At 45.0% G+C, this 121,896-nt stretch overlaps 2 protein-coding genes and 1 pseudogene across 4 annotated transcripts; all 3 read right to left on the reverse strand.

Annotated features, from left to right (window-relative positions):
- Positions 1 to 4,589: 4,589 nt before the first annotated feature.
- On the reverse strand, positions 4,590 to 12,712 carry Polr2m (RNA polymerase II subunit M). The gene is made up of 4 exons (XM_085689321.2): positions 12,494 to 12,712; positions 9,659 to 10,294; positions 7,281 to 7,485; positions 4,590 to 5,678 (listed from the first exon to the last, which is right to left on the reverse strand). Exons 1-4 carry the CDS (start codon positions 12,604 to 12,606, stop codon positions 5,535 to 5,537), a joined length of 1,098 nt encoding a protein of 365 aa, XP_085545447.1. The 5' UTR covers positions 12,607 to 12,712; the 3' UTR covers positions 4,590 to 5,534.
- Positions 12,713 to 18,807: 6,095 nt separating this feature from the next.
- Positions 18,808 to 24,041, reverse strand: LOC125393601 (large ribosomal subunit protein eL18 pseudogene; annotated as a pseudogene).
- A 7,209-nt stretch (positions 24,042 to 31,250) lies between these two features.
- Myzap (myocardial zonula adherens protein) lies at positions 31,251 to 121,406 on the reverse strand. Of its 3 annotated transcripts, XM_048423262.3 has the most exons (14): positions 121,244 to 121,406; positions 108,424 to 108,510; positions 92,278 to 92,433; positions 87,637 to 87,729; positions 86,721 to 86,834; positions 83,222 to 83,374; positions 80,828 to 80,953; positions 79,228 to 79,356; positions 76,824 to 76,903; positions 74,938 to 75,043; positions 53,303 to 53,386; positions 43,566 to 43,666; positions 38,153 to 38,254; positions 31,251 to 32,133 (listed from the first exon to the last, which is right to left on the reverse strand). In XM_048423262.3, the coding sequence occupies exons 1-13, from the start codon at positions 121,316 to 121,318 to the stop codon at positions 38,200 to 38,202; spliced, it is 1,359 nt and encodes a 452-aa protein (XP_048279219.2). In that variant the 5' UTR covers positions 121,319 to 121,406; the 3' UTR covers positions 31,251 to 32,133; positions 38,153 to 38,199. The 3 variants fall into 3 exon arrangements, with proteins under 3 accessions (XP_048279219.2, XP_048279218.2, XP_048279220.2); XM_048423261.3 differs by lacking the exon at positions 38,153 to 38,254 and having other exon boundaries at positions 121,244 to 121,404; XM_048423263.3 differs by lacking the exons at positions 31,251 to 32,133; positions 38,153 to 38,254; positions 43,566 to 43,666; positions 53,303 to 53,386 and adding an exon at positions 64,830 to 67,408 and having other exon boundaries at positions 121,244 to 121,405.
- Between the last annotated feature and the right edge of the window lie 490 nt (positions 121,407 to 121,896).

Raw genomic sequence — 121,896 nt, forward strand, 5'->3', positions numbered from 1 at the left:
TAACACAAATAAGTTAATGAGACTGAAGAGAAAATGTACAAAGTGCCAGACATACAAGTGTGCAGGGGAGCAGGTGAAGGCTGTATTTGCATTTCACAATGCTAGGAAAAGTGGCTACCTAAGTCCCACCTTCCCCCTCACACAATAATTACTATATTCCAGGTGACATAAAGACCTAATGCAAAAGGCAAAAGTATAAAGCATTCTCTAACCAGAGAGATTTTGTTGGAGAGATGGCCCCGTGGTTAGAGTGCACAATGCACAAGTATAAGTATCAGACTTCAGATTCCAGTACCACAGAACACTGGCTGTAGTCTCGTGCATGCTTGTAATTCCAGCACTGAAGAGCCCAGAGACAGGAAGGGCCTACTGAATGCCAGTCTCACTGAAAAACATGAACTCTGGATCAAATCCAGGGAGAGACCGTATTTCAAAGGAATAAGGTAGTGTCGTAAAGGAGGGATTGACACCCTCATGAGGACATCACACATATGCACACGCATATTCACAAGAGCATGCACACGCATCACTTAACTCCTTTGGAACTAGAGTTAAAGACGGGTGTTGGTACCATGTGGCCCAACATGTGGAACGGAGTAGTTTGAGTAAACAGGTACCCCATAAACTCAGATATTTGAATGCTTGCTCCCCAGTTGGTGGCAGTGTTTGGGGAGGTTTAAGTACGGTATTGCTGGATGAAATGTCACTAGAACAGGCTTGAGTGTTCATAATTTCACCCATGTCCACTTCCCTGTTCACGCGTGCAGTTAAGGACTCTAGCCACCGTACCTGCCGCTTGCTGCCATGCTCCCACCACGCTAGATTCCTACCTAAAATCATAACCCCAAGTAAACTCTTCTTTAGGCTACCCTGGTCATGGTGTTTTAATCACAGAAACAGACATATAGCTAGAGGAACCAATGCCCTCTTCTGACTTCTGTGGACAATGCATGCACAAGAAAAAATAAATAAATTGTTAAAAACAAAAACAAAACAAAACAAAACCTTTAACCTTTAAATTGGTAAGTTCAGGACGGGAAAAAAAATCCTTTTAAAAAACCATACACACTAAAAATAAAAACTTAAAAATCTCCACTAAACAAAAAATTTAGATAGATTTGTCATTAGGTTACTTTTTATCAACACACCATGAAAAGGATGAAATGCCAAAAAATGCAGAGGATATGTATAGCAAATATAACTAAACAAAGTTCTTTGATTGAGTACCAAAAATTAAATCCATGCATCTGTGTATGTACCAGTAAGGAAGCAGAGAGAGCGAATAAAACACAATAAACAAAATGGACAATGTCCAAAAGGCTCTTCTGAAGAGCTAAACGTGTGACAACACCACACTGTCATTCCTAATTAGGGGAATGCACAATAAAGTCAGTGTAACGATATGAAATGTCCCCCACGGTCCATGTGTTTGAACACTTGATGCCAGGCCAGGGCACTGTTTGGGAAGGTAGAACCTGTAGGAGATGAAGCCTTGCTGGAAATATGTCACAGGGAGACTCCACTTCTTGCACATGACATGTGATTGAGCGGCCTCACATTCCTGCTGTCCATATGAAATGCAACCCCTCTGGAACTACACCAAGTAAACCCTTTCTCCCAAAGTTGCTTTTTGTCAGTGTTCTATCGCCGCAGTAGAAAAGTAACAAACACAGCCACAAAGAATACTTAAATAACCTACAATCTGGCAATGCCAAATGGAAGGGAATTCTCATACTATCAAGAGGTGATGGGAGTACAAAATGTTAGAGGCAAGCCAGGAGTTGGTGGTGCACCCCTTTAATCCCAGCACTCGGGAGGCAGAGGCAGGTAGATCTCTGTGAATTAGAGGCCAGTCTGATCTACAAGAACTAGTTCCAGAACAGGCTCCAAAACTAGAGAAACCCTGTCTTGAAAAACCATACACACACACACAAATGTTAAAGGCAGGCAGACATCATAACCCAACAACTCTACTCCTGGATTACATTCTATAAAATGTGTAAGAAGTCAGGCATGGTGGCACATACTTCTAAAGCAAACCATGGGAAGACAAAGGCCTATCTCTAGGAGTTCAACTCTAGTCTACACAAGGAGTTCCAGGCCAGCCAGAACTCTGTCTCAAAACAAAACCAAAAATGTCCATGTGTGCAAAGAGACTGTCACTGCTTTTCACACCCCAACTCAAATGATGTCAATCACAGAAGAAACCACATACTAATGAAATAGCATGATATATTAATCACAATGAAAATTAATTAACCACACCAAAGATGAATTTTCCAAACTATGTTGAGTGAAAGGCACAGGGCACAACAAAAGAATGACTGAATCTTTGTAGAAGTCCAAAGTGGACATGCATAGATGGTAACAAAAGAGGATTCAGGCGACTACCACTATCAGGACAGCAATGACTCCTTTGGGGAGGCAAGCGTGCGAACATGCAGATACATAGGGAGGGCTGGGAACAGCTTTTCTGTATCTGCTTTGGTCACAGTTGTTGCTTTATCTACTAAACTGATCGTATTTTATATACTTTTCTGTAGGTTGTATCACAGAACTTAAAGAGAAGGACTTGTTCTACTAAGCATTAATACCAATTAAAGGCATAATGAACAGTTTGAAAATATTAAGGGCCCAGAAAAAAGCTCAAGAAATAAAAAGCACTTTCATAGGACTGTACTATCCCCTGAAAGCAGCCTTAAAAAGCATGGTGGTTTCTAATACTGAACCAATGGTTAAATATTCTGCAAGAACTGACATGTAGCTCTTCCCTCACCCAGTGTCCACAGGTAGCTGAAATCTGATATGGAGCCAACATTGCTTTCACCCCAAGGCTGTACAGACTAAATGAGTTGATATAAGGAAACAAAAATTAAAATTCCTTCCCAGTGAAAAGTTAACTATGAAAAAATGAATAAAGGGACTGGAGAGATGGCTCAGAAGTTAAGACCCCATACTGCTCTTGAAAAGGATGCCAGTTCTACTCCCAACACCCCCAACTGTCTTGAGTTCGAGGCCAGCCTGGTCTATGCAGTGAGTTCCAGGACATTAAGAGCTACATAGTGGGGGGAGGAGGACGACATGGGCATAATACACAACATACAGGAGATGGGAGGGGGATGGGAGAGGGGTAGGGACACCACAATGGGCACACAATGGGAGCAGGGGATGACAAAAAGTTCTTTGAAGCATACAAGCAAAGGAAGACTCCCGGATAAAGCCAAGATAAACATCATAAACTATATTAAAAGGCAAATGGTCCGCTAAAAATAATTGTATGACGAAGGGTGAAAAGTTGGATATTCTTATTCATCAGAACTGAGAAGCCAAGGAAAAGGGGCAAAGTCTTCAAAAGATTGCAAACATATGGATAAAGTCATTCTCAGATCAAGTTCTTCAAAGACGAGCAGTCACTTGCCTAGTAAGCCAGTAACATTAAAAAAATCCACTTCATTCAGAAACATGTATTTTAAATGTAGCCCTTTCCAGTAATTATTGAATTTGCAAATCTCTTTTAAGTATTAACTTTAAATTATGCTTATTTCTAGTAAGACTATAAATAATCTCTGCAGTGAGTAACACACACCAAGATCCTCAAAAACTGACCATTCTCACTTAGAAGCTTCACTTCTAAGCCGTGTCTGAGGGTGCAGACCTGTCACCCCAACTTCCCCAGAGGTGGAAACAGGAGAAAAGCTCAACCCGAGTAACTTGGGGGGACCCTGTCTCAAAAATGAAGTTGGGGGCTCAGAGGTTAAGAGCACTGGCTGCTCTTCCAGAGGTCCTGAGTTCAATTCCCAGAACCCACTGGTAGCTCACAACCATCTATATTAAGATACTGTGCCCTCTTCTGACATGCAGGCACACATGCCAACAGAACACTGTATATAGTAAGTAAATACATTTAATAAATATTTTAAAACTGAAGTCAGCTGAGGCCGGTGATGCACATCAGTGGGGCCTAGGCTCAACCCCAGCGCCACGGGAAACAAGTTCATTTCTAAAAAATGTCTGGGAATAAGCAAGATGTGAGGACCTTTTGAGGTGTTGGTCACATCACCATTCACTGATTATACTATCATCACTTAGTGAAATATGCAATTGTTTAAAAAGCTATGGAGCAGTCATGAAAAGCATTTTGTGGCTGAGATTTGAAACATTTAATACAGGAAAATGTTAGCAAAGCAAAACATACTGAGAATATGCATAAAATGACTGTGTAGAAAAGGAAGTCAAAGAATGAAAACTCAAATATTAGCAGATGGAATGGTCAGCTCACAGGATGGACTCGGTAACTTCATGCATGTGCATGAGCTCTCCTTTTCTCCTTTACCAACCATCCAGAAACGCTAGTTCACTCTAGAGATAAAGAACACCGAACAATCTATTAGTAGTTTAAAAACCACAGATTCTGTCTAGTTCTTACTGCAGCCTTTTCTTAGTGGGAGAGATATGGAAAGTACTTACTTCAGCTAGAAGCACCCACTATGGAACCCTCACATGTGTATCCAACCTAAATGTTTTCCGTCCATTTTCACGTACGAACACAGCTTTTAAAGAAGGAAACTTCAAACAAGTACCACAAACCATTAGCATATGAAGTTGCTCTGATTGGTATTTTATTTCTCTTTTACAGGTTCCACATAATAGACCAAGGTTTCTTGATAACATACTGTTATCTTTGCTGGAGATGATCATATGATCATTTTAAACAACACAAATGTGTACATACATGAGACTGAGGTTTCTGAAGCCTATAAACACCTCTTTGGGTTTAAAAAGGAAGAAAGCAATAGACGACAATTCAATCGAAACTCTCAGAAAACACCAGTTTCCTGACCAAACACGAGCGCCCTGTACATGGACCTATCATCAAAGACAGCAAGGAGCCGGGGGAAGCCAAGAGCAGCTCCCCACACCAGCTCAGAAGACCCTCCCCATCCAGCACCTCCTCAAGGTGCTCCATCTTCATCACAGGAAGATAGCAGTCACCCCAAAAGAAGACAGGAGCAGCAAATAAACATTGTTGTAAAATCTGAGTGTCTTCCACAGTATTTCACACCAGCATCTCAGGAACTCCATGCAAGCATGCGTACCATTCTCTAGATTGTTCCCTTCATTTCTCCAGAAAGGGAACCAGGTCTTCCTAACTGATTTTAGGTGCCTGGGATAACTAAGTATTCACCAGAAGGGATATAAGCAATGCTATTTGATAAGAGTAAGAATAAGGAAAAAGCAGCTATCTTAAAGAAAAGTGTGCTCTACTCACAATAAAATATCAGACCAATGCACAACATACTGCAAAACTGTAATACAATACGGTCAAACACAATGTCAAATATGAAACTGTTCAAGCACATGAAGATCATCTTCGGAAAGACAAGCTGGGTTCTTATTTGTAGCTACCTTTGTGTAACTTTAAAAACTGTTGTCCCTCAACAAGGTCTGACACTGATCTTGATACTTGTTAGGAAGTTTGCTATGAGGCAATGACGGCTCAACAGTCAGGTTCAGAGTTCACCCGGTGCTCATGTTCAGAATTCATCCGAGGACTGGGCATCATCTTCGTCCCTCACTTCTCGGTATCTCCCTGAAGACTCCCCTTCTGGATTGTAGCTCTGCATTTTAATATTCAGCCTCTCAGCTAGTTTCTGTGCTGCGAGCTTTGCCTGCATCTCCTTGAAAAAAAAGAATAAAGCCCAAGTTACATATGTACAGCTTCCCTTACAATATTTCAACATGACCTGGGGAAAAGGAGCATAATTGCCACTGTCTCTGGCAATACAGGAAGTTGACAGCTGTGTCCTGCCAGACACGGGGTGATGTGTCTGAGAGTTGTCAGCCTGCTGCAGTTGCTAGTGACTTCCAATAACAAGCCATGTGCAATTAAAACAGCTGAGAAATCAAATTAGCACTACGGCAGCTAGGAACAGACATATATACTAAGTGCTGCGTACACACTGAACCAGCTGCCTGTTAGAAATCACCAACGTGGTGCCAATGTCTCTATTGGACAAGACTTTCTTCTCTAGATAAATCATGTTTTCTAGGTTTGAAGAGTATACCTCAAAGGCACAAAAAGAGCCAAGACATTAAAGCTGCATGCTGACTGCTCCCTGATAAGTCTTACAGAAACCAACACTCAAGAAGGTCCAGGTAAGTTTCAGACTGGCAGTGGACTTTTCCACGCATAAGGATTACCACCAACTACTGGTAGGCCTCAGGGCTCATCTCTGACTCACCTGATCCCTACACATTCAGGAACGTCAACAACCCCATACCTCAGCCCACAAACATTATGGGTAGGCATAACTGGTATCTACTATACTACTATTCTGTCAAGCCAACCCATTTCAGAAGGGTTTTTAACCTATAAATGTCTCAAGACAGGTATTTAAACTACCCCTAGAGACAAGTCAAAGGCCATTCCTCTAGCCCATAAAGATATCAGTCCATGTCAGCTGAATGTTTAAGAAAAGCCAAGCAGAGTCAAAGCTAGTTTGACTTTAGAAGATGCAGGAACCTGACTAAAATCCAACTAAACAATTCAGGAGCTGGGGGGGGGGAACCCCCGGACACAACGGGACGGACTCTTTCTTTCCCAGAAACTCAGAATGTTATAATCTAACCATAACTAATCTCCACAGTTACTTCTCCCATCCTGCTAATCTGAACACAAACTATATCAGTATTATATATTTTATTTATAGACAAGGTCTCACCATTTATTTGCTGTGTAGACCAGGCTAGCCTCAAATTCAGAGACCTGGCCGCCTTTACCTCCCAGCTGCTGGAATTAAAGTGATAGAACTAACGGTGTGCACCACCACACCTTAATATCCATTTTCAAAACTTCTATGCAAAATACAGTGTTATATAAAACTGAATAAGACCAAAGCAGGAAGGGTCATGAATAATGGTCTCAAGCACCCCACCAGCAGCTGGCAACCCAGCATGATCTCCTGCCCTTCTGGGCTGGCTCCTGCACTGTGGGAGACGGAACTAGAACTGTCTCCCTAGGCAGGTCACTGAGACACTGCCACATGGGAGAGAGGCATATGCTGTCCCAGCAGCAGCAGCAGGTTGATTCAGATCACTCCAATCCTCTCCCTGGGTCTACTGGTGAATTACTACTGAAGTTTCCTATAGTTCTAGCAACTTTGTGACTGAAAACTAGTAGCACATCTCTAAAACCTGATCCTTCTATTCAGCCAGGGTAATTTCTGACTCCTGAAGCAGTAGCCAACACAAACAAGAAAAACCCAAGACTCCAGAACTACCTCGTAAATCTGCTTCTGTTCTTTCTGCAGGGCCAGCGACTCTTCTATGGAGAGCAGCTGTGCAGGCAGGTGGTGGAGCGGAAGGAGGCGCGCTGCTGTGATGTCATCAAGATGCTGCCTAGCTCTGCGTCGCTGCTCTTCTGAGGAAGCAGGAGATTCACCCCTCTGACAATGACTTGGTGAGTCACTCTGTTGTGTGGGTAACCTGAGTAAGGAAAAGCGGGCACAAAGATGGTCTTTATCCCAGGAGTCTACTGTTTCTGTAGGGTAAAGAATGAAGTCTGTCCATGTTCAGTGCTGACAATAGGTGATGTACAGATTCCTGCCTTTCCTCCTCACACCTTACACTCCCCTTCCGCTCACCCAGACAACACTTGTAAAAGAGCTTAATACCCAGTAAAAGGAATATAAAATAGGCACTGACAGACTGACCAGTTCTGAAGGGAGGGTTGGAAGTGAAGGCTAGAAGGACAATTATAGCCCCAGAAATGAGAACCTTCTCCTTCAAAGATGGTGAGGTCAAAGAACCACCGAGGACAGGAGATGGTACAGGGGACAGGGTGGTCATGTATGAGACAGTACTGTCACTATGAACTTCATGAATGTGTAAGTCTCAGAAGGAACTGGCATTCTGCACTGTAAATGAACCTGAGATGTCACTGAACACTCAGGTGGTCCTGTTTTATAGCTAACTGGCCATGAAAATAGGAAGTTCTGCAGAGTCGTGAGCAGATGAGGCAGTCTCTAATATTCAGATAGTACACAAATCAGAAAAAGGAAGGTCAAAGAAACTAGCATAGTGGTTCTCAACCTTCCTAATGCTGCAACCCTTTAATCCTCCTGTGGTGACCCACAACCATAAAATTATTTCATTGCTACTTCATAACTGTAATTTTGCTGTTATGAATCATAATGTAAATATGATATGCAGGATATCTGATGTGACCCCTATCAAAGGGTCATTCGAGCCCCCCCAAAGATGTCATGACCCCCAGATTGAGAACTGCTGCTAGCACACCCTCATCTCACTGTGCACACAAAGCTCCACTCATACACAAGCCCAATGCCATGTATTTGTGGCCAGACGCAGCTTCTCTTGGTCTCTTTTATGCACAGGCTGCCCCTTCACTCTCCGACTCACCAATCTTGGTGGCCCTCGCTGCTCATTCCTCACCTTCCAAGCTATTCCTAGCCACATGACCATGACTGGGCCACCTTACTCTTTGACACCCTGGCCTTCCAATGTGACCTCCTAGGAAGACAGAGTTCTCAGCACAGAAGATGAAACTCCTTCGAGACACCTTTATTTTTCTAGCTAAAAATTAATGTACCAGGACCTGGATTTCTAAACAGAAGAAACCACTGAAGGTTAAAATGATAGTTAGTGGAGTAAGCTTAAAGTCTCTGCAAGAACAAACATGATGTTGGCTTTTGGAAGCTTTCTAAGAAAATGCCAGCCAGGGGACTGGAGAGATGGCTCAGAGGTTAAGAGCACTGACTGCTCTTCCAGAGGTCCTGAGTTCAATTCCCAGCAACCACATGGTGGCTCACAGTCATCTATAATGAGATCTGGTACATGCAGGCATACATGGAAGAAACGCTGTACACATAATAAATAAATAAATAAATAAGTGCCAGCCATGTTCCCCCTTTGTGTCTGACACCACCTATGTATGTCAAGAAGGGCAGTTACCCTGTATAGTTGGCCTAAATGCTACAAACACAATTCCTTTCTCCTCAAAAAAACTCTTGTTTTTTTCTCAGAAACATAGCTTAAATGCAAGATTTTTCTCCCCCATTTCCACCAAATCTATTTTTAGTTAATTTTTAAAAACATCCTTTTAGCTTCCCTTCCCTGGAAACTACTATCATCTAGTTTAACATTTCTCCCAAATCTGGAAACCTTGAGTGGCCCTCTAGAACCCGGCCTCTTTAAGAAGATCTTTACGTCACCCTGCCCCACAGCTCTGCTGTCTACTTGTAGTGAACACGTTTCGTTTGGTTTTGGTTTTGCTGGTGAGGGGCCCATTAGTTCCTGCAATTGCTTCTCTCAGCTTACAACGCAATTGAGGGGGAGCTGGATACTAGCAAATGGTACTGAAAAAAGCCATGATCCATCTGCCCTCCCACTGTGTTTATTATGAAACACTGGCTAAGTATCTTGATACACACTATTCCCCATCTGCTTTTTAAAACCCTGTTAATAACTTGCCTTCAAAACTAACATTTTCCCAAAAACAGTTCTGTAGTAGAGCCACGCTGATTTATTTTCACAGTATGTTCACTCCTGCTTACGCTTCTCACATCACACACATAACATTCCTAAACTCACAGCACACACACAACATTCTCAGAGCAAGCCTGTTCCTGACACTTACACATTGGTCTTAAACTTATGAGGAGGGGGTACTGGGTTTTTGGCTCGCATTTCTAGCACTTCCATGTAATGAGGCCTCTTAGGAGTCTCACTCTGGAGTCCTGGCACGTTCTCAGTGCTGGTGTTTCCTTCTGAGGGCTTACTCTGGTCTGCAATTGTGATCTTTTGCAACTTAGTGATAAAGAGACTGTCAATGCCACTGGAAATGTCTTCCACTTGACTTGAAACAGGGCGTTGGGGGAGATGTTCGTTAACTTCGGATGAGGGTGCCCTGGCTTTGCCGCCGGGAGCTACACCCGGGTTCACTGTGCAGCCAGCCTCCAAAGCCTCTTCATTGCCTTTGGGAGTGAGATGTGCAGGTCCTTGTGTTTCTGAGGTTGTTCTGGATGATTTGTCTACAGAGGAACAGTCAGGAACTAATGATGAAGTATCAAGCATCAGGTCAGAATTCTGGGCCTTGTCTACGTCGGTATCAACTCTTGTGGCTGTTTGTTGCCTTAGCTTACAGTCTACACTAACAGGATGAAACAGTTCACTTCTCGCTCTAACCTCTTCGTGTTCTGCAATGGCAGCTTTCAGTTTGGCGATGGTGTCCGAGATCTTTTTACCTTTGTCGGGCAATTTGCAAATGAATTTTCTGTCAAATGCAAAAAAGAAACCAACACGTATGCATTAGAGCCATGTTTTTAACCATGAAAACATAGTATTTAAAAGACAAAATGTAATCCTCGAAGAAAAGACAGGAGGGACCAAACAGATAAAATTGTTCTTATGCGCCCCCCATCAAGGGAGTGCTTTGAATGGGTAATTATTTCATCAAATCAGAATTTCAGAAATAAAAGTTTTATCTTCCTAAGCTAAAATCTGAAATTCTTCAAGCCCAGACATCGACTGCCCCATGGAAAGTTTCACACCTGACCACATGATAAGATGCAGCCAAAACCCAAGCTATAAAGAACACAATACAAAACTACCTGAAGGCACATATAAGAAACAACTGAAATTCATCTCTGCACACTCACACATTGATTCTGAGCCCCCTAAAAATATGAAATTCTGGTCTTAAACATTTAGGAAAACAGTCAACCAGTACAATAAAAATAAAGACCAGTGGTTTAAAAAAAAAAAAAGATCTCTGAACCCTAATGAGGCTGAAGAATGGCTCTTTTGGGTCAAAGGCACTGTTTGCCATTTCTGTCGGGAAAGGTGAGTACATCAGGTTTCCCAGAAGTCACATAATGGGATGACATCACTATCTTACAGAGGAAGATGGACTTGCATGTTTTGTGTTTGAAAGACTGCTTAGTTGTTTCTGATAAATAGGTAATATTCTAGATTCAGTATACATAAACAGGAGCCCTTAGGGATGCCCAGTAACTCATAAAGAATCTAAAACTGAGCCTGGCAGTGGTGGCTCATGCCTTTAATCCCAGCACTCAGGAGGCAGAGGCAGGCAAATCTCTAAGCTCAAGGCCAGGCTGGGCCAGAGCGAGTTCCAGGACAGGTTCCAAAGCTACACAGAGAAACACTGTCTCAAAAACACAAAACACACACACAAAAACAACAAACAAACAAAAAGAATTTTAAAATGTCCCATTATTAACAGGGCAGTGGTGGCACATGCCTTTAATCCCAGCACTCTGGAGGCAGAGGCAGGTGGATCTTTGTGAGTTCGAGGCCAGCCTGGTTTATAAGAGCTGGTTCCAGGACAGCCTCCAAAGCTACAGAGAAACCCTGTCTCGAAAAACCACACACACACACACACACACACACACAAAAGGTCCCATGATCAAAAGGTAAATTTACTGAATTTATTGCTAATATAAACATCCCATCTACCTGTCTCGAGTAGAAACCCATTCTGCAAAGAGCTCCTTGCGCTCAGTGAAATTCCCTTTTCTGGTTCTTTTCTTTGGTTACATAACAAATGGAGACCTCTTAGGTCCTCTATTCATCGGCGTACCACACATTCATTCATACATTACATTTTCAACGGTATCAATGCCTCTCTGCACTTTAGGGTCCTCTGCTTTTGCAGCCTTCTCCCCTTAGAGCCTGGCACCCATTTTTCAGGGTTTCATCAGTTGGCTTTTAACTAAACGTTTGCCATCCCCCAATTAAATAGACCCGAAATAAAAAATTAACCTTGAATCTATTCCTCTCTTCCAATTTTCTCATTATCCTTGCGGCTCCCCAGAAACTTCAACCACCTGTTAACTATGAACACATATTTATCTCCAAATTATTCCACCAATACTTAGTTTTCCCAGTCCCTCGGCTGCCTTCATAGCTCCCTTCCCCCCTTGCTGAAAATCTCTCGGAAAATATCCTTTTGGTGTCTTCTGCCTCTTATTACTTCAATTCCTTTCCAGAACAAAGCTGCCTTTCCCAAAAAAAAAAAAAAATCAGCTATCGTCATCTACCCGTTTTCGGGGGAACGAAACTTTCCAGGCCTAATTAGCCACTCTTTACAGCTCGTCCTCCCCATCTCCTTTGGTTTGGGAATGTGTAGGACTCTAGATGGAGAAGGAGGAATCAACACGTTCTGGCCAAGAGGATTTGGTACCCAGACTCTCTCAAAGCCGTTGTGGGAACACGGAATCAAGCAGGCACTGCAGCCTAGTGAGGGCCAGGCAGCATGGTGGCGCGCCGCGCGCAGCACGGGCCTGGCCAGGAGGCCTGAGCACGCAAGGTCACCTTCGCCCGAAAGGCCGCAGTGGGGAGCGAGGGGCTGGCCTTGGATCCCGACCCCCGAGGGCCTAGTCCTTGATCCCCCCCCCCCCATCCCGGTCGCCGGCATCCCCAACCCCCCGCCTTCCCCCGAGCCACCGCTTACTCGTTGCGCAAAAGTCTCTCCTGGCGCCTCAACCTCTCCCGCAGCTCCGCCGAACTCCGCTGCCCCAAGTCCTCGGGAGCTGGGGGCTCGAAGCCGCGGGGCAGCGAGAACATTGTGCACGGGCTGCGGCTGGCGCGGCGGGCAGGGTTCCGCGGCGGGGCCCACGGCGGGCGCAGGCTCCGCGGCCGGCGGCGACTCTGGTGCGCGAGCGGGAGTCGCCATTTTCCCGGAAGAGCGCGGCTTCTTCGAGCCGAACGGAGTTTTCTGGAAATGCCGGAAATGGACAGAGCCAGGAACAGGGGGCGCCCGAGGAAGCGCGCAGGGGCGGAAGTTACATCACCGCAGACTGGGGTTTGGCGGGCTTTCGCTGGGTGTGTGTCTTTTGCTTTCCTGGCTTTTCCACTGCGCTTTGAGAAAGTATGGGACTCCCACTTCAAAGACCTACTGACTCACTTCTAATAAGTAAAATATGGCAGAAATAATAGAGTATCGCATCTAAAATTAAGCAATACAATTTTTGGACAAACATTTCGCAGGGATTCCTGAATGAACAATAACCACAGTAAAAATAAATGACGGGGGTTGTAGAGATGGCTCAGTAGTTAAGAGTGCAAAGTGTTCTTGCAGAGGACCAGAACTTGGGTACCAGCACCCCTGTTGAGTAGCTCACAATTGCCTTTAACTCCCCCGTGGAGCATCTCACAACCTCTGACTTCTGCAGGCACCTGGTTCGTATGTACACACATGCACACACACAATCTAAACTTAATAAAATAAATCTTTAAAAAGTAATGAATGACCAATATAACTAGCCAGAATAAAATGCATATTATAAACATAATATAGCTAGGCATGGTGGTGCACGCCTATAATCCCAGCACTTGGGAGGCAGGGGCAGGGTTATCTCTGTGAGTTCAAGACCAGCCTGATCTACACAGTGAATTCGAGGCTACATAATGAGACCCTGTTTCAAACAAAACAACAAGATTTGGTTATTTGGCCAAGTCAGACCATCAGAAATTAGAAAGATTGACCATGTTAACTGTTAGAAAAAAATGAAGAACTGAGATTCTTATAGACTGCTAATGTTCTGAAGGGACTTGCAAAGAACTTTTCTGGAAAATAGTTTGATAATTTCTGAGTCTGGATTTATTAATGTTTAGTGTAATGGTCTTGAGGTTCATCTATGCCAATTCTTCTTTATATTACTAAGTAGTATTGCACGGTGGGAGTTTGTTTATGCTGAAGGATATTTGAATTGTTTTCAGTTATTAATGGTCATAAATCACTGCCAATATTTTTGTATAGGTGTTCATGTCAACATAAACTTTCATTTTTCATAAGCACAGGCTTATTAGGCCATATTATCGAAGGGGACAGGAAGAAAGAGCAGCTCCATTCTGTTGCCTGAGAAGTCCCTCTAATCTTTTAAGGACTTTAACTCAGGCCAAATCAGGGTTTGTAGCTTTAATGCAGAAAATATTCAGGACTATAAGGAAAGAAAGACAAGGGAATGAGTGAACAAGAGTACATGCTTTATTTCAGAAAAACCTCCAGAGAGCTTAGTGCCTACTTATAAGCTGGCTAGTCACAGGGCAGACAAGAAGAAAGCAGGGCAGGAGCAAGGAGAAAACAGAGAAGGGACAAGGAGTGAAAAAATTGAAATACAAGGAGGAGGACAGAGCTACTCCTAAAGTCTGGAGATTTTCATTGTTGCTATAATGGAGAAAGCAGGCAGAGGGAAGAGTTCAGGCTGAACATGAACATGGCCAGCAGACTAAATTGGACCATAAGAGGAAAGAGGGGGAGGGAGAACAAGGGAGACAGCCCAGGCCAAGAGACCAAGAGAGCGGTATAGGCAAAATGGTTGAGCTCTATAGAGACAAGACTGGGGGAAGGGAAGCAGAAGCCCAGTCCCTGTGAGGGAGAGGTGTGTATGGTGGGGGCAGGAGGGAGAGGGAGAAGTGGGGGACACGACAGTGAGAAGTGTTTAGTGAGACTTTTTCAGGGTTTAAGATCTAACATTACAGTCTTTTGTTGATGATAAAGAACAAATTAATCTCTTCTATAACTACTTCCTGCTGAAATTGGGGCATCGTTTTGGGAGTCCAGGAAGGTTGGAATGATGACCAAAGGATGCCTGGGTTCTGTGAGACCACCTGGGGCTAGGGAAGAATAGGTGGCTTGGGAGCCATCTAGGATGCAGGGGCTCAAGGGGTCAGAAATTCCATCAGAAGGATCTAGGATTTGCTCATTTGGAGCAGTTTACAGTCTTCAGCTGATTGAAAATCTCTGGAACAGATATTGTCTCAGGACAAAAGGTAAAGAGTTTAGGGAAAAATTTGGGGTATATATTTGAAACTTCCATGTCTACAGTCCTGCTAGTTAAAAGAGGGAAGTTCCAAGACCAGGGAAGAGAGATCCCTCCCTCAGGAATAGGCAAGTGGGGAAATTTAGCAGTACTTATCTGAGTCTGTTTGATCTACAAAAGATGGGTCCAAGTTGACTTCATGAAGCTTACGTGATTTTTTTTTAAGTTTACAGAAAGAGATAAAAGTTTTAGAGATATTAGTATTACCATTATTTGTAATCTGCACTGAAATCCACATTGTAGAAAAAGCAATGAACTCAAGTCTTTGAGTCATAGTAAAAGCTTAGGGACTCAAAACTGATCCTGGGTTAAAACATTAACACTCTTTCTGGAAGGCTAAATTATATAAATTAGACAGAGATGGTTTTACCAACATTGAGAAGTACTTTTAACTTGTATTATCAGAATTCCATTGATTAATATTAAAACTCTGAACTTTTGAAGATTTAGCATAATAATAGCATAGAGACAAAAAGAAATCTGAAATATTTTAAAATTTGTTTCGTGAGCTTATTTCTTTCAGAGTGAAGAATGTCAGTAAAATAAACTGTCTTTTGCAGCTGGAGACCTAGTAGCTCTACAGATGTGAGGCTTGGTTTTACGTGTGAAATTAACTAAGAAGGCAAATGTAGCCTTGGGGAAGGAGCTGGTGTGTTTGTTTTTAAATTGAAAAAGCTACAGTTAGCCTAGCTGTCAATATCATCAGAGAACTAAGAAAGATGTTATAAAAAATAAAATATATTATAAATTTTGATATACATAATAAATTGTATACAATTATATAATACTATGGTAATTATATTGGATATAATTAATTATATCCATATATATATAGTTACAATATAAATTTCTGTTACTGGGCAGTTACCCTAGGCTTCTGTGGTCACTATGGTGTCACTGGGAGCAGTGGTCATCTTTGACTGTCATTCAGGACAACACTAACTCTTTAGCTGTTGCACAGGACAGCATTGACCTTCAGCTGCCAGACTCAGAAGGATTAAGAGACTTTCCTGTGAAGAAGGAACCTGGGAAAACTGACCTCACTTTGACAAGGCAGAGTATGGCAGTCAACCCAACAGTGTCCACAGTTTGGGCAGAGCCCTGGTGGCAGGTGAGGCATGAGGCAGTTTTTCCCAGTGGTTAGCATTATCACAATTCAGGTGGAGTCTCTATGCCCCATCATCTTCTTTGGAGACCTTAGGATTGCTGTTAGGAGCTGGCATTCCTGTTTATCATTGAAAGCTTTTTTTCATAAACAATTTAAAGGCCATATTCAGCAGATCGCTGAAGAATTTGAGGACCATAATCTATTAGGTGCACCTGAGTTAAATAAGCTTCGTTTTTAGTTACTTGTTTTAGACTTAACCTTGAAAACACATAGAGGAAGCTAAATAAAGCTTGTCTTCAAATGAATCATGTAATAGTTTATAAGTTAGTAGTTTTTATAAGATTAGGATTTTATGGCTTTATCCCTACTAAGCTTCTGCCTTTAAAAATGTTGAGTTGAAGATTTAATTGAAGAGCCTTTAGTATCAAAATAAAACTTTAAACCATAAATGCAGTCCATAGCGAGACTGGGAGCTTTACTTTTCTGATTCTAATGTTGTTTCTCATCTACAATTTCTAGAAGCCTGGTGTCGAACACAGTTAGCAAAGATATAAGTAGTTAGATGTGCAGCTTTAAATTGGCTTTTGTTAATTTGAGTAGACCTTGATAACCTTAGGAATTTATAAACCTTGATTGTATTTAATAACCTTAATCCAAGATATTTTGGAGACCTGCTGCTGTCTCCTCAGTCTAGAACGGAAATACAACGATAAGCAGAGAGCTCACTGGGACTAAGAAGTTTTAGTTGCTTTATGCCATGTGGTCACCTGAATCAAGATGGTTATACAGTCACATGGCATGTACCCTTTAACCTTAGTAAAGATGGCTGCCAGCCACATGGTTTCTTTTATCCTGATGAAGTCATCAGGCGAGATGGAGATAAGTCACATGGTTGCTATTTTAAAACATCTGTTTTCCTGAGCAAGAGTTGAATTCAAGTTACATATATATATAGTATATTCTAAACAGAAGTTGAATCACATATATAGTATGTTGTAGCAAATTAAAATTACCTATGTATATAAAGGTTTTTAATTATAAGCCTTTTTGTTATAAGTTTTAAGCCAATTTTCATTACAGATTTTACAGATTATTTAGCCACACCCAATGAACTTACAAATCTTATACAATAGTCTTAAAAGATTTCTTGAGAGCAGAGAGAAATCATAGAGATTAAAAAAAATTTCAAGAGTTGAAAACCCTTAGAGATAGGAGATTTTAGGGTCATTTGCTTGTGCAGTGATGGGAGTTGTTACAATCTGCAAGAATTTGGAACTCAAGTCTGCCGTCTTTGGCCCATTGAGCTCTACTGAAGCCAAGCCATTCGCAGTAAGACAGTGAGACTTTAATAAAACCTCTGAGTCTGAAAAAGGAATTGAGTCCAAGGAGAAAGGAGGAAGGGTTGTGGAAACAAACTCTGCCATGGAGAGTTCCAGTAGCCTCCAAGAGGGAGCTGAATATCAGTGAGCAGTGTAAACAAGAGCGATAAGTGAGGACAAGCAAGTATCCTGCCCAAGAGAGGGTTCCAGTATTGTAGAGGCCACAAGGGCATGGAGAAGCTGCAGGCTTAGTAAATAGAGAGGTTGCCCAAGTGGTGAGGCCCTGCAGGGTATGGTGGAGCCAGAAGCCAGAGAGAGAGAGAGAGAGAGAGAGCTAGAGAACTAGGTGATGGGTGTCCCAGAGGGCACAGCAGTGAGTCAGGGACACAGAGAGATGCCCAGGTGATGGACATCCCAGAGGGTGTAGCAGGCTCCAGGAGCCAGAGAAAGGACACTTATGAAGTAGGCAAAAAGAGACAGATAGAGTGGGCAGAGGCAAGAAGCCACTGAAGAGGTAGACTCTAGAATTTGGAATCAAATGTGGGGGTGGCAGAAGCCAGCAGAAACAAATGATTTACACATACCTTAGGAGAATCAAATCCACAGTGCGGTTTGGAGAGGCCGATTCCCTTGGAAGGAAGCTCATTTATTACCCCCCCACCCTGCCCCATGGTTTCAGCACCAGATAAATGAAAAAAAAAGTAGAAGAAGGAAGACATAGCTACTTCTAAAGTCTGGAGATTTTCGTTGTTGATATAAGGGAGAAACAGGCAGAAGGGAGAATCCAAGCTAAATTGCACCTGGAGGGGGGGTGTGGAAGAGCAAGAGAGGAGCCACTGACCAAGGTAGATAGCCCAGGCCAAGAGACCAGGAGAGCAATGTAGGCAAAATGGCTGAGCTCTATAGAGATCAGTGAAATCAATTACCTGGCGTGAGTGAGAAGGAAATACAGAACCCACAACAAACCCACTTAGGAGTTTATGGATGTGTGTGTGCAGGACTAGTGAGGTCAGTGGGGGTAGGTAGACGATGCAACCATGCCCAACATGGGTCATGCCTGAGGGCTTGTCCGCACATGCGTGGCCCTGGAACCCAGAAGTGTCAGCCATATAGTGGTTGAAATCATAACAATCAGACCGAGGGAAGAGAAGCAAATGCCCAGCTCCTGGGAAGGAGAGATTTGGGGTACCGGTCAGTCAGGTGAGGAATGTTGAGGGAGACTTGTCCTGGGTTTGAGTGAGACCTAGCAAGGAGAGAGAAGGAAGCAGGTTGGGATTTTTTTTTGTTTTTTTTTTTTTCTTTTGACCTGGGAGGTCACTGCTAGGGATAACTAGGGAAAGAAGGTGAACTGGAGAATGTCAGGTGACTGGTGTGAGACCCTCATCCCTTATTCTCAAAGGAACGAGAAGGAATTTCCTAGCAGGGTGTTTTGAAATAAAAAACCCCAGACTAGCTTCATGTTCCCAGAAAAAATAGCCCCCCCCACACACTGGGGAAAATCCAAAGCACAAGGACACTAGGCCACCTGGTGGAGACTGGTAAAGATGTCCTGACTCAGGGACAGCGTGACCTTGCTCTAAAAACAAAGATCAGGCTGACAAAACAGGATGGAAAAGAGCAAAGACCTTGCACCCGTGCCAAACCCCCCTGATGGCACTGGAGGGCTTGTAGTTTTTGCCTTTAAAAAGCTAACCCCACAGAGGGATTTGAGTTCTTCCCTGCCTCACTGCATCAAGTGTGGAGACAGTCCCGACCTAGCCCGTATTAAGCTAACAATAAACCTTGCTTATTGTAGTCTGAACTTCTCTGGTTTCTGGTGGTCTCTCTGGGGATTGTAATCAGGGCACAACAACTCGTAATATCTGTCATGGCCAGTCATTAATGGGGATGGGTACAGTGGGGAGGGGGGAAAAATAATCCAGAGAAACAAGTTATTTTTATTCTAGGAGCCAAATTAGATGGGGGTAACTGTAATGGATTAAATAAAAATGCTGCAGGTTTCCGAATGACTGCAGCAGGCAGCGGGCCATGAGACCATACCACAGGTCCCCAAGTTGGGGGCAGGCAGCAGGCAGGGAGTCTTGAGAGTAGCCAGTCCCAGGCAGGGATAGTACACGAGACCACGAGGAGAGACAGACAAATGGGCATGCCACAAGACCATGCCGCAAGTCTCCCAAGGAGGCTGGTCCCGGTCAGGGAGCCACACGGTGGGAGAGAGACAGAAACATGGATAGGCAGGCCATGCAGAGTGAGGTTGGATATTTATTTAGTGAATTATGGAGGGGAAAGGAAGAAGGGGAGAAAAGGTGAGAGAGAGAGAGAGAGAGAGAGAGAGAGAGAGAGAGAGAGAGAGAGAGAAACAGAAGGGGGAAGAGGAGAAGTGGGAAGAGACAGAAACTGCCTCTTCAAGAGGGCAATGGAAAAGGAAGAGACTCAGACTGCAAGCAGGAAGATCTGCCTGCCTCAGTTGATGGGGGAGGGAATGGGCGGGGCTTGTCCCTTAAAGGGACAAGACAAATTATTACAGAAACTGTTATTGCTTAACCAAAATAGCAGAGCTTTATAAAATGCCATGGTCATGACTAACTGGGGACAAAGGCATAGAAAAGGAGGTAAGAACACCAAAGAGATCTGAAACATAGAGACCCTAGGGTAGAGTCGTTTCTGGTCCAGCTCTAAAGTTTAGAACTTCTATAAAATGTCACATTTCCTCCCAGCTAATTTTCCTGAGATTAGGACACCGAGCTGCTTTCCTCAGCTACCCCAGGGTTTAGGTCGTAAAGCACAGACGATCCAGTAGGAAAATAAATCCTAGCATTAGTTATCCAAACCGAGATGCCGGACTGAATGCTCGGCTCCTATCTCCCTTTTTATCAGCAAATAGTAATTTAAAGTCATTTGCTGGGTTATGGTTCCTGGGCGGCAGCCTGCAGTCTATTAAAATTAATCCTGACAGAGGTCCCTAGTTGCTTGCTTTCTCCGGGCCCATCCAGGCCCCTGTTTATGGACAAGATGAACAGCCCATCCATCCCAGAGGGTCTGGGAGAGGAAGCACATTAAAATGGCTGCCTGCATCTTTGTTTGCTCAGCTGCTCGGACAAGCTAGAACTGGGGGAAATGGGATTAATTAAGGGGAAGTTGCCCATGGGGAAAAAGAAATACAAGGACTCTGGTGAGAAAAATCTCAACTAAATAAGTTTCAAGTCGGAGGAAAGAACTCTTTTTCTCTTCAGACATTTGCATGGTTGAGTGCTGGTCAGTGAGGAATTGCTCATTCCAGGCCACCAGTGTGTTTTATGAGCTGGACAGTGTCAGGAGAGCTAGTCTGGGGTTAGGAAGGATTGCCAAATGTATGGTTCTTTGAATCTTCATCTATCTTCATCTAATTTTCCTTTTTAATGAGAAAGTTAAAGGACGATTCTTAGTTAAATAACATGGCCGTTTATGGATACTAAGCATTTGTAAGATTTTTTTTTCTATGAATAAATTTATAAACCAGAAATAAAAATATCCTTGGACATGTCCATGTCCTTATCCTTAGTACAGAGCACAGAGGCACCCTGGCTCAGACCCCTCTTCCTCTTCAGGTCGGAAAGTCTTAAGAAGAGTTCAAATGCTTTCTCCTTCCTTTGTCCTGTTCTACTTCCCTTTTACACACTTACTGAAATTCCTCCTCTAAAAAGACAATTTGGCTAACAAAGATTTTTCTTTGAGGCCTTAGAGCCTTCTGAAAGGGATGTGGACTGTCAATCATCTGCATAGGACCCTGTATTAGTTCCAAATGATCCTGCTCCTAAAAACTCAGTTGAGACAGTGACCTACAGTTAAAAAAAAAAAAGAGTAGAATTTAATGGGGGAGGAGAACAGAAAATGGAGATGACTTCGAGCCCTCTGAGAAAGACAAATCAGAGAGCATCACTGAGCAGAGTTTTGGGTAGCAGGATGACCCTGGGAGTTCTGACCCTAAGGACTGGGGAGCAGGCAGTTAATACTTACAGTTTGCTTAGAAGTCATTTAAGTTGCTTACTGGAGTGCAGAGCCCTTATACGTAAAGGGCCTCATTGAGTGTTGTTTTCTCATAAAATATCTAGAACATTTTGTATCATAATTCTGGCTCTAAAAATTATTTTAGGGCTGGAGAGATAACTCAGTATTTAAGAGCACTGGCCACTCCTCCAGATGACCCAGTTTGCTTTCCAATGCCCATTTGGCAACCAGAAACGATTTATAACTCCAGTTCCAAGGGATCCAATGCCATCTTCTGGTCACTTAGGGTGCCAAGCATGCAATACATATACACATACAAATATACATACAGGGAAAACACTCATACACATAAAATAAAACTAAATAAATCTTTAAAAATTATTTAAGTAATAACATGGGGTCAAGTGAACTCTGCTGGCGGTTCTTTTCTGTTGCAGGAAAGACAGTTCGTACACACAGAAAAGGGTAAGAGTGGTAATTAACAAAATTTCTAGGGCAAGACGTTTCAGCTTCCTCCCAAGCTCAGGGGCAGACTGCAGCCTCTGTAGTGACTGGAGACAAGTGAGTCTTCATTGTGGTCACATCTATCACTCTTTTAAAAAATATTTATTTTGCTGGGCAGTGGTGGCACACACCTTTAATTTCAGCACTTGCTAGGCAGAGGCAGTTGGATCTCTGTGACTTTGAGGCCAGATTGGTCTAGTGAGTTCCAGGACAGCCAGAGTTGTTAAACAGAGAAACCTTGTTTCGAAACATATATATATATATATATATATATATATATATATATATATATATATATATATGATTTGATTAAAAATCAAATACATATAAGTGTACATATATGGCATATGCATGTGTCAGGGTATGGCTAAGGAATCTAGAAGAGGCTGTTGAATCCCCTGGAGCCAGAGTTACCCAGCTTTTGTAATCCCCCAACATGGATGCTGGGACCCAATCCTGAGTCTTCTGCAAAGGCAGCACACTTTTCTAGACACAAAGCCATTGTTCTTATCCACATATTATTCTTTGGAAGGAGATCAGAAGCCAGTGAGATAAAGAAACTGGTAATGCACAGCCTAGGGCAGGGAAAAGCTGACTACCCAATCCTCTCAGTATCCTTGACCAGAATCCTATCTCTGGTCACCTTACATGAAAGAGAAAAGCTCTGAATCATATCAACCAAGAGTTGAAAAAGAGGAGGCATATGGGATGCCTACAAAGCATACAGTCAGAACTGCTCAGGACAAAACAAAACAATACAGCCCAGAGAACAAAATCCCCCAAATGGGAGAGACACGGCACAAGGTAATCCAGAAAGGTTTGAAGACAGTCTTGAGAAAATTAGTCCATTTCAGGCCAACAAGATGGCTCAGTGGGCTAGGGCATTTGGGTACAAGCCTGGAGACTTGAGTTTAATCTGTGGGACCCACATATAGGTGCAATGAGAGAATCAATTCCACAGTGGTCTTCTGACACCCATTCTCAGACAGACAGAGAGACAGACAGACAGACACATATATACCTCCCCCCACACACATTCACACACACACAAAGGCAATCTACAACTAAGCCTTCAGGGGTATGATCTACATACATTACCTTCGTGTTAAGTCCATGGACTTCTCTGAGCCTCAGTTTCCTCCCATTTAAAAGGAGCGTGCGGAGCTACCCTCCAACAGGCCTCTCAGTGCTCAAAGGCACAATTCTAAGATGGCTAATCTTACAACACATTCCTTGGCAACATCTGCATCTATTTAAGCTCATAAATGTTGAGAAGAAATACTTGGTATGTTGTAAAGCAGGAAGCAGGTATCTCCTTTAAATAAACACCCCTCCAGTGCTGATGAAGTTCCAGGCTTATCAGCTATGCCACTCTCCCATGCTCATCTGTATCTTATGGGGCTGGCTAATGTTTTCCGTCACCTAGAATTCTTGAGCGTAATTTGATTTTCATATCTAGGGGATGACAGCTTTGAGTAGTTTAAGATTATTTATAGGGTTAAAAATTCAAAATTTGTCAAAATAGCAGAAGACAAGCAAATTATAATAAATGGTGTGAGAAGGATGCCGCTTGGAATGGGCTGAAGAGAGAGGTCATTTTTAAGAAATAACCCTCTCTATCTCCTCTCTCTCCAAAAATCCAAAGCTTTTTTTTTTTTTAACAGTAAGATCAGATTCAGGGGTAGTTTTTGTAGCTGCACTGGCCCATCTGCCTCTGGCACATTTGAACTTCTGGCCCTTGGTTTGGATATAAGCTTAAGTGTGATTGGTGTGGCCTTGTCAAAATGCCGGTACACCTCGGCCTTGTCAAAATGCCGGTACACCTCGGCCCTTCTGAGGACCAGACAAGAGCACGGTGCCACCACCCCCGGAAGACTCCAGGGCCAGCAGGTTGAAGGTGAGGATCTTACTTCCAGCCTTGAGGATGCGACTTCCCGCCTGGCTCACCCTCAGTGCACACACCTTTAGCTTGGGTACATCGTCTATGACTGTCTCCACAGCCATATGACTGTCTCCACAGCCACAGTTGTTTTGTTCTCTCAGCCAGGAAGCTTCATGTTTCGGATTATCTGGGACAGGGACAGAAGTGGCCAGTTAGTGAAACTCATAAATTACTTTCAGGACAACCTGACTGAAGGTGGAGTTGGTTTTTCTGGCCAGAAACCTGAACAGCTTGGCTAGCCGTCACAGGTAGATGGCCTGGCCCTTGGGCTCCTTGTACCAAACACTTTGGTCTTTGTTGCGAATGTCAACACCCATGATGGTACCTCCTGTTTGGCCAGGTCCAGAAAGCAACAGTGTCTTGATAACCTACGACAGGAAACAGTTCATGTGAGCTGGGGGTTACAAATTGTGGTTTTCCTGGACAGACTCAATCTCTAGTTGGATGTACAGTGTTTCTAAAGTTAAGGGTAGGTGAGATTGCTCAGTGGTTATTGAATTGCACGGCTCTTCCAACAGACCTGAGTTCTGTCCTCAGTATCCATATCAGCATTTTATAACTGCCTCTATTCTACATCCAGGGGAGCTGATACCCTCATCTGGCCTACACAGGTACCTGAATTCATGTGCACATACATACACACATGCAGATGTGCACACAAGACACACAAATAAAAATAAAATAAATCTTAAGAAAAAAAAAGAGTTGGACTTAGGATGTACATGTCCTTTACAGTCTGGGAACTCATCCTCCCAGACTCTACCAGCCTCTCACCCTACTGTCCTGCCTTTCCTTCCTTGTGTGTGGGTCCCCGAACAAAGAGCATTTATACTGGGACATGTGTAAACTGTCTTCTTTTCTGAGAGGCTGTACCAGGGTGGAAATGTCTAGAGTATCAATATAATATCTATACTTGTTATAGGAAAATGATCTTTGCTTCAAATATTGCAAAGTTTTATAAAGCTTCTGCATTTTCAGGACTATCACAGGGCCGGTAGGAGCTCAGCAGGTAAAGGTACAAACCCAACAACCCAAATTCAATTCCAGAACCATGTAAAGTTGAAGGAAAGAACTTACACCACACAGTTGTCTTCTGACCTCCACACATACACTGTGGCATGTATATCCCTCAATAATTATAATAAATGATCTAATTTGTAAAGTAATGACTGCAAATGACCAGTTCTGTGGTCTACACAAAACAATGCAATCCCATGTTTCAAAGTTAGCTGGAAGGCAAGAACGGTAGAGTTACCCAAAGCCTGCAGGACAGCTAGCCCACACTAGCCTAGAGCAGAGACCGTGAGACCCTGCTTTGTCAATGTGGATAGTGAAAACCAAAAGCTATCCTTTGACATCCATACTCATATCACACACACACACACACACACACACACACACACACACACACACACTTTTAAAAATGAATCATCCCAACCAATGTAGGACTAGCCCTCTTCCACATTATTTTTGTTTGTTTGTTTGCTTGATTGCTTTGTTTTTGTTGGGAGGGGGCATTGTTCTGTTTTGTTTTGGTTTTTTTTGAGACAGAGTTTTACTGTGTAACCCTGGTTGTCCTGGAACTCACTCTGTAGACCAGGCTGGCATCAAACTCACAGAGAACTGCCTACTTCTGCCTCCCAAGTGCTGGAACTAAAGGTGTACACAACCACTGCCTGGTCCCTCCTCCAGATTATAAACTTTGTCAAGACTGCAACTTTTTAGTACCATTTGTAGAAACTGAATTTTAATTCCTTTTCAACCTTACTAAGCCTATTTATAAATAGAGTCTTGGACTTTGGAGGGGAGCACAGGTTTCCTTATTTTATAACCCAACAACTAAATGCCCTGGTCAAATGTCCAGTCTCACCACTGCAAACAATCACTGTGTTTGCAACCAGCTCAACTACATATTGATGCCATTTACAAATTTGCTTCAACACTCTTAGTGACAAAAGCTGTTTTTTAAATCTTCAAAGAAAGGAGCTGGTGTGATCGCTCAGCAGTTAAGAGCACTGGCTGTACTTCAAGTGGTCCTGAGTTCAATTCCCAGTAACCACATGGTGGCTCACAACCATCTGTAATGGAATCTGATGCCCTCTTCTGGTATGCAGTTGTACATGCAGAACAGAGCACTCAATAAAAATAAATAAATAAACAAACAAATAAATAAATAACACTTCAAAGAAAGTAGAAATCTTTATGAGTACTGTGAAAACAGTATCTTTAATGCCAGGTCTAATACTTTAAATTTCATATTGAGGATTTTGTAAAAAGAAATACAAAACACAACAATAAATGGTCAACTTGTGACAATCCTAATTTTTTCTCCCCAGCTCTCCAAAAGTTTTAAAAATAAATCTGTGGGTACTATAAAGATCTTTTATTTTAGGGTAGGACTACCAAATGATCAGCTAAGTTGTTTTCGGTCTGAGTATGTTTTGTTTAGGAGGTGGCAAAGTTAAGAGGAAGAGAGAGCATTAATATTTGCAAGATGTCATTAATCTCCAGAAAGAGCCCAGGACAGTCCACCCCGCCCCCATCCCGGCTCTCATTTCAGAACTAACCCAGTTTTCTGTTATTTGGCTCTGAAAAGTCTTAAATCTATAACAAGAGACTGACTTCCTGTTCTCAAGAGTGTGCCTGCCAACAAAAACATTTACAAGAAAAGCCCCAGGGCCAAAAAATTGCCTACTAATTATTTCTCAGCACCCCCCACCCCTAATTCAGGAAGGTGAATGCTGTAAACGCTGCATCTTAAAACTCTGAAGTATGTGTTGAAAAATTAAGAGAAAGCCCACAAGAACTGCTTGCTGCTTGCTTATATTTTATTGCATTCAAATTACATCAGTTTTATGGCCCTTGGGCACAAATTATGGGTTTTTTATATAATATTATATTTAGAATTCCACAAAGATTATACTATATAGTTATTATCAAAAGTGCCCACTGGAAGTTGTATTCCCATTACCTTCCCAAGCGGGAAAGCAGCAACCTTGACACTGAAGACTTGAAGCTGCCCTGAGCTCTTGCCAGAAGGCAGAGTGCGCCCTAGCTGGACTGACAAGGCTAGGGCTGGGTGTTCTTGGTGGTCCATGCATCCAAGGTGAGCCCTGTCAGCATCCTGTGAGCCCCCGTGTAAGAATGCACACACTGGTAATCGGTGTGAACATCCAGAGGACTAGAAAAGGGACAATTGTGAAAAGGACTGGAGAGTAGGCACCACCTGACCTCATGGCCTGTGGCAAAGCTCCCATGCTCAGGTGTCCATCCAGGGAACTGGGTCACAATAACAGGACCAAGAGCATAGAAATAAGCCCAGGCCTCTTTAGCCAGTTGACATTCAAGAATTGTGCAAGGGAAAGACAATGGTAAATGAGGTGTGTTCTCAACAACTGTGCTAGACATCAGAAACCTACATGCCAAAGAAGAGAGAGGGATGGAGGGAGGGCAGGAGGGGGAAAGGAGAAAGAAGATGCTGGAAAGAAAAGAGAAAAACACGCCTTGCTTTAACACATACTTTACACCAGGTTTTAGAGAATTTGCCCCGTGAATCACCACAAGGCTTCAGCGTTCATCCCTTTCGAATTCCCTTGTTTCTGATCTAGAAACACATCAGTCTCCTCTTTTTTTCTAACAGGACCCACTCTTTGGAATTCTCATCTTTGGGCCTGAGGAAAAAAAGGTGTGCTTTTTAGTCACCTGCTTACCAGACCACATCTCCTCTCACTGGGGTTGGATGTGGTTTGTTCCCTGAAAGACCATTTGCTAGAATCTTGGTCCCCAGGGTGGTGATGTAGAGAGAGCTGGGATACTTGGGGGAGGGAAGCTGGGTCCATCATTGAGGATACCGTCGGTAGAAGCGATTGACATATTCTTGTAGAACCCTTTAATTTCAAGGGGAGCAGGTTGCTACAGAATGAGTGAGGCTGGCTTCAGAATGTCCCCCAACTTCCTGTTGTATCTTGCGGTATCTTCCTCTCCCAGATGCCCCCACCATGATAGACTCCAACAAAGTGCCGCCTCACTGAGCAGCGGGTCCTGGATCCCAGGAGATACTGGTTCCTTCTGAATCCCCTCTTAGTTCCCATCAGATGCTGAGACCCTCTCTGGGCCCTGGGAGAACACAACTCACAAGTGAAGTTCTTGAACTTAGCTATCCAAGGGCAATATATCCTGCAGGAAATGTTCTTACTGTTTTCAGAAGGACAGGTCTCCCAAAAACAAGAGATTCCTCATGTTCTCCATTTCTCACTGCTAATGTTGGCAGAGGGATCAGAGGGTCACTTCCTTATAGCATTGGTGAGTTTCAGTGCACACAAATTTCCACAGAACAAATGAGACTTTGCGCACTGAAAGATTTAAAGCTCGTACACTGTTGAGACTGGCAATTCTTCTTCAAGGAATTTAACCTGAGAAAACAATTAGGAGAATGTCCACGGACGTGTGCAGAAGATGGATTGCTTAAGAAAGAATAAAGACAATCTTTGAAATTCCAGTGTGACTGGATAGGTTAATTGAATCATGGTGCTTGAATGAAATAGAATCCAATTAATTATATACTTTTTTTTCAAAAAAAAAAAAAGGTAGAGCTGGAGAGAGGGCTCAGCAGTTAAGAGCACTCGCTGCTTACTCATGAGGAACTGAGTCCAGCATCTGCATGAGGTAACTCACAACTAGTTCTAGGGAACCTGATGCCCTCTTGTGGCCTCTTCAGGCACCTGTGCCCATATATGTGCATATACTAACACACACATACACACACACACACACACACACACACACACACACACACACTTGTACAAAGATACAGTGGTGCAAAGGTTATGGATGTGGATCAGTTGACAGACAATTGCTAGCAGGCACAAAGCCCTAGGCTCCATCCCTAGCACTGCATAACTGAGCATGGGCATGGAGATGCACACCTATAATCCCAGAACTGAGAGGCAGAGGTAGGAGAATCAGAAGTTTAATCATCTGTGGCTACACAAGAGTTTAAGGTCACATTAGGATACATGGGATTTTTGTCTCAAAGAAGAAGAAATAAATAATGGTGCAGCTTCTATAATATGTACACATAAATTTTAACTGCATTAAGTCAAACTGCTTATGAAAGATGTAATGACACTGGGTGGCATTGAGTAAGGGCTTGCTGTGTACCAACTACTATTCTAAGACCTGCCCAAGGACTAGCTCAGCCATTCTTCACATAACCCCACCAGAAAGAAATTGCCACTGTCCTGTTGCAAGGGGGCTGTGGCGGGTCACATGACTTACATAGGCACACACAAGGGAGTATGCTCAGACAGTTGGATCCCAGAGCCTATATTCTTAAAAACCACCACGTGATTCTACTTCTCTATGGAAGGTCATATGTCTCATGAAAATGAAACAAATAAATGTTATATATGCTTGTGCGTTATTGACAATGCTAAGGAGGATTGAAATGAAAATATTAACTTGAAGCACCATAATAAAATTGATTCATTTTCTTTTATTGAGACAGAGTTTCTCTGTAGCTTTGGAGCCTGTCCTGGAACTAACTCCTGTAGACCAGGCTGGCCTTGAACTCTCAGAGATTCACCTGCCTCTGCCTCCCCAGTGCTGGGATTAAAGGCATGCACCACCACTGCCCGGCTTTTTTATTTAAAACCTTTCTATATATTGTGATTCTTTACCCTGGTGAGGTAAATTCACTGTGTTAGTATTAGAATCCTGCACCCCCGTTCTATACAATACTCAGGTTCCTAGTGGGAATATAGGCCCATGCCTGCCACAGTGTCTGTGAAAGTAAGAGACAACTTTTTGGAGTTGACTTTCTCCTTCCAACTTGTTTTGAGGTGGAGTCTCTTTCTCTTCCTCTTTCTGCTTGCTGTATACTCCAGATTGTCTGGCCTGGAACATTCCACATTTCTCCCATCTCCTCTGCCTCACGCAAGCCACCTGGGATCAGACTCGGGTCATCAGGCTTACAGACACAGTAAGTGCCTTTACTGGTCAAACTGTTCCACTGGGCCTCCCTAGATGTGGTATCAACCAAGGATCTAAAAGACTTTTCTCGGTTTTTCTCTGTAATGGTCTTCCTGGATAGTTCAGTCTTCAGAGTTCACTACATGTTATATGAAAAACACAAAGGCCCTGTCAGCAGAAAGACCCCTTAAACATATCTGTCTGTCTGTCTGCCTATCTTGTCGTGCTTGTTTTAACAGAGGGACAAGGGACTACGGAGCTGTTTGCAGATAGCTTCCATCACCGCCTTTGGTCACATTAAAACTGGCTTTCTTTGAATCACTGTCTTTCACTTTGAAATCTCTTCCAGACTAGTTTCTCCAGGGACACTGACCTCCAAGGATGGCCTACTCCTCCCTGTGGGTGCACCTTCCCCATCTGCTGTCGTGATGGCCTCTGTCACAGCCACTCCTTGATGCCCAGAAGGAGGGATCCTTGTTACCCCCGGGGACCACACAGGAGCCAACTGTGCTTTAAAACAAACCCGGAGTGACTGCAGCTGTGAACTTCACTCCCACTTCCATCCGCCTGGCAAGTCGCTGCGACCATCACGTTAGAGGGGGAGCTGTCCTCCACAGAGCTCTGGTGACTCATCTAAGGTCCTTTAGCCAGTTTAAACACAAATTTGACTACAAAAAAAATTGACATTTTGGGTAATATCTCAGGTGGTAAAGTATTCTCTGTGCAACCATGAGGATCTGAGGTTGATCTCCTGGAATGCATGTAAAAGACAAAAGCAAACAAAACCAACTAGGCCTAGTGTCATGTACTTATAATTCCAGCACTGGGTTTGGGGAGGGGTGAAGAGAGGATCCCTGAGGCTCTCTGGGAGCAAGTTTGGCCTACTAGGCATGGTCCAGGCCAAGGAAAGATCTGTCCCACAAAATAATAAAGCAGGTGGTACCTGAGGAAGAATACTTGACATTGTTCTCTGGTTTATGTGTGTGCACCACACACACATGCAAACATACAAACATGTACACACACGTGCGCACACACACACTTTTCACTTTCTCCTGACTCAGGGTGATTTCTTCAATGGAACTACTTTGTTCACTTGATTTTCCCAAACTAGATGACGAAAGGCTGTGAAAGGAGGGAAGTCTCAAATTTTTAATTCTTTATTTTTATACGTATGTTTGTGTGCATCAGATTCCTCAAAACTGGGGTTGCAGGCAGTTGTGAGCTGTCATGCAGATGCTGGGAACCGAACCCCGATCCTCTGCAGGAATAGCAGTTGCTCTTAACAGCTGAGCAATCTCGGCCGGCCTGGAGGGTTATTTTTAAAAGGAAGATTTAATTCTTTGTGATTGTGAATGTATCTTACTCTTTTCAGAAAGTGTGTTAGTGAAATGTATTTCAGGATTTGAAAAGAAATACAATCTTGGACCTCACCACTCTTCTGTGGATCAACTGAAGATACCATTGGTGTCTGATCTTGACACCATTCCAGAGCCTAGTCTGCTAAGTATCTATTCCTCCTACATAGTCATGGACCAAACAGAACAGAGACAATATTAGAACAAAATAGAAGGCATTTATTAAATATATGTGACGTGGGTTTTAATATCAAAGTAGAGCGTGCGTGAATAGACTCCTCATCTGTTTAACAAAAATATCAATTGTTACTTAAATACGAAATGACTAAATGCCACAACATACAAAATTCTTCTTTAAGTTAAGTGAGAAAAGAAAGAATCACAGCTTGCATAAATATAGTGATCTCAGATGGTCCAATCATGGCATAAGGCACACATTAAAACAGGAATCAGTGAATCAGAATGCAGTTACTCTGGCACACCCAAGTCTCTAAACGTGGTTCCCACAACCAGGCCCACATCCTCCCGACCAGAGGAGAGAGCCCCGGATGCCAGGAATCTTCCCCTCCAGGTTCAAGTTTTTCCAGGTGCCCATGCTCCTTGTGCACAGGCTTCTCCATGCGGGAGAAATACTGCTGCTAATACTTTACGGGTAAACAAAGCCTTTATGCTGTAACAAACATGAAATTTTTAATTAATGCCCCTTTCTCTCCAAATCGAGTAAAACAACATAGACTGTAAAGCCAGGACTTCAACATCCACGTGGAAAGCAAATGATGATTCTGTATAGCAGGGCTGGGCGGATGTCCGAAAGAAGACCTCATGTCCACATCCTGGCTTGTTCTCTCTGCCTCCACTGGCCTGAGATTCCCATTCTGGCTTACACCGTGTCTACGAGGAAGCAATCATCACCCTCTCCAGACCTTTAAGTCGCAGGGTTGCAGGGCTTTTCAATGCCTGCAAGAAGCACGTGTCTCTGAGTGCCTAAGTCAGCGTTTTCTTTGAGGTTAACTCCAGGACTCGCGTGTATGGGGTGTAACTCCTGGAAGGCATTGTGAATTCGCGGGTCCTGCCTGTTGGGCTGAGAAATGAGAAAAGAAAGAAAAGGAAAATGAGACAAAACCTTCCATGCACTTCATGTAGTAAGAACTCAGCACTGAAAAATAAAAATGTGGTGATTTAATAATGCAGTTGAATATTGCACAGAAACGCTATAAAAGGGATTGGCTATGGTCTGAATATCATTTCCCTGTAAATTCAGAGCTGAAATTCTAACCCTGGGAAGAATGGCATCAGCAGGTGAAAAGGCCACAAGGGTGGTGCCTCATGAGCAGGATTAGGGTGCTTACAAAAGGTCTCAGGGAGCTTCAAGTGAGGACACAGGAAAAGCATTGTGAACCAGAAAGCATATTCTAACCAGATACTGAGACTGTTGGTGCATTGGTCTTGGACTTTCTGACCTCTTGGATAAGAAGTAAATTTGCCTGCCCTTTAGCTTCCATTTTAGTTTGACAAAATATGAAACTACATTTCCCAGCCTTCTTTGCAATTAGGTGGACCATGTTACTGAATGGGCAGAAATGAGTCCTCCCACATGAGGTTGAAATGGTCCATCCCTATGCATTATCTTGTATGTTCACCTTCTTTTCTCTTTTATGTAGAGGTTTGGGTCGGGGAGTGAAGGAACTCTAACCCACTTGAGCATGTAGCTCTGGTGAACTTTGCCTGTCTCCCCATTCTCTCTGCCTTGCTCAAAACCATTAGATGACATTTCTAAAGCTAACCACCAAGGTTTATTCCCTTATTTGGTTACTTCCTCTTCCTCAGGCTGACCACCAAATCCAGCAATCAAAAGCCTCCTTTCACCTAATTAATATGTCCAATTAGAATTAAAGACCTCATCCTATCACAGGGTTTCCCATTTTTCCTCTAGAAACCGCCATTTCCCCATGTGTCTTGTCTATCTCCTTTCTATCCAGAAGAGGTCCTTTGTCCCTCAGGAACACATACCTCTTCCCTCTTTCTCTTGTTCCCTTTCCCTTCTTCCTCTTCCCCCTCTCCTGTACTACCGCATCCTAGCCCATGCTAACACAGACCTCCCCTTTTCTTCCTCTTAAGAATTACACCCACAAGGTCATTTGCTGCTGTTTTCCTGCCCGAGTCAGAAAGCAGCCACTTTATCTTCTCTTCCCCGCTTAATAAAGGATCTCTCTGTGAAACAGGTGTTTAGTTGTGGATTGTGTGCCTAACCCAGGGTCTAGGAGGGAGTCCTCAATGTTAGGGTGCCCCCTTCATGGAGGGTGGGTCCAAGGAAGTCATTGGGGGAAGAATCCTAGAAACCTGAACGACATTTCTACCTGCCTTGCTCTGTGACATGGAGGTGACAGTTACATTCTTGACCCCCAATAGCACAATGACCAAATGCACAGGAAGCATAGCAGTTAACATCCTCGCCACTAACTCTCCACGTCCAGTCATTCACGTGGGACAGGTTGTATCAGGAGTATGAGAGGCAGGGGTGTCAGAGCTTACATATTGTGTGTCTCCCCTAGGACATAGTTGTGTAGAAGTTATTTCAAAATTAAAACTTTCCCTCTTGGAGGGAAGCTCATTAAGACATAGGATGTTAGGAAGGAGGTCAAACAACATGATGTGAGATTCCCCTCTGTATGTTGTGAATACGTTTTATTACCATTGGTTAATAAAGAAGCTGCTTTGGCCTATGTCAGGGCAGAATATAGTTAGGCTGGAAGAGATATATACAGAGAGTAGACAGAGTCCGGGAGATGCCAAGTAACTGCCGAAGGAGAAGGACACGGGAACCTTACTGGTCTGAGCAGCCGGGAGACCAATGAGCAGTCTCCTTTTACAAATGGCACCAACATGGGCCAACTACATCCACATAAAACCTGAGAGAGCTTAGGAAGGAATTCTAGACACAAAAGAACAGAGTTAAGCATGGTTTCTTGGTAGCAGCATTTTCTTGGTAGGGCTCTGTTTGTTAGGTGTTAGATTCCTTTAAAAGAAGGCTTCCTGACTCAGCATTAGCAGCAAAAACTGAGTGGCTCCTTTTAGAGCTGGCTTCCTGGATCAGGCTGGTCCTGTTATGGAGCACTTAAATGGAGTTTGTGAGCAGTGTGTTACAGATTGATTAATGGCAAAATAGACCCTCTGTGTCCTTGGAGCTGGGGCAGTGAGCATGGCTCACAGCAGCAGTGAATATACCTCTGCCATGTTGGACTGTGCAGTGCCAAAAGGTAAAACTGCAGCAATTAGTCCTGGTCATGATGTTTAGCATTTAAAAAAGCACTCCTGGTCAAAAAAGCACTACAGATATACAGTAAAGGCAGATTCAGACAAAAGAAAAAAAAGACCTCTAAGTGGGTCACAATGTTAGATAAATGTACATGGGGGGCTTCAGAGAGAGAAGAAAGTACAGACAGTCATAGGTTAAAGGAGTAAAGATAATAAAATAAATATTAAAAAGTAATGAGTAAAAAAAGCCATGTAAAGATGGAATATACACAGAGAGTCTGGATTATGTATATTATTGTGTTTCTTTTGAATTTTTTGACTCTTAATGAGATAATTGCAGAGAGACATTTGATTGTGGGAGCTGCTAAAAAAAAACCCATAAAGGTATCTTGACTTCAAAATTTTAGTCTAAAGTTATGTTGCTTTGGAAAAGAGATTCTGCTTTTGTTTCCACAGAAAATGAGAACCTGTAGATTCCTTTCAGGCTAGCGTGATCTGATGGAACAAGACCTCCTGAAAGGTCTTCATGAACCCTAAGGATACTTTGCCCAAGAAACAGCAAGAAGCAGTCTGGAGAAAACAACACCCAAATTTTCAAAATGAAGGTTTAAAAATGTTTGTTTTCATTTAAAGGAGATAAATATTTTGCATTGGTATGGATCTTAGTCTATTAATAAAAATTTAAGGTTCATTTTGTTACCTTGTGTATATGTATTTCTGCCATTGTTTAAGGTATTGTGTTTGTGCAGCTGATTTAAAAATGTAATGTGTAGTTAAAAAAAGAAATAGAGATTAATAGATAATCCTTTATAATAGTCAAACTTGTAGTCACGTTAGTTAGGTTTTCTAGATATATAGAGATATATTTCAGTTAGATCTTCAACACTTTAAAGACCTACAGAATATGGTATCTAAAATGTTTTAAGAACTTAGACTTTTCTCGACAGTGAGACATGTCTGCTTCTGGCAGAACCAATACTTTAGAGAGGCTGAAGGGCATTGAAGAAACTTGTTATGAAATTTGCCTTCAATTTGACAAGGCTAGCCATTTTGGCAAGAAACTGCTCTTGCCTGGACTGCTTGAGGTATGCTATATAAACTGGGCATGCAGGACCCACAGAAAAATGACTATTGAACTTGCCTAAAGGTGAGACAATCCATCAGGGTTCCTGATTTATAGAAACAACTGCTAGACATTCTGCAGGACACAGAAGAAAGTTATTGAACAGTTTTTCAAATTTCCTGTTTCATGGAAAAGTCTACCAGATACTATGGGCCTGTAGGCTGAAGATGGATGTCCCAATGTTACAGAAGAACTTTGGGTCCAGGCAATGAGACATCTCTGTTAATTCTAGAGTTTTGTTAGTTGCTTACAATTTAGTTCCTGTTTACTTAAGTAATATTATAATCTTCTGGGGTCTTTGAAGAAGTTGAAGACAAATAGTTATAGTTTTCCTTAGTTATGATAAAAGATAAATTAGATATGAAACTTTAGAGTCACAAAAAATACTGTAATTCTTGCTTGATACCTATTTTGTTATATGTAATTTTACTATGTCAAAGTTAAAAACAGAAAAGAGGAGATGATGTGGGATTCTCCTCTGTATGCTGTGAATATGTTTTATTACCATTGGCTAATAAAGAAGGTGCTTTGGCCTATGGCAGGGCAGAATATAGCCAGGCTGGAAGAGATATATAGAGAGAGTAGGCAGAGTCAGGGAGACAGCACATAACTGCCAAAGGAGAAGGATGCCTGAACCTTACCAGCCTGGGCAGGCAGGAAACAAACAAGCAGTCTCCTTTTACAACAACAGGATGTTCCAAGGAGAGGTGAAACATTCCATCCTGTAGGGTAGCTCCTTAATCTTAGGAAGTGAACAACACCAAGGCTTCAGGAAGCTCCTGAAACTGACCAGATCCAAACCTTCCCCAAGTATGTGTAAACAAAGAGTAAAGACTACTGAGAGACACTCGCAGATCAGTTGAGCTTCCTTTGAGAAGCAGAGAGCAAAGGCAGAAGTGGTGGTGCACATCTTTAATCTCAGCAGATCCCTGTGAGTTCAAGGACAGCCTAGTCTACATAGCAAGTTCCAGGTCAGCCAGAGCTATACAATAAGATCCTGTTTCAAAAATAATTAAATAAAATAAACAAAAACAAAAAAGGAGAAGGAGGTGGAGGAGGAGGAAGAGGAGACCTGAAAAAAAGGTTCAGGCAACTGAGCTACCTGCAGGCTGTGCAGTGTGCTCCAGCTACCTGCAGGCTGTGCAGTGTGCTCCAACTACCTGCAGGCTGTGCAGTGTGCTCCAGCTACCTGCAGGCTGTGCAGTGTGCTCCAACTACCTGTAGGCTGTGCAGTGTGCTTCAGTTTTCCAGCTGTTGTCACCCATGCTAGAGTAGGTTTTTGGTGACATAGCTGTCCTCAAATCATCTCTGGTCTGGTAAATAACCCAAATAAAACTCTCCAGCTCACTATGTTGAACTTTGATGGTATCCTTACTTTGTCTGTCATTGTGTCTCTATCTGGGTAAGCAGACATTTGTTCACATCTCCCCAGTGCCACACAACAGAGATCCAATATGTCTTTCCCATGCATTCCATTCCCCAGGCACACGGAAAATGACTGTTGCCCAGGCTCTGACACACCAGTGACAGTGTCCCCTATCACACTTATTTGCATCTGTGTCCATTGCTAGGCCTGATTTCTCTGGGAGTGAAAACCAAGTCTCACTCATCTTTGTGACCTCCGCAGGTCAGGCTGAGCATGGAACTTTCAGCCCACACAGACACGAGGATGGAAACCTCATGTTTGGGGGGGGGGGTCAGTCACAGTGTCACTGCCCACAGACAGGAATCTCTGGGGTGTGGTACTTCAAGAAGGCCCTGGTGACCTGGCGAGGCAGACTAGAGGAATAGCAGGAGCAGAAGCCAGATGGGCCTTGTGTGCCAGCTCCTATGAAAATTCCATGCAACAGAAACGGTCTCCTGTGACAATATCCTAAAAGCTCATAAAACACAGAAATATTTATAAAGGTGAACCCCCTATGTTTCAAAAACAGGCACTCACTTCCCAACCTTTCAAAAATGTAAAGTGACGGGGCAGGGGGGGCTCTTTATGAAGCTGATCACTAGGAAACATTTGGACTTCAAGAGCATAAGCCATTTCAATCACAACTGAAATTTGCTTGTTTGGAATTCACAGAGGAACAGTTTCCCTGGAGGCAAGGAGCACTTGCATAACCAACCCCCCCCCCAAAAAAACCCAAAACTTTGTCTTTTGATCTCCACAACAAAAACGTAAAAATAAAAACCTTTAAAGCACTCACTATGTGCAGGGCACTAATGGCCACGGGGAATATCTGCCACCAAACTGCACGAACTCAGATATAATTGAGGAGTTTGGAGAGATGGCTCAGCAGTTAAGAGCACTTGCTGCTTATAGAAGGTCTAGGCTCGGTTCTCAGTACCTACACGGTGACTTACAGCTAGTAAGTCCAGTTCTAGGGGATCTGATGCCCTCCTCTGGCCTCCATGGACATCAAGCATGCACGTGGTGTACATACATGCAGGCAAAACACTCAAACACGTGAAATAAAATAAATATATCCAAAAAACTAAAAATAAATCTAATTTTTTAAAAAAGTAACTAAGTTTACTGGAAACCATGTTTCAATTCATTACGGAGCAGAAGAAAGAAAAGTCTCATTGTTCATTCTTCTTTTTTCTCTGTACTCAGAGGCCAGATGACCTTAAATAATTCTCAGTGACTAATTAATATCTATCATGCTTTCCAAACTGAATTCATTCTTAAAAACCAAAACTGGGTGTTTAAGACTCTTGAACTCACAGTGAGTCATGCTTCATATTTTCATTCCACGATGAGATCCTCGTCCACTAGAAATAAATGCCACCCAAGGATGAGACAGAGGAGGAGCAGCAGGCCAGAAAACTAGAGACAAGGAGGAAAGATGGCCGTCAGGCAGGCTGGAGAGAGGAAGGAAAGGGTCTTTCTGAGGTCACCCAGAAGGAAAGTGATAGCACAGGCAAGTAAGTGAGCCCACAGGCAAATCAACCATGGCTGAGCTACAGCTCAACTGTAGATCGCTGGAAAATGGTGGATCCATTTGCAGATGATGGACATGCAAGTGCCTGGGCTGGGTGCCCTGCGTTTCTTAGCTGTCCACTTGGAAGCCAGCTTTCGGGGTGCTGCCCAGGAACACTATCACAGCCAAATAGCCACCATCTTCGTGGGTTCCGCTGTGCCTGTCGGCACATGACCATCACAACTGGGATGGTTGACTACTGGTCTTCCTTACAGGAGGGGGTGGCAGGAGGGTCACAGTCCTTCCGCTGAGTATCCAAACATTTTCCTAACCAGCTGCATTCAGCTTTTCTCTAGTCGATAGTGTCCTCAGGGTCTTGGGGTTGGAGCTGGAGTATACAGGCTCGGGAGAACTAGGAGAAGGTGACTCCATCTGTGTGGCTATGGGGAAACCATCACACATGCTGGGTAAGGACTTTCTACTGTTGCTGCCTGGGGTCACCCATGTTCCTATGAGGAATCCCTCCCCCATCTCTGTAAGGAGGCCCAATAGACTCACTGGTTCCTCAGGCGAAACTCTGGAGGGACAGAGCTTTGGATTGTCACTGGGACCTTATGAAGGGGGGGTCAGATGTAACCTAGTGCTCCACCCCCAGCAGAGAAAATTCTTGACACAGCACCGACCACCAAATCTCCCCTTCTTCCTTTCTTTACTTTTGTTTTTGGTTTTAAAAACAGGTCTCACTATGTGGCCTCGCTACAATCCTCCTGCCTCAGCCTCCCCCATCAAATTTCCCTTCCAAGGTGAAGAAACAGAAACTCAAAGAATTTAGAATTTTCCTCAAAGTCACACGAAAGGCAGGTGGCAAATCCGAGATACAGATCCAGGTCTAACACACAAGCAGGCATCTTAACCACTTGTAAGAACTGACTTTGGAGAAAAGGCCGATACACTTAGTTTGGGAATGGTCTGTAGAGGACCAAACAGCCACCAGCCGGAGGACTCCAGGAGCAGTACAGATTGAGGGCTTGTGTTCCAGCAAGGCTCAGCCACAGGGAGGGAAGGCAACACTATGACCCGGTGCAGTCTTGGTAGAAATGACTGAAACCAAGACAGAATCACGAGGTGCACTGAGGGGAATGAGGCACACGCCGTGGAGGAAGATGGAGGACAGGCCAGGAGGGCAGGGAGAGCTGCTTTACTCCTATTGAGTGAGAGGCCAGCATCATTCCGCCTAGATCAGTGTTGAAGCTGTCCAAACAAATGCTCAGAGCTGTTGAACACTCTAGGGAGACGGAACTGCACAAGGATGGATTGAATGGCTATCCTTCAGGACCGTTCTGAGCACGTCTCAGGGAGACCATGACTAGGAAAAGGAACAAACCTTTCGCTCGCACACCTGATGACCAATGCAAGCGGCAAAGCATGGGCCAGTGCTGCTGCTTCTAAGCCCGCTACTAAATAAACAAACCACATTTAACACAGCAAGCTGCCTAAATCCCCACTCGGTGCAGACTTCACTTATTCACCCCTAAGATGTTTATTAAACACGAACTAAATACAAGACCCTACTGTATTTAGGATCTTGTTTTCCAAAGACGTCCAGGAATCAAAAGCTTGGGCCCTGTTGGGGCACTGCTAGAAGGTGACAGGACCCATAGGAGGGTGGCCTCATAGGAAAGTCTTGGGTAACAGGGGAGTATCTTTCAAGGGGGTTGTGGACCCCTAGTCTCAGCTCTTTTATTTCTGTCTCCTGGGTCATGGTGTAAACAGCTTTGCTCCACCATGCAGTGCCCTCACGGAAAGATTCTGGAATAAACTGAGTCAACACAGTACACAACTCTCTTTCTAATTAACCTCAGGTATTTCACTACAGCAGCCATCAGGTGACTAATACCCCAGACCAGGGGAGGCACGCTGGATCCCCGTTCCTAGGCATTCACCATGTTGGCAGAAAAGGGGGCAGAGCGAAGGGGTGCTTTAGAAAGGGGTTAGCGCCGCTATGACTAAAGAAGAGGTCGTTGCAATTTTGTTTTTCAGCGTGACAAAATTCCAGAAGAGTCCTCTGGGAGCAGCAGCAAGCACCCCAGCACCTACAGGTGTGAGCAGAGAGGGAGGGAGGGAGCTGGAGGCTCCTGCTCCCCACAGGGAGCACCTGCAGTGCCTGGAACACACAGGGATCACTTTTGTGTCTCAGCTGGCATAGTGCTTATTACCCCCCAGGCCCTCCGCCCTTTGACACAGTGTCTAGGGGGTTTAACTGAAGATGCCCATGCACACTAAAGCTCTATATCCTTGACTAGGCTTCCGACCAATGATAGTAGCTACCTATAAAATTAACAAAATCGCCTTAGCAAACCCAAATTAATGTATAATATATATTATACATTATATATAGGATACAGTGTTTTACATCTCAAAATCAGAATTTTGGTTTAGTAATAGTAGCCGTAGCTACTTAAAGCACTGTGTGTGTTTGTGTGTCTGTGTGTCTCGGTATATCTGTTTCTGTGTTTGTACACATGAGTACAGTACTTGCAGAAGCCAGATGAGGGCATTGGAACCCCTGGAGCTGGAGTTAGAGGTGGCTGTGAGTCACCCAGCATGGGTGCAAGGAACTCAAACTGTGGCTATAACTGGCCGCACACAGCCTCAGAAACTTGGTCTTCAACTCTGACTGTGCAGTTTCTGGTGAGTTGCTTTTTTTCTCTGGACTTCCAATTTGTTTCCTTTGAAATGTAGGATTCATCTAGACTATGGGGTTGGGATCTATTTTCACCCATAGGCCTCTATTTAAGACAGTCTTCCTTAGAATCTAACATTTAGAACTAAGTGTTGGGTGTAGTTTGTTGGTACTAAGAAGGTTGTGGGGAGGGAAGATGTTCCCCAGCTAGCATCTCAATAATCCTCGCCACCCACCATCCCCAAGGTCTCCCCAGAAGCCCCAGCAACAGGGCAAATCCTTTCTAAGCCAGGTGGAAACCCTGCCTCGGGACAGCTCAGAAGCTCTGTCTCCTCACCCCTATGACCTGGGGGCGCTTTTCACATAGTAGGCACTTCATAAATATTTGAGAGGAAACGGGTGAAATATTATTCTGCCCTTTCGGAAATGCGGTTATGTAGTTTTCATTTCCTCCGCTGACTGACCTAAGCAGTTAAAGTGCAGCAATGGATCCTGAGGGAAACCCAAATGCTACATTTATGGAAAAGCTGCCTTTCTATTCTGACGTGCCTTCCAGGTTCACCGTGGCCATAAGTTAAGGGTCTGTCAGCACTTCCATTATGAAAACTGTTTTGTGGTTTCATAACGTAGCCATAAAAGTTCGCCCCCGGCCATCCTTGGGTGTACAAATTGAAAAGCTTGTTTTGAGCCAAAATGTGGGAATCAGAAAACAAACAATTTATTGGTTTCAGACATGGTTTTGTGCCCGTCTTGGCCAAACAAGATTTATGATGTGGGGAATTAGAGTGATCTGAGACACTTGGTCTCTGAAAAGCCTGAGAAAGAGGGAAATGGCCAAATTACTCGTATTTCAAAAAGGGTCCCTGAATGCCATCATTCATTCTTTCGGTTATATTTTCATCGAGTAGACTTTGTTATATGTTGGTGAGATGCCGAGCCTACTTTATGTACGCTTATCTTTTTAAAAAGGCATTTGCTGTTAATTATATTAGAATGGTGAAACTGCCTCGTTTACCTGGAAACCAGGAAATTGGCAAAGAAGGTTCGGCGGTGCTGCTAGTAAGTTCTTTGACAATGGCAAATGGCTGGATGTAATCAACAAGAGCCCATCAGTCACAGTGGGGAAATGAGGTCTCACTGTGCCACATTAGTGATGCTGGAGACACGTGGTCCAGCCACCCGCTGACTTTACAGACTTGGAGGCCAAGGCCTCATCCAAGAAAGAACTCCTCGATGCCAGGTTACAGGTGGGCAAGAGGACCAGACCTGGGCATCCCGCATCCCAGATGGGCAATTGGCTGACACTCTTTCCCACCAGATGTCACTATTAAAGGTCCTAAGTTCTGACGTATTTTCTGGATCACTGTTTTCTAGCATAGCACAATGCCCACACTCGAGTCCTTTCTTGTTCTCACGACACCAGAACTTGCCACTTCATGATCTTGATGACCTAAATCATTAGCCACAGAGTATTAATAACCATGACCATTAATATATAGTCACATCCTCTTGGCTGAGCACAACTGAACACCCCCCCCCCCCCCGCCATGGTAAGCTTGTGTCAGTCAAGCAGGCCTCTAAATCAACTGTGACTAAGCAGAACACAGACTTCGCTGTGGGGAGCAGTTGAACAATGAACAGGTCAGCCCTCTAGCCTGGTAACGAAGCTGGGTGGTCAAAGGAAGAGTCGGGGTTCTCATTGCTGTGATGAAACACATTGACCAAAGCCACTGGCGAAGGAAAGGGTTCATTTGGATTATACTTCCACATCATTGTTCATCATTAAAAGAAGTCAGGACAGGAACTCAAACTGCATAGTAATTTAGAGGTAGGAGCTGGGGCAGAAGCCACAGAGGAGTGCTGCTTACTGGCCTGCTCAGCCTGTTTTCTTAAAAAACTCAGGACCACCAGCCCAGAGGTGGCTCCATCCACAATAGGCTGGGCCCTTCCCCATCAATCACTAATTGATCTTCTGGAGGCTTTTTCTCAGCTGAGGCTCCTTCCTCTCAGATGACTCTGGCATAAGTCAAGTTGTCTGGATATATCAGCTATGGTACTAAAGGATGAATGAATTTTGGTCCTCATTTGGATGCTCCCTCTGAAGGTACCCAGCACACCCCTCTAATATGGTAATTAAGGCCTTCCTATAGCCTGTTCCTCCTCCATCTGCTTCTCTGGGGCAGAAACCAATCTCATTTCTCTCTGCAACCTGTTTGCCACAATTTGCTGAATGAAGAATGAATGAATGAGAGAGACAGAGAGAGAGAGAGAGAGACAAAGAGAGAGAGAGACACAGAGAGAGAGAGAGACACAGAGAGAGCAAAGGCCAGCAGTAACTGAGAGTTATGGCTTCCTCAGTCTCTCCTTCACTTTTTCCTCCACCCACACAATCCCTCTGCCTACTCAGAAGTCACCGCTTAGCTCTAGAGCTGTGTTTTTCAGAGGAAGAATTCGACGCTCTTCATCACAGCGCAGTGAAATAGCTTTCTTAAGTCAAAGAAGGATTTTCGACAGAACAGGAAATTCCCAACTACCTGGGCAGAAGATCGCAGCCCACTCCAATTTCTCTGGTCTCCACTTCAGTTTTGGGCTGAGTTTCTGTCAAATAGTCCAACCGGCTTTGTAGTTCATTGTTCTAGAAATGAGAGGAAGGCAGTTTTAGTCATTCAAGCATGCAGCACTGACATGAGTCTCAACGTGTGTCTTCCAGAGTCGGTGCTAAAGAGCTACACGGATTCCATCATTATACAAAGTACGTGTACACACACGCCCGTCAGCTGTGCATACATGAACATAACACATGCTGGTCTAGAGCAGAATCTGCTTTTTCCAGTCAGCAATTCGTTGTCAGGATGGAGAGATGGCTCAGTGGGTAAAGGTGATGGCCGCCAAGGCTGGTGACCTGCGTTTGAACCCCAGGGCCTGTATGGTAGAAGAGAAACAACCCCTACATGCTGTCTTCTGACCTCTCCACAAGCTCTATTGCATGTGTGTGAACACACACACCCCAATGTGTTGTAGCTCTCTCCCAAATTCACTAGTTTTCCTTTTATGTCAACAAACTACACAAACCGAATCACAGTATCCTAGTATATGGATGTGCAGCATTTATTTAACTAGTCGCATACAGTGGGCAGTTACTGGCATTTATCACACTTTTGGCATTTTAAATACAGTGCAACTCAACTTTTTTAACACTCCCTTTCTCAGTTGTAAAATGAGTAAGTCTATTAATTTAATTTAGTGGGAAAAGCCTCTATAACTGGATAATTAGTATTTCATAGGTGTGGAAAAATTCAGAATCTCAAACATATAAACTTGAATGAGCTCCTTGGGATTAAAATTAGCATTCTGTATACTTTTCATGGCTTTTTTTTTAAAAGATGGAGCCAAACATTGCATAAACTGATGATTAGATGCCCAGGAATTGGAAATGTGCCCCATGGGGTAAATGAAGGACAGAGGGCAACAAAGGTGAGGATGGGACTAGCTCAGCTCATTCCAAATTCAGGGGACCCAGCACCCTCTTCTGGCTACCCTGGAGCTGAAGGTGAGGATGGGGCTAGCTCAGTTCATTCCAGATCCAGGGGACCCAGCACCTTCTTCTGGCTACCCTGGAGCTGAAGTTACAGGCAGTGGTGAACTGTCTGACATAGGTGCTAGGAACCGAACCTGAGCCCTCTGCAAGAGCAGCAAGTGTTCTTAACTGCGGAGCCATCTCTGTAGGCCATATTTCTTTATGGTGTAGCAGCCAGGCTCTGAAGCCTTTGGGCCGATCCGAAGTGATCACATAGCCCTGCAGACAGGCCGTCTCTGCCTGACAAAGGTTAGGATGTTGGCTGCTCCCTTTCTTTGTAATTTAGAGGATGCCTTATAGAGATGCTAATTCAAGCCTATGTGACAGCTAGCATACTCAGCAGACAGGTAGATGCAAAAGGCCATTAACCTGGTTACCTAGGAGACAGAATGATGATGTATTTTCCCGCCCAGTTTATGTCTTGGTATAAAAGATATTTGGAGAATAAACGTAGGGAGATCTTCAGGAGGAAGAAGCCTGAGATGCCCTTTTTCGTAATAATGGTGTAAGCTGTGTCTGGTTATTCCTTGCGCCTCTGTACCAGTTAGGGAAAATAGATATTTGTGTTGGAGCCACATGGGCTCCAACACATCTCTCCAACTCCTTACTGATTTTTAACAAGTTTGTTTTGCATTGTTTTAACTATTTTAGTGGGAGGTAATGACAGGCTCAATTTTAAAACCATAACGGACCTATCTATTTTCTTGGCTGGAGTCTCTAAACTCGATATTTAACACATATAAGATAAAATTTACTGAATAAATGTATAAATCACCCATACACATAAAAATAAACCTTTTTTAAAGGAAAGGGTTAAAAAAAGTCCCAGGAAACAGAAGCTGACTTCAGTTTGAAGTGATGCGGGGTGTCACTCAGCAGCTCTCCTCTGAATGAGCAATGCCATGGGGCTGTTGTGTAAAACCTTGTTCTGCACATGGTCCTGATACGTGGAAATGGTATAAAGAAAGAGAATGCGCTCATGATGCCCTGGCAACTGATGAGCTATGACAGACCTGCGGTCCCACTCTGTCACCCAATCTTCAGAATGAAAGAAAGGTGCTGGCTTATGGGGGCAGGGCATACTCTCCGGGGATCTCCTATTTATAAGAAAAAAGAAAAGCCAAAGAGGTCTTTCTTGCAACTCCAGCTCCCATAGCCTATTCTTCTCCAGTGCAAAGACTTTAATACTGAAGGTTTCATGGAATACTAGGTGAGGATATACCATCAGGAGGCATAAGAGATGGAGTTAGCAAATTTGCCCAGACTGGTATGCAGGGAAGGGTGAACAGATGGCACCAAAATAGTTTGTTTGATTTCATAGAGATTCTGTGTATATTATTAAATACCCTCAGAAGTATTAATTAAAAATTAATACTCATGAAAATTGGGTGAAATCAGTAAAAAATAAATAATGTGTATTTTCTGTATAACAGACAGCCTAAAGGAAGTCAGTGAACAGTTAAATACAGTACAGTGTGCATCCCTGTGGATCTTGGTCTTGCTGGGGAACAGAACAATGTCATAACATTACAAAAACATTCATGAAGTAATCAGAGTGAACCCAGAGGGGGATATATCAGAGTGGCGAGAGGGAATGAAGTCACTAGTAGGGCTGGGGAAAGCAAAAGAGGTGAGCACCCATGCTGGGCAGCTCACAACCACCTGTAGGTTCAGCTCCAGGATACCTGGCGCCCTCTTCTGGCCAAGAAAGGGAGCCTTAGCTCACCAAGACAATGAGACAAATGGGAAAGTGAGAATCAGAGTAGCAGGAAACCCCACACTGTTCTGGCTTCAGCAGAGCTCTGGCAGACCTTGAGCTAAAAGAAGTTTGAATCTGAGTGGTAAAGAAGTGACCTGAGCCTTTACCCATGACAGGCACAGCAGGAAGTAGCTGGGTCTAAACAAACTCATTTGCTTTGAAGGGAAAAAATTCTTCACTTCCTCTTTAAAACAATGAGACAGAATCTAAAGTAGTGGTTCTCAACCTGTGGGTCGTAACTCCCTGGGTCAAACAACCCTTTTACAGGGGTCGTCTAAGACCATTGGAAAACACAGATAGTTTCATTACAATTCATAACAGTAGCAAAGGTACAGGTATGAAGTAACAAGGAAAATCATTTTATGGTTGGAGATCACTACAACATGAGGAACTGTATTAAAGGGTTACAGCATTAGGTTGAGAACAACTGATCCAAAGTCTCTACATTAAAGGGTTCACAATGCCTGGCTTAGAATCCAAAGTCACATGGCCTATGAAAAGTCAGGAAGATATGACCTGTTGTTGGGGAAACAGGGATGGACAGACAATGGTCCTGATGTGGCTGTGATACTAGACTTTGCAGGTAAGGATTTGATGTATCCATCGAACTATAATAACCAAGGGATAACAGAAAATATGTCCACAGACATGAACTAGTAAAGAAAAAATAAGAAGAGAGCCATGAAAGAGTCAACTGGGAATATTAAAATAGAGAAGTACAACATTTACAATTATTGTTGTTGTTGTTGTTTTCTTACATAGACTTAGGGAAAGCAGGGAGATGGTAAAGGAAAGAACTCATACATCTAAAGGTACATTAATAGAAAGCATCCAATTAGAAGAAGTTAGGGCTGGGAGATGGTTCAGTGGGTGAAGTGCTTGCCTTATAAGCAAGAAGACCTGAGTTTGGTCCCCAGAACCCACATAAAAAAGGTCAGTGCCAGGAAGAAGATAAGGGAGAAGCCTGGGGACTCACCAGCCAGATACTCTCATTAAAGCAGTGAGATCCAGGATCATTGAAAATCCCTGTCTTAAAACGTAAAATAAGGTGGAGGGAGCTGAAGAAAAACATCCAACATAGGCATCTGGCCTTTATATCCACATAGGCATGTGTGTGTATGTGCATGCACGCAAACACTCACACATGCATGCACACACATATGCATACAAGAGTTAAAGACAGATCAGTTAGCAGAGCTTCATGGAACTGTGCTGCAGTTTAAAGGCCTAATGGTGCTGCTTCTGGAACCACAGAAAAGAAGGCGAGCGGGGAAAGGCAACAAAATTAAAACCCAGCAAGGCAGAACAAACTTCCGATTCCAGCACATGGTGGCAGAGACAGGGGATCAGAAGTTCAAGATCACCCTTAGCTATGAGTTTGAAGCGATCCTGTGCTACATGAGACCCTGCCTCAAAGAGAAAAGAGTAAGAAATAGCCCCAAATCATCTTATAATAGAAAAGTAAGATTCTGTAAGCTCTGCTAACGTTTTATTGATTTTGAAGCAAGGAAGCATTTATAAGGCTGTGTAGCTTATTGTGTATGAACTGCACACCAGTTTGGAACATTGCTGGACTAAGTTGGAAAGACTAATAAAAAGTAGTGAGCCAGCTGAAGTGAAACGACTGAACTCTGCAGAAGCATCTAGGGCTGAGGACCATGGACTGGCTTTCCCGCTTTCAAACACCACCACCTTGTGTTTGCATGTGTAATGAGTACCTTTGTAAGGACAGGGAAGTTCACGGATGCTCCAGGAAGAGAAAAGAACCTGGTTGGTCCCTCTAAGTATATGGGGAAATTAACATACACACACCACACACACATCACACACACCATACACCACACACATATAACCACACACCACACCACACACCACACACACACACACACACACACACACACACACACACACACACAGCAGTCACCTCCTCTCCCAGCTCCCCTCAGGCCAGTGGCCAGGAGCTATTCAGACACCTAGACAAGAACATGTCCAATAACATGCATGTGGGGAACAATGTGCAGGGTGCTGCAGCTACAGTGCCACCCAGGAAACTTAATGAGATGCCTAGTAGAGTTCCCCAGACACATAGAAAGGCATGTGCCCTGTACTGTGGATGTTAAGGACGGGTGGACACAAGCCTGACTTTGGAATCGTTTCCTATGGCTCTTCAATGCCACCATAAGTTCATATTTTCAGAAGGAAAAAAAAACACAGTCCAAAAGGAATAGACACTCTGAAGACCAGGCCTCTGATGTGACTGACTTTAGGGCATTCTTTATGAGATTTGTTCTCTTTCATTTTATGTGTGTGAGTGTTTGCCTGCATGTCTGTGCATTCATGGAGTGTGTGCCTGGTGCCCAAAGAAGGCCAGAAGAAGGCATCAGATCCCCTGGAGTTGGAGTTACCGGTACCTGTGAGTCACCTGATACAGGTGCCTGGAACTGAACCCCAGTCTGCTGCAAGTGTAACAGTTTTCTGAACCACTTAGCCATCTACCCAGCCTCAAAACATTTTCTTAAAATGTCAGAAATAGGGAATGGAATATCTCTGCTCCAGAAGACGGGTAAACAAAAAAGTGTTTGGGGAAGAAGAAAACAGAATGGGCTAAAGCCAGGCAAAAAGGAAATTTGAGAATCTGGTTATCTATTTTTGAGATGTGTGTGCGCGTAAAACCTAGTAACTTTAAACAACAGTTAAGAATGAATGATAAAAGCAAGGAGTAACTGATATTCTCTATTTGAAAGGGAAAGAAGATTGCAGACCACCACACATGAGGCACCCAGGATCGGCACCGAATGCTCCCCTGGACTACTTGTCTAATGCCTTGCAGGGGTAGGAGAGGGACAACATTGAAAATCAAAGCAATCCCAGAGGTGACATGAGTTCGCTCTCCCTCCTCTTGCCTTTTGAAAGGTGGAGTCACTGAGCCTAAGGCACGGATGGAATGATCTACTCATGTTCATGCCCAGATAGTGATGAAACATGGATCAGAATCTAGCCTCCCATCAGATACGTGCAACTTAAGATTGCAACCCAACACTGTCATCTGCAAAGTTCAAGCTGGAGAACTATGCCATTGAGTGACAAATAGAAAAAAAAAATCACAAAACAAATCTCGATTTTGTATGTACAGTTGCAACTGTGTAAACGCAGAGGTGAGAGGTCAACGTCAGCTCTCATTCCCAGGCACTATCAACCGTGTCTTTTGAGACACAGTCCCTCGTGGGCCTGGAGCTCACTAAGGAACATAGGCCGCACAGAAAGCACCGGGAATCGCCTGTCTTGGAGCTGTCAGCACTCCCTGCCTGCTATGTGGGTTCTGGGGATTGAATCAGGTCCTCCTGATCGCTTTCCCAAGTGAGCTTTCTCCCCAGTTTTCTCCCGCAGAATGCTTTAAGGAAACATCTGATCATTTATAGGGCTCCTTGGCTCCATGCAACAGCAGGTTGATCCTGCCCTGGTTCTGAGCCTGCCTGAGTCTTATGTGATGCCGCGGAGTGAAGAACTAAGATGTGTCTGGGTGCACACAGCTAACTCTTGTGAGTCAGCTCTGGTTCCTAACTATACCCTCCCCATAGACCTGAGGACATTTGCAGGACTAAGCAAAGACACATGTAATCAAGGCTCTTCAGCTATTTACCTACCTTAGGCATTTTCTTATAGCAAGAGAAAATTGCTTAAAAATAGAGGTTGTAAAATCATTATGATATGGCAGCAAGCTGAGTCTGAGAAACACCTTTTGTTCATCATGCCAAAGGCAAAATTAATATGCAACATATAAGGAAAATTACTAGATGTTGTCTTTATATCAGTATCTAAGATAATTTTACAATAGAAAACTGAGGTGATTATAAGCTATGTAAGAAATGTAATAGATATTTTTAACCTAGGAAGGTTTTCAAAAGCCATCTAGTTTATTGTGTGCTAATTATATGCCTGTCTGTAACACCTCTGTGCAAAGAATAATAGAGTGAAGTGAGAGTCAGGTACCCAGGCCACAGCCCACAGAAGAACGACTTAGAATCACAAGCAAGTTAGATACAGGGTACTCACTGATGTCAGTAATCACCCAGAGCCACCAAGGAACAGGTCAGTAGAACACACACACACACACACACACACACACACACACACACACACACACGTATGTATATAAATATTTATATAGAATTAAATATGTAGAAAGCTGGGCATCATGGGATATGCCTGTAACCCCAACTCTGGAGAACTGGAGACAGGCGACCAGCCTAACTTACTTGCATTACTTGCCTAACTTACATTCCATGCCAGTGGGAAATCTTGTCTCAAAAAGGTAGACTGTTCTCCCGAGGATTGACATTCAAGGTTGTTGTCCTCTAGCCTACACACATATACATACAGTACTCAAATAAACAAAGTAATAGCCTTACGAAGGTAAAAAATAAGGATAGAATGGGTTAAATTTGTGATATTTAATATTTTAGAATACTTTCGTCTAACTGCATTGACGTGTTTTTCATGTGACTCATTTTGTACGCTTGTCTGCTACTTAAGGTCAATGTGGAAAGTGGTCAGAGCAACTGGCCATATTTGCCCTGGATTTAAATAACTTAAGGAAAGTTCACGAGCTTTATAATCAGTGTTTAAATATTTAAGGAAGACTGGATTCCCAGTCGTGTTCTGAGATAGGTGTAGCTCACACTGTAGGGCCCTCCTGCACCCTCCGATGCTCATGGCCTCCCAATACACACATCACCTCCTCAGTCTTTACCTGGGGTTTCCTGTGAGCACCACAGGCAAATGATCCTACCTAGGTGGCCAAACGTCCAGAACCCCAAGAGCAGACCCTAGCCACTATCTGGTGGAGTCAGCGAATGCTCAGTCTGCTGGAGATAACTCAAGCTAGTTCCATACTATATCCCAGAGCCCCCAAGTGCATGAGCCTCAGCTGCCCACAGAGGTCAGTTCCTTTCCCAGCCTCGTCTCCCCCATTCTATACCGGGGGCTCCTGGAATTGCCTTCCAATTTTCGTGTCTCAGAAGCCCAAACCATGAGTTGAGCCGAATCGTCTGAGCATTCAGCAAAGCATACATTTGCAACTCCCACTCTATGCACAGCACTGCCCTGGATACTTAATGGTCTACCGGAAAACATGGGAGCACCACAGACAGAAACACAATGGGGGACCCTCTGGGGTGAGCTCCTGTCTCTGTCAGCATCTCTTCCCCATCTTCTGACAACAGACCTCTTCCAGGGACTCTTGGCTGTCACCAGGGAACGTGTGCACCTGCACCTCCACCCCCAGTACATACAGGGCTACGGCTGCAGAAAGCAGGGGAGGCAGCGCATACCTGTAACCTTGTAATTATTAGGTGGAGACAGAAAAGCATGTGCCAAGGTCACCCCTGGCTACATACAGGGTTTGGGGCCAGTCTAGGTTACTGGAGATACTGTCTTTAAAAAATAAATAAATAAAAGTTGATGCTGGGTCCCGTGACCAAGGAGGACAAGACATGAGCAGAAACAGAAAAATATCCATTTACTCAGCTTTAAGACACTGAGACTTATGGGTCCCTAGACTTATGAATCTCCAGGTCCCTAGGGGTCATGGAGACTCCTGGTTATGGAAGCCATAGGCAGTCCCACCATCAAAGTAAATGATGATCTGGCTCACCATGTGTGCAAGCATGCACCAAGGAGGTAAGTTCTAGATTCAGACACACAATCTCTACCGTAAGTGTAGGCAGAAAAAGATTTTCCTGAAACTCAGTCCCTTATCTTTAAAACAGGGATACATAATTTATCCAGAGGACAGCTCTTTCATTAATCTAAGAGCAGAGCTCTCAACTCAGCATGCCAGGCATTTCTTTATAGTTTTGGTTGTGATCCTAGCCTTTGACTGCTGATCCATTTCTCCAGGCATTTTCTACGTATCTCGGGGGACTGTCCCACACTGTCCCCCACAGGCATAGCTATGATTCCTTTGTGGAGATAAGGTACCTTCCTGCTTACTCAGTCAATAAGCAGTCCAGTGCTTCACCAGGATAGATTTGATTCCATTCTTTGTGCCTATGTGGAAAGGAACCAGCAAACACCCAGCACACACTAGGCACCCAAGAAATGTCACCCTACTTTTCTTCTGGCTTCACTGTTGTGTCCTGGACTGTCTCATGGGGGAAGGACCACAGAGAGGGGGCAGCGACAAGGACAGGTGCTTGGCAAACCCGCTCTTCATGGAGCCGAAGGAGACAAAGGCTCAATGCCAAGTTCTTAATAAAGAGCCTACAGGGAAAATGGATTTTGGCTCCTTCTATTAATACCCAGCCTCCTAAGAGTCTTCCAGCTCATAATTTCTTTCCCTGGAACTGCCACAAAATCCCCCAAATGCCTTTCAAAAGGCCAGTGGCAAGACTATGAAGCAACTTCAGGTTGCAGGTGGAGCTAAGTCACCTCTAAAACAGTTTGCGCGAAGTTAACAGAAGACAAGCGTTGGATTGGGAGTCTGATCTCCAACCGGGTTTTCATAGCCGGGTGATGCTGCCTCTCCCTTTCCCCCCCCCCCCTTCCATTTCACACAGAAATCACAATCCTTCCCTAGACATTTTAAAAGTTGCCAAGAAAATCATGGGAGGGACGTTTTGCATAGATCATTCACAAATTGAAAAGTGCTATACACTCGTGAGTACTGACAGCTTACCAGACTTGCCTAGAGAATTCTTAAAGAAGACACACTATTTGAAAACGCAGCCACAAGTAGCAGGCTGAAGCGTGGGGATGGGAAAGGGTAGAGAAAAAAGAGCTGTCAGAGCTCCTTTGCAGAGCTGGCAGTTAACCTTCAATCCATTTTATAAGGCCAGGAAATAGCCATATTTTTAATTAAGTGTCCACAGCAGGATCAGCAACATAAAATTTAATGGCCGGGAAGACACCAACTTGAGAGAGCCGTAGCCGCTTACCTCGCCTTCCAGGAAAGAGATTTTTTCCAGAAGCTGCAAGATTAGGAGCTGCTTCTGCTGCACTTTTTTCTTTAATGATTCAATCTAGAAAGAGACAAGAGGAAAATTGTCAGACGAAAATGCAGAACCATACGACTGCAAGGGAATCAATCAGTGGGCAGAAATACTTCCGCTGGCTTACATAGAACCTATGTGCAGATTCCTTTTAGATTTATTTATTCTTTCTTTTTGAGGCAGGGTGGGTCTCGTGTATCTCAGGCTGGTCTCTACTTGCTATATAGCTGGACGTGACCTTGAACCTCTGATCTTCTTGCCTCCACCTCCTGAGTGCTGGTATTTTAGGTTTGTACCACCACATCTGTTTTATGGGGTGTTGGGACTGAACTCTGTGCACGTCAGATAAGCATTCTACCCACTGAGCTATATCCCAGCCCTTCAATATGGATTCTGCTTTCTGGGTCACAGCTGAGCTGAGAATCTTTGGCAACAGAATACCCAGGGATATCCCGTTAGGCTTATGTATCAACCCCTCCACACACGCAGACTGTGCTGCGTAGATAACACCCCGGACAGTTCATGGAGTCTTCTTCAGGACGGACACAAACAAGTCAATAGAGATGATCTAGGTTGGACTGATGAAGCACCCACATTTCAAACATTTGGCTACTTCTCTTAATACTTTTGTACCTGACCAACCAGGTGTCAGACATTTGTTCGGGGCTACGAATCACTAACGTTATTCTGGAATTCAGAGGGCTACAGGCTCATGAGGACTACAGTAGGCAGGACTGGCTCCACGAGCAGACCTGGGCTGCCCTGTCACCTTTGGAACACATATTACACCTGTAACATCATGTGACACACCATGGACTCCTCTTGGCTTTTCATTCGGGCATCTTGTTTCCTGGGACAGAGCAGAGGGTCTCCAAAAGCAAGAAACGGGGTACTCTGTGCCAGGTCGTGCCTTGAACAAAAATGAGACTGGTATGCAGACTCAACAAGCTTCCAACAAGCTTGTGTGTTCAGGCATTCAGACATTCATTTACTAGAATCCCAGTGCAAAGTGAGAGAGCTCCCATGAAAGGGAACCAGGGGACACCTGGAAGAGTGTAAGCATGCTCATCGCTCGATCCAAAAAGACTGTTTCTAGGCATAGCTCCCAAAGATACATAGGACAAATTATAAATGACTTGGATGTATGACTTTTGGTTTTCAAAAACACAAAACCAACTCCATCAATAAGGTGACTGGTTGAACATCCTACCCTATACCCTGCCAGTGAAGGTCTAGGCAACCTTCAAAAATAAGGATCTCTTACATACTGATCTGAGAAACTTATTTTAATTAGTTAATTTTATGTTGTATGGATGTTCTGCCTGAAATGTTATGTGCACCATATCTGTGGACTCTCCAAAGAAGCCAGAAGAGGGCGTCAGATCTTCTGGGGCTCAAGTTACAAAAGGTGAATGGTCACATGGACGCTGAGAATCAGACCTGGGTCCTCTGCAAGAAAAGTCAGTGTTCCCAACTTCTGAGCCGTCTGTCCAGCCCCAACTTTAGAAGTGTAAGAATGTGTGTGGCGGCTGGAACAAAACAGCAGCAAAAAGACTCTGGAAAACTGTATCACACCCTGGTGCTGAAACTGAGGAACTGACACTGTGTTCGGCGAGGTGGCAGCGTTATGATTATCTTAGAACAAGTGCACGCCTTAGACACGCACTGCGCATCAGGCAGGGAACTTACATACATGAGCTAGGATTTGCTTTACCATGGGAGACAGTAGACGGGAAAAGAGGAGTAAAGAAAACCAAGGTAGCCAAATGGGTCGTGTGTTGAACCTGGAAAGAGCCTAGTGATATTCTCTTTGTGCTGGGTGAACTGAATGCTTTTTCCTTCATTTTGAGGCTGAGTCTCTAACCCAGGCTGGCCTCAAACTCTCTTTGCAGCTTATAACCTCAAACACTCGACCCTCCTGCTAGGCTTACAGGCTGCACCATCACACTTAGTTTTATGCTGTGCTGGGGATCAAACCCAGGCCCTCCTGCATGCCAGGTGGTCATTCTGTCAACTGACATTTTTATTATAAGGTATTTTCAATCTCATGGGATATCAAGACGCACCACCCCATGGAAAGAAAAGCCAGCCATAGAAAATAGAACCAGATAAACACACTTAAGGTTTCTAATAACTAAAGAAATTAGAGAGCAGAAAGTTGCCTTAATACCCCTGAAATCTGCCCCAAAGAAGTGCCTGAAGAGGTTGGCAAGCCTGGGAGGGACAGACACTCGTGTGTTGCAGGTGGTACTGCAAATTAGAATGACCCTTCAGGCGATCTAGCAATAAATATTAAGAGCCATAAAGCTGCTCAGACCCTTTGACCCACTAATCCCACTCCTGGGAATTTGTCCTAAGGATATAACTCACACACAGGAAAAAAGCTGTGCGCAGAAAGATGTTCTTGCTTCCATTATTTATAATAGAGAGAAAATGGAAATAACCCTAATGCCTCGCACGAAAGGAACCGGCCATAAATTACGAGATACCAGCATGATGGAGTGTATTACACAAACACTAGAGACCAACACAGTGCACAGTGGGAAAGTGTCCGTAAAAAGCCTCAAGGGACGAAAACAAAAGTTTACCCAAGTGAAAAGGAAAGCCGTCGAAGGGATGAGGGAAGAGAAACAGTTCTGATGTTGGTGTAAGATTGTGGGCTAAAAAAAAAAAGTAATATTCTCCACTTTGCATAGGAATGGCTTCCAGAAATCACCCCCATAATGCTTGTTTGCCTTTCCTGCCTACAGTATTGAGGTTTTGTGTGTTGATATACAAGTGTATGTGTTTGCACACATATGCATGCACGTGTGTGTGCATATGCGTGTGGAGGCCTGAGGGCGACACCGTGCATCTTTCTCTGCTACCTTCCACCCTCCGTTTTGAGACGTGCTCTCTCACTGACCGGGCGCTAACTCGGTGCACTAGGTGGGCTGCTCAGGAGTCCTGCCCTTCCCATCTCATCATCGTTGGAACGACAGGCACAGTCCACCATGATCAGCTGTTTTGTGGGTGCTAGGGATTCAAACTCAGGTCCTCAGCTTTTGGGGCAAGTGCTTGCCAACTCAATCACCTTCCCAGCCCTTGAGATTTTTTAAATTAACTTTTAGTTGTTTTTTTTTTCCTTTTGCTTTGTTTTTCACTTTTGGTAGCACTGGGTATTGAACCCAGGGCTTTGTACATGCTAAGCAAGCACTCTACCACTGAGCTATGTCCCCAGTCCTATAATGACTTAAGTCTTTAGGTAACAGCCAAAATGAGACCAGAAATTCACTGTAGGGCCTAAGACGGTAAAGAGAAAAATTCTATCAAATAACGTAAAAAGCGATTTCAAATACCCTAGCCTTCAGCCGCTGAAGGACTCTTGAATGGCTTGGAAGCCAAGGACACAAGAGTGTTCTTTAAACACTAAAACCAGGCCACAGAGAGCAGCAGGACCTGAGGACATCTATCTCACGGGGAGACGGAGGTCATCCTGCTGACCACCACCCTTAGATTCCAGTTTTAAAATGACATCGGCTTTCCACATCTGTCGGTTCTGCATAGTTTTTAAGTGTGAAACATGTACAGATTGTTCTCTTTCTAAGATTCCCTGTACGATAACGGTAGAAAAACCATTCACACAGTGTTGATATTTTATTAGTTCCTATTAGTAATCTAGAGAAGCCTAAGAAGAAGTATACAGACTTTGCACAATTTCCTGAAAGACCTGGAGATTCTCAGATTGCTGGTCTTTATGGGGGATTCTAGAACCAGACAATTACAGAAACCGAGCAGTGGCTATAAATCAATCCATGGCAAAGGCATCATCAAGAAGCAAGACAGAGAATGTTCTGGGAGTATTTTTTTTTAGAAAGGAGAGACTGTTGTCACTCTGAGGAGGCACTTAGTTGGGAAGAGGAAGAGAGGATGGTGGTGGGGATTCAGGGATTTTAGCAAACATTCCTGACGTGATGGGGAAGCTGTTAAATGAACATTCCACGTACTCAGCCAAACCAGGTTTATACGGTGTTGGGGATCAAACCGAGGGCTCTTTGTATGCTGGGTAAGCATTCTCCCAACTGAGTACACCGCAGCCCTCTTTTCTGTCACTATATTCTGAAGCAGGGCCTCAGGTAGCCAAGACTGGCTAGGAACTCACTCTGTTGCTAAAGACCTTGAACTCATCCTGATCCTCCTCCCCGATGCCCAAGTGCTGAGATTGCAGGCCTGTTCTACCACCCAGGCCTTTTGTGACTTCTTCAGGCATTCCAAGTTGTAACTTGACCCTCAGGAAGTTCATTTATTCTTCAGAAAAATCTGAATTTAGTTCTGTTACCAGGTGGTGGTGAATGATCCAGAATACTGGGCTTAAGTCAGAATGTTAGGAAGTAGGAAGTCAGAGAACCTGCTTTCCAGACCTTCCTAGGTGACTTCTACAAGGCCTAACCTTGTTCTGCGAACTGAGCACTTACACACATTGAATAGCTCACAACTGCCTGGAATTCCGGCTTATCTCTATGTGCACCACTATTGCAGTACCCACAAAGACCAGAAGAGGGCGTCGGATTCCCAGAGCTGGAAACCCAACAACAATTTTTTTTTTTAAAGAGAAGGGAAATAACAGTTGAGTTTGTTATAACTGATCATTGCTTTTCTTCTCTGTAGCAGCAATTGAGACACCTGCATCTGTAGTTTGAGCTAAGCAGTCACTCTTAAACATGGCAATACACACATTGCCTGGGGAGGTAGGGGACTCACAGGTTCGTTTGTTTGTTTTTATGAGCTGCTTTGAAAACATTACTGTAGCTAAAGGATTCCCTCCTCAAAAAGAGTCACCAACTAGGCCAAGAAGAAATCATACAAAAATTTAGGAACAGGGTTGGGGAGACTATGTAACTGACATACTATGTCAGCTCAGTCAGTCAGGTGGTTACAGTGTTGAACTGAATCCTCAGAGCATGCATTTAAAATGTTAGGCATGGTGGTGAGCCCTGTGTTGGGAAGCAGAAACTAGCAGATTCCTGAGGCTCAGTGACCAGTAAGGCCAGCCTAATCAACAAGTCTGAGGCCTTGTCTTAATAAACAAACAACAACAAACAAATAAGTGGATGGCTCTTGAGGAACAATGCTGACACTCGAGGTTGTACTCTGGCCGCCGCGAGCATGCACACAGAGATATGCCCCCAAATAATCCCGTACCCCACCTCCCCGCTACACACAGATTAGGACAGATTCTATGCAGCCTGAAGCTGTGAGACTTGCAACTTCCTGGGCTCGCCTGCCTGCCAGCCAGTCTACCTGCCTTCCTCCCTCCCTTCCTTTCTTCCTTCCCTTCCTCACTCCCTCCCTCCCTCCTTCCCTCCCTCTCCTCCTCCTCCTCCTCCTCCTCCTCCTCCTCCTCCTCCTCCTCCTCCTCCTTCTTTTTAGATTTTTCAAGACAGGGTTACAGGGTTTCTCTGTGTAGCTTTGGTGCCTGTCCTGGAACTAGCTCTTGTAGACTAGGCTGGCCTCGAACTCACAGAGATCCACCTGCCTCTGCCAAGTGCTGGGATTAAAGGTGTGTGCCACTACCGCCCGGCTTGGGCTTTTTCTTTCTAATGGTAACATATAGGATACAGGTCATTTTCTGTTAGATGATGAAAAATGACACCCTCTATAGGTGAGTTTATGTGACCAACACCCAGTTGTGCAAGGCTCAGGAAACAACTTGAGAACTGTGAGGAGAAATTAGTGAGGAAATACAGCTACAAGTACGAGCTGTTAGACAGGACTGACACAGGCTGCTAAGAAAAGACATTTTCTTATTCCTGCCGGGAAATAATTATATATGTGAAAATGCCGATAAAAGAGGAAGTTCACGGAAGCAGAGTCCATGCAAGATTCCTACCAGCTAGATGCCACACCCCAGAGCCAAGTGTACAATCAAATTTCCTCCCGCCCCAAATCTGTACTGAAAGTCATGCTAAAAACTGGTGGAGAGATGGGTGGTGGTGGTGCACACCTTTAATCCTAGCACTTGGCAGAGGCAGGTGGATCTCTGTGAGTTCGAGGCCAGGCAGGTAAGATCTGAGTTCGAGGTCAGCCTGGTTTATAGAGTGAGTTCCAGGGACAGTCAGGGTTACACAGTAAAATCCTGTCTCAAACCACCCTCTATAAAAACAAAACAAAACAAAAACCCAACTGGTGGTCAGGAGCTGGGGATGAGGCTTACTTGGTAGAGCATTTTCCTAGCATGCTGAAGCCAGTTTCTAGCACCAGCAACCTCATTAAGCTGGGGTGGTGGTGCACACCTGTAATCTCTATACTCAAGTACTGACCAGTAGGAGGATATGAAGTTACATAGAATGTCTGAGGCTGTTCTGAACTACATGAGTCTGCCTCAGACAGCCACCAGAGTCAAGGGTGAACACAGGAACTCACACTTGTAATTCTAGCACTCAGGAGGCCAAGACAGGGGAACTGTCACAGATTCCAGGCCAACAGAGGCCACATAGTGAAGCCCAGACCAGCCTAGGCTACAGTATAAGGTCCCATTATAAACAAAAGGGAAACACATTGATCACAATCAGAAGTCTTACACTGGGACAAAGACAAACCAGCCATGATGGAGACAGACAGGTTTGGGTGAAAATCTTAGAAATAAGAGGGTGCAAACTGGGGAAGTGTTGAAATAATTAGGGCTCAATGCCTCGGATTCTGACCCAAGCAAATAGAACCTCTTGGGGAGTTACTAGTCAACAACTGGCTTAGAAAATGAAACTCAGATTTAATCAGAAGGAAAAATTATCCTATAATTAGGAGCATCATCAATCAGAAGCAAGTACTGGACCAGAGTCCACCAATGAACCTAGCTAGGAGCTTCAGAGATCAGAAATTGCCAACTAACTTCTAACTAGGCACTTTCCAATTTAAACGCATGCATGCACATGCACACACACACACACACACACACACACACACACACACACACACACACTTTATTTTTTAATTTACTTGAAGGTCTCATGGATTCCAGGCTGGTCTTGGCCTCCCAAGTAACTGAGAATGGCTTTGAACTTGATCCCTGCCTCCACTTAAAGGGTGTACACCATGCCTGGCTCATTCTGGGGATTAAACCCAGGGTTTCATGCACACAAGGCAGACATCCTAGGAACCACACTATACCACCAGTCCTCAATATTTCTTTGTCTTGTTTCAGGCAACACCTTGTGAAAGTCTCTCCCTTGTCAAGTCCTGAATTGAAACACTTTGCATGGTGCTGTCTGATTCATGAACGGACTGAAGCACTTCTGTGTGGTGCTTATGAATGCGCTCTCAGAGTTAAAAACAAGACAAAACAAAAAATACCGATAGTCACATCGACCCACTGCTTAGCTTCATGGAAAGAAGCTAGGTTAAACCTGTGGCATTTCTGTCTATTTCCTTTAAAATCTGTTTCATTGTGTCTTTGTTTTCATCTTAAAGGAATAGCCACAAGACCTGCAGGCACATGTCCTCAAGATCAGGACTGAAGGGCTGCAGGAGCATTAAGGTTAATGAAGAATCCACACCTGCCATCACCAGCACACGGCTGTGTTATCGCTTCCTTCCTGAGGACCCCATCATCACCGCCAGGGCTAGCTACTTGAAACTTTGTTCATTCTGTCCTTGAAACACTTGCCAAAGATGTGTAAATGCTACTCTATGTTTTTGAATATTGAGAAACTGAATTTTAGTTCAAACTAAAGTAACATAAAACTTTATCATGAGTCCCTACAGCCTTCTCATGGAGAATATATGTTGTCATCGTATCTGAAAACTTAAAATTTCTACAAGGAACTAGCTCAGATCCTCAACTGCTTTCAGAATGCATTTTTTTATGTATATGTGCCCACATGAGTTCTATATACACCGCATGCATGCAGGTACCCTTTGAGCCCAGAAGAGGGTGTAGGATCCCTTGGAACTGGAGTTAAAGGCAGTTATGAGTGCTGGGAACTGAATCCTGATTCTAGGCAAGAGCAGCAAGGGTTCTTCACTGAGCCCTCTCTCCAGTGAACTCCCCTCCCCTACACCAGTACTGTTTTCAAAACCACTAGGGATCTACTGAGTCAGGAATCTTACGGAACAAGGATGAAACAAGACAGGAAGAACCTTCTAGAATTCATTCAAACTTCCACCTTTTGTTTTTGCTTCCTCTTGTCCTTAGTAGGCTTTCTGTATTTTCAGTCCAATCTCTTTCTCCATGGTCTGGCAGTCACTACCTATACCCTCAGCAAAGCAGGGATTATGTTTGATCTCCTTATCACACCATAAAAACATAATGTAGACAGCATTTTACACCCCTCTTCTGAAGGGTCTGGCTTGGCACAACTTCCCACGAATCTAGTTTAGAAGTTTGTGGGGGTGAGGTGGGGTGGTGGTGGTTGGTTTTTTTCAAGCAGGGGTTCTCTGTGTAACAGCCAGAGCGACTGTCCTGGAACTAGCTCTTGTAGACCAGGCTGGCTTGAACACACAGAGATCCACCTGCCTTTGCCTCCCGAGTGCTGGGATTAAAGGGGTGCACCACCACTGCCTGGCCCTAGTTTAGAAGTTTTTGTGGTATTGTCATACCATCATATTTTCAAGTTTGATTTGGCTTGGTTTATTTGCAATGCTGAAGATTGAACCCAGGGCCTTGAGTACCAAGTCATTCTGTCACTAAGCTACATCTCTACCCTTTTAAGTTACAAATTTAAACTTTATTTTCTTTGATAAAGGAAAAGTCATCATAAAAACAAAAAAAAACCAATAAACCTTCGCCTCCTTTTCGATATAATAGTGCACAGAGCAGGTTGACAAGCATCCTGCACTAACACAGCCCGGAAAAACGGCTTCACAAGGATGAAGAGGGGGGGTGCATCACCTCATGGGAGGGGATGAATCAAGGCCCCAACCAAATGAAACTGAAAATTGCTAAATGAAGCTCTGAGTGGAGAAAATGAAAAATCAATGGTGGCCAAGAGGAGAAAGGCACATCCTTCATCTTCATGGGGCTTGAGTAGGCAGTGGAAATCCACTTTCAATTAATGTGTCTTGTGGCATGCAGCCAGGCTGGGTACGAACAGGGTGCATGTTTTAATCAATTTTTTCTATTAAGTTTGAAGTAATATATAACAATAGAACTATGCTAGTCAAAAGGATCAGATGAAATGGGCTTCTGAGCTAAGATAATCTTATTTGGTTTGATTTCTACCTTAGATTGATGAGAACTCAACTTCTCAGAGTAAAACAGCGTGCAGATACTCCTGGGTACCTAAGGATAACTTAGATGTCAGGGAAGAATGAATACATTGGCTTCCCGATGCCAACACATCTACTGGGGAGAAAGGAAGATTTGTTCTGGGTATCAGGCCTTGGAAGGCTTAGTTTGAGATGCTCACAATCAACTCTAAGTGGGTATCACCCCAAGCAAGGAACCAAGGTTCAAGATGCTGGCAAGAACTGGCTGAGATCTCAGTCACAGCCTTTCTAACGCTGAGACACAGGTTCTTTTGACCCACATCCTGCTGTTCTGGGATTCATCTGCTACCATCCACCTGACGACCATACCTTAGCATTGTGGCAGTGACCTGGGGATAAATGGTAGGTTGGAAAAGAATGGTGTTGTGGAATTTGCCCTTACAAAGGACCTGTTGGGGCTGTCCAGTGCCTACATATGAGTGTGTGTATTGCCCACGTTATTTATATGATGTATGTGTGTCAGTGCACATGCACACATGTGTACATGCAGAGGTTGATACCAGAAGTCTTCCTCACTGACCCTGGATCTCACCAATTAAGCTTGGCTGGCTGGCCAGCAAGTTCAAGGGCCCTTCCTGTGTCTGCTTGGTGTTGCCACACCCAGCTTTTCGTCAGTGCTGGAGATCTGAACTTGGCTCCTCATTCTTTCATGGCAAGCACTTGTCAACTGAGCCATCCTCCCGTCGTCCCCACCCATTTTATTTTCTGAGACAGGGTCTCAGTGGCCCGGGCTAGCTGAGGATGACCTTGAACTTCAGATTCTCCTGTCTCCATATACCATGTTCTGGGATTGCAGGCCACAGTATTTGCCACCATACCCAGAAGGGGCCCCGATTCTTTAAACCACCCACTTTTAGCTCCCTAGGGAGGTAAGTGGGATGGAGAAGGAAAGCAATGACCTGCTTGTGTGTCTCTGAGCGTGCAGAGGGACAACCCCAGAGGCTGATGGGACTATCTGGGAAGAAGGCTGACTCAGAGCAAGGTTATGCTCATCTCTTCACAGCTGCCACACACGGATGCTTAAAAACGGTCCTTTCGTATTGCGACTACGAACCTTACCCACCACAGCCAAGCTCTCCTCCCAGCTTTCTTTCTCCCTTTGTCCCTGCTATTAGCCTGGCATCCTAGACACTACTCTGAGGCTCAGGTCCAACCAAGCAGTAGGAGCCACTGGGCAATCTTGAGCAGTAATAACCTTGTTCTTGGCGCGGTGCCCACCACCCACCACAATGGGTCTCAACCCACATTTTCCTGCCTCTTCATTTACCACTCCCTCATCTAATTCAGTCAAACTAGATCCACGCCTCAACTCACCCCATACTTTCTGGTCTTCATATTTTTGGTTTCATTTATTTTATAGCTGATGTGATGTGACCTCTTCCACCCATTCAATTACTGCCTAGAAAAATCTAACCCATCCTGCGGGAGGCTACCAGACACTGCCTCCTCCTTGCAGACTGTCCACCCGCGGGAGAACTGGTTCACATTTGGAGGCACTGTGGTAATGAAGCATGTGGCATGCATGCCACCATCAGTTCACACCTCTGAGACGGGCACTGTCATGACTGGTTTTATTTTACTGAAAAGGAACCAGAATCTTGGAAAGGATAAGGACTTTGTGGCTTTGTAAAGACAAATCCTCGTCAGAAGCAGAAGTAGGGGCAAGGCCAGATTTCATTTCCTCAGAGTACAGGCTATGACTCTCCAGCTTCTGTGCTCCCAGAAACAATCCTTTCAAAATATCATATTCACAACACCTCAGCTTTAGGGCTATTTTGACCATTTCAAAGGACCATGGCTTAGAACCGGGAATGTCACTCAGCACACTCTCCCTCACCCTCGGAAGAATTTAAAGGTCATCCAGAGAGTCCCTCGAGAGCAGGGGCTCACGTCCATGTTTGCACCTGCTTATACAGGAGGTCGTTCTTACGGGCTCACTGATGACGTCTGCAGAAAGAGCTACCAGCAGGCTGCACTGGCTCTCCTCCTTCCCACACCAACCGCGAAGTCTAAAGACTGGGCTTCCCTACAGACTCTGGTGGAGGAGCAGGACAAGAATGTTCAAAGACAATAGCACAGGGGGAAGGAACTCCAGCTTGGCAAACATGACATGAAAAATAAGATCAGTGGGTAATGATATTGAAAAACAAGCTTCTCATAGGCCAGAAAGAGACAGAGTGAGCCCTGACCACACCAGAGACACAAAAAATAAATTCCAGATGGCTTAGTCTTTATTTGTCCAAAAATAACATTTATTGAGCACCTACTGGATACCAGTGACCATTCTAGATAATAGGAATACACTCAAGAATGAAATAGGCCAAAGCCCCTGCCCTCACAGAGCTTCCATTCTATAAGAGGGAGAGAGACAAAAACAAAACAAGCAAAACAACAACAACAACAATGGCAGGTGAGCTAAGGGAAGACACACCAAATACAGTGTAAGCGCCATAGACAAAAGAGAGGGGGAAACAGACATGTTGGTTTCAATAAAAGATAAAGATGACAAACCAAACTTTAATACTGTTACAGAAAAATGACAAACAAGACATATAATACAGTGGGAAAATTGATAACTGTAACCCTCAGAAAAAAAAAAACCTCAATATTTGTACAAGAGATGCCACAAACAAATACCACTGACCTGCAGGTGAGAACATCACAAGTACTTTTCAATAAATTATCCATGCCAGCAACACAGAGAATTCATACAAATTATCAGGAGGGAAGATAAAGGAATTGATTTAAAAACTCAATGAAGGACATGCGCATTAATTCACAGAGGCCAGCCATATTGCCTCCCATTCCAGTGAGTGTTCACCAGGCCGACAAAGATGATGGATTAAATACAGTGTGACCTGCTTTTGCTCTTGGGATGGTTTTTCTAGAATACACAGGGATGGAAAGCTGCCCCAACTGTGTTCGTTGTGATGCCTCTAAAAATTTCATATTTTAGTCAAAGTGTTAAGATTTTAGTTAAAATAAGAAAGTGACTACTCTATGTTCACCACAGAATTCGAAACGACAACGTTTTCACTGGCTATAAAGAAATCCTACCTCAAGGTGAGCAGCATCTCCTTTGGGTGGGGTGGAGAGTGGGTAGGGGACAGGTAAGCCTTAGCAGTCCAGGCAAAGGGACCAAATAAGAGCCGGGGCTAGAGGGTGACCAAAGGTTTGAACACGAGCTGGGTTTGGTAGCAATTTAAGTCAAGTTGACATCATACCAATCTAGGTAGAAAGACAGAGCACTAAGACACAGGATTGTAAACTGAAGCAAGGGACCCAGATCAAAGAAGATTAGTCTACAACCAGGGTCAGGACAGGCGGAGCAAGCAGCATTCAGGACATCTCACCATCTGCTCCACAGAACAAGACATCTCTGGCTTCCAGGCACTGACCACAGCTCAGACAGACAAAAGTATTCTCCACCACACTAGAAGAAAGATTCACCCAGCATGCACCTTCTCTGAAGGCTCCTCCCTTAGATCCCGCTATTCCACCTCCTGAGACTGGGTAATGACTCGGTCCAGAAGAAATGCCGGAGACTGGATTCCATGCCCTAGGAATGACGCAGGTAAGTGACCTCCTAGGGTCACCAGGGAATGGGCGACTTTTGACTCTGACTCCAGCTCTCCCCAATCCCCTACAGGGTACGTGGGGCCCAGCTTGAAATAGGTCCCCACCCCCAGGTTCACGTCACTGAGAGATCATTTCAGGTGCGGACTTGTCTCGTCTGCTCCCTTCCCTTCCATGCCACCCTAAGCTGGGACTGACAAGGGCACCAATACGAAAGGACAAGGGCAACCCCCCCCCCCCAACACACTTTCCTATAAAAAGCTCCTAGAAATGCCAAGGTCAGAGGGATACCCACCCCGTCACTACAGTCTACCGGCTTACGTATGCTAACATCGTCGCCAACTAAAACTGCCACCATAGCATCCGCTAGCTCCCAGCAACCCTTGCTGTGTTGACGAAATAACAGCACACCGGCTGTGAACAATGGCCTCTATGAAGATAAACCACGAAGCCTGCATCACTCATCTCACTCCCGTACATCTTAGCGAGGCACGTTTCTCTTTTCACCAGCAATCCCCCGCCTTTCCTGATGTTGGTTGAACCACGTCTATTCAGGAAAGACGGCCAGAAGGATAGAAGCAAACCGAACTTTCCTTAAACGAGAGGCGACATTAACTGACAATGACCGTAGACAATAATTTAGAAAGGACACTCAGAGGGCCCCCTCCAAATATGAGGGTCGCCATATACAAATATGAACAGACTACCAGGACATCTGGCCGAATCTGCGTTTTCAGGAGTGTGATCCAGTGAGGCGCGCCTCCTTCCCAGAGCGCTGCTGACAGCTTTGCCTCGCTTCCCTTCTCCTTAGTGGACGTCTTCTGCGGATGCTCCACCTGGCACTTTCTGAATTATTTTTAATAGTCTTTTTCAGTGCAGTTCTTGCTTTGATGTCTAGAAACCCAAGTTTCTAAAAAAAAAATATCCTGTGGATCTCTGAGGTCTCTTTGATCTGCAGTTTGAGGTTGTATGTGTTGAGGCTACTGCCTGAGAGTGTTTTCACAGAGGAGGGTCCCACAGGGTCGTGGTTTCCTTTGCATAGCGTATCTTCCCTGCTTGCTCTGGGCCTCAGCACAGATAAACACCACCTCTTCCCCGCAGAGTGTACAAGTATTCTTCTAATCACACCCAGTAAGATGCGATCACCTCTGCTTCTACCCAGAGCAGGCTAGCATCTTATCATCGTCCAAAGAGCCGGAGACTAAGTGTGGAGAAGAGCTCGTGCGACATGATCTGGGGACAGTTCAATTGAGTGGGTTAGGGTCGAGGGTTCAGGGCCATGGCTCCTCCCCTGACCCCCAAGGATCTAATTACCAGCTATGGGAAGTACTGAGGACACAGGGTACTTCCCCAAAGCACATCTCAACACATAGCTGAACCATGTAAAACAGAAGATCTTTGAGATAGAGAAAATTCAACTGTTCTACTCAAGCACCTGATGAGGGACATGGCTCAGTTAGCAGAGTGCTTGCCTAGGATGCATGGGACCCTGGGTTCAATCCCTAGCAATATATAGACTAGGCATGGTGACACACACATGTAATCCCAGAACTTGGGAGGTGAAAATAGGAGGATCTGAAGATTAGGGTCATCCTTGGGTACATAGTGAGTTTGAGGCTAGCCTGGACAACATGAGACCCTACCCCACCTCAAAGAAATGAAGAAGTAGTTTGATGGCTAAGCTAGAGAGTGGCAAACAGAACAGAAAAGAAGAAAAGCATGCTCAAAGATTCAACGTGGTTCCCAAGACTCCAGCGGAGAAGAAGGCCAGCCCTGAGTATGTGGGAAACCATAAAGCAGAGACTTCAGTCACTTACCTCCACTGTGGGACTGCATCACAAGAAACCATTTACTGAAAGCAGTGATATTAGTGGTAGCTAGCAGTCATTAGATAGTTTCTGTGTTGTTCCAATGAATAAGTGATATACATATATAATCTCAATTAACTTGTGCCCACAAAAACCTCTCAGGCAGACATTCTTATTAATTCTATTTTACAGAAAGGGAAATGAATAAATTTTCAAAGACCCACAACTGATACACACAGGTCCACCTGACTCTAAAGTCCGAGTCTATGGGTATCTTCCGGGCCACTATTCATACCAAGTCCATGAAGATGACTGGCTGAAGGAGGTGTGTGTGGACTCAGGACCTGCAGGGGTTCGGTTCAGAAGCCTTATATGGACAGAAGGGAAACCACTTTGCCAACTGACGGAAGAGCCAAGAACTCACGCTTCAGTCTCAGACAAGTCATTCCCTAGCTGCCCCCGCCCGAGGGACTTTGCCTCCCCAAGGTCATGGCACTGCCTCTCTGCAGAAGTCTGAGGTGAAGAGGTGGCAACTACAAACACGCCCTGTTCTGGCTTTCGTGTGAAAGGCAGGCCCGGCTAATAAAGCCACCGCATTTGGCTATTCACTGAAGGGCTGAAGTAAAAGACAGAAAGCCACCCTCTAAACCAACGTGGGGACAGTCCATGAACACAGATCGGGAGAGCTCACACACACCACACACACCACACCACACACACACACACACACACACACACACACACACACACAGGGCAAGCCCACATGCACCCATATTCTCTGTTTTCTGCCCCACAACTGACCTCACCCTTCACTGGCAAAGCCTTCCAGGCAGGTTCACACACAACCCACAGGCCTCGTGGACATGGACAACGGCTACGAATGTGGCTCAAACACAAAACCACAAATGTACTTAATACAGGATAAGATTTTCGGTCATCTTCCCTCTCTTCCTCCCTCCCTCCCTTCCTCCTTCCCTCCCTCCTTTCTTTCTTCCTGGTTCTTGAACACACACTTTGTAGATGGCAAGGCTGTGCTGTCAAAATGTGGGACACACCTATGAGTCTGGATGGATTCTGGGCACCCCTGGGCATTCCTACACTGTGGGGGCCAACAGCCACTACTACACATTAGCATGCTACCAAAGGATTCTTCTAGGACCCAGAACCTAGGGTTAGCAGGAAGAGATGGCCCACTTTTTAAATTCCCTGCTCTTGTCCCTGGTTGCTATTCCCCAGGCTTTTCTTCTGTGACTGCCCTTCCGGAGGGTCACTGCCAGCTTTCCACCTTGGGTACAGGAGCTTCTAAGGTAGCCTGGCCAGACAGTGTGACAGCATGAAGCTGTACAAGGAAATCAGTCTGCTGTGTGTCAGACACACCACACACACTCAAAAGACCCCAACACCCAACCTGTTCCCACCAACACCTGCCAACTTTGGGGGTCTAAGGCTCCCCAGGTGATTCTAGCCACGCAGAGAAGCAGAAAAGGGAACATCTTTTCTATCTTCGCACTTTAACCAAACAGCTATGTTAGGGGGTAGGGAGGTGGCTCAGTGGATAAGGTGTTTGGGGCACAAGTATAAGGACCTGAGTTAGAATCCCAGCCTTCCCATAGAAAGTAGGGTGGGTGTGGTGGCCTCCCGTAATCCTAATGACCGGGAAGTGGAGACAGGGGCTGCCCGGGTCAAGCTGACCAGCTGTGTCGGTGAGTTCTGGGGTCAGTGGCAGACCCTGCTCAGTAAATACAGTGAAGGGTGGTCCAGAAAGACACACGATGTCAACCCTGGCCTCCATATGCACGTATGTGATCATATGCAGGCAGGCACACATATATACAGAGACCAAAAGAAAGTCATCATAAAAGAGGGTGAGCAACAAAATGAAAAGCTGCTTAAGAGTCAACCTGGAAAGCAGTTAAGGAGCACACGGTTGGCCTTTACTACACAGTACAAGACCTTACTGCTCCACACAGTGGGAGCCAAAAGACAGCACCAGAAGCTGGGACAATCACTTTTATCGAAATCACTGCTGTGAAAAGTGATATTCATGTCAGGAAGGGGTGGTGCACATCTTTAATTCCAGCACTTGGGAGGCAGAGGCTGTCGAATCTCGAATCTCAAGTTCAAGGCCAGCCTGCTCTACACAAGCAGAGAGTTCCAGGACAACAGAGGAATTCTGTCTCAAAAAACAGCAACAACAAAACAAACAAACAAAAAGATATTCTACTGAGGTAGGGAAATTATATTGCTTAACACAAAAGGTCTTTAAGAAACTCGGGAGTGAGAACTGAATGTTTGGGGCTGATAAAGAAGCCCACACTGACGCTTTTTTTAAAGCTGTAGTTGCCAAAGTAGGACCAAAAATTGACAGGAGACATCACCAAGGAGTCCCAACCTTGGAGAAGGAGAAGCTGTGGCACAGACAAGCTTTGGGACGTCAAGGGAAAGAGGGAAAGCATCCCTGGCAGGAGCTGCACCATCAGGCTGCTTCTCCCTCTGGGTACCAGGTGTTGACAGATAAAAATACACTCCTCCACTGAAGTGGGAATTCAGCATTCCACGGTGACTAATTCAGTACGTAGTTTTCGAAATGAGGCCCAAGTGACCTGGGGTGACTGAGTTATGACTTTGTTGATTTTGTGACCGTGAAACTAGAGTCCTCAGAAAAAGCCACACCTATGCCAAAGGTTGACCAAGCTGGATGACTGACAGAGGGTTTGCTGGTTGTGGGGAGTAGGAATGTTGCAGATCCAGAGCCAAATTATCTTAGGCTGTTATTAATTGCCCAGCTGAGTCTGACCTAATAGCCATGTGACGACTAGGTAAGACCTTCTGAGATATATTAACTTAACCAATCATTAGCTTTCAACAACCCCACAGCTAAGGATGTCAACAAATACCACCCGAGACCTGCCTGCCCGAGGCTCCTAACAATGTACTTGAAAAGTGCCTTGATTTACGATTTCTTTTTCTTCTGTAACTGTAAAGACTTTACAGAACAGCTAACCACATTGGGACATGGCGTTTGGGGTAGCCTGAATGAATGCATCCAGGTACAGTCACTCACAGCTGGCTCCGGAGTGAACCGTCCCTTACTTCATTTGAGGTGAGAGCTATGGTTTTTTGTGTGGACTTTCTTTACACAACAACAAAACCGAGATCACAGTAACAGACAAAGAGAGAGAGAGAGAGAGAGAGAGAGAGAGAGAGAGAGAGAGAGAGTCTTTTATCTAAAGAACATGGCAGAGCTAGTGAGATGGCTCTGTGGACAAAGGCACTCGCTGTACAAGCCTCGTGACCTGGGTTTGAGCCCTGGGACTCATTTAAAAGTGGAAGGAGGTACTGACTCTATACAGTCATCCTCAGACCTCTACATGTGCCTATACACACACACACACACACACACACACACACACACACACACACACGTATGTACATATGCATACACACAAATAAGAAAAAATAAAGAACAGCAGATTTCCATGAACTGTCCCTGCAGATCACACGGGGCCCAGGAGCAACACTAGCAAGCTCCAGGGTCACTTTCTCACTTTGGATGGGGTGCACCTGTGATCTGGGCTAACTATTTCCTCTGAGCAGCCAGTATCTTAAATGTTGCCTGTGTTCTGACTCTACACTTCCCTCATTGAGAGCGCCACCCAGTGGCTCTGGCCTGGCCTTGCACCAGAATAACACCCCCCCGCCCCTTTCTAAGACCCCAGTCAGCCCAAGCACCTTGACCATGTCCTCTTCAGGCTCTCCACCCCGCCCCTCCAACTCCTGTCTCCTTTCCAGCCTGGTGGCTCCTCTGAACACGCTCACTTGTCCACGACACTCTTCCACACTTTTAACTTTAAACAACATAAGTGCCCACAATAATTAAGATTTTTTTTTTAAAAAAAATATTCTTTCTCTGTAGGCGTGACCACTGTGCGCTGGACAAACTTGATTATTTTTACTTCCTGATTTAAAGATCTTAAATTCAAAATACAGACTTAAAAAAAAAATCTCCTTTCGCTGTTAAAGCCCAGGCAGCTGGTAGGCGGCATCAGTGCGGCTCACCGAGCACTCCTGACGGGGCCTGCTGGTTCACTGCATAGACGGCTCTCTCACGACTCAATGCAAGAAGTTTGCGTGGGAAATGTGAAATAAAATGTGGGCTATCAATCTTTGCACACGTCCCTGTTTAAACACACACCCACACGTGCAGGTCCAGCCCTCTATATCCATGGGATTCATACCACAGATTCAACCACCTTCAGATTAAAAATAGTTAAAGAAATAAAATTCCATCTGTGCTGAAAATGTACAGATTTCTCTCCTCATTGTTATCCTCTAAAAACGGCAGAGAGAGGCAGCAACTTACACTGTATTCAGTATTGTAAGTAATCTAGAATGATTTCAAACACACAGAAGGGAAAGTGGGGAGGTGGCTCAGCAGTTATCAGCACTTGCTGCGGCTCAGAACCACACGTACCTCCAGCTCCAGGGGATCTGACGCCCTCTGCCGGATGAAACAAGCAGTGAACTCATACAGCATAAACACAAACACACGCACAATCACATACACAAACACACACATTATAAGTAAATCTTTTTTAAAAAATACACAGGAGGACTTCAGCTATAGTATACATACACACGGCCACTTTATATATGAGACATGAGTATCCAAATGAGACATGAGTATCCAAAAATGTTGGGATCCTTGAAATATTCTAGAACAAAATTCCTCAGATACTGAGATACTGAGAGCCAAACTGTGTGTGTCCATGTTCTTTCACTCCCTTTCATTAAGAATATACTCTGTAATATGATATAAAACCCAGATTCTGAACTTATCTGAAAGTGCCTTTAAAAAAACTCTCCAACTTTGGTGTTAGTCACAATGCCTGACAGACAAAGATTTACCTGATCCAAAAGCCAATCAACCCAAGGCTTACTCAGAGCCTCTCTAGTACTGCACATGAACAATACACACCCCTGCTGTGCGGAAAGAGAAATGGTAGCCCCAGTGAGAACTATGCAAATTAAGACACCACCCTGTCTCCAGCTTTAAAAGAGGGAAATTCGGACGTGGAGAAGGCAGAGAAGGTGTGCTCTGATAGCCAAGGTCCATCAAGATGACAGACGCCTTCCCTTGGCAAACACACTTCTGCCCATGCTGGGGTGGGGTGGGATGGGATCTCGCCCGTCACTGTTCTGATGGTCCCACAGGAGTGCATGAGTTCGAGAAGGTGCAGCTTGGCTCCTCCCCAGCTTCTGCTGGCCCACACAATTGCGTGCGAGCCATACGAGACTCCACTTGGTATGACTGACTTCTCATTTGGAGACAAGATTTTATCTGCTGTGGCTGTTTATTCTAGACCTAATAAAACAGAGTGTCCCTCCCACCCTCATAATTCCCTGAACACCTGGCATCTTCTAGACTGCTAAAGTAGATACACTTTTAATTTTATCTGTCATGTATAAATTTACTGAAAACAGCTACACTTTAAATATTAATGATTCATTCAAAAATTGTCATAGAGCTGGGGAGACCTCAGTTGGTCATGTGCTTTCTTACAAGTATGAGGATCAGAATTCAACCCCAGAACCTATGGAAAGGTTAGTATGGTGATACAGGCTAGGTATGGTGATACAGGCTAGGTGTGGTGATACAGGCTAGCTATGGTGATGTAGGCTAGGTGTGGTGATACAGGCTATGGTGATACAGGCTAGCTATGGTGATACAGGCTAGTTATGGTGATACAGGCTAGCTATGGTGATACAGGCTAGCTATGGTGGTGCAGGCTATGTGTAGTGGTACGGGCTGGATGTGGTGGTACACACTTGCAACCCCAGCCCTGGGGAAGTGGAGACAGGAGGACGCCTGGGGCTTACTGGCCAGCCAGAATGGCCTAATTGGCAAGCTTCAGGCCAGTAAGAGACCCTGTCTCCAGAAATAAGGTGAATGGTGCCTGAGACAAAACAGTAAAGTTGTCTCCTGATCTTCACACACATGCACACACACATGCAACATGCATGTACATGAGCACACGCATACACAGGCATACATAAAATGTACACATATTTTAAAGTAGTGATTATTGTAAGTAAAAGAGCTTTTCCTGTTTTCTTCTGTCAACCAAACTTTTATTTCATTTGACTTTATTCTTCAAGTTAAAGAATTCGACCCTAGATATTCTTAGAACCCTTACTTATATATTCTTATAACAATTTCTGTTATTTTCCTATCAGATTTTTCTATCCAACTTTTTTCTGCTATTTTTTAAAAAATTAAGTAAGAAACACCCACAATACCAGTGTGGCCAGCTTTAACCACACACAGATTTTCGTTTACCAAGTATCACAAGAAAGGGAGGCAGAGCAGGATAAGCCAAGGCAAAATCATTTCCTTTTCTTCTTAGAGAACTACATGTTCACTCTACCTGATTTTCTTCTCATTTAGAAAACAGAGAGGATAAACCTCTGACTTTATCTAAACATCTAACTTTTCGTATGACACAGGAGAGAAAGGATGGAGGAGAAACAAGACTGAGGACACAGGGAGCAGAGCATCCTGAGAACAGAACGAAAGAGGCAGAACCACAGGAGGACACCCAGGAGCAGAGACAGGGCACAGCAGTGGTGCAGGAGATGAGGGTGGGTTCGGGAGATGCACAGAAACCTAAGCTGAGGTCAGCTCTGTCACTTTTGTCCCCTAAACTACAGGCCTCTCCTGTGGTGCCACCATCCTTGGAGAGTATATGCACTGTGAACTGCACTTGGCCAACACTTCAGTCTAGAGAAAAGCCTCCTTAGAAAGGAACAATCATTGGTCCACACAGCACACAAGGGGAGCTGTCCCTTTAGAGTGTGATGACAGTGGCCTGGGCAGTCACGTGTGAGCTGGAGGGGTATCTTTTCCCCGCCACAGGAAGCTGTCCTGGGTCCCAGGCTTCTGTGAGAGCTTACCTCCTCAACCATCTGCTTGACTTTCTTCTGCTGGCAATGCACCATGTCATCCAGGTGTCTGATCCGCTCGCGGAGGCTGGCTGATGCCTCCTCCAGCTGCTGGTACCTAAGGGAAAAAAGAAGCTCTGAGCCCTGACTCAGAACAGCCATGGAGACAGAGAACGCCACAGCACTGTAGCAGCATTGCAAGAACATTAACTCAAACTCAAGGGATCAGCTTAGAATCAATATCAGCCCAGAAAGAGCACAGACATCTTTCAGGTCCCCTCCTCAAGTTTCACTTTGTATAATGATACATCTGTACTTCCTGGGGGCAGAATGAGTTTTTTCTTCACTGATAGGCATGAAAGGATTTCTGCTTGGGGTTAATACAGACTGGGATATGCAATCACTGACCTTAATTAGGGGAGTCTAAGAACCCAGTAAAGCCCCTGAAATCAAGGGTGGAGTCCAGGAAAGCCTGAAGCCAGTACTGCTGTGCCCATCACTTACTGAAGAAACAAGGCACACGTGGAAAGCCCTTCGCTGCATCACTGTCCTGCACCACAGAACATTTCTAAGCTTTTTCAGAGACATTATTCTGTCTTTGCTTGGCTCAAACCAACCAAAAGGAGCTGGCAGATGACTGTGTTCTGTGTGTCATGAGAGCAGAACCCTGGAAGGATGTTCAGGGTCTCCGCCCCATTTCAGAGCAACACCAGGTCCCTCATTAGCACCAAAGTAGAAACTAGGAAGGACCCCTGCAACTTTGGAAACTCTTGAGTTACAGGAGAAGGGTGAGTGAGCCGGCGCAGCAGCTAGAGGTGCCTGCAGCTAAGCCTGGTGATCTGAGTTTGATTCCCCACATGACCCATGTGACAAAGGAAAGAATTAATTCCTGAGAGTTGACTTCTGACCTCCACAAACATGTCATGGAACAACTGCAAAATATACACGCACCTGCATAAAAAATAAATACACATAATTTTTTAAGTGAGGAAAACATTTTTTTTTCCTCAGCACATACTATGCCACAGGCCAAAGTTCCCTCGCAATGTGATAGCAGAGACACCTGATTCACATTCCTCACTGAGAAAAAGTTTCCATGCTACAGTTAGGCTGAGAGCCTCAGGGGTCAGGTAACTTGCCCGAGTGCTCTAATCATCCCAGCCTTGCTTTCCTTCCTCTCTGCCTTTTGATTTCTAGAAGAGACCACGTACGGCTCCTATATTTTCCATCCAGGGCTTCACCAAGGGCAATGCAAGGCTTGAAAACAAACACCACTTCAAAGTTAATTGCCAGGACGAATGGTATCAGTCACAGCTGATGAGTTATCTCATGAACGAGGTGTATCCTGTCAGCTCAGGGTCGTGAGCACACAGAGACCGAACGTCTGCGTTTGTGGCCATCTTTGATGCGTCCCCCTGAACTAACAGCCAGCCTTGGACAGTGAGAAGTGACTGTAAGTTTCTGAAGGAACTGGACCCACACTGGGTGTTCTCAGCCAATGTCATACTTACATAGGTGGGTACTAAGTGAGGACCACATGAATCAAGTGAGCTAGCCAAAACAGGGCACATGGCGTTGAGGTGATGGCTTGGTGAGTAGAAGAGGACTCATTGGGCTAGCATGAAGACCTGAGTTCAAATCCCCAGTACTCATGTAAAACGTTAAGCATAGCTGTGGGATAGAGTGTCGGAGGAGGGGAGACAGAAGGATGAGCAGGGCTTGATGGCTTCTAGCCTATCTTCAGGTTCACGGAGAGACCCGAGATCAAGAGAATAAGGTAGAAAATGGTAGGAACAGGACACCAGACATCTTCCTCTGGCCTCTGAATGCATGAACACACACACACACACAACACACACAGACACACACAACACCAATGTGTGTGTCCACCGCCTCACCTGTTCTTGTCAGAATCTGCAATCTCCCCTGACATTTCTGTTTCATGTTCAAGGAGCTGCAGCTGGAGCTGATGCCGTTCCTAAAACAGACATGATGAAATGGAGCCAAACAGAAGCTGAACCCCAGACACACCCAGCTCTAATGTGTCCGAATCTGCACATCACTCCCTGGATGTCACACAGCTACTAGCCCAGTGCTCAAAACTCAAAGGGGCCAATGCAAAAACATACTTACGGATTAGACAAAACACTCCAATCAAATCACATGAGTACCAGCCCAGGCTCACATGTCTTTTAGAAAAAAAATATGTATATGTATACACACACACACACACACACACACACACACACACACATATATATATATATATATATATATATATATATATATATATATATCTCACTCTGTAGACCAGGCTGGCCTCATACTCAGAGATCTGCCTGCCTCTGCCTTCTGAGTTTCTGGGTACTGGGATTAAAGGTGTGCGCCACCACTACCCAGCTTGAAAATTTATATTTCTAACTAATGATAATCTATGTCATAAATCAGTGGCCAGTGGCATTGTACAATTTTTGATTGTTTTTAAAATCTTCCATCAAACAGGCTCTGAAATTCTAGCAATGTCCTCTGGACCAATCCAGTCATGTTTACACAGGGGTAGTCACAAATAAAACACATATTATAACCATTATGGCCAGAACAATGGTCCCTCCCCCCACACAAAGATGCTCAGGGTTAATCCCTTATAAACACATCATCTCACACAGAAAGGGAACTTTGCCAGCATGGTTAATGATCTGGAGAGTCTCATGGGTAGAGTGGAGCTCTTACTAGGGGAGGCAGCAGAGTTAAAATCAGGGGGCTAGGAAGATGTTCCATGGCTGACTCTGATGCCAGGGTATAGGCGCAAGTCAAGTAGTACAGATAGTGCCCAGGAGTCAGAAAGGGCAAGGAAATCGACTTTGTCTTAGAACATCCAAACACCTGCCAACACTGTCATTCTGGGACGTCTCACCTCCAGAACAGAAGCTGACTTTTTGGCAATTTATTTCAGCGGCAAAAGAAACACAGGTGCGTCAAGCTATGTGCTTCATGCACTTTGCTGAATACACAGACACACACGTGTAAGCTTCATACACGTGTTTACCCCAAACAGTAAGAATATTTACAATCACTTCTTTGAAAAGAAAAAGCAGGAAAATGTTCATAAAAGTACACTGGCTGTCATCATTGGGATGATAGTAGACAGATATTATAGATATTAATATAACCAGGTTCCTTAAAGCACATTTGCCGGCTAAGGGCGGGGTATTGCTTTGAGCGCTCATCTGAGAAGGCTGTGCCTCACTTCTACTCACAGCAATTCCTACCCAAACAATTGTACAAGTTACATGGGCTCCAAACTAAATGGCGAGACTCTGTTTGTGGCGTGGGGGTGGGGACACGGACATGAGTGGGAGTGGGAAAGGAACCTGTAACCGTAACGGGATGTCAGAGGTGTGAAGGTCTGGTTGGCAAGCCAGTAAGGAGAAGCCAGAGACCCATCCTCAGATCTATCTGAAGCCGAGACAGGGCCTTGCTACATCATCAGGCTGGGGGTTCCAGCTTGCAGAGTCTGGCACTTGGTGCTAATGACATTATGTCCATGATGGGTCAGTGCTATCAGCTTCCAGAAACTAGACCCAGCTTTGGCCCTCAACTCCAGAAGTCAGCTGTCAGTGGCTCAATGTCACCATGCTGTCTCCTCCTCTCCTTCCTTCCTGTCTTTTCTCTGCTACTTCCTGCCTCATTTCTGCAGCCCAGCCCAAGACAAGTTTGTCAACGCTGTAAGACCCCACTTGTTGTCAACCTGTTTGCCACACACAGATGAGTTTACTTCCCCATCTCATTCAGGTCCCAGGCATGTCATGGAAAAGTCAACCTGTCCCAGACACATGCCCCAGAAACAAGAGGGGCGGGGTGCTGATGGAGCCTTCAAATACATTGCCTCATCAGGTTAAATGACAAGTGTGTCTTGAGATCCCACACAGCTAGTTGCTGCAATATTAATCTGTACAAAGAATTTTACAGGTGACTTTTAAAAAATGTATCAAAATAATTTTTGATGGGCTGGGCTGGGGTTTGCCTAATGCACACACAAGGCCATGGGTTCGATTGCCAACACTACAGAAACAAACAACAATAAGAATAGTTACCAGAGAGGAAGACAAGAAAGGTGTTCAACTCCCTTCTGTGTTAATTAGGCTGTATTGCATTGAAAACTGGGGGCTGAGAGGAGTTAGTACTGAGGCTTCTGACTCTAGGTCTTGAAGGAGCTGTGGGGTTAGGGGAACTGGGCAGCGGGGGCAGCAGGCCCAGGGGGACTGGGCAGCGGGGGCAGCAGGCCCAGGCTGCATCAGTTACCTTCTCCATTCGCTCAATCAACCTGTCCAGCTCCCCGATCCTCTGGTCTTTCTCCTCCAGGCTGAGCTCAGCTGCCTCCATCTTTTTATTGGCCTCTTCGATCGCTTTCAAAAAGCTATTGGTTTCCTCCTGCAATAGGTACACACTCTTCTCAGCAAGGCCTCAACACCCAGGTGACTCACCTATGTCCAAACAGTGCCTCACTGGGTCATCATCTCCCTATGAAAGCATGACCCTGGGGCCCATGTTTTTCACAGGGAGTAAACTCAACTGTTAAGAGTCTGGTTTCACCTCTGAACAAAGCACATCGTGTAGCTATTCTCCTTTAACTTTATTTAAGATTTTATATTTATTTTATTTTGTGTATGGGGGGGTACAGGTTTCAGGGTACCTGTGTGGAGGTCAGAAGTGTGGAGAGGATAGCCTTCAGTGCTCTCTCCTTCCACCATGTGGGCGTCAGGATGAGCTCAGCTTATCACCTTGGCAGTGGGCATCTTTACTTGCTGAGTACTCTCATTGGTCCCTCATGTGGCTTTTCAATGGGCCCAGTAACTAACTCTCTAAAAGCTTATGTTCCAAAGGTATGAAAAAGGAAACAAAACAAAATAGTCTGTGAAGGCTTAAATAATATTGTACAAATGCTCAGAGTGTCGCTGTGTGGGCCAACATACTACTGAAGCAGAATGAGGAAATCCCAGATCTTCCTCCCACCACGCAATGTGCCTTACTTGGAAGGAAAAACCCAAACATCTGGTGCACTGATTAACCCTCCAAGGACACAGATAAACCAGACACAGAGGGACTCCTTCAAAGACGGTGAGCCCTCCAAGAGAGGCTAAGATGTGAATCTGTCTCTAGTCAGAGGTACAGTCCAATCCCACAACTGTGGGAATGGCAGACCTCAGGAGGGAGGCAGTGGAGCTTTCAAGGGTGGGGGCAATGGTCTAATCCAGGATGGGGGCATGAGAGGAACAAACAGAGTAAACCCACAAACCCAGGATCTACTTGGATGTGGGTTAATAGTACTATTAACTGGAAAAAAAAATGTGTATTTCGAGACAGAGACAGCGGAGATTTTACTCCAGGAGGAGGAAAAATGGGGGTGAATGAACAATCAAATAAATCCCCTGGGCCGGGGTATTAACTCAGTGGGTGAAGAGCCTGGTGTGCAAACATGAGGAACTGAGTTCAGATTCCTAGCATAAAGTAAAAGCTGGGCATAGTGCATGCCTGTGACCCCAGCACGGTGGAGGCTAACACAGGGCCACAGGGGTGGGTATTCTGGAAAATTGCTGGCCAGCGGCCAGAACTAAATGGCGAGCTCCAAGCTTGGGTCAAATGGCAGAGGCACACTACCAGCGTTAATCTGTCACCTCTACAAGTGCACACATGAGCAAGAACACCTGTATACACAGTGCACACATGCCTAGAACACACACATGAAATAGACAGTGAATGAGTGAATGAATGAATGAATGAATGAATAAATCCCCTGACTCCTCTCCACATCCAACCTCATAACTCCCTTTGAGGACACATCTTTTCTGTTAAACCTGCCAGCCACATCCCACGTATTCTGTTCAGAGTGGTACACACGCACCAGGAGCACCTCCTTCTCGGCGCTGTGCTTGCGTTGCGCCTCCTGCAGCTTCTCCTCATACTGGCTGTACAGCTTCCTCGTCATCTCCCGCATCACCTCAGCATTGGCTTCTTGAGACGACTCCACCTGCAAAGAGTCTCACTGTAGAGCTGCAGCCTGAACCTTGTCCCTCTCGCATCTCTACACACAGAGGTCAGAACATGACTCCTAGGGGTCTGTAGTTGACCGGAGCAGGCGGGAGGGCAGGGAGAGAGAGAGCAGCGCACAGCACACACCAGAGCAAGATGGCGCTGTACGCTGAGCTATTTAGGGTGACGGGGACAAAGTGTTTCAGAGAACAAATCTTTCCGGAGGTCACTTTTTGGGGCTGGGGAGATGGGCTAAGTAAAGTTTTTCTAGAACCCAAGCAGAGAGAGAGAGAGAGAGAGAGAGAGAGAGAGAGAGAGAGAGAGAGAGAGAGAGAGAGAAGCAGCCAGGCATGGTGGCTTACACAGGCAGACCATTCCTGGGGCTCACTGACCAGCTAGCTATAAACAGCAAGCCTCAGGTCCGCGTGAGCGACTGTGTCTTGAAAGAGAAGATGGACAGCTCCTGTGCACTTACACTTGAAGTTAACCTCTGACCTACACCCAGACAGACAGACATGTGTATCCACACACATGCCCATATGTACACATGCATGCACAGATTATTTGAAAGATAGCTTGTCTCATCAATCCCATTCATTGCACTGACCAGCCCATCTCTAAGTCAGGCCTCATGAAGGACAAATGAGAAATCCGCATTCATCTTTCCCACACCGCGTGCTTTCTGAGCTGTAGTCTTTGGGGGAATCTTTGGGGCCACGGGGCTGGGAGCCTTGAGTGGCTAGTCAGGGCAGGCACGGCTGCAGAGAGTCTTTGGAGCTGGGGTGGCTGTGGCGGGACTCCAGGAATGGTGTCTCCTTTCTGGTCTTCAGTAAAGCTCTCATACCACTGACCCAAGGCTGCTGTGGGTGTGCCCTTGGCCCTCCTATCAGGCTTCAGCTCGTCCAAGATGCCTGAGCACGTGAGCACCTCACCTCTGGGAAAGGGCGGTGTCCTTTGGCCTTAATAACTTGCCTAGTGTTTACTCCAAAGCCGTGACAAGTCCCTCTTGACGCCCTTGAATGCTCATCTCTGGGAAAGTGTCAGCACTGAGAAGCCACAGGATGGAAATTCACGAGCAAAAGTTATTAGCTTAGAATGCAGGTCCAACCCCACACTCCTTTCTACTGCACGAGTGCCATGGAAAAGGGCTCTGCCTGAGACCTGTTCAAGCTGCATTCCAGTCACGTGAGGCACCTGGAGTCCCTGCAACCTCTTTCATTCTAAGTTTGAAGGATAAAGCAAAAAGGAAGAGTGGAGAAAAACCTTTAGAGCTCCAGTGGTCAGGACCAAATTCAGCATCGGTCTCTAAAACAGGTCACTGTAGGCTGGGCACAAGGGATCCAGACAGTCAGGCTACCTAGCCATGCCTGGTGACCTACACCCCAGAGCAGACAGCAAGAGAGTGGACAGACCCAAACGGTGGGTGCTCAGTAAGTGCTTGTGGGCTGAACAGGCACAGAAAGGTTCCATTCAGGAACTTCTGACTTCCTTCACAACAATCTTTTTTAATTTTCAAAGTAACACCTAGAGAGAAATAGAATGTATAAAACTGTCAAACAGAAAGACTGGCCTGGGGCTGGAGAGAGGGTTCAGCAGTTAAGAGCACTCTCTGGTCTTCCAGAGGATTCGAGTTCCCTTCTCAGCTCCCACATCAGGTGACTCACAATCGCCTGTAACTCCAGCTCTGGAGGATCTGTGGGCACTGAACTCAGGTATACAAACCCACACTCAGATACATACATAGATACATAATTAAAAAACAAAACAAAACGAAAAAGTTGCTTTATTTGAAGGGAAAGCAAAGAGGGGCTGAGGTATCCTGCCCAAGCCTGACCCCAGAGGTGAAGGACAGAGTCTGCAGTGCAGCGTGGCAGATGCAGGGAAGGATGCACTGCCGGACGGTTTTCCTAACTGAGTTATCAGCAGCTCCACCCTTCACTAGCACATGCTGGCTTAGGCAATAAGTTATACACGATCCACAGAACAGCTTAAGACTGCACAGAACACAACTTGAAAACCACAGTATTGGAGGAAGGGCTTGTGAGCCCACACCCTTTCTTGACACTGTAGGCTAAGAAAGGCATGCCTCCAATATTTGTGCAGCACCCCAACTCTAGGCAACACCCCAAGGAGGCAGACACCTCCTTGCCACCTTCAGACCATGGCTGTGGGTAAGGAAGCCTAATGAGAAAGAGAATGGAGAAACGGAGATGAAAAATCAAAGAGAGGAGCGAGAGGTCAGTGGGAACAAGGCCAGTTGCTGTACCTTCATTTTCAGCAGCTGGTTTTCCATTTGCGCAGCCTCTAACTGCCTTTGCTTCTCCCGCAGCTTGTCCATGGACGCTTCATAGGTCTGCTGCAGATGTCTGATTTGATCCTTAATGTTGCTGTTTTCCAAGGTCACATCCACAAGGGTTTTCTATTTGGGTGAAATTAAAAGCCCAGATCAAGTAGTATGAGAACCCACAGGCATGTCATCCCGCTCTGGGTTATGCTGCAGCAGCTCCCGGGTGGGGGAGCAGGGGTCCCCACAGTGGCTGAGGCCTATCCCACTGCGGTTTAGTGGACCACAGCCTTCTCGACCATCCCCAACAGCTGTGGGTCATTAGTTTGCCGCTGCTTAGGATGGGAAGGTGGATTAGTCGGCTCATAACAGTATCATTTCACATGGGGGGAGCATGTGTAAAGTAATAAACACAGGCCAATCCCACTCATAAATCCAAACCCATGATACCTTTTACTACATAACAGAACTGAAAATTATTTCTATTTTGTTGTTTCCCTGTCTTTTCTATATTTCCACGATAAAATAAACAAAACCAAAGTGTTTTATAGACTAGAGATAAAGTCAACAACTCTGCCTGACAAGTGTCAAGAGCCTGTTAGGAGGACTGCAGATGTGGTTCAGATGATTGTGTGCTGGTAAGTCAGCTCGACACAAGCCAGGGTCATCTACGAAAAGGGAATCTTGATTGAGAAAAAGTCTCCTTCAGACTGGCTTGTGGGCAAGCCTGTGGTATATTTTCTTGACTGTGAGGATGCACAGCACACTGTGGGCTATGCTGCCCCTGGGCAGGAGGTTCTGGATTACGTAAGGAAACAGGCAGAGCAACCAGTAAGCAGAGCTCCTCGATAGTCTCTGCTTCAGCTCCTGCCTCAAGGTCTGAATAAACCCTTCCCTCCCCAAGTTGCTTTTGGTCAGGATGTTTTATCAAGGCGATAGAAAGCAAACTAGGGAATCCAGCAAGCATGCAGTCCAGGGTCCACTCCCAGCACTGCATACATGATGTGTGGTAGTTCAGGCCTGTAATCATAGCACTTAACAAGTAGAATCAGGAAAGTCAAATTCAAGGTCATCCTGGGCTACATAGTGAGTTTGAAGCCAGCCTGAGCTACATGATTCCATGTCTCAGGGGAAAAATGCTGTTGACTGTCTGCTGCTCCAGGACACTTGTGTGGTCAGAACTTATTAAACTAATAATGCTGCTGTTTGTTGCTCCTGTTTCTATCTAATCAGAGAGAAATGATTCCCATAATCCTGTACTCTCCACCATTGGACACAGGGTGTGGGCTTTATCTGCAACTTCGGGATGCAAGACTCAGAACCTGATGCAGATGGTGCTGTGAACTAAGCTTTTGGCTTGCTGTGAAGATGTGTCTTTGCCAAGCTACCTTCTGATTGGTTTAATAAAAGAGCTGACTGGCCAATAACTAGGCAGGTTGAGATTAGGCAGGGCTTGTGTGTCGGGGGAGAGGGTGGGGAAGGAAGGAAGTCACCAGACAGATGCAGAGGAAGCAGGAGATGAACATGCCATGATGAAAAACAGCTACTTCCACGTGGCAGAATGTAGATAAGAAATACGAGTTAATTTAAGTTGCAAAACCTAGTTAGTAACAAGCCTAAGCTATTGGCCGAGCATTTATAATTGATAAGTGTCTGTGTGGTTATTTGGGATCTGACTGGTGAGACAGAGCTGACTAGTAGAACAGAGGAAGTCTGCCTTCAAGATGGCAGGCCCATCTCCTGTGTCCTCTGATGGATGGCTGGTCTCTGAAGATTCTCCACCACTCCTTGTTGGACAGCAACATACCTAAGCCCGCTTGAACCACTTTAGAAACTGTCACTAGAGGCGAAAAGTTACCAAAGGAAACACTGAATCCATTGGAAGATTCCAGGGCTGCAGAAGACGTCTAGTCTAATGTGCAAGTCCTTCTGGGAGAAAACAGATGCACAAACACTGAGCCTTGACCAGCCACCAGATTTGTCTAGTGCCGTCTCTGCCACTAACTAGACACTCTGCTGGCCTCAGTGTATCCACAGGAGTCAGAGTTTGGAGCCCACCTCTACAGTCTGCCCAGCTCTGCCTTTCTAAGAGCTGAATCCGTAGAAGGGACAAGTGGAGGATGCTGGGATCTTGCACAAGTTTGCACAAGTAAGAAGCCAGTGACCTTCAGATATGACTGATGGGTGTAACCTTCTAATTGCATGGCTCTGTTGGCAGCCAAGGATTAAGAGACTAAGGGTCCTTGGGTTAGAGATAACCTTGTTCTAATAAGTGACCAATGAGGTAAATGCCAAGATTGTCAACTAAACAGTGCATGAGAAGAATTTGCCTAGAAATATATTGTTTTTCTGGGTAGAAAATCCCAGAGACAGTGCAGATAGAAGCAGGCCTAAGCTCAGGTGGGACAAGGTCCTCTCTGGTAGGCTGGGGAGTGAAACTGTTTCCGAAAGGGAAAGAAAGAGGGCCTTGGCAATCCCCCTTCAAGATAGGAGGAAGGGAACAAAGGGCTCCTGAGTAAATCAGGGGCTTGGCCCGAGGCCAGGTGGAAGCTGGCATACACAAAAGAGAGCCAGGAAAAGCCTGGGACTGCAGCCCAACCAGAAATGGGCATCCCAGACAAACCCAAACACAGCCCTGCTCCACCCATTGCTGGAAGCTGGCCGAGCTTTGTTGCCGCTGGGGCTCTATCAGCTAAGGCTGGTGAGTACTAAGATCTGTGGGAAATGAAGGAGCCCAGTACGGTGGTCTGTTTGCTTATCCACAAAACTATTTACACAGTACCAGAAAAGATTGGAAATAAGTGGGTGACCATTTAAGAGGACAAAAACGATAAGCCAAATAAACTCAGGGGATGACAGAAATGATTGTGTATTTGGAAAGCAAGACCAAGGGCTTGCTCTGAACATCTTCAAATGAACTTGCATGCTAGGCATAGTTAGGTCAAAGCCAATCTCTGGTAATAGGTCTTAATTAAGAACGTCTGTCTTTTAAGGATGTCTTCATTCTCTGGAACACACGTGACTCTTTCCAACATAAAATCATTCCTAAGTCAAGAAAGAGTGCTTCTGTGAGAGCTACTTCCCACGAGAAGTTGCATTTGGTCTTTGGATAAATATGTCTTTTCTGTAACCAAGTGGACTTCTTGAAGCATTCAAGCTACATGAGAAGGTAGTTGATGTGTTGTGTAAATACAAACAGAGAACCATTTAGGTACCTACAGAGCAAGAGACAACTCCATCCCAGAGCTGAGCCTAAAACCCCATTGACACAGCACCTGACAGAGCCTCGGCATTTCTGCTGGAAGCATTTTCTCCGACTTCCTCCCCACCTTACAGAAACTGTGTTTATCACGCCTGTGACTAAAGGACCATGACTGACTATGGGACAGTCTGTGACTTCTCTACACATAGGCCCCACTCCTGTTTAAGCTCACTGTCCTCTAAAGAGAAGGTTCCCAGCCAAGGGGAAGCAGAGGGATACCTGCAGGCCAACAGAGTCCAGCGCCAACGCCGAGTTCATGGCATTGAAGTTATCCAGGGCTGATGACTGTGCTTGGATGTGACTGTCTAGGTAGTCCTGCTGAGCGTGGGAAACCTGGGGAGAGGAAGACAGTCACTTAAGACCAGCCCAAACCCCACAGACTACAGACAGGGGACAAGTTTCTAAAAGCAGCTTTACCTGCTTCAGTAATATTTACGGTAAAACTACAGATTACAAACCAACATCCGGGGCCAGAGAGCTATTTCAGTTGATAAAGAGCTGGCCAGGAAAGAGAGAACACACTTCCTTTCACTTGGTGTGTATTTTTTAACTGTTACAAATGATGCTTTAAAAAAAATAGTTCATCTACACATCATGTTATATGTGGGGGAGCTTATCTGTAGAATTAATTCTTAAAGATGGAATTTGAGGACTGGGACTGTGGCTTGGTTGGTAGAGCAGGCACAATGATGGGGTTTGATCTCATCACCCCGTAAACCAGGCATGGTGGTGCACACCTACAATCCCTTCACTGGGGAGGTAGAAACAGAATGAGTTCAAGTTCATGCGAGGTTGAAACCACCCTGGACTACATAAGGCTTCATCTTTCAAAAAAGTAAAGTAGGCCATTTTAGAATAGAACTAGAATTGATCTGGGTAGGGACTGGAGAGATGGCTCAGCAGTTAAGAGTGTATACCGCTCCTGTAATGCAACTAAAAGGAAGATTATTAGACATTCTCCTTTGAAGAATAAAGTTCAATCTACGACTCGAGAAAATGTCCTCTCAGTTAGTTTAAGTATAACTTCTCCATTCCTAAGGAACATGCACTATTTAAGCATCTCCAGGCCACTGGGCACCGGTGCCAAGCCCTGTCATCCTCTTACCGCCACGGTGCTGCCGAGGCCCGGACTTACCGACAGGTCCTGGGTGAGCTGGCGTATCTTCTGCTTCATCTCGTCATAGTTACCGAACATCCGCTTCCTCACTTTCTCCAAAGTGGCCCTCACCTGCAGTCACAAGACCACCAGGAAGACATCAAGTTACAATAGTTTCATAAAAGATACTGGAGACTTTCTTAATAAGAGAAAGACCCACAAAAAAATTTAAGAATAAGACCTGCAGCAAATTAAGTGCAAGAACACTTTCAACATCTAGTTAGAAACCGTGGAAATGATCCAGATGATAATGTGTATACCAATGAGGAAAAGGACTAATAAACACTAAGTTATCCAGATAATGTGTATATCAATGAGGAAAAGGACTCATAAACATTAAGTTATCTGAGCAATAAACTGATGAACAACCACTGTGTTAAAACTCAGCCATCACCCTCAAACACTGTTTGAACCAAGTTTGCCCCTTTCAATCCCATGTTTTTACAAGTAGGAAGTTTTTAACTAATCAGCTGTAAACACATGGCTGCAAGGATGAAAACACTCCAAAGCAAGCAGCAACCTCTCATTTTCTCTCTCTGTGTTCCAAATGCCAAAAAGCAATTAAATGTCTAGAATGCAAGGTGGAAAAACATGAGGCCTGAAGGGGCCAGAAATTCAGATGTCAGTTTCTCAGTAATTATCAACAAAACACACACGGGGTAACAGAGAGGAAAGTGGTCCCCACCCCGCACTCATACAAACACTATGCAAGTCTGGACTGGGGTGGCTACCAGAGGAGTGTTAAGTGGGAAGCTGATACACAACCCTGTTTCCCCATCCTATGGTGTCTTTAGATGTTTGGTAACGTTCTTGGACTCCAGGCTGTCTACCTTACAAATGGCTGAAGGAAGCCTTTTTGTTTCAGTGCAAATGTTTAAGAACAGTACTGGAAGACTTGATACTGAAGGTATATTTGTGTAAGAAACACCTTGTTTTACTTTGAAGGTTTTGTTTTCTCTTTCTTGTACTAGGAATTTGAACTCAAGGCCTCGAGCATGCTAGGCAAGAACTCTTAACACTGAGCTACATTTTCGTTTAGAATGGATATTGATGGAAAGTTAGAAGAGGAGCTAAGACCTCAAGCATTCTCTAAATGAGTTTCTTTTTTAAATATTTAGTTTATTTTTTAAGTGTGTGTGTGTGTGTGTGTGTGTGTGTGTGTGTGTGTGTGTGTGTGAGAGAGAGAGAGAGAGAGAGAGAGAGAGAGAGAGAGAGAGAGAGAGTCAGTCCGTGCTGGTGCCAGAGGAAGCCAGAAGGTGTAGGTCTCCTAGAACTAGAGTTACAGACACTTGTGAGCTGCCTGACATGGGTAGGTTCTGGGAATCAAATCTGGATCCTCAGCAGTAGGAACTCTTAACCCCTAAGCCATATCTCCAGACCCTACACAGTGGAGTTTTAATAGTCTACTTTCTTGCCATTGGCCACAAACAACTAGAAAATTGTGGCTCAAAACATGACCCTCATTCTTGGGGGTCAATAACTGATGTGGGATATTCTTCTGTGTATGTGTTGCTTTTATTGGTCAATGAATAAAACTGTTTGGGCCAATGGCTTAGCAGAGTAAAGCCAGGTGGAAAATCAGAACAGAGAGAGAGAGTAGGCAGAGTCAGTGAGATGCCATGTATCTGATGAAAGGCGTCAGATACCGGAACCTTACCGGTAGGTCACAGCATCATGGTGATACATGAATTAATAGAATAATAAAAATAGGTTAATCTAAGATGTAAGAGTCAGCCAATAAGAAGCCTGAGCTAATAAACCAAACAGTGTTGTAATTAATATAGTTTTTGTATGATTATTTAGGTCTGGGCAGTCAGAAACAAATGAGCAGTCTCCATTTACAAATAACTCCATCACCATAGCTGGAGGTGAATGGGCAGAATCTTGAGCTGGGTGTTGCTCCCACTGAACAGTGTAGGAAGCCAATAAGGCCAGGGTGTCTCCCATCAGGAGCAACAAACTCAAACACACTGAGGAATGAGGAGGCTGGGATGGACCTAAAACCAGTCATTGAAGGTGGGACCTAGAAATTAACTTTGTATTGCAGATCACAGTGGAGCGTGGGAATTTTGGGTCAGAACCAGCTCTGTGATTTCAGCATATGTCATTTATAGCTGAGGATTAGCCTGGACCTGCTGTATTTGTCTTCAACAATCTGGGAGCCTGGATTCTACTTAGAAGTTTTACCTCTAAAGCAATCCCAAGCTCTAAGGAGCATATAGATGAAGATAGTTCCTTGAGAAAGTCTGCATTGTTTAAAAGCAGTCTGGGTGCTGGAGAGATGGCTCAGCAGGTAAGAGCACTGGCTACCCTTCCAGAGGACCTGAGTTGATTTCCACATCATAGCTCACCCCTGTCTATAACACCAGTTCCAGGGCTTCTGACACCCTCCCACAGATATAAATGCAGGCAAAACACCAATGCACATAAAATAAAAATAAGTTATATTTTAAAATAACAATCTGGAATCCAACATTCTGCATGATTAAAGAAATAATCTTTGGGAGGTCGGATAACTGAGTGTTCAAGACTGGTGGTTGTGATACACTGTGTGTGTGTGTTTATGTGCACATGCATATATATGTATGTGTGTTTGTGCCTGTTCTTGTGAGTGATGCATGTATGTGTATGGGTGTGTATACATATGTATGTGTACACGTGTATGAAGGCCAGAAGTTAACATTAGGTATCTTCCTTGGTCATTCTCCACCTTATTTTTATTTCAGTAGGGTCTCTCACTGAACTTGGAGCTCATCTATTCAGCTACATGGGCTGGACAGTGAGCTCCAGTGATCATCCCGTGTCTACCCCACCAGTGCCAGAGTTACAAATGCCACCAACCACACACTTTTTCATGGATCCTAGGGGGCTGAAGTCTCAGGTCCTCAGGCGTGTGCAATAGGCACTTTATGGACTGTATCATCTCCCAGCCCATGAATTTGTTATAAAAAACAAAACAACTCATACAATATCTAAGACAATGTGACTTTGCACATCATTTGTCCCAAATCAAATGAAACTCACAAAGCTGGAGGTTTTGACCTCAGGGATGAGAGTCACCTATAGATGCACAAACAGAGGCCTAGAGAGGAACCTGGATCTGAAACAGAAGCAATGAGCTCACAGGCCTGGAAACTTCTCCAGCCCCGTGTAGACATTTGCTCCTCTGGCACTGAGCTATGGGTCCATGTTTGGAGCCCATGGGCATCAGAGCAGTTCATTTCTTCCCTCCTCTAACAAATCTGGTTTGAGCTTAACAGTATCAATCAGACTCGTGTGGACAGAGGAGACACTGGGTAACACAAAAAGAAACAGTCAGATAGTCATCAAAGTATTCGAAGAAAATGATCCAAAATGTCAACATCCAGGACAGGCTGAATGGTGACACGATGGCCAATTGTTTTCTTCTTCATATACTTCTCCCAAACTTTCTCAAATTAAAAGACACAAGACAATACATTGATGTGGGATTACCCTCTGTATGCTGTGACTATCATTGGTTAATAAAGAAACTGTCTTGGGCCTGCACAGAACAGAACAGAGATAGAGCAGAATAGAGGTAGGTAGGGAAAACTAAACTGAATGCTGGGAGAAGAAAGTAGAGTCAGAGAGAAGCCATGGAGTCGCTGCTGGAGACAGATGTGCCGAAATCTTGCTGGTAAGTCATGAGCCTTGTGGTAAAATATAAATAATGGAGATGGGTTAATACTAGATGTAAGAGCTAGATAGCAATATGCTTAAGTAATTAGCCAAGAAGTGATTTAATTAATACAGTTTCTGTGTGATAATATTGGGAGTCTGGGCAGTTGGGAAGTGAACAAGAGGCCTCTTTACTACAATACATTAAATACAAATAAATTTCAGTGATTCACATAGACTGTACTTTGTCTATTGTAGTTGACTTTCCAACATTCACTTCAACTCAAATCATTGGTGTGAACCTTCCAAGTCTGCCTATGCTCCCTGTCAGTGATTGGTGTAGGAGGGGTATGTGACCAATCCTGGTCAAGAAGCCATGTAAAGCGAAGTCTAATGGGAGCAGGGCAACTTCAAAAAATTTCCAGAAGTGGGAAATATATATATATATATATATATATATATATATATATATATACACATACACATATATATATTATATATATATGACAATATTGAGGCTAAAGAAAGAAAACATACAAAGAAATACAAAAAACTAGACCCAGAGTCCATTTGTGCCCTGTCCAGAACCCCCCACCTCTATACTTCATCTTCAGAGAAGCTGCATTTCTTTCTGAGTTGGCAGTTCTCTTATGAGTAGCCAGTAACACCCACACTTATACAGTTGCCCAAACACATACATTATATGTGTCTGGTATCTTATGCAAAACCACCCAAGAGCCTCCAGACCACACCCAGCAGGAGCCCTGGCTCTCATGACCTGTAAGTAACAGCCACCCAAGAAAAGCTTATTGAGGAATTCTACCCATCTCTTTAGCATCACCACAAAGAAACAGAGAAACATTTCCAATCCAACAAATAAGACTTTCAAAATGCCTACTTAACATTCCCATCCACGCTTCCGACCCCACCCTCCTAGCTGCTTCAAAGGACAGAAAAACAAAGCATCCCCGAGTAGCATACATCTTTGATGTAGTTCATCTCTTCTTTGAGCTGATTGGTGGACCAGCCATACACGACCATTTCCTTCTGTTGGTTGGGATCCGATCTGCGCACCACACCGTAGACAACACCCTGAGGAAGCTTCCTCGTAGGTTCCCCATGGCTTGGTTCTGGAGGCTAGGAAAAGGCAGGAAATGAGAAAAAGAATATAAGTCTCACAAACACAGCACTAATAATGGATACCCACTTATGATTACACAGGCTGTGCCCATCCCTGGGTGCCTGGACAGCAGAAGCAAGCAGGTAAGAAGGCCAGTTTGGCATCTCCTGGTCATAATGGACCTGGCATGGGCTGGGGTTGTTCGCCCCCTGGAGAAAGCGTTGATTGCCTACTTCTTTCAAGTCCTGGTCTACCATCCTCATTGGGAAGAACCTTCATACTCCATTTTTTCCAATGGGATATCCATTTCTAATTCTCACAAAGAGTAAGTTTGTCATGAAACCCGGCACTGAGGTGACACTGTTCTGCCTTATGCCAGTTCCTCTGATGGTTTTAACTGCCTCACTAACCTCATGGTCTGAAATGTGGGAAGTTGACACTAGCTGTCGTCTGGTAGCGAAACTGTCCTATGACGGCAGAGCTGACCATGCAGCCAAGCTCTGAGGGAAAGAGGTGGGGTTGACACACGATCTGTTGTGTCCATTTATGAAGTATTTCTGGAAAGCCAAGCAGGGGTGGTGTGACTCCAGCCCCAAAGAATCTCCACACTCTGCTTAGCTGGCCTTTAATCCTGCAGTTAAATCCTGAATCATCAGTAAGCTGCAACTCAAAAGGACCCTGTCCAAATCTAACGCAGTAGGATGAATGAAGGCTTCAGGAAGCAGGAAAAGGAAAAAAACAAAGTGTTTTTTGACCACCAAGAAAATTCCTTCAAATGTGTAATGTTTACAGGCAGTCACCAATACAGAGTTCTTTCCTGTCTTCTTCATAGCTGAGGGTATTGAAGTTCAAAGGGGTTAAACAGCTGGTGTGTGGCCACACATTCACACCAGAGATAATCCTGTTGGTGCTAAGATAACTCCTCATATTGAGGGTCTTTAGATGTGGGGAGACGGGGTACGGATCTCCTCAAACATGAAAGGGACAAAGACAAGAGCAAGAAAGAAAAAACGGGGAGAGAGACAGAGTCAGAAACAGTGAAAAGGGGCAAGGGTTGGTGAAATGGCCCAACCAATAAAATTTTGTCACCAAACCCAATGACCTGAGTTTGATCCTCAGGGTCTACATGGTGGAAGGAAAGAACTAACTGCTATAAATTGTTTTCTGACCTCCACATGGGCACTGTGGTTCACTAGCTGGCATATAGGTGCTGTGCTCATGCATGCACACACACACACACACACACACACACACACACAGGTGCTGGGATTAAAGGCGTGCACCATCACCGCCTGGCAAAAGAGGTAACTTTTAAAATAGAAAGAAAACAAGACCCAGGCTGAGACGTCATAGACAAGCAGCTTCTGCTGAGCTCCCCCTGGAGTTGACCCATATTCAGTCTATATCACAGAACTACACCGTCAGAACTACACCATCAGAACTACACCACAGAACTACACCATCAGAACTACACCACAGAACTACACCACAGAACTACACCATCAGTCAACTCCCCTCCACCACCAACTTTTCTTTCTTTCTTTCTTTTCTATTTTTGAGACAGGGTCTCACTACATAGTCTTAGCTGGACTGGAACTCACTCTGTAGACCAGGTGAACTCACAGAGAACCACCTGATCCTGCCTCCATAGTGCTGGGATGAAAGGTGTATGCCACCATACTGGACTCTGTGCCAACATTTTCAATTACCTTTTCGTAGACTTTTCCCAGATTTTCAGAAAAAATTTTTTGAAATACCAAACTTTAATTTGCATTTTACATTATTTATTGTCACAAAATAATGACTACTGAAAACACTCAAAGTTTGTAAAATAAAAAATAAAAACCAGTAAGATTAATGACAAATTGTTAATCCCTTTTGAAGGGCGAACAGTGAAACACATTAGAGATGTTGGAGAATAAAAGGGAGGCTCCCTTTTCCTTGGTTCTCTGCATTATTTGTGAGCACTTTTACCACAAGGACTTTCAAAGAACGGAGGGAACACATCCAATGCCTTCCACTATTCGGTACACACTGGGACGTGATGTAGGTGAGGATCTGGGACACTGGTGTCCGGCTTCTGGCAACAGCTTGGATATGTGATGTGCCCTAGGCACCGGATCTCACGGTGCTGCTGCTACTCTTGACTTCTGTTGTCATTCAGTGACTAAGACTGCTAAATGGCTCGTGGTGGAGCGACACGCTGACACTCAGATACCCCCAGTTTGCAAGGAGAAGGAAAAGCTCCAATGAAACTCCCCACAGACCAGGAAACACAAGCTGTTCTTCCAGCCCTGGACCCCACCCAGTTCCTGAAAAACAGGTTGTTGACGACACTGGGCTCTGATGAGACACACAGCGCAGCAAGGTGCCCAGAGGACTGGTGGCCAGACAGAGGGGCTCGCCAGCTGGGAGATGAGGACAACGCCAGGACAGGGTCAGGCCTACAACCCCAGCACTGAGGAGTTTGAGGCAGGGGGATTGCACAGTGAGTTCAGGTCTATTTGGGCTGCACAGTGAACCACTATCTCAACAAAGAGAAGGATCTGTGTGTATCGAAAGATGCCTAAGATACACTGAGTGAAAAAGAGAAAAATTTACATTCCTGTTTTTACTTTAAGATTGAGTGAAAATTTTCTTTGTCGAGTGGTGGTGACATTCACCTTTAATGCCAGCACTCAGGAGACAGAGGGAGGCGGATCTCTGTGAGTTCGAGGTCAACCTGGTCTACAGGGCAAGTTCTAGGGCAGACAGGGCTACACAGAGAAATCCTGTCTCAAAAAGCAAAAAAGAAAGGAAGAAAGAAAGAAAGGAAGGAAGGAAGACAGAAAGAAAGAAAGAAAGAAAGAAAGAAAGAAAGAAAGAAAGAAAGAAAGAAAGAAAGAAAGAAAGAAGAGAAAGAAAGAAAGGAAGGAAGGAAGGAAGGAAGGAAGGAAGGAAGGAAGGAAGGAAGGAAGAAAGAAAGAAAGAAAGAAAGAATGAATGAATCCCAACCTTTGGTGAGAATCTCCTCACTGGGAACAGAATGCCATCTTTTCCTCAGTGTCCTTTAGTGCCACGGCCTGTCGTTGTTGTTGAATCATTTTTATGTAAACTTTTTTTTTAAAAAAAGATGATTTATTTTGGGGGTGGATACGAAGTCCCGCCCCTAGCTAGAGCTATTGGCATCTGATAACTGCTGAGAGGGCCCGTTTTCTTTAAGGGTGTGGCAGCTGGTAGGTCGGCCACACTCCAGGGGATATCTCCACACCCAAGAATATCTGGGCAGCACAAGATGGACAGGATTATTTTTTTAAATAAAGGAGGACATGAAGTTGGGTGATAGTGAAGTGGGGGTGGGAAAAGAGGAGTTGGGGGAGGGGTGAATATAAATACAAATACATTGCATGAAAGTCTCAAAAAAGTTAATAAATATTAGTTTTAAAAGATGTTTTAGTTATCTGTATATGTGTGGATCTGTGTAGGGGTACATGTACATTTAAGCAGAGGTATGTACAGAACCTAAAAGAGGGTGCCAGATGCCCTGAAGCTAGAATTGCAGGCAGTTGTGAACCACCCTATACGGATGTTGGAAACTAAACTCAGGTCCTCTGCAAAAGCAGAACACCTTCTTAACCATTAAGCCATCGCCCCAGCCCCCCTTTATTTCAATTTTCAAAGGACACAAAAAGTAAAAATTATTAAAATGTCGTCTAAATAAAAGACCTCCAAAAAAGGGCCTGGTCACGGGGCTCTACTGAGAAGCAGGGCTGGGGGCATGATGTTCCTTAGGGGATAACGCTGGACCACTCAGGGAAAGGCTGGAAGGGCACACATGAAGAAAGAAACGGAGGAAAATGTCTGCTGCACAGTGATTTTTAGGACACTAAAGGAAACTCTTATTTCCTTTAGCCCTCACATCCCTACTGTGTAAATGTTACTGGTTTATCCGGGGTGAGCACTGAGGTTCCTGCCTCTGTCTTTCTAAATGCGAACTCCTCCAACCACACTGTCTCTGAGCCAGCGAAGGATCAGCAGGGAATGGACCTCACATGACTATGTAGCATCCCAGAGTTTAAAGGGGCAGGGAAGCCGGGAGCCCAGCCCTCAAGGGCCAGAACCTTTTACAAGAGGAAGGCCAGAGTTAGGGGCTCCTCTCCACTTCCCCATTCTCACCTCCATCCACCATGAGGCCCACCCTACCCCATTCTTCTACCAACTCCTTTTGCCTCATGCCATTCGCAAGGATCTTCCCTCTGCCACACTGCTAGACAGACATGTCTCTTCCTCCAGAGTGACTTCCTTAACCCTCCAGAAGTTTAGCTCCTCATGCCCATTCTCCCCATGACCGCAGCCATGCCTAAGTGACTCTGGGTGTCCTTTGGATCAGAGGCCTGCTCCCCAGGCAGCCAGGATCTAGGCCTCGTCTGTCTTCTTTCCCACACTAACTGCAGCAGCCAACAGTGACAGACACATTGTGACTCTCAGCAACTATTTGCTGAATGAATAGGAGCTTTAAAAGCTAGAAAGGCCTCTGGGGAATCACCTCGAACATGCGAATAGAGTCCAGCTGACAAGAACACCCTTGGTCCCTCTTAGAGCAACGAACAGACAGCAGTTCAGAGCCTCAGCCACAACATGCAACCCTGAGCAGTCCCAACAATATCATGTTTGGAAAATGCCAACATGCTTGAGGTCAAATGCTAGAGAACACAGAAGAACCTAAGAGCTAACATGTTTGCAGATGCTTAAAGGACCCAAGAGCTAACAAATTTGCAAATGTTTAAAGGCCATTTCTTTTCTCCTCCTAAAATAGCCCTAAAACGAATATTACTTTTAAGCATGATGAAAATTATTGTGCTAATACTAAAAAGTAATGTTTACCTTTGAGAGAAGCATGCTAAAATATTTATGACATATTTATTTATTTATGCAGGTGAAGGAAGTGGACAGGATGTAGACAAGGCAGGACTGGCCATGGGTGGAGGGCTACTGAGGCTGAGCCCAAGGCTAGCAGCTTCTTCCACATCTCAGCTTCCTCTGGTATAAGTTTCAATTGCCCCATAGTTAAAAGAGTCTTTTTAAAGCTTTAGAATGATGCTTTATATCTTTTCTTTAAAAAAAAAGTTTTAAATTACATATGGAGGCTGGCAAGATGGCTCAGCTGGGAAAGGTGCGTGCTACCTCGCCTGAAACTCCAAGTTCTATCCCTGGAGTTCCCATGGCAGAAGGAAATAGCTGACTCCTGCAACTTGTCCTCTGGCCTCTGCACCTGCGTCATCTCACACAGAGGGAGAAAGACAGACAGAGAGAGAGACAAAAACAAATAGAATAAAATCGATACAGAAAGCAAAAACATGTCTAAAGTATGTTAAGGGCTGGAAAGATGACTCAGTGGTTAAGAGCATGTAATACTCTTTCAGAGGACCCTAGTTTGGTTACCAGCACCCACCCTTGTTGGGCAGTTCACAACCACCTATAACTCCAGCTCCAGGGAAGCTGATGTCCTCTTCTGGTTCCAAAAGAACCTGCATCCACATAAACACACACACACATGCACCTTAAAAACAACAAATCTTTAAAAAATTAATATGTATATGTCGGACCTATTGTGAATGTGCTGGGTCTAAAACAACACCAGGCAAAAGCGCCTTGAAAACGAAAGCCCTTTAAGTGTTGGGAGAAAAGAAAGTTCCTACCGTAGAAGGGAGCAGAGACAATTCACCAAATTGGCTTTCCATAGACCCCACATAAAATGCACCAGGATTAAGAGCAGGTGCACACAGTAACACACACAGAGACTGCAATCAGTGATTTCCCATGAGCACTCACAGCTCAGAATTTACCTCGGGCTCTAGCTGCAGCTGTTTTCCCTGGGCTGGAAAAGGAAGAGGAGACACAGACAGTAACCCAGTCTAAAATTCTACAAGATGCCACAAAGGATTCACTGGCCATTTGACTAGTGAGGCTAGTGATGAGGGTCTATGCTTTTCACATCTTAAACATGTGATCCGACAGCACAATAAACTCCACTAAGGCAGGTATCTATTATTCTCACGGCTGTAACTCCACACCCAGAATAGACGCTCAATAAATACGGGAGGAGTGCATGTGTGTTCATGTGTGTGATCTGTGTTGGTAGGTGCACAGGTGGGTGCATGCCAGTATGCATATGTATGTATATATGCACATGTAGAGGTCACAGGTTGACCTCAGGTGTCGACCTCAGCAATACCGTTCACTTCCTTTGAGACACTGCTCTGGCATTGTGTTGTATGAGTATATACAGAGTTCCACAGCTGAAGAAGTTTTGGAGAGGGGCGAACTCTCCTGTGTTCTAGAAGAGAAACCGGGGTCCCCTTGTGAGGGTTTGAGACAGGAGCATTGCAGAGGCTGGTGAAGGCCCAGGAGCAGAACCTCAGGCCTCTTCCTTGAGAGGCAGAGGCAGGCCCTGCACACTGTCACAGAGGCAGCCCAGCCCCAGCTGCAACCATGAATCATGGCAGCACACCCGCTCACCTGGCAACAGTCAGGATGTTGTATAAACAGGCTCTCCAAGGACAAGAACCAGCAGGCTTGTTCATCTAAGCTTTTGAAGGAAAGGGGCTATAAAATCTGCCGGTGGGGGTTTCCTCCTCTGACACACTGCTGGCTCCAGGAGTCCTGGACTCTGTACCCGTATGCACACAGCCAGTCTTGCTCACTTAGCTTCTCCGAGTCTCAAAACAGAGTAATTAAAGGTCACTGAAGGACACATAATGTCCTTCCTGCTGTGCGTTAGTAACCTCTCCTAGCAGAGTCTCTTCTAGCTGGTCTATTAATATGCACATAATCAAGATTTTGCTCATGATGAAGATCACAGAACCAGCGCCAACCAGATCCAAGACCATGCAGCCACATTCTGGTTCAGTGTGATGCATCTGTCATAGCTAATATTGGTCTTTCTCACACACAGTCTCTCCCCCTCCCTCCACTCTCTCTCCTTTCTTTCCCTCTCCTTTTCTATCATGCGTGTGTGTGTGTGTGTGTGTGTGTGTGTGTGTGTGTATGTGTGTGTGTTTACTCACAGGACTACAGGGCATACAGATTTGGGCAAGAAAATGGATACAGACCTTCAGAGAGTTACAGAGTTCTTTGAAAATAAAAGATAACAGTATCTAATTTCAAAATGACCTATCAACTTTATTCCTAAAGTTTAACCATCTTTATAGACATCCCACACTTCCAATTCTTCTCCATGATATCTGTGATGATAAGAAATCATTGCTCCTTCATCTATTATTATGTTTAATAAAAAAAATTAAAAAGCCAGGGGCAGGGCAGACTCCTGTAATCCCAGTCCTTGGGAGGTAGAGGCAAGAGGATCAGGAGTTCAAAGGCAGCCTCAGCTACATGAGACAAACAAGCAAACAAACAAAAAGTAAAAAGAAAACAAAAAGTTAATTTATCTGAGTTGCTCAAACAATTGAAAGAACTTTCTATGATGAACCGTGTCACTCCCCAATAAAAAATATGTTGGAGTCTTAACTGCTAGTCACTTAAAATCTGACCTTACTTAGATACAGGATCAACTTAAAATAGGGTTGTTAAGAGTGGGATCTACGCCATGGTCACCAGCATCCTTACAAAAAGAGGGCATTTGACAGACATGAACACAGGGGCTGCTCCATCTGTGGACAGCAATTACATAGTCACGAGATAAGGACTAACAAGAGCCTCAGTACCTCCACAGGGAATGTGGCCCTGCATCCATTCCAGGCTTCTGGCTCTCAGAACTATGCAATAATAAAATTCTATTTTTCAGCCTGTGTTGTCTACAGTGTTGTTATGGCAACTTATGAAACTGATCATCACAGTCACTAAACACCTACCGTGTGCAGAGAGCAAGGCCCTGTAGAGACGGAATAGAGTCAATGCCTTTGTGCTCTGTGTGCTTCTACGCTAACTCAATGTCATTTTTTACATTCAAATGTTTACAGAAACGTGTATCCGTTCTTATGGGCATTTCTTTGCTAAGAACACTACAGGTAAAGCAATAAAAGCAGTCTGGAACCCGGAGCTTGAAGGAGGGGCGATCATGGATGCACAGGATAGACAGACAGGGAAACGACGCAAGCCATTGTTGAGCCTAGAGGGGCAGGTTGTCTGGGTAGAGACTCATTTACTCTTTTTAGAATGTTTATTTTATTTTTAATTATGCACATGTCTGTGTGTAGGTATGAACATGAATGCACAAAGGAGGCCAGAGGTGTTGGGCACCCCCGGCTGTAAGTGCAGGCAGTTATGAGCTGTCCGTCTCAGGTGTTGGGAACTGAACTCGGATCCTCTGCAAGAAAAGTTTATGTTCTTAACCACTGACCATCTCTCCAGCCCTGGCTCATTTACTTTACAGTAAGTAAAGTAACTGAATATCTCAGTAGCTATTTGAGGAAGAAGGTTCTAGGGAAAAACTGATCTCAGAGTCTAAATGAGAAGGAATTGTTCTCTGGAGAAAATGAGGGGAGAGGGACAGAGGGAATCTACTTAAGATAGGAATAGTTCAACCCCAGGGAAGGATGGGGATCTCTCCCAACCCCTCCCCTCCTTCACTAACCATCTTATCTATTCCCTATAATATCCTTATGTCTATTCCCTATAATATCCCAAGTTCCATGCCCAAGACTGACCCTACCAGGTTCCCTGGAAGTGCATGAGCCAGACTGGCTCTGGAGGAAATACACTCAGTGAATGAGCCTAATGGGAAAAAAACAAAACAAACAAACAAAAAAACAAAAAAAAACCATTCTCACCCAGGAATCAGGGCATAAGAATGTCCTGTGCATAGGTCACAGGCAGAATGTCTTCTAAATGTGTGTTGTGTGCCCATGTTCCATTCAAGGTTCCAATGTTGCCTAAAACTTTTTTAAATGTGGAACTAGTAATGATAGCAATAGTAGCAACACACCAATCAATTCTCATTGCTATGGTGGACAGAAAAAAAAAATCACAAACCAGCATGGCTTTCATCAGGAGAGGATGCAGAAACCACAGCTGGTTACGCCATCTCCAAACCAGGCAAGGGTGAGTTCTCTATGGTTGGGTCTTTGTAGACAGGGAAGGTAGAGGCAGGTAGGTCTTTGCAAAGAGGGAAGGTGGGGGACAAAGGTCTCTGAAGAGGGAAATGTGAATCAATGATAGAGTGATGCTCAGATCTATGAGAAAAGTAGAATGACATCAGCAAGGATGCAGAAGGCATAGCCCAAGAGGAAGAAGAAAGACAAAACAGCGCTTCGTGGATGGGAATAATTCCACGACAGCTAAAGGGAGAGATGCTGAGGCCAAGGCTAATGCCATTGGGTTTGACCTTCAAAAGACAATGGTGGTATTAAGTCACCCCACCTTATAGGCTAGACGTAGTGGGGGGCACCTTTCCCATACTAGTTTGCTTTTCAAATGATCATGTGCATATATGGGGGATGGAAGGGCATGTGCCTATGTGTACAGAGACCAGAGAATGGCCTCATGTGTCACCCTCAAGAACATTGTCTATTACCTTTGAGAAGTTTTCTCATTGACCTAGAGCTCACCAACTAGGCTAGGCTGGCTGACCAGCAAGCTCCAGGGACCCACCCATCTCTGTCTCCCCAGGGCTGTGATTGCAAGTGCCCATCTCCATGCAGAGCACTTTTCATTGAGTGCTGAGCTTTAAGCGCAGATCTGCATGTGTGCGACGCAAGAGCTTTACAGCCTGAGCCATCTCCCCAGCTCTGCTCTTTGCAACTGGGCATCACCACACCTGCTTACAGAAGAAACTAGTGTGTGTTTTCCAGAACTGGTGGCCAGTGGAACATAGTCTCAGACAGGAAAAAAAACTCACAAGAGAAAGACTGAGTCTCAGGCAGGTGAGCATCTGCTTTAGAGTTAGGAAGCCTCCACAATATACCCCAAGATGCCATGTCTCCAGGAACAGTGCTGACTACTGAGCTTGCCTTGAGCATCCTCCCAACACATCTCTGTGCAACAGGACAAAATGTGCCCTCTTCAAGCCTTCTGAGCTGTGTGTGAGGCATTCCTCTCTGGGGTGAACAGAGAGCAGCTAGAAGACTAGCCAGCAGGCAGGGGGGTTATGTAGCGTTGTGCCCACTGACAGCATCTGCTATGGCAGTATCAGTGACTAAGGCCCAGCTGCCCTCCAATGCCCTGGAAATCATGTGGGAAGTTTCACTTGATCAGAAGTTAATCAGGCCATTTGACATCTTCAGACTTCCATGTCCTATGCAGCCGCAATCCCTGGTTTAGGAAAACCATGGATTCTCCTTCAAAGAAACCAAAGCCATTTAGCCTGGGAAGATCACCCAGAATGTTGGGTACCTTCCTATTTTGTGGCTTCTAGGTAGGAGCAGACGCACTGTAACCACATCAGAAGTGGCTCCTCCAGGGAGCCCTTGTTGGTATGTGAACCCTGTTCCCAGTGAGTCAAGTCCAGGAATCCAGCCAGGACATGGAGTCAAAGTCACTGTCTCCCCAGTGAGCATTAGGATATCTGAGTACTGCCACCACCCAAGTCCTGGGGAACTAGCCAGCCTCACCCTCCCCTCTCCCCCAGTTCTCCTGCAGTGAGTCACCAGATTGTTACAGATGGACACCCGGTGCCCCAGTGGGCCAGAGGCATCAAGGTACACAGCTCCTGAGTTCCTCAGAGCCTGGTTGTTCCTAAGTACCTGCAGTGGGCTATTTGAGGGCATAAGGAGAAAGGTGACCCTGCTTTTCTATAAATATATGAAGGTTCAGTGTGTGTGTGTGTGTGTGTGTGTGTGTGTGTGTGTGTGTGTGTTGATTTGAAGAAGAAATTAAGAAAGTCGGAAATTATATTCTTGGAAAGGTTAATGTTGATGTTTTTGAACCATTCCACCTTCTTATCTTTTTCCTTATAAGTCCCATTTGTCAAGTGAGCCAGTCATTGCGCCTAACAGGAAGATTTGGGAAGGCTTGGACTCTTCTAAGCCTTGCAGTGATGTCACAGAAGAGTAGCAACTTGGTCTGGGGGAATCTGAATAAGTGTCTCCCAGGAAAAAAAAGAAGAAGAAAAAAAAAGAAAGGCAAATAAATCCAAAAGCCTGTACTTAGCCTCAGGGTGGATGACAGAGCTTAGTTTGGGGACTAGACTTAGATTTTCACTCTGATTACTAAGGCGGTTCGAAATGACACCACTGGAGGAGTGATGTGCCCTTTCCTGGTCCAACAACTTCTATCACTTTTATGTGACTTAATTTGGAAGCAGGATCATTCCTTTGTATGTCTTCCACCTTTACTAATAAAATCTTCCAGTAAGGGCCCTTTCTCTTCAAGTCTAGAGCTGTTCTGTGGTTTCTCAATGGTGTAGGATCTGGCTTCTTTTTGTCATTTATCGCTTCCTTTAAATTTTGAAATATTTATTTATTTATTGCATGTGTGGGTTTGTATATATTCTAGCTTACATGTGGAAGGAAAAGGACAGCTTGGAAGAATCAGATGTCTCTTTCTACCATGTATGACCGAGGGAATCAAACTCAGGTTGTCAGGCTTAGTGACAGATGTCTTTACCAGCCGAGACATTTCACCAATCCCCTCCACTCCCCACCCCCACGTGCCTCTTGAAAAAGAGACCTCTTTGCTGACTGCTCTGAGTATAAATGTCATTTTCATCTAATTTAATTATTATGGAGTTGCAATTACCATGGTGAAATACAGAATGGATATATTCTGTCAGGGCCTTTTTCTCCCCAAATAGATGGTTTCACATTGAATGAGTATCTGTCATAAAAATATTCCTTTGAGCTCTAGTGCAAGTTGTAGCAATCTGCACACGCTCTCAGAGAAAATGACACCATCAGTGTCGTTAGCAAGTTGCATAAAGCTATTTTTAATTTTCATTTTACCTTTTGATACTTTTTCTCTCCACACATAAAAGTGATACCTGATGCCTGCTAATTCGGAAAGCACTCTTCAAGACAAAAGAGGGGCAGGCATACAACTTGAGTACAAACTCCACAACTAAGCATTCAAAGTCTTTCCTGGGGAGCGTTTGGTTCTTCTATGAGAACAATTGCTCCAGGAAACCTTCCCTGATTGTAGCTCCCAGAAACATCTCGTTCCCTCTGACTCTACCACACACATGGACACAGCTACCGTGGCCCTGGTCCCATCACCCACTCTGGACTGGGCTTCTTCCTCAAACTTTCCCAGATGCCGTCAGCTCTAAAAGGGACAGAGAGATGAGGACAAAAAGGGGAGAAGGAGATGCCCCCCAACAAGAGGGCCCCATTCAATTCTGATAATCACAAGGGTCTAGTAGCTAAAGCCTCATTGCCCTGTTCTCACGCTGTTATGAGCTTCAGCACTGTGATGGCTAACACGAATGATCAACTTGACAGGATCTAGAACCGCCTAGGATATCAAGTACTAGGTACATCTGTGAGGGAGTCTCTAAATTGGGTAAACTGAGGTAGGAATTCCCATCCTGACTGTGTGGGCACTGTCCCATGGGCTAAATTAAAAGGGAGGAGCAAACTGAGGGCCACTTTCATCTCTCCCTGCTTCCTGACTGCAGATGCACTGTGTGTGACCAGATGCCTCAGGTCCCTTCCACCATGGTCTCCATGCCATAATGGCCTGAACCCTTAAATCCTTAGCCCAGTATAAACGCTTCCTTCCTCAAACTGTATCTGTCACAGTTCGTCACAGCAATGAAAGAAATGAAATGAATACAGCTACCAAGCATTTCCTTTGCTGAGTGTTCATAGCTATGGGGAAGCCAAAAGAACTCTTCAATCACATTTCATAGGCAGAAAAATTAAATCCATTCACTCACTAATATAGGGCTCATATTCCAAATTCAGCAAGTATATCAATATGTCTGTTACAAGGTTTTTGGCCCAGGATCTAACCAAGGTCCGCTCTGTCTAACTTACCAACAACAAAAGCTGATCTTGCTTTTAATACCATCAAATTCATGGGGAGGGATTCAGGCCAGTCGGTCTATAGAAGGGCCTGCATTTTGAACCTTTCTGTTTCTTTATTATTAATTCAGTTACACAATTCAGCTGGAAGACTACACAGGTTTTGCACGGACTTCTTAATCACATTACTTTGGAAGTCCTCTGAGGGCTGTCTTCTGCTGGTAATGCTGGGTTCGGTCACCAGGTTGAAATTTTACTCTACCTTAAGGTCCACGGCTCCTTTGCAGGCCATACTTTACATGTGACTCTCCTACTCGGTGACAATGTGTAACTAACTAGTTCCTTAACCATCAATGAGCCCATCTGGAAATTCTAAAACAGATTTTCTAAATTAGTGTTCTAGAACGAGCTCCCCTTCCCTTCCCTCTATGCCTCTCGGGTTGTGAAGTTTTGTTATTATTCAATATATCATAATCCATGGTAGGCTGAGTGTCCTTTATCTCAAAATGCTTAGGACCAGAAGAGCCTCAGATATTGGAGTTGTTTACACTTGGTTGGAGATATTTGTACGGATTTTACCAGTTAGGCATGTCTATCCACCAAAATTCAAAATCCAAAATGTTCCAAAATCCAACTCATTATGATGCTCAAAAGATTGGGACTATTTAGCTGGCATACACCTTTAATCCTAGCACTTGGGAGGCAGAAGCAGATGGATCTCTGTGAGTTTGAAGTCAGCCTGGTCTACAGAGTAAGTCTGAGGATAGAAAAAAAAAAGGAAAAAATAGGGTTATTTAATTTAATTTGTACTGATCTTAATCTTTTTTGGTGTTGAACACCAAACAATTTAACTAGGAAGAGTTATCAGGGTTGGAGAGAAAGCTCAGAGATTACGAGTAACTTCTGCTCTTCCAGATGACCAGGTTAGATTCCCAACACGTCCATGGCAACTCACAACCATCTGTAACTCCAGTCCCAGGGATCTAATGCCTTCTTCTGGCCTCCATGGACACTAAGTGCAAGTGGTACACAGATGCACATAGAGGCAAAACACACAAGATAAAAAAAACAAAAAACAAATCTTTAATAAAAAATAAAATAAAACCATCTCCTAGGGCCTTGGCCAGTACCTCACTGGTGCTGCCTGAATTTCCAGAACCAGATCTACCTTATTGTGCCCCCCGCCCACGCACACCTGCTGGAACCAACATTCTTCCCGGTGCTGTTGGTGAGACACTTCCTCTCCTTTGAAGCAGGTCAAAGTTTACATTCTCTCATGGCTCTTCGGCCATAACTTCACCTTCCCCTACTTCCTCTGCCTGTCTGCCATTTGCATCATCACTGATAACTTGTTGACTTTGGTAGAATGTGATCAGAGGGATCTGGGAAGATGGCTCAGTTAGCAAAGGGCTTGCAGTGCAAACATGAGGACCTCAGATCAGCAGCCACATTAAAAAAAGGCAAATCCCCAGAGCTCCATGGCAAACTGGTAAGCTCCGCCTTCAGAGAGAGACCCCATCTCAAGAAATAAGGCCAGGCACAGTAATGCACACCTGTAATCCACACTCAGGAGCCAGAGGCAGGCAGATCTCTATAATTTTGAGGCCAGGCTGTTCTACATTGAGTTCCAGGACAGTCGGGAATACTTAGAGAGACCCCATTTGAAAAACAAACAAGTAGGCTAGAAAAAACTGGCTCCATGGTTTAAGTGCACTTGTTCTTGCAGAGGACCTGGATGTAGCTCCCAACACCCACATGGTGGCTCACAACCATCTATAACTTTAGTTCCAGGGGATCCAACATCCTCTTCGGACTTCTGCGGGCATCAGGCACACATGTGTTGCCCACATACATACAGACAAAACACTCATATATGTAAAATAAAAATTGAAAATTTTGAGAGACAGAGAGAAGAAATAAGATGGAAAGCAACTGAGGCAGACACCTAGTGTCTGCCTCTGACCACAACAGGCACATGCAGACATACATGAACACACATGCATACACACAAAGTTAGAAGAAGAGCACAACAGGACAGGAGAGATGGATACACACAACAAACTCTGGGACACTAGCAGCCTCCTACTAGTCTACAGGGAGCTTCCTTATTCATGGTCCACTGCATTATTGGTTACCTAGAAAGTGAAGCTTGCATTTCAAGAAGTTATAATCTCATAATTCTACCCATGAAATTTATAACCTATTATTTCATTTTATGTTCATATAAAACACCCACCAGAAGAAGACTGCCTAGTGCCTGGCATGCCTATCCCTTTCTCTGACGCTGCCTCTCCAGAAAGGACATCATTATTTTGTTTGCTTTCATTCTCAGCCAACTAGAATATCAGCTCCGTGAGTGACAGCCCTTGCCTTGTTTACTGGTATGTTCGCCACCAGAGTCCTAATGGTTGAAATTTAGCAGGTGCCAGTCACGGCTTAGGAATGAGAAAATGGCACCCCCTGGAACACAGGTGGAGAGCTAAGCAGGCCCTCCCATTTATTTGTTAAGCCTACACTTCTGCCACCTGCCAGAGTCACTTAGCGCCACCTCTGTGTTCCCAGATAGGAACACATGGGACATGACACGACCATTGTTTATGTATACACCTGTCCCACCTGAAAAACTGCAAGTCCTTCTAAAGCAAAGGTAGGGCCATGGTTATCTGCATGGTACCAGCACTCACTTCAGAAGTGACACAGAAGTGTTTGTAGGATTCCTCTTGTATCCAGCCAAGACCATGCTCAGCTGCCTGCTGGGCTCCTCCTGCCAGCCAGAGCCAGCCTTCCAGCCTGGTGCTCCAGTTCCAGCAACTTACAAAAGGCCCTTGGACTCCACCGCACGGGCCATTCCAGGAAATACCATCTTCCCTGCCACAGCACCTGACACTAAGTCCAGTGTGCCCACAGCTGGGAGGTTACCCAGAGCCACAGTGTTCCCCAGGAAACAAGGGCTGGGCACAAGGTTGCAGAGGCAGCTGGGAAAGCAGGGTGGAAGGTTGAGGGCCTTTTCTTCAGCAGCGGCCAATGCATAGCTTGGGGAGCAGCTTTGGTAAGCAGGGAGAACACATTAATTTAGACCAGCCACAGGCCCTGGCCTCCAAGAAGGCTCACCTGATCTTTCCTCTCAATCTTCTTTTCTGTTTGCTGGGGTGCTGGACTCTCAGGAGGCACAGTCAGCCGTAGTCTGCAGACATTTGCCTAAAAGAGGTGGAGGACAGTCCAATTAGGATGAGTGTCAGGGTCAGAAGGAGCCAGAGGCCCTGGGCTTTCTCTCTGCCTGTTCCACAGTGATGGGCACATTGTATCACACTGATCACACTGGAAGGTGGCTAGGAGTGAGACCAGCATGGCCTGGCACAGGTGCCCACCAACAGCATTCACTAGCAGCCTGTCACTCAAACAAGGAGCTATTAAATACCTTCAGGTATTTCAAACATTTTTTTAAATGGCTCAGGTTTCATAATAATATGCCTAAAATGATCTCATTTCACAGATAAAATCCAAAATACCACTAGGAAGATAGAAACTAAATTATATAATGCAGTTACTTCTTGTCTAAAGTCTGAGACACCCTGTGATGGGGTCAGAGGCATTTTCTACTTTTCTAGCCTGTAGAAACTTAACTTAACAGATATGGAAATGTTAATCACAGGTTTTTATTTTACATGTTGTGTGTGCATGGGTGTGTATGCCATAGTGTGCAGGTGGCAGGGTAAAGGGCACCTCTGTGGAATCAGTGAACTCCTTTCTCCTTTCTTTGAGTCCTGGAGATCACACTCAGGCCAGGCTTGCATGGCAAGGAGCCTTTCCTTGCTGAGCCATCTCACCGGCCCGATCACAACTTTCATAAAGTTTCTTTAATCATATTCATATTTAATATTCACAGTAGGCAGACACAACTTAAATGTCCACTGTCAGATGGCAGAGCCAAATATATATACACAACAGAATACTACTCAGCTTTAAAAGGGAAGGTAGTTCTGATACAGCGCAACCATGATAACACCCTACCTGAAATAAGCCAAATACATCACAGCAAAACAACCTTCTACACGACGTACCTAGACCAGTCACACCCATTGAGAGTGGGAGTGAGGGGTGCTGCCAGGAGTTAAGGAGATGGAGAGTGGGGAGGTAGCATTTAGCAGGTATAGAACTTCAGTTTGAGATGATGGGAGCCTTGACAGTGGCAGGGGGGCCACAGTAATGCAAACGCACTCAAAGCCATCAACCTGTACACCTAAGAACAGTTAAGGTGACAAATGTAATGTCTGAGGTACTTTATAGAGGAGGAGGAGGAGGAGGAGGAGGAGGAGGAGGAGGAGGAGGAGGAGGAGGAGGAGGAGGAGGAGGAGATGAAGACGACGATGACGAAGACGAAGAAAGCTACAGTTGCTCATGTTTGCTGAAAGTCCAAAGGGATTTTAACAGAAAAGGCTGGGAAGCAAGAGCATAATTGCCGAGGTGTGAACATCTGACAGTTTCTTTAGCAATACCATAAGCACCTGTCACTGACCTCAGAAGTGCTCTGTCAGGTTATCAAAGGCTGTTGATAAAGCCCACTGAAATTTTGCAATAAAGGCCAGGAATAGTGGTGCACATCTTTGATCTCAGCACTCAGGAGGCAAAGGCAGGTGGATCTCTGTGAGTTCGAGGCCAGCCTGGTCTACATAGCAAGTTCCAGGACAGTCAGACTTACATAGTGGGACTCTACCTCGAAAACAAACAAAATATTATATATTTTGTTTATATATAATATATATTATATAGACACACATACACACACACACACACACACACACACACACACACACACATATATACACATACATACATGAACAAAGGTTTCTAAAAGGCCAGCACTGGGGGGTGTGACTCAATGGGAAAACTCTGGTCCAACAGGCAGGAAGCTCTGGGTTCAATCTCAGTAATACAAAGCCAACCCAATGAGAGAGAAAGTCTAAATTATACTATTCCTCTTCAGTTTAAACACAAAAGAAACATTTAAGCATCCCCTGAGGAGAGCTACAGCTTGTGAGATTTGCCAAGAGGCTGGTGACAGCGAGGGATCCTGAGCAGTCATTTTCCTGACCCATGGAACTATAAATAGACCCATGTACTAGTAACAAGGCCGTGACAACATCCATGGGACATGTATTCACAGGGCTTGCAGTGTGCCATGTACCAGCTAAGTGAGCCTAAATCCATCTAGTATTGAACATAATCCTACGGAAAAAGCCCTCTTACCTACCAGACCTACTCAGTGATTAGGAAGTCATCTCCAACAAGGGTACATGGAGGTCTCACACTGGGAGACAGCAGAGCTAAGATTTGAACCTGGCCAGTCTGCAGGGCCTGTGTTCTTCGTCTTCACAGTCTGCCACCACAATCCTGAAATACCATATGGGCCTGACTCAAGGGAGGCTGCTTGTCACCTATTATACATTAAGCTGTGTCCCACTATAATTCAATGTATGCCCTAACCCCTAGTACCTCTGAGTATGGCCTTAGGAAACTACATGGCAGTGCTTCTCTGCCTTCCTAACACTGTGACCTTTTGACAGTTCCTCATGCTGTGGTGGCCTCCAATCATAAAATTGTTTTTTACTGTCCTTCATAACTGTAATTTGACTACTGTTATGAATCTCATGTAAATACTTTTGGAGATGAAGTTCGCCAAAGAGGTCGCGAGCCACAAGTTGAGAACCACTGGTATAGAGTATTTTGCTTTGCTTTGTCTGAGACAGGGTCTCATGGATCCTAGATAGGTCTGGAACTTGTTATGTAGCTAAGGATAATCTTGACCTTCAGATCTTCCTATCTCCACCTATCAAGTGCAGGTCTGATGGGGCATGCACCACTATGCTTGGTTTATGTGCTGGGAATGGAACCCAGGGCCTTGTGTATGCTATAAGCAAGCTCTGTCCACCGAGCCACATAATGTCCTTACAGAGTCAATCAAGTAAAAATCACAGGGATAATCCTTATCCAAATTATTGGTAAACTTTTAAAAGTGGGCAGTTCAGAGGCAGATGCACAAGGAGAATGCCTCAAGACCACTGAAATGCTTATCTGATTCAGGTCTGGCAGTGCTGGTCCTTACCCTCAGCTACGTGGGAGGTGGAGGCAGGAGTATGGAAGCTGAAGGACTGCCTGGTGACAAAATGAGTTCAAAGCCAGCCTGAACAACTTAGTGAGACCCTGTCTCAAAAAACTACCATGCTGGGCATGATGGCACATGCCTTCAATCCAGCACCCAGAGGGTAGGGACAGCGATCTTTGTGAGTTCAAGACCAGCCTGGTCTACATAGAAAATTGAAGGCCAGCCAGGATTACACAGTGAGTCTTAAAAAACAAAACCAAACAGTCATTGCCTAGCATGTACAAAGCCCTAGGTTTTATTAACTACTGTCTTCCCTGATAAAACACATGACAAGGTTTCAAGGAACCTTTCCACCCTTACTTTCTTTAGGGAAAGCTTCATCTCCCAGTGACCTCAGGATGGAGCTGGCCTGACACCCAGGGCTACCTTTGTCCTGGCCAACTTTACAACCAGCTTTTAAGGCTCATAGCCAGATACACTGGCCAAGAGGACAGCAAGCCATTCTACCAGGTAGCTCTTTCCGGATGGGCAGCAGCACTAATGGAAAACTGGGCGTCGCCTGTGGAGGGAAAACAACCTTCTGACTGCTGGCCACTCCACCCGGCTAAAACCAGACCGGCGTTTACAAACATTAAGTGTAAGCCACACCAGGTGGAGCATACACATCTGTCAGGCTGAATCTGACCCAGGGCATATCTGTTGACAGAAGAGAGGAGGCATGTTTCTACCGCACTGCATTTCATACACACATGGGGATGCACACACATGTACATGCATTCACATGTACAAATGCATACGCACACACAGGCTTCAACATCTACTAGCTAAGTGGCTTGGGAAATTTATTCTCTGAATTTCAAGAGTAAGATGAGATGGTGTGTGTGTGTGTGTGTGTGTGTGCGCGCACACACATCCACATATACACACACATTGATGTTTGAAAGTATGAACACACACATGCCACAGTAAGAGGCTGTCAGAGAACAACCTCAGAGTCAGCCCTGGCTACCATGTTTGAGGCAGAGCATCTTGGCTGTTTGCTGCTGCTCACAGCGGACTAGCAGGCCCGTGAGTTTCTGGGGATTCTCCTGCCTCTACCTGCATCTCTTTGTAGACGTGCGGACAGGTTACAGTTTTTAAGTGGGCCCTAAGGATCCAGACTCAGGTCCTCACACGTGCTCAGTAAGTGCTTTACTGGATGAATAACCTCCCCAGCCCTGTTAAAGTATTTTTATTACTATCTAGATAGTATCACTGTGCCCTCAGCCTACACGCTCCAAAACAAAACAGGCCCACTTGGCTTCCTGACCCTCATTTCCATGGAAACTATTTGGGCAATAGCATTTGGGACAGGAGATGGTAAACAATGCCTTTCATTGGCTGATGGATCCTAAAGGGTGTCCCCTAATGGCCGTGATTTTCAGGAAAAAAACCTCATGTATTAATTCATCCAAAAGTGAGATGGACCTTCACCATTGTTGAGCCATTCCCCACCGGCCCTCCCTGAACTCTGACGTTCCTCCACATACTTCCCACAGTGGGCAGCTACACCATGTCCATCAGAGTGGCCTGTGAGCCATGCCCTCCCTGAGGGGCACAAAGCCAACAGTAAACACAATACCTAAAAATGAAATGAGCCTGCAAAATAAAGCTTCAATGCTCCTGAGAAGTTGCAGGTGCCGGGGAAGGGGGCTACCCCCTCGGGTCCTATCTGAAGCATCTGCTCTCATCAATAGAAGACTTGATGGGAACATTAAAGAGCACAGCTATTCTTAATAGATGCTGACTGGCCAACGGCCCACTGTCAATGGTACATACGCAACTTAACTCCAGCTTGGATCACACAGCTCCCTAATAGACTTATGATCCCACTGAGGAAAAGAAAGCTACAGTACAAAATGTTAAAACTAATCCCATTTTTGCTTTTAAACACACTCTTACAATTAATGTAGATTTAAATGGGGGGGAGTATTACTTTATAACAGCACAACTGTTAATGCTGTTTATCTCCCCCTGAAAAAGGGGGGGGGAGGGTCTCTGTTGCTTGCAAATGTTTCAAGTAGTTTTTTAATTAAAATAATAACAGGGGCCTGGAGTGGTGACTCAATGATTAAAAGCATTTCTTCCCAATCATGAAGACCAAAGTTCAGTTCCCAGAAGCCACATATCAAGCTAAGCATCCCATCCACACTTGTAACCCCAATTTTGAGGGGAATGGAGACAGGAGGATTGCTTGCAACATATCTGAAAAAATAAGAGTGCCAGGTGTGAGGAGAGATTCTATCTCAAAGGCTAGGTGGAGGGCTCCTCAATTATGTACAACAATGTGCACGCATGTGTGTGTGTGCGTGCACACGTGCACGCACACACACACACACACACAAATAATTATAGTAACAACAATAGTAAAAACTAAAAGAGAAAATGTCTGGAGGGGTGCTAATTCTTTCTAAATTGGATAGCTTCAGGAGCAGCAAATGAAGAATACTAGAGGCCTGGAGGTATTCTGAATTCCTAATACAAGCTCTAATAAGGAACTGACCCCTGAACCCTGCCCACTAGAGTGACTGGGCATAGTCCACCTCCCTCTACCCATCTTCCCTGTGGCGAATCTCCCCTGAGTAACATGAACCCAATGTGGCTTATCTCAGTATTTTATGATGCTAATCACTGTGACTTCCTGAACTCATAAACAAATCCCAGGGCTTTCCCAGACTCAACAGTGCTCAAGAGGTAGTTAGGACAGTTTATACCCAGGGGTGCTGTCAGCAGCCAGCTCAGTCCTGAGTTCTGAACACCAGAGAACAGCAGTTTACACATCATTGCTGTCTCTCCAGACACCCCTGGACACAACGTTCTATTGCAGCAGGTCAAAGAAAGGAGCTGCACAGAGCATGCGCCATTCTTTGATCACCGAGCTCCCACGACTTGTAAACAACTTTTTAAGGGCTAGAAAGGGACCGTGATGACAAAGCTGCTGTACCCGCAGGAGCTCGTAAGCTATTCGTATTTTCAATCAAGGCTACTAAGAACCATGGTTAGCATAGTGGATCCTTGGTAGCGAGATGCTTAGAGATTAAAGCAGTGGGGTCTAAACTTCTTCAGTTATACTACTAGTTTTGGCACTGGCTATGAAACTTTCAGAAAGTGGCTTCACCCTCAGTGTTCCAGTTACTTTAGCTGTAAAACATAGCTAAGAACACTGCATTCTCTTTCAAGTGTGAAGGCTAAATTAGCTGGCACGTGTTAAGAGTAGTGAGCAGTCTCGGGCACATGTTAGGATTCTACAAGTGTTCTTATTCTAAGGATAAGTGAAGGAAAACTTTAATCTTAACTGGAAGTGGGACTCTGTGGGAAAGGTAGCGCCTAGAAACGCCATGTGAGCTGGGTATAAAAGGACAGAGAGGACTTGTCAGGTCCCTGAGGTATGGGAAATCCATCATCACCAAACAACAGACATCTCCCAGGCAAGATGTTCCAAGACAGCCCAGGTACCGCTCAAACCTGACATGTCCACACAGTGGCAAGTTAACCTGAGCTATTTGGTTAGCAGGTGAGATGTATGCAGAGCCCCAAGGGCTAGAGACTCGCATTGAAATATGAGTTCATTTCAACTATTCAGCTGAAAAAGGTGTCTCCTAGTACTTCCTGCCCTACAGAATGGATGGAAGGAAAGACACAGGTCGAGGCAAGGCAAGTGTTTAACCAGGATGACTTTTATAGTCTTTCCAGGGCCTAGGAGGGTATCAGTGCGGTTCGGTTGGATAGTTTGAGGGGTGGACTCAAAGGAGACCTTACCTGAAACTCCCTAGAGATTCTCACTATCTTCAGAGTCACCCTCTTGGGAGGGAAGGCAAGAGAAGAGCAACCAGCATTCAGGTCACCCTCACAAAAAAAAAAAAAAAAAAGGTATAATCCAGCCTTTGTTTGTGGCTCAGGGCACCTGGGGAGCTCAGGGCAGCCTCTGGGGCCATGTGACCCCTTTTATGAAGGCAGAGGTCCTCCTCTAGAGACACACTGGGGTTTTGCCCACCTTTTTGCTCTCAGTTTCTTGATATTGGGGCTCACAGGGGTAGGGGAGTCCTATGTCAAGGGGGGAAGATGACCCAGGGCCGTGACAAGAATTTGCTAATCAGTTTGCAAATTGGATTTCTATAAAGAAATGAATCAAATGCATTTATGTTGCCCTCGGGTCTGGTCCACTCCTATTGTGGGTCCCAGCCAAGTTACCCTTAACAACAGCAGGTGTGGCCTTAGTGGGTGTGGCTGGAGGACGGACCTTCACTCCCTGTTTAACACAAGTGTTCAACCTCTGGAACCTGCACATCAAGCTGTGTGGGAACAGCACCATCTAGATAAGGTCTGCTGTGACCCTGAACTTGTAGCTTCATTATCTATGGCAAGGTGGGGTCAGCTTTCTATATAAAGGGCTAGATAAGAACCATTCAGATTTTGTAGGCCACAGTGAAATCCACTCTTAGCTCAGAGCCTCACAAACAAAGCAAGCCAGCCTGCCTGAGGAGCAGCATCCAGCCTCCCCTCTCACCATGTGAAAGGGCCCTTCTTTCTCATGTCAGGCCTGCTGCCACACAAAAGTCACTGAGAGGGAGGCGGGCGCCCTTGCTCTCTCAACGCTCTCTGAATCACTTCTGTCCTGGCCACAGAATGCACCCAAAGTACTAAGATCCAAGAAGAAAGTGTAAGTCCATGAATGCACACAAAAATTCCAGTACATCTAGCAGTGTTTTGACCCCTTGGCCCTGACCCACCCATAACCCTGATGACTATCCACAGGCCCAAGTGGATGACTATCCACTGGCTGCCCCAAATATCTGCCTTTCTGAGAATCCATAAGAGGAAGCAATGCTTTGAGAGACACTTATCCTCACGGGTACTCACAGTTGCATGGGCTGCTTCTCAATAAAGATGGGTACCAGGCCTTCCTTTCAGCCCATGTTCTATACAGTTCAAAACCTAAGCTGGTTCTGAGGGAGACCCAGACATAACTGTTTCAAGTTGCCTAGTAAGTCTATGTAGAACCAAGGTTGAGAGTCACCAAATTAAGCCAATAAATGAAATCCCAACCGTGGCAGAGGAAGAGGCAAGGAGGACACTTGGGAGATCTGGCCAGAACGGTCACTCTTCTCATTCCTAAACACTTGTCACCGGCTTCCTTCCAGGTAAGACAAGAGCATCAGGTTGCCTTCATCCCAGGATGTCTCTTCCTAAGTTCTCCTTTCCAAAATGTACGCAAAGTAGAGTTTTTTTTTGGGGGGGGGGATCCTGACTGTCGTTATACCTTGTGCTGCCCACCTTGGTTTTTACTGAAACATGGTCTCTCAGTAGCCTGGAAGTCACCACATAGGCAGGCAATCCCCAGGGATCTGCTTGTGTCTGCCTCCGCATTGCTGAGCCCACGTAGCCACTTACATGGATTCAGGCTTGAACTCAGCGCCTGCGCTTGTGTGGGGAGCGCCATGTTAACACAGTGAAGCTCTAGAGCTTCTTCTCAAGTGGTCACTCAGCTCCACACAAGCGTGGGTTGAACAAGCTGAGAAAATGAGGGTTCAGGGCAGATTCAGAGTCTCAACAGCAGAGAAGCAAGAAGGAAAGAGGAAAAACTCAGAGGAGAAAGCTCAGGAATGGGAGGTAGGAACTTGAATACCTGGGAATTATAGAGATACAGGACTAGAAAGGCCAGGGTCAGGTCAGGGGCCCAGACATCACACCAGGAGTTCGGCTTTGCAGAGGCTCCTGAGGCAGAACCAGGTGGCTGGATTTTGCAAGGTGGAAAAGATCATTCTCTTCCATAAAGAATGGATATGAGTCAGCGATATGATTGACATTTGGGATACACAGCTCATGGGAAGAGGGAAAGAGGCAAACACCACTGTGTTATTCTCCTACACGCTGGAAAAGTACTGGGGTCATTTTAAGCCACAACAGGTAATGGATGAAGTACTTCAGGCTGAACCCCAGGTTCCACCCTAGCAAGTCAGCTCTTGAACTCAATCAGGCAACTGAGGCTCACTGACTTGGAAGGGTGTGCCAACCACCAAGAAACTTGGTGGGGACACAGAGCTCCAGGTCCCTTTGCTGGGATGTGGGGACACAGCACAGAAAAACATCAACAGGGACACCCCCTCTGCAGTGGCCTAGGAAAAGCCTAGACTTTCATTCCATACACTGCAGAATAAACATGGAACTCTCCATAAGACAAGTGTCCTTCAGAGCCCCAAGTCGGACCACCCTACACTAAACAAGGCAAGATAGAAAAATAAAAGGGGGGGGTGTAGTTGGTCTTTTTCTGAGCCTGTAACTGTCAAAAGCTAATGCCAGAGGTGTTTGGTTTAAGTTCTAGTGATGCCACAGCCTAGCCTGTCAGGAATTGGCTCAAAGGATCCCAAGCAGGACCCAGGCAGTTTTCTGAATACAATGAAGGTCTCCTCCCTCCCTGCAGGGGATACTGCAATCGGTTTCCTTCCATCTGAGGCTGAATTCCCCCAAACCCCATGTCCCTTCCCCAGATCCTACAGAACGGTAGAATTGTGTACCATGCCCTCCTCGGATTCCCCAGGTTACAGGATATAGAGCTACGTAGACTGTTTCCTCCATTGAGAATTGGAAGCTGGGCAAACACCTGCCAGCCCTTTCACATGCCAGTCAAGGGGGATTCCTTATTTTTGAACCAACAAGGCAGGAAGGAGGCCCTGGTGAGCACAGCACCAGCAGCAGCGAGTGATGATGGGCAGACCTGGGCTGGGTCTTAAGCGAGAAGGCCTTTGCCAAGGGAAGGGCTGGCTAGGAAACACTCTTACCCCAGGGCCTTGTTTGGATTTGTTTCAGTTGGGCTTTTTCACCCCACCAAGGAGTCACAATACCAGCTCTGAGCAGCCGAGTGTCAACTTCTCAACAAAATCCAGTGCGGGAGAGCCCCCGTGACAGGTGGTAGACCTCACAGCCCATTCTTCTCAAGCCCAGAGGATGAGCTGCCTTCCACTCCAGGCACACAAACTGGCCACACAACTGACTTCATTCCCAATAACCTGGGCTGTGAGGCTAACCTTCAATTACAAAATTCCTTTCCAAATCAATGAAGCCCTTCCTGTAGCTACTTTTTTTTTGAATTCCGCCCCCACATTCCCCCCAAGGTCATCATTCTAGCTGTACTTATTCTCCAAGCACTTTATCTTCCCACTGTTGCCATAGATAAAGTTATTTTTAGTGCACAACTGGAGTGAAGGTAGAGCTTTTTATTTTTGCAGTTCCCGCTGGTTAGTGTGTATGAATGCCTCTTGGAGTTTTGTTTATCCACTAACAGACATCACCCTCCCCACCAGGCTCCCCCCTCCCCCGGGGATGATTTCAGATAAGAGGGAAGTAAGTACTTTTGCAGGTGGCAGTCGCTGAACAAAGGGTGACCTGTGACAGCCTGCTTGGCCGCACTGCGCTCACAGCTGACTCAGGGCAGCTCCTGCACAGCATCGCCGGCCACCACCACTTCTGGTTGGCTTGAAGTCTGCGACAGCACGGCCTGGTTTTCCCCACAGCCACTACTCTGATAAGCCCTTTGGATAAAGCTGGTCTATTTTAATAGCTAGCAGACCTTTTGACTTTGAGACTCGGCATTGTCCTATGCAAAGTTCACACGCACGAACCATGCAGTTGAGCTTCCAAACAAACAAAAGCATCTCACAGTGTTTTAAGAACGTTCATGATTTGGTGTTGGGACTACATTCGGAGCTACCCTTGACCACGAGCAGCCCAAGAGTAACAGGCTGAACACGCCCCAGTGTATTCCGGCGTGAGATCATCTCGTGTCCAATCCCAGGGAAGAGATGAGAGGACACAGGATTTCTTGAAAACTTTTCAGTTTCAGAAACATTTGTCATGGTAACTTATTTAGTGTATAATTTATTGTCTTGTGTTTCTAAAAAGCTTTTTTTTAAATAGGTGTTTTGTTCCAAAGCAGGTCTGACACACATTACCATACAGTCTCCGTCAAGCAGCCCCTGAAAGGAATGATAATCCTCTTTTCACAACCAGTCGTGTTAATTGGCTTCAAATGCCTGCCCCTGCTGGAAGACCATCAGCTCACCTTCAGGGAGAGGCTTGCCTCACACACCTCAGAAAGAGACTTCCTTCTAGTGTCACTGAACCCTGGAAACACCCTGCTCACAACAGAAATCACCACTGTATATTATCTGTGACAATGTCTGCCTCAAGGAGCGGAGTGGAGCCAAGCACCCAGCCTTACAGCACACAGAAATAAATCTATAAATATTCAGTGAGTCAGTTAGTCAATCAACACACCTTAGCTTCCCAACACATAGTTTCCAGGCCAGCACCAACACACACACATGCACACACAGTACCTGGAGCCTTTAGAGGTGACAGGATGCTCCAGTCAGAAGCCTGAGTTCTTCAGCCTAAAGTTTTGGTGTAATCTTGCCCAACAGTGTGTCCAGACACCAAAGTACCATTCAAGGGCAAAATTCTCAAAGATGCTCCTGAGTGCACAGTCACATCTGTATTCACCCACATCTATTTTCACCCACATCTGTATCCGCCCACATCTGTATTCACCACAGGATCCCACTATCTACCTCACCCAGCATCCTCCACGGAAGAGGGAGTGCTGTACACAGCTCAGGGCGATCTGTTCAATGATTTCATGTATTGTCAACCAAAATTTTGTTCCAATTAACAAAGCTTTCCATGGGAAAGTTCAAACACCCTTTTTGCAGTAGGGCAGGACTATGGTTGGACTAACCAAATGTGATGTTTACTTTATGAAGTTAATGATCAAAAAACCAGAATTCTGTCAGCCTTGGGTGTCTACCATGCACACACAAACATACACACACACACACACACACACACACACAATCACTTGGCCCACACCCAAAAGCAACACATGCCTTTTGTGTATTTTGAAGAAAGATAGCCGCCAACAAGAGCGTCTACAGGCCAAGCAAACTGGCCTGACTACAGAAGGGGGTTTTGGTCTGGACTTAACCTGTTCAAATGAACCGTGGGGAAACACGCTTAGAGAGTAGGTGAGAACTCAGTATCATAACACCAAAGCTAGAAAGCTACAGCCCAGGCTCTAACAGTGTTCTCTGTGGCCCTGATTTTAGAAAGGGCATGGAATGTGAACCTGACTAGTCCAGCCATTCTTTCATAAAGGAAGCATGAGGAGGTTGAGGAGGTGAGAGCAGACTGTGCAGAGACAGTGGTTAAACAGATTTCCCTAGGGAAACCTCTATGGAGATGATGCCCAGGACTTTAGGACTGGCCCCGAAGCCACAAAGAAGAAACTTCTTGCCTGCATAAACCAGAGTCCTGCCCAGCTGAGGGTGGTCAGCTATTCAGCTCTGGCCTGCAGTCAAGCGGCTCCTGAACCAGAGGCGCTTTCTCACTGATGTACGGACACACAGACGATGCTCTGAATCAAGAGATGGAGGGAAGTCAGCGTTTTAAATACATTCATTATTTGTGCTTCTCATGATAGAGACCTCAGAAACCTCTTCCTTGTTATCTTTTAACTAGTGCCAAGTTTAATCTTGGCTTGACAGTGGAGACAAGAAGGAGAGTGAAGTTCTGGATATTCCAGAAAGTCCCCTAAGCCCTCTCTCTTCCAGTCGCTGGGGTGTCCAGAGAGAGGGTCACTGTGCAGTCTGGGGCAGGCCAGGAAACTTGAGCCAAGATGAGGCGTCGGCGGCCTGCAGCTGACCCCTAAGTATACTCCTCCCCACATCTCTACAGAGGGGTCAACAGGGATGGGTGCAGGAGAACCGGCAGCTCCTTCTCCAGCTAGCTACTCACCCTCCTACTGGGCGTCCCAGGAGACTTGGCGCTGCCACCTGACAGCAGGGTGACGGTGGACGTGGAGCGCAGCATCTCGCAGCGGCTGTGGAACGAGGGCTGGGTGCTCGCGCTGCTCCGGGGCAGGATAAGCGTGCGGGGCGCACCCTGCGCGGGGGAGGCTCAGACACTAGAGGCTGTAGCTTCCGCAGGGCTGGAGCCAGGGGGGGCGGGGTTTGGGAGCAGCCTGGAAGGGGGCGGAGCCAAAGAGTGCTAGCTAGACCCGTCTGGCCTCATTCTCTCCTCAAAGTTGAGCGTTCTCCTCTCCGAATCACCCCGTCCAGTCTTACTGCACACCCTGTAGGTTCAACTCTCTGACGCCTGTCCATTAAACCCCAGTGTTTTCTGTCAAACCGAGGACCGCTGGGACCCTTGCTCTGTGTCATTTATTCGGTAACTACTGAGTGCCTATTATTTGTGTCTCCTAGTAAATGACCGACCCCTGTCTTCACAGAATTTCACCCTGATAGGGACCCTGAGAGACGACAGCTGTCATTGCTATGGTAGAAGACGGACAGGTGTTCTGGGAGCGTGCAACCGTCCTCAAGTCCTCAGAAGGAGACTCCCAGAGGAAGTGACTAAGTTGAAGACCAGAAATGCAAGTCGCAGAAAGC

The sequence above is a fragment of the Myodes glareolus genome, chromosome 4 (genome assembly GCF_982192425.1).
Source record: "Myodes glareolus chromosome 4, mMyoGla1.1, whole genome shotgun sequence".
Taxonomy (NCBI): Eukaryota; Metazoa; Chordata; class Mammalia; order Rodentia; family Cricetidae; genus Myodes; species Myodes glareolus.

Excerpts from the sequence above, each read along its gene's own strand:
- Polr2m (XM_085689321.2), bottom strand. The coding sequence starts at position 12,606 with ATGTTCTCGCTGCCCCGCGGCTTCGAGCCCCCAGCTCCCGAGGACTTG. Across the intron at positions 10,295-12,493 it reads GAGAGACTTTTGCGCAACGA|AAAATTCATTTGCAAATTGC; the intron begins GTAAGCGGTGGC and ends TGCATTTGACAG. Across the intron at positions 7,486-9,658 it reads CATAAGTTTAAGACCAATGT|GTTACCCACACAACAGAGTG; the intron begins GTAAGTGTCAGG and ends TTCCTTACTCAG.
- Myzap (XM_048423261.3), bottom strand. The coding sequence starts at position 121,318 with ATGCTGCGCTCCACGTCCACCGTCACCCTGCTGTCAGGTGGCAGCGCC. Across the intron at positions 75,044-76,823 it reads GCAGATTCTGACAAGAACAG|GTACCAGCAGCTGGAGGAGG; the intron begins GTGAGGCGGTGG and ends TTTTTCCCTTAG. Across the intron at positions 32,134-43,565 it reads GGCTGCGATCTTCTGCCCAG|CCCAACAGGCAGGACCCGCG; the intron begins GTAGTTGGGAAT and ends CTCATTTCTCAG.